This window comes from Arctopsyche grandis, chromosome 2 (assembly GCF_051622035.1).
Source record: "Arctopsyche grandis isolate Sample6627 chromosome 2, ASM5162203v2, whole genome shotgun sequence".
NCBI lineage: Eukaryota > Metazoa > Arthropoda > Insecta > Trichoptera > Hydropsychidae > Arctopsyche > Arctopsyche grandis.
Genome location: NC_135356.1, coordinates 26,897,315 through 27,041,493, shown reverse-complemented (window position 1 = coordinate 27,041,493; position 144,179 = coordinate 26,897,315). Strand labels below are relative to the sequence as shown.

The window sequence follows — 144,179 nt, the reverse complement described above, 5'->3', positions numbered from 1 at the left end:
TGTTTAAATATAATATTTTGCGTTTGAAAAAATATTTAAAAACACTCGTGGCTTGTAATAATTTTATTCTGCTTTTCCAAGATTCTGGATATATCGAATTTTAATTTGTGATAGCAATTTGTGAATTAAGTCAAACAGAAATAGTGTTTTTGCAACTGAATATTGGACTTCAGCCACTTTCAAATATAACGGCTCAGTTCTAGAAATATGTAAAATAAAATAATTTATCCCATATTTATTTTAGTATTTTTAAATATAAATTCAATTAGTTGAAATACATATTTTCAATTTATTTTTGAAAATTATTATTTTACATTTGTTCGCCAATATTCAAAGCAACATTGTATATATACATATATATTTAGGTAACAGTGCCGTTAGTGGACTAGAGGGACTAGGCTAGTCGCCTAAAGTCTTTTACCTAAAATTTAAAAACATCAAAAATTCAATTACAATAAATTTAAATCGTTATTCATATTGTTATTCATATTGTTTGCTCGGATAAGCTAAGTTCAAAAACTAAAATCGGCTATAGCTGAAATTTTGGTAGTGGATTATTATGGAATGGTCCGCCGCGTCGTTTGCTTTCACGGCTCGCCGTTCCCTTCGTGGTACTGGCGAATTATTATTTAAAGGCGTTCCGTCGAAGACAAAACATTTTTAATTTACTCGTCTCTTCAAGCATTTATTGAATTTCCACTAAGAATATTCTGATTTGTGTCTATGTAACATCACTGTTAAATCAACACGGAATTTTTTTAGTACAAATATGGCAAGGGATTCGTGACTCGTGAAACGATTCCCTCAGTTACGAGGGCTTGGAAAGTTGCATTCTAGATCGATTGTTCGACAAATCATTTTGAAGATTAAGTTTTGAAGACAAACAAGATGTTATTAAGAAAGATGGGCCGGGCCTACTGTAGGATATTTGAAAAATTATACTTCACTTCAATAAAGATTATTATAAATTAAAAAAATAATAATATATTTTTCGACAATACCAAGCCCCCCGTTATAAAAGTGACGGCACGCCACTGGTATGTAAGTAAGGTAAAATAAACAAATTCAGGCATTCATCAGATAATATGCCAAATTCATTCAATGGACTTGCATTTATCATGAATCAGTTTTTTTGCCTATGTCACGGAATAGGAAATTCCGGAAAAATATCCGCCGATTTTATTCAATATATTAGCATACATATAAATTGACTTGTTTCATAAATGATTTCATAGTCATATTATTTTCTATTTACGTTGTCAAAAAAGTCATAAATAATAATATGACGACGTGCAATATGAACGATCAAATTAATTTTAATTTAAATAATAAGCCGTGCGGTATGATTTTTTGTATGTACATACATATGTATGTACATAGTGGCAGATGATGGTCGATTTTTAATCTTAAGTTAAATTTGAGATTCATTGTCGAAATGTCAAAATGACAGTTAATGTTTTTTTTATAAGATAAAGATATATGTACAATACATTAACTAATTCTTGAACAAATAGCATCAGGCTTTCATTATTCGTCAACTGAAATTTCATAAAATGAACAATTTTGTGGATTGCGTGTAATTTGGACGGATCTAGTAAATATGTTTTGGGGGACGAAATAGGGAGGGGGGTTCATTCTATGAACCCAAATTATTGATAGAATTGAAACATTTTATGAAATTCGGCTCGGTGTAAATGGGACAAAAATTTATTTTAAGAATCCGTATCTACAATTAACATTTTCAAGATAAATAGTAACAATACAAAAATTAAAAACTATACCTACTTCCAATTATTATAATTTTCTGCTTACTATACTTATTTATATGAATGTACAACATTTCAGTTTAATTCATCTTTCTGAAAAATTGCAAAGGAGAAACTGCAATTAGAAAGTAAAAATACCGACCCAAAACAAATCAAACGGGAAATAATATTTAGCTTACTCATGAAACCAATAAATAAAAAAAATTAATCAAAGTTTATCGTTCCTTCCCACTTGAAAATTCCGTCAAAAGAAAACTACTATAGGCGATCCGATGTAACTCGAGACTTACGAGAACCGAAAATAGATTCGTGGAATGTGTTGTAACATTGTAAGGACGTAAAATAATTTCTTTATTTTTTTAATTATTGCTGGATGAAGGCTTCTCCAACACGCTTCCACTCGTCTCTGTTTTGCGCAACTCTCATCCATCTAACCCCACACATTTTCCTACTTTCGTCCCCCCAACTTTCCTGCGGTCTTCATTTTACCCTTTTGCACTCTCTCGGGTACCATTCTAGCACTTCTTTTGTCCACCTTTCGTCCATTATTCTAACCACGTGGCCCGCCCATTGCCATTTCAATATCTTCACTCTATCCACTATACCCACAACTCTTGTCATACTTCTCACCCACGTATTCCGTTTCCTGTCTTTCCTCGATATCTCAAGCATACATGGTTCCATACTTATTTGAGTTCATTGTAGTTTGTTTAGCAACTTAGCGTTCAATGTCCAAGTTTCACATCCATACGTCATCACTGGGAAAACACATTAATCGAAGATCTTTTTCTTCAGTTAGCTATTTCAAAGTGGCATTTTTGATTTAAAAACCAATGCACTCCATCCTATTTTCATACGTCTCTTTATTTCGTCTTCTTTACTACCGGAAATATCTATTATTTGGCCTAAATATAAATAATTATTTACTACTTCTACTATTTTCTCATGTGCTATCAGGCATGCAATACATTCAATATATTTTTTCCCGATCTTTAAAATCGAATTGGAATTCAACTCATTTCATAAAGATTATTTTTAATTTATTAACAATATATGAAGTTTCGTGATCATGCGAAAATTCGAACTCTTGACTGATTCGAACTCAGAATCGATTACTGATCACGATTTCATGATCTTGCAAAAAATGTGTGTGTCTGTTTGACTGTCTTATCGAACTGAAACTTAGTATCGGTTACTGAAATTCTTATCGATACGACGTAATTTTTTTTCAAATTCTTAGGTTGACCGGAAATGGTACCTCCCCTTATAGTTATCCTCTTTTTTTAAGTTTTTGAATTCAATTATCTCCCAAGCCGCTAACTTAATCGGACTGAAATTTTTTTACATGTAATTGAAATAATAATATTTATAACCTCATATTTTTGAAATATTAAATTTCGTTTGATTTATAATTTTGAACTGCATTTTTATTGAATAAATTATAAAAATAGCCCATGCAATGATCTTCATCGGGCTTATCACTAGTTAATTTAATTTAGCAAGATAACTATCAATTATGTATAACAAAAATCTCCCAATTTTCGTCTACTTGGTAATTGAAAAATCATTTAATATTCATAGAGGACTATTCCCAAAAGCCGCGCATAATGTATGCTTATACCCTTTTAGAGGCAGTAGTGTCAATTAAAATTAATCCACGTGAGAAAACAATGAGCCTTCTTCGAGTATTATACAGCCGTTCCGATTTTAATAATGTACATACATACATATTATATATACTTTTTTGTGCGTTTTCAAATCCATGTCAAATGTTGATCAAATAAACATAATTACTTCTACATATGTATGTACATATTTTATTATATTTACGGCTACACCTGTGCATATTAAATTTATAGCTAATTTATTATAAAAATAAATTTATTATTTCCTTTCAACTTTTCAGTGTATATAATGAAGCATTCTAACATTGGGGTTATGATATATTAAAAGTTCATAAACAACATTCAACAAATTTGGTTTACTCATTACCTGATACCATTTACATACATTTTTAGGTATTTAAATTAAAAATTGTGCCTATCCGAAAAAATATTTTAAGAAACCAAATTATATTTTAAAAACATTATGACCGTTGTTATTTGGAAAATATTATTTATTTAAAATACTTGGGTAGGAGGCATAGCCGATAAGTCCAAGGGGTTTGTCTACTTACACGGACTCCTAACCAATGGGTCGTAACCCCTACCCCCCAAAGGGTCGTCAGAGGTTTTTCGGGGGTCGCCAACTGTCAAATAGTATAAACAAAAAAATATTGTCTGTAATTTTTATAATTCCATTTGTACTTTTTAAGCATATATTATAGGTTGTGGCTATTTGCAGGTACTGTATCTGCGAATTATTGGCTATTTGCAGGTACTATATCTGCGAATTATGGGCTATTTGCAGGTACTATATCGTTGAAATCAGTTACAATGCATAAGAAATAATCAAATGACTTGTCTATTTAACAACATCAAAATGTGTTTTAAATAGTTAACGCAAAATAGTTCTGAATTATCGTAATAGTTCTAAATTTTTTTTTTATTCGAAGATACAGTATTTGTTTATATGAATTATTATTCGGACAATAGCTCGAGCCCCACGGTTCACAAAAAATACTGAGATACACGAGTATCTCAATACCCCAACCATCAAGGAAGTAGCCGCGAAACTTAACATCGGTTATAGGAAGCGTCTTGCGTGCTACCCAAATCCATTGGCATATGGTGTGCTAAAAGAGAAATCTATGAAAAGATTAAAAAGAAACAGCCTTTGATAAATAATAATTAATTCCTTATACAGGAATTAATTATTATTTATCATTTATTAATTATTCCTTATACAGGACGATATCTCCAATGGGAGATATCGTCCACAAAATGAAGCAACTATCAATCAAACAAACTAATAAAAGTCGACGACTGATCGTAGTTATATTATAAAAAAAAAATATTGAAATCTTGATTATTTATATCAGCAATATCCGATTATAATTTCTTACATTTAATGTATGCTAGACTTTTTTAATCAATAGTTCAGTATACACGAGGCAAGTAAATTTCGCACGTTATTATAATAGATTTATATCATTTAGCTAGTTCGCAACTTGTACTTAACCTAAACTGTATGTAGGTATTATACGTTGTATATGATAATAATTTTCTAAGAGTTAATAATATACTAATTTGGATTACATTTTTTACTCTACGTCACTTAACGAGCTCGAACAAAATTTTAAGAGGTAAAAACAAAATTAGCATGCGCAGAAGGGTTTGCGCCTGTCGCAGATATAGTACCTGCAAATAGCCAATAATTCGCAGATACAGTACCTGCAAATAGCCACAACCTATATTATATGTAAGAGTTGTATTGGAACAAAAATCCACTATCTACAATTAACTAAAAGAAAAAACAAATATTCCAGATAAATAAATATACATATGTATGTGTTGATTAATTCTTGAATTTGCGAAAATTTCTAGCTGTCAAAATAAAATCTAGAAACTGACTGGATATTGAGAATGACATAACTTGCAAATTTTGAAAATATATAAATACAATTATTCAATAAAATATTAAAGAATACAAAATTATTTTCTGTAAAATCTTTTCTTCACTCTATTAATAATGCCATTTTATGCACATTATTTTTAGCTATATGGTGTAAATATAAAAGTTAATATAAGAGGTTAATAACTTTAAAAAGGTTGACAATATATGTACATATGTTATACTACAAACAACGAAAAAAAAATATCTAAAAAAAAAACATTTAAACGAAATAAAACAGTTCCACCATAAAATAAAATTAAAATTAAAATACACTAAGAATCCATTGATTTTACCGAATGAATTTCATTGGTTTTATTTAAAATTTAAAAATATAACATTATCAAATAAAACATTCCACGAAACACTGGTTAAAAACAACTGATAGATAGAAAATTTAAGTTTAACTATACAACCAATTATTACTTAAGGACATAATTCTATACTATGAATATGGAATATTTTCGGAAAAATTTTCAAATTTGTTCCAGAATCTCATCCTTAATAATGTTAAAGTAATAACACGTTTTCATTTAACACGTAAATTTTTTCATCAAAATAAATAAGCACATACACGAACAATGTACATATTGTATGTACGTATAATACGTTCACGTACACTTTCATTTCAGCCTAGAAACTTTTATTAACACATCAACGTACACGGTTGATACTATATTATTATTTCTATCATCCAGCTTTTTCTCTTTTTTTCGGTTTTTGGTTGTCTTAATATTTTTAAAATCTTATAAAGATAAAATCTATACCAGAATATTCCAGTCGATGATTTATCAATACATTTATGAGGACCCAAGTTCAAGGTTTACGACCACTTTTAAACTATCCGATTTCTGTACGTTTAATGAATACTAAGCGTACTTTATGAATTTGATACTATCCACAGCGGATTATTAAACACGATTAAATCTTATCGTATTTAATGAAACTTATCGTCGACTTTTTTATTTGTTAGGATTCTTTTTAAATTGCCAAAATAAAACTATAGTTCATGCCATTTTATCGACTGACGTGAAGAAAATTTACTGTGACGTCTTTTTTAATTGCTTATAAATAAATACAAATATCTGCAATAGTTTGATCTAAAAAACTTACTTAATTTGTGTTGGGGAAAATTAAATTAAAATTTAAAAAATAAAATAATTCTAGTAAATGTCTAGTAGTAAGCGGGGGGGGGGGGGGGGGGGTTCTATTTTATCGTATATCTTATTTAAATTTTATTTGGCAGGCCATCGGGTGTAGAAAGACAATTAGGTAAAATGTATATGCTGTCACTTACATGACCTCTCGACCAATAGCATTTCATGCAGACGTGCGAAATGCTATTGGTCGAGAAGGCGCATAGGTAACAGCATGTGCGTGTCTTTCTACAGCGGGTGGGCTAAAGAACTGCCAAATATAAAATAAAAAATAAAGACATTTACTAGAATTATTTTCTTTTTTAAAATTCAATTGAATTTTCCCCAACACAAATTAAGTTTAAAAGTAAGTTTTTAAAACTATTGCAGATATTTGTATTTATTTATAAGCAATTAAAAAAGACGCCACAGTAAATTTTCTTCACGTCAGTCGATAAAATAGCATGAACTATAGTTTTATTTTGGCAATTTAAAAATAATCCTAACAAATAAAAAAGTCGACGATAAGTTTTATTAAATACGATAAGATTAATCGTGATTAAAATATTCCGCTGTGGATAGTATCAAATTAATAAAGCACGTTTAGTATTCATTAAAAAATACGCCATAGATAATTTTTTCAAGGTCGATCGATTTTTCAAAACTTTTTTTACATATTATAAAAAAATTTTTATACTGATTTTTTTTTTAAATTTGTTAAAATTTCCAACAACATGCGAAATGATGTGTATGTTTAGATAATAATCGTTTTTTTTACATACCTCTTTTTACCTTCACTTACGATTACAATTCAGGAAAAATTTGCCTCTTATCCGATCGTTTTCATACTTTGCCATATTGCTAATTTTGGTCATCAATATACGTAAATGTATCCTTCGCCATTACGATGGAGAAAAAATATCGTTTTAGACGCGTTTGAAATTTTAATTTCTGAAAAGTGCCTGACGTTTATCCAGTTTTTAGTTTTAAACATAGATGGCGGTAGTAAAATAAAATTATTGGTATTTTTATTCAAAATAATAATTTTATATACACATTATAGAAGAGGTATGTTTTTAAAAAACTTTTTTTTATTTAACCCTTTGACTGCTACAACAACGATAAATCGTTGTTTTGAAATCGGCGAAGATTGCTACGACGATCGTTGTTGACGTCATTAATTGTCGTATTTCAATACTTTCTTTGAGCCACCAGCGCATCAGTGGCACGAAACATTTTTTTTATATACGTATTTATATTTATTTTTCAATCAAGCTTTATAAATATTTATCAATTTTTTAAATAAAAGCTCTTCAATTTCGAGTTCATCATCAAAGTAAATTTCGGGTTCGTTGTCAATGTCATATAAGGAGTTATTACTTGGGAATTGATTATTATCGATAAATTCATTTTCAGAATCAGTAGAGCTGCTGATTTGTCGAGTTCCTCGGCGAGGAGCTATTATTTCGCTTTCATCACTTTCACTGTCCGATATCATTTTGCAGAGTTAAAATAAATGGCAAAAAACAATAGAAATCCGCTTTCAATTATATAGGTCACGAGACGTCACGAATTCATGCAATCAATCAAATGCAACTGAAATGTATACAAAATGTTTATGATACATGTTGAAAAATTATTTGATTATTAGAAACTTCGCATCCTTGTGTGTCTCGCTCACACGTACACAATTAAAACCAAGAAAGAAAGAGAGAGAGACCGCTACCTGTTTCGAATATATCGCATGTTGTAAGGATACATCGATATCTAAAAATAGATTATTGAAAAGAATAAAGCCTCGGAAAACAATCGTCAAAACTTATTTAGTGTATATATGTAGGTATCTCTTTCGCACGCACGCATGTAAAAGCAAGACAGAAAGAGAGAGCACGAGTCCACGACTGCTTCTTAAAAATGTATATAAAGTATTATAAAAATTACGAGTGTTCGGCGAAGTAAGTATGTAAAAAAAAATATTATATTTATTTTTTTTCAAAATAATTACAAATGTTAGCATTTTTCGCTTGGACATTGAAAAACCTCGTAGCAGCCAAAGGGTTAAGTGTGATTAGATTCAATTTTTTTCACATTCATATCGAATATGCATTGAATACGAGCTAGTGACGTACAACGTTTCACTTTTGGTGATGCCCGTGAACTTACATCCCACGTTTTTCATTGATTGATCTTTGGTGATTCCAAATCTATCAAAATTATAGCATAACCAATCAAAGCCACCCTTACGACCGTTTATCGGAACGACTTCCGAGAATCGTCGGAACGTGTACAAGCGGCCTTAGTTGGATCGTGGGAGCGAGCCTAAACGTCAACGGAACGAGTGCGAGCGAGACGGAACGCACACACACGAAACGTGTGAGCAAAAATCGATATCGGTGGTGGACGGACGACACAGATGTAGGGGGTAAGCGGGGGGGGGGGGAGGAGAGTCTCAGATTCTAAAAGGCCGAGGGGGTCCAGCAAGGTGAGCGCTCGCCCCTCGACGGCCGTGCCAGCGTCTCCTGCGACGATTCCATTTTCCATTATGCGAAAAATTTAATTTCCATTCCTCGGCCACCCTTTGAGCAAACTAGGGGGGGGTGATGTAGGTTTCGAGGGTGCCCTCTCTCTCCCCAGATGTGTGCGCGCCCACCTAGGGCGGCCGCCCTATATGTGTTTACGTATTCATATTCGTTAGCCGGAAACGTACAGGGCGGCCCTTGCTTCCATCCCCCGCAGCCTCCCCCGCCACCCCCCGCATCCGCCTTTCACCCCCATCCCCCCACATTGTATGGAGATCGGGTGTCCGAGGGCGCGCGCACCTGCGTGTGCGTGCGTGATGGCGCACTCGTGTGCGTGAAGGGGCCCTTGCCACCCCCACTACCGCCCACCCGCCCACGCGAGCCACCCCTGCGTGTGTTTAAAGCGGGGCTCACAACCCCCGACCCCCATCCCAACCCCATCCTCCTCTCTCTCCCTTCCGCTTCCGTACATGTTGTAAAGGAGTTGTCCATTATGACCGGATTGAAGCCGGCCAGATGAAGACGCAATCATTACCGACGGAATATCGATCCAACCAACGAGATGACCAAAGCTACCTCTCTCTATTCTCTACCCACATTTAAATACTACATATACGCACACACCTATAGCACACTATGCATATTAGGGCTACCCTCTTTCGGAGTTTCAAACGACTATAAATTATTGCAATAAGTGATCTAGCTCATGTGAAAGCGATAAACTGGTGGCAGCCAGAAGAAAGTGATGAACTGGTGGCAACCAGAATAAAGTGATTAACTGGTGGCAGTCGGGATAAATTTATCCCGGTTGAATATCTCTTTTATTAGTTTTCATTCTATATTTAATCTAATGCTATCACATTTTCCTAATAATGGCTGTACTACATTCATATTAGGATACATTTTCAATATGTTTGAAGAAAAGCAAAAAAGTATAAAAAACTAGTAAAAGGGGTTCGAAAGACTATAAACTATTACAAGTTACTTCAACACTCATAATAACGTGATAAACTGGTGGCAGCCAGTTGAAAATAGTTCCGGTTGAATAACTCTCCTGTTAGCTTTCGTTGGATATTTAATCCAACGATTTCTCGTTGGCTCTGTTTCCCTCATGTGTCAGTTGGAATGACTGAAGTACGTTTTTGGATGTCTTAAGAAAATCACAAAGACTGGTAAAAGGAAGGGTTGGAAAGGTAAATGTGCTCGATCTGCAAACAGATACTTCCACAGGTTCTGGTAGTAACATAAAATGGGCTCTATAAAAATATTGAGATATTGAATCAATTTAATATATTAAAGCAATTAAAGAAGATGGTTTCTAATTGACATTTTAATCAGTTTTACGATAAAGTTATCTGAAAATTAAACACCAAAGGCTGTTAACAAACAAACTTTCTTTGTTCAAATTTAGAAAATTATTACAATTACTTCTAAAAGCAAAGCCTGACTCATTTGAAAGGTTTGCAATCTAAAAATTATATATATATATATATATATATATATATATATATATATATATATATATATATATATATATATATATATATATATATATATGTATATATATATATAATTTATAGATTGCAAATATAATATATATATATATATATATATATATATATATATATATATATATATATATATATATACATAATAGATATGTAGATGCTAGCAGAGATGGACTCACTTGCCCCTAAATACAATATTACATTTCGTAGGTTTCTATCCGTTCCTGGCTAGCTTTCGGATTAAATTGAATTATCATCTTTGAAATTATACGAAACGTTGGTCGGTCGAAATTCAACAGTATTAATATTCGTTATATGTAAATATATATATATATATATATATATATATATATATATATATATATATATATATATATATATATATATATATATATATATATGTATGTATGTATATACACCATCCATACATAGTTTTAGGATTTAAGCAGCACGCGTATTCAAATCATCACTCAACATTCAGATTTTGAAATTTGAAATATCAAGGTAACAATATTTTTACTAAAATTAAATACGAATATTCACGTTGTTTCTGAATATTGCAAGAATATGAATTTATGTACATATTAAATACAAGATAGTGTTATGTAGACAAGAAGAGATAATTCTTTGTCAAACCGTATTTATGACCAGCTAATCCGATAAAATGAATAATAATCTTCACATTGGTAAAATTCTTCAGTCAATTATGTAAATTTCTATATTTAAATAATCAAATCGTTGACAATATCATATTAGTGGCATGCTTATCTTTCATGGATGATATTCATCCGACCTTTAATTTTTCTTAAACAAAATGTATAGATACATACATACATATATATATATATATATAGAATTGATTAAATTATTGTTAGAAAGCATTGAACAACTGTTGAAATACACCATTCACTTTACTAAAATAGCATTCTTTACTCAAAATGAAGAAACAATTTAAAAACATTAAAATTGAATGCGGGTGGTTAAGAGTACACTTTTGTATAATAAGAATATTGGGATGAACCAAATATTTATTGATATTAAAATATGTATGTGTTAGTATTATTTGAAGTATCAAGTTTTCATTTTTCAATCACATAGACTGAACATAAATTAAAAAAAAATTACTTAATTTATAATTTATTTTCTTTAAAAATATTTAAAAAAATTGATTGATTAAATATTGTAATAAACAGTTTCATAATATTTAAAAAAAATGATCGTGCATTAAATCTTGTAATAAACAGTTTCATATATTTGAAAAAAAAAAATGATATGCACACATTTCTATCGTCAAATAATTTTAAAACTTATATTTAATAGTCCATACACATGTCTATGCAATATTTTAATAATTATTATTTTTCATTTCTTTTTGCATATCGATTGAAATTTTGCATGATAGCCGTCCGTCTTTAAACTTCCGGTTCCGTTCGATCGACAAAACAACTATCTCACTACGAAATGAACTTCGAATCGGTCTTTTTTCAACGAAGGACAATTCTGATAGCATAAGGACTTGACGTTCGATTTTTTTTCAGATATTGTGTATGAAGTCATCACGAGAGATTAACGACTGGGACGCGTTGAAACCCAAACACTTACGTCATATTTATCGATAGCGTTATTTTTTTTGCGCGCAGATAGAGCTTTTCGATTCACATTTTCCGGCGCAATAGTCCTTAATCATATATTTATTGTAATAGGTTTTTGAGCTCTTTTTCCTATTATGCTGTACATTAACATAAGAATAATATAATACTATGATTACTAACCAAATAAAATAAAATTGTAAAATAGAAAATGATCAGTAGATCAGTAGCTATTAAAATAGATATAAGATGTATTGTGAACATAATTTCGTAATAATAAAAAGCATTTAAAAATCAAAATATATTTATTGTAGTTTTGATGCTGGCAAATATTACCCTTTTGTGACTTCAGTTATCTATGTATGTGCATTTATGTGCATATTAGTATGTTTATACGAAGAGCACAGAGTCGTACAAATTAAATTGAGTTCAAATAATGTTTTTCAAAAAGGTGTACGAATCGTTATGAATTATTCAAAACGATTTATAAATGTATGCTATATTCAATACATTTATTTATTCTGTGATTTATAAATGTATGCTGTATTTATTATTTATGATGTATGCTATAATCCAGGGTTTCCCAAACTTTTTCTGCAATGGAACACTAAGCTTATTTTTTAGGTTGAGTAATTCCTACTAGTAAAAATTAAAAAATGATAAGTTTATTACGCTTGGTAAAAATATCTGCCAGATATGCAAGTTTTATCAACCATTAACTATAGATATGTATGTTAAAACTTCAATAAAATTTTGTCCCGATTTTTTTTGTGCCTTCAGAAGACCAATAACTCGCTTCGAAGTTCAAAGTTCATAAACACTATCAGGCCCGGGATTATCACTTAAAGTAAAAGGAAAAAAAGACGAGATGGGGTGTAAGGGGCAGTATGTGCGTTTAACTAATAAACTATAGCTACATATATTTATTTTATTTTTATAATTAATAAAAAAAAATGAATAAAGAATAACAATAACAATAACAAATTAATGACCAATGTGACCTGACAGGTTGCCCCAATGCGTCATACCGGTCTTACAATAAAAAAAGGACATTAAGAAATTAGCAATATTATAACTTACTTACTATCATCATCATCATACATATATATAATATCGCTATTCTGTCTGTTTGAGATAACTCTCCCCATACTATAATAGTCGTTTCGATTCGACATATTTACGTCACAGCTAAAACACTGCCAAAACGTATACGAATATAATAAAAAAAGAAAAAACTTCTATATATACTGTTTGTTACCAATGTTTCCTTAAAGGGTATTTGAAAAAAATTTGACCGCGTACTGACCGACACATATATTTTAATTTAACAACTTAATATGTCAACAGTGCCGGCCTTACACCCTTAGAAAGAACTTTCGCCTTTGGCGCTCTAATCTAAAATTTTGAATGGCTTTTGGCGCTAATTTTAAATTTTAAAGCGCCTTTGGCACATTGTTCGTCGCCCTAACTTATTTGGCGCCCTTGGGCGCCGCCCGACCCAGCCCCCCCCCCCCCTAAAACCGGCACTGTATGCCAACACACATGCGATGATATTTCATCGGGTACAACGCTAGTATGAATAATAATACTAACAACAAAAATAAACAATGATGACTAGTAGCTATTAGATACATAAATAACATAAGCTATTAATTAAAATGTGTTGTGTATGTAGTATGTAATAGAAAATAAAAAGTTTTTAATAATCAAATCAAATATGTATTTACGTACATATCTACTCACATATGTAACAGACATATTATCAAATTAGAAAATTTCTAAATTAAAAAAATAAATATCTAAATAAATCTAAATTAAAAAAATGTGCATTATCCACTCTGCTTTACAATTAACCAAATTTTCTATGCACGTATGTGCGTGCATATTCACAAAGTGACGTCGCAGACAAACCAAAACATACATACATACGTCGAGAAACACGTCTATAATATACATACTTTCCGCCGAAAGTCGCCATAAATCGACGGCGAATATTCGCGCCAAATAAATTAAATCGTCACGCGCTCGGGTGGACGTGCGCCTGGACGGCCTGGATGAATAGGCACGTCCCTGTACGCCAGCCTCGTGTGCGTGTAGTACAAAGATCCATTAAAACTAGATCATACGGCAGTGGGAGGGGAAACTGAATGGGGAGCGGGGGGGTCGGTCGAACTACACCCCTAAACACCTACACCCCTTTTCAGCCACCCGCCCACCCACCGAGCCTCCACCAGCCTCCCTTTGGAGCGCGCGAGAGGACGCGCGCGCACGCACACGCGCCCCGCAAAATGTAATATGCATGAACATATCCGGATAGCGAGACCGCCTTAAAGTCGCAAATTGATTAAAGCCGGCCAGCGCTAGGGCTCCCCTTCGGCCCTCCCTAGAGCCCCCAACCCCCATCCTCCCGCACCGCCTCCTTGATGGGGGGGGGGGGGATGGGAAGAGGTGGGCCGCATGCAGGCCGTCCTCCTCCCGATGAACTATTGCGAAATTTAATTAAGAGCAGCGGCCCGCTCACACGCGACCAGCCCCGCTTACTATGTGATCTTGAGATACCCTATCCCTCCCCTTTCACCTCCCCTTGGCCCTTCCCCCGCTTCCCACTAACGAGAAAGATCCGCTTCCTGAGGTCTGATCGACGAAGATCGTATGTGGGTTCTCCGGAAGTTGGCAGTCGTGACACTTCCGTTTGAGGAAAATTATATTCTTTCCCATCGATCGATTCAGAGTGGTATCCCTAGATAATGTGGCTAATCATAAACAGATTTGTTTGAAGACGAATCTCTCTTAAGGGATCTGGCTACCACATTTATTGTAGGTTTATACTAGGGCTGTAGATTCAGATCAAAATTTACCGACTCCGACTTTATTTTATGATTCGACTCCGACTCCAGCTTGAACATTCGAGTCAAATCACTGGATCCAATTAAATAATAATTGACAAATAACCAAATTTATTGAATTATTGGTAATAATATAGGTAATAAATATAGGTAATAATATAGATAATAATATAGGTAATAATATATGTAATAATACAGGTAATAATATCGGTAATAATACGGCCTCATACTGTATTGCGCTACAGTGCTCAATCTACATATTTAGTGGATCGTGTATTGATAAACAGCAGAAAGTGCAGAATAGAGCAACGCGTGCAATTTGGAATGTGAGAAAACGTAAGTATGTTTGTTAAATGAATTGAAATAGTTGGATATAAGAAATAGTCTTAAATTAAGCACTTTAAAATTTGTATATAAGCTAGATAAAAATCTATTACCCAAATATTTTAATAATTACAGACGTAGTTAGGAATACAGATTTACATCATTATAAAACTAGAAATAGGAATAAATTAATCATAGGCAGAGTTAAGAAAGCAATAACTGTAGGAGGTGTTTTTCACAGAGGTATTCAAATCTATAATGCCCTTCCTGAGAGCATTAGAAGTGCTAATATGATAGGTGCTTTCTTGAAGGGTGTTAATGGACACCTCTGTGGTAGGTGATGTAATTATATAAGTTAATAAATGCAATGTTTGGCATTATAATATTATGTTATGGTTAATAATTATAGTTTTTTTGTAATAATATGGGTTAGCCTTATATCTAATGATTAGAGTATTTTGGTATTTTGGGTATCTATCTTTGTCAATTTTAGCATTTTCATTTTGAATTTTAGCGTTTTAGGGCGTTAAAAATGTTCAATTTTAGCATCTATTTAGAGTTTAATTTTAAATAATACAAAATTTCGATGAATTTTAATAAAATTTATATACATATATTCAATTTAAAGACAACACAACAACGAATATAAAAATACAAATACAAAAAATATGAACATAAAAATATAATACCAATTAAAACTTATTAAAACTCAACATGGAGCATATTGCTATAGATTCTTTTTTGAGATTCGTGCGACGATCGGTACTAAAATACCTTTCAGCATCCACACTATTGATGGGACACCAAATAGATTTTAGAGTAGCATAACCAAACTCTTCATATTTAATTTTTGTTGCCATCAATAATAGCAATATATTTATTTATTTATTTATTTTAAACAGACCATTGTGGCATAACAGAAATTCCTAAAGCGCCACAATGGTCAAAAAATATAACACAAAAAAGAAAAAAAACAAAATAACAATTAAACATAAACATAAATACATCCATACATACATAAAAAATAGCATTTATAATAACAGATAAAGTAAAAATATCAAATAAAATATAGCATAAGGAATGCCTTGCACCTACAGCCAGTTTCAATAAATATGTAAGAAACAACTACAAATACAAAACATCCCTGTAAGGCCCAAATGGAAGAGAGTTAATCAAAATTTCACTCATAAATCACAATCAATCATGAAAACAATGATGAGCGCAGACTACCAGATAAATGGGTTAGAGTAATTTCCGACAATTTACGCTCACTAAGGTGGAAAATATCACATTCAGTCTCGGCAGCAACGATTTCATTAAGAAGTCGGATAGCTCTTGGAATAGGAGCCATTCGAAAAAGGACTGTGCGGGCAGGAGGTACAGCCAGCAAATGATGATGTCTACCACGCACATAGTGAATAGGGACATAAAGCCCCAACTGCTCCAGCAACAACGGGCATGACGTATTACCACGTAAGAGCAGGAGAACGAAACGAATTAATGAGAAGTTTCTCCGAAGTTCAAGGGAATTATACCCAAGCATGCCCAAAAGGAAAGGAGTGGGGTAGAGATATGGGTAATACCCATATTCTTTCCTATATAGGAAACGAAGAAATGCTTTTTGCACTTTCTCAATCATCAGAGAGTAATTTGCTTCATGCGGATTCCACACAATCGCATTATACTCTAGCTTACTTCTCACAAGCGAATTGAAAAGCAAGCGAGAAGACAAAGGATTGGAGAATAATCTTGCATATCTCAAAACAAATCCAAGTCGACGAAAGGAAACGTCAGCGACTTTTTTGATATGGTTGTGAAAGGTGAGCTGAGGATCAAAAGTGATACCCAAATCGACAATAGATTCCACACGCTTCAACAAGACGGATCTAATGGAATATCCGTGACAATAGAGTGAATGTGCACGTCCATAGCTCATAATTGCACATTTGTTTAAATATGTGATATAGTCATATATCCGGCGTGGATTCACTTTTTATATTCTCTATTAATTGTCCAAAAAAGTGCTGATATGCTTCCAAACATTGAGCCCCTGTTAATGCATTAAATAATGGCAGGTTTCTAAAAAACAAAACTGTTTCTTTAACATTAATATTAGATTTTGTACCTGCCACAGATGGATTGAATGGTTTACCTTGCCTAAAATACGTGTCTCTACTAATGATGAACAGATGACTCGATTGAAACACTTGTCATATTGGGTGTGGGAAGTTCGATGATGTTAAAGGTCTGGGCAAGGTAACTCGTGCAATGTCCGAATTTCGCAGCAATACGTCATCACTGGCAAGATATACTGGTGGAAGATCTTTTTCTTCAAACACAGTGGCATGTTAGATTTGAAAACAGCATTCATTCGCCCAAATGAACTCCATCCTAATTTCATGCTTCTTTTTGTTTCCTCGTCTGTATTACCGGACATGTCAATGATTTATTTATATTCAATTGTATTACATTGCATTGGCAGCAAGCTGCTGGTCTCTAAAAAACCGCTGCGATTGACAAATTGACAGAGACTTGGCTGCCGATTTGTCTGCAGACAAATCCCAAATTGTTAGAATACGACGATATCTGTTCTCTTACAGATAAGCTGAGAATTCTAACACACAATCTTGCTTAGCAACGTTTTATGTCAAACAAAGATTATACTTGAAGAGCACACATATTAAAAGGTCGAAAGAAATATTGGAAGAAAAATCGAACAAGATTATACTGCCACTTCCGGTTGATGGGTGTTCACCAAATTTTATACACAACTTGGTATAGATATGAAATTTCAGTTCAATACATCAAAAGGTTTATGAGAAAAGCATAAAAAACTTCGATTCTCTAGATAAAAAGTACTACTTTCGGTTAAGGTAAAAATATTTTAAAAACATTAGGGTATACAATTTATAATTTCTATTACATATAAAAAAAATTCAGTCCGATTCGTTGAGCGGTTTGGGATTTTGAATGCAAAAACTTAAAAAAAGAGGACATCTGTATAAGGGGAGGTACCATTTCCGGTCAACTTAAAAATTAAAAAAAAAATTACGTCGTATCGATAAGCATATCGATACTAAGTTTAAATTCGATAGGACTAATGATGTTCAAAACATCCCCAAAATACACTGACACACACACATACGCATTTTTTCTAGATCATGAAAAAGTGATCAGAGATCAATTCTGAGTTCGAATCAGTCAAAATCTCGAGTTCAAATTTTCGCATGATCACAAAACTTCATATATCCGAAAAAGTCATATATCGAAAAAGCTAAAATCAGATCTACCAAAGAATGCAAAATTTTAACGCAACATATTCGAGCTAGTAGCAGAATAAACAAAACATACTAATATTCTAAAAACTATAAAAACGCAACGCAAGATCAATTATACCAAAAAATATGCACAGATCACATGTTCTAAACAGCAACAATATGACTATCAATAGTAATCAACACACGTATACATATCATGACTTTGTATTGAATTCAGAGTGCAAAAGGTCACTGTTGAATGTTGATGTGATATAGTCATTTATTCATTTAAGCAATACAAATAAATGTGCATACATACATATCAGAAGTGCGTTTAAAATTCAATAATTGTCTCGAGTCTCGCTTGGCAACAAGATGCCGTGTACCAGGGTCACATAGTGCAGAGAGATATAACTGCAATCTGGACTTGCTTACGTGCATAGAGCTTTGTTTGAAAGTGTGCAAAAGTGGATACGAGATATGCAGTCATATCTGGTCACACATTCTGCACTCTCGATACGTTCCAGACAGGCTTAGAGGCCCACGCAGCCCATTCAGGCCCAACAGCGAATGTCAACATCTTATGAACATTATATCAAATATTAACTTTCACTATAGCGGACACATGAACTCATGCATTTTAGGAAAATTAGATATGATTAGTAAGGCGATGCGGGGTATATCCTCAATATACATAATATTTAATCGCCATAGTTCTTTATCAACTCAAAATAAAATAAAATTATATCGCGCGCTCATATTACCATTATTAACCTATGCTTCACCTGCATGGAATAACGCCTCGAATATAATACTAACCATTCCAAGCTCCAAGTAATACAAAATGAATGCCTAAAAATAATTTATAATACACCCATACCCACACCCACTTACTTGAAAAAACTGCATGCCATTTATAATATTCCGTTTGTTACAGACATTACTAAGAAACTAACCAGTAGATTCTATGACAGAATCACTAATAATAATAACCATACTAACACACTTGTGGAGAGTCTCGGTGATTACTAGAGACCGGAATCTGAAGGGGCTATTTATTGTTCAAAGATTGTAAATGCATTGTTAAAGGTTTGCCGAACCTTTTTTACAAAGGATTTACAACAATGGAACAATAGGCGGCGCGTTTCCGGCCCCTTCAGATTCCGACCTCTAGTGATTACTAGAGGTAGGACCGGAAGCGTGCCGTTTATTGTTCAATTGTTGTAAATCCTTTGTAAAAAAGGTTCGGCAAACCTTTAACAATGCATTTACAACATTTGAACAATATACAGCCCCCTCAGGGTCCGGGCTTTAGTGATTACAACAAAATGTCTATACCCTTCAGGTATACATATACACAGATTACCTAAACACAATCTGCTTTAGGTCATCGACTTTAGAGAGTCTTTAATTAATATTATGAATTAGATGTATTATGAGCATGTATAAGAATTATAAATAGGTTTTTGAGCAATTTTTCCTATTATGCTGTACTTAGAATAATATAATACTATTAACATTAGAATAATATAATACTATGATTACTAACCAAATTAAATTAAAATTGTAAAATAGAAAATGATCAGTAGCTATTAAAATAGATATAAGATGTATTGTGAACATAATTTCGTAATAATAAAAATCATTTAAAAATCATAATCAAAGATATGATTAGTTATGATTATTGAAAATTATAAAAAAATTGAATTTATATATCATTGCTCAAATTTCATGCTAAAAACCTAAAATGTATGTCCACAGTCTGCGACTTGATGACAGACGTGACACTATGAATCCCAAAGAAAAGTTTTTTATCTGAATGTATGTATGTACATAGTTTTTCAAATGGGCTTATAGACTTCTTGTTAACAAATACATACATACATATGTACATAGTAGAAACTTGTTTACAGGTTTAGACACTAAATTATTTATGGCGATCTTCTCAAAACTCACCCACTTACTGGAGTGTTTTCGGTGATATTTTACCCTTGTATTGATATTGCTTGGACAGTGATCGATAACGGTGATTTCCATATTTGAGGAAATGTAAGAGAAACTTGTTGAAATAATAAGATCGTACGAATTGGCAATGACCTAAAGAAACGCCCTTCCCAGTTAAAAACCACAAGCACGCGCATGGCATGCGATTCAGTGCTATTACCAGATTCGTCTAATACCAGAACTGAGTCTTCCACGCTTTGCATAAATCATGTTCACTATATGAGTCATTATATTTGAAAGTAGCGGAAGTTCAAGTTTCACTTCCAAAAACACTATTTGTGTTTGACTTAATTCACAGATTGTCACTTATTTTAATTCGATATGTGCAGAATCTCGGAGAAGCAGAGTGAACGTATTACAGGCCACCAGTATTTTTGCTTATTATCAAACGCAAAACGAAATATTTCTCGAAATGAAGAAAAGTGGACTTATGCAAATATCAAATATAGCGGCTCACATACGTATGTACCTAAATATGTACAAGAAAATGGCATTTCAGGTCGATATTATGATATATACAAAGATTTTTCTGAAAAGACTAGAAAATTTACAATGATGGTTTTACTACACGAAATCATTCAAAACCGATTAATTTGTTTCTGAGAACGATTTTTCAGAAGAGCGAATGTAATTTCAATACCACAAAAAAAACTAGTTACAATTGACAATTTCAAATGGTTACAATGACTGCAATAAAGCCAAAGTGTCTTGTACATTGCATTATTAAACGATTTCTATCTACCGATTTGTTTAACACGACGGTAAATCGTTACAATAAATTGCCCAGCTCAGCGCAGCCTCTTAAACTGTTGTCACTAATCTCGTTCACTGGAATGCAAGCTCAATCACATTGCAAACGCATTTGAACGCGTCATCTCTTGCTGCAACGTGCTCTCCTAATACTTACGGACCCTCTGGACGAAGCTCCACTGCGCAGTCGCATAACTTGACCATCTGACAAAATTCAGTGCTTGTCAAACACTCACTCGTAAACAGTCGTTAACCAATAAAATTTAAAGAAATATTTCGTTAACATATGTATATAATATAAAAATATAATATGATTTATAGATAGCACAATATAATATGTACATAGATCAAGAACTTCCCGGAAAGGAACTACACTGTTCGACACGAAAAATGGTTCAGAGACGAGATATGATTTTTCTTATAGATCTACGCCCAGTAAATACGAATCTGGTAATAAAAAATGTTGATTGGCTCGAGATTCGGTGATACATACATATACATATGTATGTGTTTTTTAAATCGCGCGATTTTTCTATATATTGGTGTTGTTCGGTCGATGTCTCAAAATCTGTCAATTTCCTATTCAAAATGAATATTGGAATCTATAGTCGGGTATTTTATCTTTCATTTGTAGTACTTTTCAGAGTTAAAATCTCTCTAAGTAGTCATCCAGTTCAAATCAAATACTATTTTATATTAAGTTTTTTCTATTGAAACATGTTTATTGAGATAGTGTTCTGATCACACTATTTTTTGTTTTCGTTTAAAATGGTTAATTGGAAGTGTGCTGAACTTTATATCGGTAAAATTGCGAGCAAAAAGCTCGTACTAGTATTTACACGAATCTGAATTGAATTAATACGGATAATATATCAAATTATCTTTATATGAGAATTAAATAAAATTCCACTTATTATTTGCTGATGATATGAAGATTTTCAAGAGAATAGACAACCGAAATGATGCTTTGGCCCTACAAGATGATTTGTTCAGGCTAGAGGCTTATTGCAGCATAAATAAGTTGGAAATTAATGTAGCAAAATGCTCCTGCATAACCTTCACCAGAAAACTATGTCCAGTTGACTTTCCTCATTCAATCAACGGACATAGACTCACAAGGGTATCGGAAATTAGGGATTTGGGAGTCTTTTTAAACTCTGATCTATCCTTTAGTAAACATATTGACAATGTTGTAGCTCGAGCGTCGAAGGCCCTCGGGTTCGTCATCCGGTCCTCCAAATGCTTTACTTCTATAAAATCATACAAAATACTATATTGTGCATACGTAAGAAGTATTGTTGAGTTTGCATCCCAAGTTTGGAACCCAGAGTACTCTGGTGCAAGAGACAGATTGGAGCGCATTCAGAAGAGATTCTTGAGGTACGTCAGTAGCCGTTTTGGATTAACCTATACTTCCTATGAAGATGCTTGTAGGTGTCAGCATCTACTTCCTCTTGTCAAAAGAAGGGAGATAGCTGACATCTCAACAATTTTGAACATCCTTAACGGCTCGATCGACTGTCCTCAATTATTGAGCAGACTATCATTGCGTGTACCAAATAGAATGACTAGATGTAATGAGCTCCTTTACATACCTAATACTTTTTCTAATTATGGAAGAAGCTCATTCATCTGGCGTGCAAGCTCCACCGTCAACACACTAATCTTAACAATTTCTATGTTTGACTTATTTAATATTAATGCTATACAAGCTAGAGTAATTATTGCAAATTTGTTTTTCGATGATTAATTTTAATGAAAATTTACGATTGTGATTATGAATTTTTATTTTGATGTATTTATTTTGTCTTTTTGTTTTTTGTTATATATTATATTTTTTTTATTATTTCATAATTTTTATCATATTATTATTCTTATTATTTTGATATTTTTATTATACTGTTATTTCTATTTTTTTTCTTTTTTTGTTTTCTTTAACTATCTTACTCTATTATCATTTTTGTTTCTTATTTTAAATGTTTGAGCTTTTCTTTTTTTTACCTATATGTGAAAATTATTAATGGTTTACTTAACATAATTATATTTTTTTTACTATCAATCTATGTAACTTAATAAACTGTAAATTTTCCAAATAAATAAATAAAAATCATATTTCGACAATTTTTGTGGATAAATAACAAAAATTCGTTTATTTTATCGAGGTAAGCCAGTAATCAATATAATTTAATAGTGTTTCTTCTTCTTGTTAATGCCTTGTCCGCATCCGGACGTTGGCGACCACCTCGTCGATTTATATAATAGTGTTTACTGGGCATATATTTATAAGGAAAGTCACATCTCGTCTTTGAACCAAAAAAAATCGTCATTTGTCGAACAGTGTTATTATTCACAAGCAGAATGTACCAGTTATTCAGAAAGAACACCCTGTGTCTCAGTGCGCGCCTTGTATCCAAATTTGAACACAGCTTTAAAGATAAAAGCTCAATCTAAGCAGTCTTTTTATTTGCGAAAGATGCCGAAATCTTTGCAAGAAGTGAAACTTTTTATAGCGCAATAGATACTATGTACAATCAAATAACACTAATTTCTACCGGAAAGACTTCTGAAACACACTGAGTCGTACGGGACGTCACGTCCTTTGGCTTTCCACTATAACCACAGTGGGGGTTCCCCAAAATGAATTCGGATGTCGCTGCAAGTGCAGAGTGCATCTGTTTGTTAACTCGCACGTTTTTCTCCCCATTCACATGTATTGTGAGGAACAGTAAGATTCGTATATTTTATTTATTTATTTTGGAAAATGTGCAGTTTTAATAACAAACTTCAATAATATATTATATAATTATTTAAAAGATAAATCATTTATAAAAATTTATTATATTATATATGTATATAAAAATGATTAAAAAAATTGCAATTCAATTATTTAATAATGTATAAACACTGATATATGTTAAAAAATAAATCTATATATTAAATAATAAATAAATAAAAATAAGATGAAGTGCATTTCCAAATTTCAAATGTCACTATTCCCTGAATTGATCAATAAGTTTTTCCAATGATGAAATTGACGTAATTATGCTAAACTTGTACATTGACCGCCATAATGTTACACAAACACCATTTCCAAGAGATGGAAAACGGTATACTTCGGTGAGAAGTATGATATGAATAGTACATATAATGGAGCGAGTGATGAGTAGAGGTCGGAATCTGAAGGGGCCGGAAACGTGCCGCCTATTGTTCCATTGTTGTAAATCCTTTGTAAAAAAGGTTCGGCAAACCTTTAACAATGCATTTACAATCTTTGAACAATAAACAGCCCCTTCAGATTCCGGTCTCTAGTGATGAGATTGAAATGGCAATAAACCGGTCACACAGCTAGAAGAATATACAATAGAAGTTCTTGAAAAATACCCAAGAGTATCTAAAAGGGTGCAAGAAAAGGATGTAAACAGAATACTACGGTGAGAAGTATGATATGAATCGTAGATATTATGGAGCGAGTGATGAGATTGAAATGGCAATGAACCAGTCACGTAGCTCAAAGAATGTATAATATAAGTACATGGACGATACACAAGGGAATGTAAAAGGATGCAAGAAGAGGATGGAAATGGAATACTTTGGTATTTACGCATATTTTAAGTACATATGATATGAATAGTAAACATAGTGAAGATATTTTAAAGCAATGATCGAATCACGTTGCTAGAAGAATGAACAATATAAGAGCTCGACTGGTACCTGAGAGAATCTGACAGGGTACAAAGAAGGCTAGTGTACAAAGTAGACAGTAGAAACTACAACAGACCGGCAGTTGAAAGCCGCTGATTCAAAGAATGTGTAGAAGTAGAAGATGTATGCATAAAAGCAGTCCAATGCATTTGAAATCGACTGGTTTTGCTGTGAGTCACAACCACGGCATGAGTACATGCATACATGCATACATATATTCGCCGAGAGCAATGCACTCAGAGATGCACCATAATGTGGGTCAGCGGCTCTCAAACGATGACGCGCGCCAATCTGCGCCCGAGATAATTAATTACGTTTTTGCTCTTACGGGGAGAAGAGACGCCTCGCGAACGAAGTGTAATGCGATTAGACTGTCTGAAAGTGTCTCATTAAAATGTAATACATTTTATATAGGGAGCCGGTGTAGTGTAGTGTAGGGCGGGTTTCCTCGGCACGTTAATTTTTATTTTCTCGTAGGGCCGCATTATTAATTTTCTGTTTTAATAAATGTGCCCGTTATGTATTCGAGGTGAGAGTCTCTTCATTTTGCAAGTTCTATTACCCATGAAAGACGAAAGATTTATTCGTAAGGATAGATTAAAGAGATTGAAATGGCAATGGACGGGCCACGTGGCTAGAAGAATATACGAAAGGTGGACAAAAGAAGTGCTGCAGTGATACCCGAGAGAATGCAAAAGGGTAAAAGGAAGACCGCAGGGAAGATGGGTCGACGAAATTAGGAAAATGTGTGAGGTGAGATGAATGAGATTTGCGCAAATCAGATACGAGAGGAAGCGTGTTGGAGAGGCCTTCATCCAGCAGTGGATCGCGAGCGGCTGTAGATGATGATGATGATGATGATGAATAGCTAATATTTAACAGACATCGTCGATATATGCATATCGTTATGTGGTATGTCCCAAAACCCACATACATACATATGTATGTATGTGGGTTTTGGGACTCTTGTCTAATCTTAACTATTTGAACGCACGTTTCATTTTTTTTTCAACACTCTTGGTGATTTCTCTTAAAGTTATCTCTTATTATTTATGCGACTTTCAATATCTTTATTGTTTCCAGACTCTACATACACATATTCTATTAAACTCTATCTACTCTAATTTATGTGAGTTTTTAATACGGTTGTTATTTAAGACGATACAGATGTTAAAACCCAAAGTATTATTTTTAAAAATCTTTATCGCTGCATTTGTGCATTTGTCTCATGACCCGTGTAACCCTCAAATATAATTATCTCTTTATCCGTATAGTAAATTATGTGTATCTGCTCAATGATGTCTCGATAACATTCAAGGGCTATACATAAATCAGGTACTAAAACTGTATTATACACGGATGCTGCTTTGTATCCTAATTACTTTGTTGTTTAACCAAAACTATGTGATTGGTTAAACTTATTATTCTTATTGTATATCACTCATGTTAGTTCTATTTAACCTAACTAGTAATTTTTGTTATAATTCGAGACTTGTATCATGCATCTCGAAACATTTCTGCATAGAACTCATTCACACAAACTATATATGTATATATTTTTTTGGGTATATATAATATAAATATTTGAAAATTGTTTTTATAATTTTTATCATCTCCTGCTCGTCCCCGTAACAAAATGTGTGTAAGAAGCATATATATATGTATATGTATGTATGTACACATGTAACGCGAAACGTTATATTTTATGTGAATTTTTGTGAAATTTTGAATAACTTATGTGTACATATTTCATAAAATAAAGATTTTTTAGCCGTTTTTGAATATATTTAAAATAAACCAACAGCATTACTCAGTAGTAAGCATGTAATGCTTGTAAATTTAATGTAAATTTCTATATTTGAGCCGTTATATTTAAAAATGGTGGAAGTCCAATTTTCAGTTCCAAAAACACTTTTTTATTTGAATTAATTCCCAAATTATCACCTATTTTAATTCTACATATATGTCCAGAATCTCGGAAAAGTAGAATAAACGTATAATAGGTCACCAGTATTTTTAAATATTGTTAAACGCAAAACATTATATTTAATGTTTTGCGAAATATATCTCGAAATGAAGAAAATTGGACTTATGCCACATTCAATTATAACGGCTCATATGTACAGACCATATGTAGTGTATAGTGTAATTCAGTACCAAAATCTCAGTGGAATGCGTGTAATGCTTTCGACTGAATGGTCATAGGTTCATTCCCTGGCATGATGCTGCTGGCTACCAGAGTTTGCCAATTTATCTGATTTCATTAAAACGCTTCCAACAAATTGGCAACCTGCTTTATCTCTCACGAAATTTGATTTAATAGCATCTCGAATTTGCTGATACATATAAAATACTGGGAAAATTTTTCTCAAAATTGTCAAGTGATGCTTTGTAAACTGCTTTGTGAATTATTTATCGATGTTTGTGATTGGCCAGGAAAGTGCATTGGGCTTCATCCACTAAGCTTTCCTCGTATATACTATACATATATATGTATATATATATATACGAGATAAATAATGATGGAAACATGAAAAAAATGAAAATTTAAACTCTTGTTTATCAGTCAAAACTAATCATCTCAAACTTCTTAAATAAACTGCTATAGGAAGGGTCGATCCCGTATTACAATTTGTCCCGTTTTCTCCCTAAACTCTGCGTGAGAGAATCGGCGCGGCAAGGATCTAAATCTAAATATTCCCATGGATAAGCTTATCGCTTTTTGTGGAGATAATACGAACACTAACTTCGGAGGCCTAAACCGAGCTGGAAGAAATAATGTGTTTTTTAAACTGAATTCTGAATTGGAAAGAGACATTGAAGGCATAGGATGTCCAGCACACGTTTTTCATAACACTATCAATAGCCGCTGATGTTTTGACTGTCGATGTTGAATCAATAGTCGTCAGGATATTCAAGTAATTTAACATTTACACCGTGAGGACTGAAAAACTCTAAGACTTTTGTGAATATGTTGGTGTTGCCTACCAAAACTTATTATCCTACGTTGGGACCAGGTGGTTATCACTTTTACCTGCAATTGAAAGACTATTGAATCTGTGGCAGCCATTAAAAGAGTTTTTCGCTAACGAAAACAGACCACCAAAAGCCCTTAAAGATTTTTTTAATGATCACAGTATTAAATATTCTTGCATTAAATATTCTTGCATTCACAGCTCAATACATTTGAATCTCAAATTTAAAAAATAGAAAAATCAAACATCACAGTCCTGGAAGTAAAGTCTTTATTAGAATAGACAAAACGACATATGATCGAGAGAAAAAAATCCAATTTTATTGGAATGACGACAAAAATAAAGTAAAAATCTTGAATCTCTTTAAGCTTGATTCGAAAAACAGACTTTCGAAAAACAGACTGTCAACACTGCTGTAGAATACATTGATAAGTGGTCCCAATCATTCAAAAAATTTAATGCTTTCGATTTGGATGACTCTCAAGCAAGTTCCTGAATGGAGGGAAATAGAACGAACCGTTGAATATTTGCAAAGTAAAGAACATCGATGTTGGAAACAATGAGTTTCTTTTCAACCAGTTCGTATATTTAAAAGATTATTTAAATAAAAATAATACCTACGAAAACTGGGAGACAACGCTGAAATTGAGTATGGAAGAGAAATGGCTGAAGTTTTTTAGAGAGACCAAGCATATTGAACAGAAGTCATGTTTAATAAAACTATGTGAATATTTGCCATTCCAGCCCACAATGCCAATGTGGAGAGAATATTTTCCCTGATGTCAACACAATGGTCGGATGAAAGAAATAAGCTGGCAGTTGAGACAGTTGAGGTAATTTTGGTTTGCCAGTATAATTTTAAAATGACTAGAGCCCAATTTTTTAAGCATTTAAAAGAGGAAAACGATTTAATTAAAAAAGTTAAATCATCGTTAAAATACGATTGGGCTAAAATAGACAAATTTTTTAAAATAAACTATTACCTACCTACTTTTCCATGTTTTATTTTTGTAGCACTTAAATGTCCCGTAGCAATGCTTGACAATTATGGCAACCCTAGCTATAGGTGACTATGCATCTTATTTTTTTTTTTATATTTTCATATAGTAAAAAATCGAAACTATTCCGAAAACGATGCATTTAAAAAAATAAATTCTTATCGAGATTAATTGATTGGTTGGAAGCGAAGGACATTTCAAATTGACGATTTTTTTTTGTCTCTCACTAACATACATTCAATATCTATGTTCATATTTTTTTAAAACATAAACAAACAGCTTTACAACGTATATTGTACATAGTATAAAATGAAATTGAAAAAAATTAAAAATTTTAGTATAATAATAGTTTTTCTGCAACCCATCATTCAATTTCTGATAGTTGTGAATAGGGATTGCAAAAATACCGAAATTTCCGATACCGGTATCTTCGAAAGAAAAAAAAGAACAATACCGATATTACCGGTATACGATAAACAACGTTCACTGGAGATGCAAAACAAAAAAAGTCAACCATCAGCTGGGGAATGGGGAATAAATTATGAGCACTCCACTGCACTCGTTTGTACATACATATATATCACTTTTTACAAGGCACTTCTATATTTCATTTATTTCTTTTTAAACACGGCGAAAGCTTCTGAAAGACAAATCATTATTAATCTTTCGTTCGAATGTAAAGTTTAATTGTTTTTGAGAATTACCAAAAAGCTAAACGAGCCATGGAACGAAAACGGTGAAACCTATGTCGGATGTACATCGGATATACGAATACAATCAAGATGAAAAAAATGCAACGATTATATTTATCATATAAAAAATATGATTAACATTTAGAAAATTTTATAATATGTGTAATTTGATAATTTTGAATAATATTTTTAATTTTTTGTCGCTACAAGTACAAAATCAGCCATGTGAAATATATCTTATTACTACGTTTAATGCTAAAGATCTCATATTTGGATAACGAAAAACACTTTAAATGTGAAAAAATGAAAAAGGTGCATACGGACTATTTTTCAAAATTTAAAATAAAAAAATGCCAGTTAAAATATGGATAGTATCTCTATTTTAATATATCAAACCTAATCTTTACAAATCTTCACGTGGCGGATGTTATACTCGCAGCGTATAACTTTTATGTACAATATATGTATATAAAAGTTAAATCGCTTAGAATTTTTCTAGGAATAGAGCACAATATATGTATACACAGTTGCGAAAAAAATGGTAAAACTAACATAATTTATAACAGCAACTTCTTCAGAAATGCCGAAAAATAAATACGTAAATACTGCATAAAATTATGTTAAATTGAAATCCCACGCCGATAATACATTTAATCCCCTACAATGAGCATTTTTAAAAGCTTTTATTTAGTTTGTTCTATTCTCCGCTTTTATACCTGCTTTCAAACAATACACACATTGGTCGTTTTCGTAGTTTTTAGCCATGGAGATATCGTTTTCGACAAATTAAATGTACGAATTGGAAAAAAATCGATACCATCGGTATTTCTTATTTTAATACCGGTAGTATTTTAAAAAAGAAAGGATTATTTTCGGTCAAATATGTATACTCCTTGTCGGTACTTTCTGTATTGCAATGTACGTATGTTACAAACATATGTATGTAAATACACAAGTGGGCAAAATTGTCTCTGAAAATCCTTCATTAGTATTAATTCAATACAGTCCCATTGCATCTCATCAATTTGCTAAATTCCTGATACTTTGTTTTCTCTTTTGTTTACGTGAAACATATTATGTTTTTCGTAGGCAACCGCACATCCATAATCAAGTGTTATTTAAATTGAAACGATGCAGGTCACATTTGTGATAAACCGATAGCATATACGTGTACGTATGCATTATACATTGTATGTAGATACAAATGTATATTCCTAATGCATCACTGACAAATTTAAATCGAACAGAGATATTCTATCACCAGCTACAGTCCTGATACAGTTGGTGATAAAATGAATTTCATAAATAAATGAATGTAAACAAATATGTAGTAGCATAAAAGTATCATTCTATGAAAAAAAATCGAATGATACCTTTAGTGATTTTATGAAGTCCTGATATGTAGAAATTGTTTCTAAATAATTTCTAACTGATTAGATTTATCATACATATGTATGTACAATGTATGTATGTATGTTTAGGTAATTAGAACATCTCATAATATTTCTGAATTCCTAATACTTCTAAGTCTTATTTAATATATGTACATATATGTACATATGTATGTCAATTATTTTTGTTTACAATTAAATGAAATTTGTCATTCGATACAAGAAAAAAAATGTATGACGCAACAACATTCATTGTTGTAGAAACATTAAAATACTTGTATCGAAAACAGATGCTTCAACGACTATTGCTGACAATATAATAAAGAAACAAATCAGCTGCCACAAGAAAATTTATTTAAATCATTGTTACTATATATATATGAGTCAGAGTGAAAGTTGGACTCCGTTAGATGTGTCAACTTTGAAAAAATCATGGAATGAAATTTTTGAAAGATCGTTAGTAAGTTCCAGATATTTAACAGAAAGTGATTTAGAAAACATCACAAAAGCTGTAACGCAAATTTAAATATTTATTTAATGATAATTTATTTAAGTATAAGTTTGGACCATTATGGCATTACAGGAGTCCCCAATGCACCACAATGGTCGAAACAATTACAGAGATGAGAAAAATAAAAATATATATGTATGTATGTATATACATACATATAATATATGTATGTATGTATATTTAGAAAAATCGAACAAGTATAAACTGCCACTTCCGGTTGACGAATGATATGAAATTTCAGCTCAATAAAATAAATGATTTGAGAAAAATATAAAAAAATCTATATTCTCTAAAGTAAAAATACTACTTCCGGTTCAGGTAACATTATTCAAAAAATATTAGGTTATAAATTTATTTACATGTACATAAAAAAAAAATCAGCCCGATTCGGGAGATAATTGAATTCAAAAACGTAATAAAAAGGGGATACCTATGTATTAAGAATGAAAAAAGGGGAGGTACCATTTACGGTCAACTTAAAAATTTGAAATAAATTTACGGCGTATCGATAAGAATTTCAGAGACCGATACTAAGTTTCAGTTTGATAGGACTAATGGTGTTCAAAAATCCCCAAAATACACAGACAGACAGACACACACACACAGACACACTCAAACTTTCATCACTCATATACCTCAAATTGAATAAAAAAATGAACTTGAACTGATTTTTATAGTAAAACGCTTGCCAAATTGTGTATTTACCATAGATTAAATAAAATAAATATCCATCAATTTTCATTGGCACGGTATCCATCAATTTTAAACATGAATTATCCATCAATTTTTATTGCATTGATATGCTCTTTATTAAATATTTTTAATACATCCATAAATAGTATGCATTTATAAGATAAAAGTTTGAAAAAATAAATACGATGTTTACACTCGTAAGTAAAATTATTGTTTATTTTTGTAACCATTCATTCACATATATGATTTCTCTCGCGGTTTTAATTTTAAATTTTAAAAGTGTTTCTATTACATATGTACATATGTTGCAATTGGAATTAATACGAGATAGGCGATCATTTATTTTTCAATCGTTTTTATTTCATAGCAGTGGTTCTACCCGGCTTCTCTGGGTATTTGTAAAATAAACCCCTTAAACATTGATTAATCTACTAGTCAACATTCATTTATTATTTTAATAAATTTATTTGAATATTTAACGACAGCTTATCAGAAATGAATTACAAACACACAAGGAACGGTCTTTGAACCCGGCATGCGTTGCAATGCCACATAACGCATGCAATTCCCGTTCCCGTTCCCGTTCTCGTTCCCGTTCCCGTTCCCGTACCCGTTCCTGTTCCCGTTCCCGTTCCCGTTCCCGTTCCCGTTCCCGTTCCCGTTCTCGTTCTCGTTCCCGTTTCCATTTGTCGGAAAAACGCAGGCAGCGAACACATTTAAAATTATTCAATCATTTGTTTATATTACCCTAAAACATTTGAAATTATTTAAAAACATTTGAAATTATTGCGTTGCAATGCCACTCATTCCCGTTTTTCCCGTTTCCGTTCCTGTTTTTGGCCGATTATTTTCACAGTAAGCTTCCGGACATGCATACAATAAATCCTGAAAGTTTCATCGTAATCGGCTTTTTAGTTTAGGAGCCTATTCGAGACAGACAGACAGACAGACATTGATTTTTATATATATAGAAGAGCAAGATCTACATACATATGAATATAATAAGAGGTTAGTAAAAAGGAATTACAGGAATAGTTGTTAGAACGGGGATTAATTAATGTGAAATAATGAAGAATTTTGGAGGGATCTGATATTGCAATCGGATCTTATTTAATTAATAAGGACTATCAATTATATATAATTCAAAAGCTTAAGCAAAATACATAAATTATTAATTTTCCTAAAAGATTGTAAAGCAACAAAACAATCATCGTGAAGAAATCTCAAATTGCAGTAGGAAAGGAATTTTTTTATTTATGCGTTCTAAATTATTAAATGTACAACATTTGAATTTACCCCTCAAGAAATGTACAGTTATAATTATTCAAATTATCTTTTTAAAAAATATTTAATTGGAGGTACATACATTAAAGGTCAATCAAAATATTAGCTTAAATGACAGTAAAATTTGATTAAAAACAAAATGTATACATTTATTTAAACTGCCAACGACTTTAATAAATTATCATACATATGTACATATAATATTGAACTTTTGACCTATGGCCCCCAGAGAGATGACATCAACTTCAATTGTAAAACACTGATCAAATTTAAGATGAAATATAAAATTTTTAAATACGTTCGAATCGAATATAGCAGTCCAACCACCTAGTTTATTAATGACAATGCTAATCAGTCACTGATAAAGAGACAGGAGGAAGCATCAAAGCGAAGACGCGCCGTGAAAATCGCCACAAACGGGGAAAATTCCGGAAAAGTGTCCGGCTTTGAGCTGTAAATCTTGTTTTCGGGCGTCGAGATAAGTCGGCAATCGGATCGCCTGGTCCGCCCGCCTGGTCAGGTTTGCTTCGGAAAATTAGCATACCCCTCCCCCCCAGGTTTTCCCGAACCCTACCCCTCACCCCCTCGCCTCATCTCGCCTCTCGTGCGCGTTTCTCGTTGTCACCCCCTGCCCGTTGTCGTCCCAACCCACCCCGATCTCCCACCCGCCCTGCAGCCACCTTCTCGACACCTCCCTCTCCCACCCGCCTACCGTTTGGACGTGTAGGGGATTGAAAGTGGGTGGTCGTAGGGGGTTGGGGGTGGCGGATATGAGGAGGCCCGTCTATACGCGCACATCGGCCGCGCGTACATCTGTGAAAGTTTGGGCCGAATTTCACTACTGAGGCCGAATTCGGTGTGTAAATTTGCGTTTCACGCCCAACCAATCCAAACAGGGGCGGCGCGTCACGACCTCACTTCTAAATTACAATATGAGCCGTCTATTTTAGAAATATAATAAGTCGAAGCGGTCGAATATGCGAGCGCCGGCTTTTATCCCGAGTTGCGCCGGTCTTAATTGGCGAAATCGAAATTGAGCGTAGAAATTGTTTGAACGTTTGAGAACGAACGAGTATTTTAAGTTTTGTGATTAAAATCTCCATACACACAGAGATTCCCGAGATTCTTACTGTTAGTAAAGTTCGATCATATTATCGTAAATATAGTAGCACAATAGATTCATTTGAATATCACTACATATAACACACGATTCGTTAATTAAGGTGCGAATAGAAGTGGTAATAATTATCAAAGTATTATATGTATTGAATTCCTTCTTTTTTACAAATTTGAATAAAATATTTATTTAAATTATATATATAAACAATAATAAATGTTTATATATACATACATAGGTATTGTACAATAGTAGAAGATAAAGTGGCAAAGGGAGGGATGGAACAAATCAAATTTCTCTCTCTATTATATTCTACATATGTATTCTATGCTATTATTTATTAATTTTGAAATGGAAAACGTATAATGAAAAATTGAAAAATCTTACAAGAAAATCAAAAGTTTGTGTTTTATCAAGCCAAGAAATACAGAATTAATAAGAGGTAAGTAAAAAATAGGACATAAACGAATACAATCATCTACTACATAACTATTATATGTACCTATGTACATATGTATGTACATACGTGATCAAATTTTCAAAATGAATATGTTTTTTATTGTACATAAAATATATTTACAATACATTTTAATACACAGCTATTGATCCAGTGATCATTATCAATTTTAAACATTATTTTTTCTTGTTAGTATTTGTAATATTTTATTTTTTTATTTTAATATATGCAGAACAATAGGAAAAATATTCAAAAACCTATGATCAACTCTTATAAATATTCATAATATATTATATACATAAATATATGTATGTGTATGATTTTTAACTAAAGACTCTAAAAGTTGATGATCTAAAGCAAATAATTTTATTGTTATTTATATTTATATCTGAAAGGTTTTAGACATATTATTGTAATCACCGCCACTCTTCATATGTGTATTAATAGGTGACACGACAACTCGTTCACAGATTTTCCGTAAACTGAGGATGCGCTCCAGGCATTACGTATATGGCCATCTCTTTCTCACCCCGTCTGTTCACCAAGATCTCGTTTACTATGCCATTACGTATGCAGCTATCTCTTTCACAAACCGTCTGTTCACCGATAACAGATGGTCTGTGAAAGAGATGGCTGCATACGTAATGGCATAGTAAACGAGATCTTGGTGAACAGACGGGGTGAGAAAGAGATGGCCGTAAACGTAATGCCTGGAGCGCATCCTCAGTTTACGGAAAATCTGTGAACGAGTTGTCAGGTAACCGTATTAATATGATTGACAATATTTTATGATCCTCGCATCGATGAAACTTTCAATTTTTTTCAACATTTCAACAAATATACATATATGTAGGTAATACGAGTGTCATGTTAAGACATAACGTGTGACTTTTATTACTCAACTACTTAAAATAATTTATCATTAAAATACAATCGATGTATGTATGTAGGTCAGTGTGACTTTTTCATCTTCGTCAAGACAATACACAATTATGTACATAAATAAATAATCAGGTGCCACGCCTTCGCATTTCGCAGGTTAAATATGATCAAATATTAATGCGACGAATAGATTTGCCATTTAGGGGTTCGCATGTAGGGGGCGGGTTGTTGGATAGATAGGAACACTTTGGCCGCCCCTGGCAACGGACACATCTCCGCGTGTACTATGCACTCTATACCCTCGCCAGGGCTACTACTATGTACTACATACATATATAGGTATGTGGAATCTAACTATGTCAGTATTTTCCTGAGAGTACCTAGAGGAAGAATAGGCAAATAGCTACTGGCTTCCAACTCCCCCGAGTACCCTCTGCCAAAAGGGTATGCGTCGAATTTCGCACACGCTCACCCCTGCCAATTACTGTATTTATACTAGCCTTGAGTAGCCGGCCCTGCCCGGGTTATACTCTTTCTAACCACATACATTATGTCTTCTTTATCAATTCATTTTTTTGGAAAATTTGATTGCCACTAAAGACCAAAAAATAAAAAAAACAGTATTTTATTACACACTGTATAAGCACAATTCCTATATAGCCAGCAGCATAGCTCGGTCGTTAAGCTTCTGCTTAGCGTCGAGAGGCGCCGGGTTCGATCCCATGAGCTGACCTCGATTGAAAAGAATTTTTCTGAATATATCTGTAGTGCTGCTGGTCAGACCTGGATATTTGTGACTCCAGGTCGATCGTTTCCTATCAGAGTTTGCCAATTTTCTCTGATTTCATTGTTGAAACGGTTCCCGGTAAAATTGGCTAAATATCCTTCCTACCTACTATGTCACCACGATTTGAGATTGATTAATGTACAATAAAATTTATGTACAATTCATAGATGTATCGCTAATTTGCGAGTTTTTTGTAATTTTGTATTTGTAATTGGCCAAGAAAGCGGATTGGGTTTACCTGTATATATTTGAATGAAAAATAAAATAAAATGTGTAAATACACACCGAATAGTTCACTGCATGTGAGAGCTTTCCAACGTGCAGGGGCGGGAGTGAGGTGGGATAGAATGATCCCACTTTAGTTTCATGCAATGTTTCAGCGTTACAACGCAGATAAAAAGGGGGAGGGGGGGTAGGTGGGGCTATACGGTGACTTCCCCACCGTTTTATATTATGTACTGTTTCATGCAATGTTTCAGCAATTTGTGACGCGTTCAGCTGCATAAAAGCAATTCGCTATACCGTACGTAAAGAAGTTTTCATTCAAAATTTTGTTTAATATATACATATATATGATATACATATATGTAACGTATATACACATGGACATAAAATATCGGTACCATCCTCCGTAGACTTTCGAAAATAAACTATGTACATATGTAGTTTTATTTGCACGTTCATGAAAAACTGACGATATGAGATCTTGGATACCGAAAAGCACGTTTCCGTATCATTTTGATGAACACAACAGATTTTTTTTTTGCAGTTAAATTTATCATTTGAGGTTTAAGAATTAGAAAAAGTCTTTAAAAAATTTTATATTGACTTTTAAAGTATGCAGTTGTTCGTTTTCTTCAAAAATAATGTGAATATGGAACTACATACTTATGTAAGACCTTCACAATTATAATCCTCTGCTTAATCTAAAAATCTGCCAACATTTAACCATCATAAATTCCATTTAACTTCAAAAGATTTTATAGTTACATATTCCCCTTCATAAAAACAATTGCAATTGTAAATGATTTTCGATTTTTTCTTCCCTGAAAATTTCTAACACATTGATAACTGTGATTGAAATTTATACCTTTCTTTATAGGCCAACGCTAGATTTACATATAATCCTCATTCGATATCCGCACTTGAAAATTTATCGACCTACATAGATTGACCAATATATCTTGATGCAAGTATTTCATCGAGTAAAATGGAAAACTGCAAATGACATGAAAAACTGCAAAAAAAAAACACACACACAACCGTGCAACAGTGTAATACAAACCATCTATCTTACCAATTAACAATGATCTTACAACAAAATATATAACTTAAATAATCCGTGATGCAGAGTCCATCCACCGTAGGAAGACACGTACAATGTTCTATTATCTGCACGAAATTCTATTGGTCGAGAGGCGATGTAAGGGACAGCATTCGTAATACAAGTTTCTTCCTACAGTAGAGCAACTGTCTATCGTTGTCTTTCAATGATCAAAAATATTATTACAAAATAGATCGGATATTATAATCAAAATAATTACTTATGTATATACAATGTAAGTATCATATATGACGGATTTTTTACTTCATCTACATATGTACTTATATATGAAGCATAGTGATTATGAGAAGATTCGACCTCGAGATTTTGACTGACTGAAAGCAGAATCGATCACTGATCATGTTTTCATGGTTTTTAAAAAATGTAGGTATTTGGAAATAGTTCGAACACCATCAATTTTAATTAGGATCACTTTAGAATCACACTTATCCTAAAATCATTAACAAGAAAATAATCTTTTGTTCAACTAAAGATTCTCAAAAAGTAATTTTTGTATTTTTAGATCTATCGTAGTGTCTCTAGCTACAAAAAAAATCATAGACAAAGACTTTATAAGAAACTCATCCACAGAAAAACCGCTACGTAAATACCGACTGTAAATACGACGCAATATTTCTATTCATCAAAAAAATAATATTTATTACTAACATAACACATCTATATGTGAAGCGCTTTCACCTCACTTCTATGCGTATTTTTTATAATTCCAATTAGCAGATTTTAAATGCAAAGGAAATAAACTTGCGTTCATTGAAAATGTATCAATGACCAACAATTATAAAAAAAGTTACAAATCGAACACTACAGTAACCAGGTGTACGCATTTGTGCACTTAAAAAAAGTAAGTACCGTTTAAAAAAGCTGCGCATTGTCGCTGTGACGTACATATGTACGAACAATCAGTGTGATGTCAGACTGCGCATGCGTATTGTCGGCGTAACGTCAGTACGAATAATCGGCGTGACGAAATAACCATATTATATATGTAATAGGGTTGTATATCATATCATGGATGACATATCATCGCATGGGTGTTGGCATATTAAGTTATTACTAGAGGTAGAATAGTCACAGTGCTATCTATTGTTCGGCAAACCTTTAACAATGAATTTACAACCTTTGAACAATACACGGCCCCCTCAGGCTCCGGTGACTAGTTATTACATAAAAAAAATTTGGAATGTGTTATCGGTCATTAGTTCGATCCCCCACGCGGTCCAATTTTTTCAAATATATTTAATTTAATATTTATATTTCATTGTTTAATATGAAAAAAAAAACGGTAAAAACTATCTACCTACCTACATATAAACAATATAAATCAGCGACAGAATTTTTTTTTTTCAATAGATGGCGGTAAATTCTTAGCCTAGGGGAAACATTAGTAGCGATCGGTATATATAGAAGTTTTTTCTTTTGATATTGTATTCGTTAAATTATTATTATTACTAAATTATTTCGGTATTTTTCCTATTTCCTATTTTCGAAACATTTGCGAGCGTTATCTCAGACACACCGACGGAATAGGGAAATTATATACATATGATGTATATAGGCAAGAATAGAGACCTTCTTCAATTGAAGAGAATGATTGAAAAATGCTATAAAATTCAATCATTCCGAGGCGTGATGATCTGAAAGTTTCGTGACGTCACTTTCGTTTCCGCTTGCCAGGGGTGTATTTCGCTCGGTCCAAACTCAATTCCTTTACTTATATATTTACTTATTTACATAGGCATATACGCACGCACACACAAAACCCTTGGAAACACGGACGTACACGTACTGTGCGAGGTCCATCTCGAAGGGGAGAGTAGGAGAGAATGGGTGGGTGGATGGGGATGAAACGCACACACACGCACATATTTAAATATACACACACACACATTCGGCCGTAGGTGTGTGTGGACGTTGATATTTTTCGCCAAGTCGTCAGTTTTTAACGAGATTGTTACCTTTGAATTTAATATGTGGATAGGTGAATTGTCAATTCAATTAAGATACGTACACATTATGGTTAAATTGCATGTGAAAGTCACGTCTCACGTGACATTACGTACTTTTCATTTGCTAACTTTAAAGTTGACTAAAAATGGGGTATAAGTTTCGTGCGTATGAACTTTGAGATTAGGCTCGAATTTACTGGCATTCTTTCTTTCCGCAATTCGAAATCCCGAAGTAAATAATTCCGGTAAGTGTGTAAAAAGTTTTAAAATCCGTTCCAACAATCTTTCCTCACGAAAAGAGGCTCTGCTAGATTATGTTGTTCTTGAAACGGAACTGAATTGTGTGATTAGGTATTGATTGTATTTAAAGTGGTTGTTTGTGAAATCATCAACCGTAAAGATGTACAATAGTTTTTTTTATTTAATGACGTGTTTTTATGCATGTGATCGCTCTCCATTAGTAAAAAAATCATTAAAAAGATCAATATTAAAAATAATAGTTTTTTTTTTTATTAATTATTACTAAATTATGTTCACAATACATATTATATCTATTTTAATAGCTACTGATCTACGGATCATTTTCTATTTTACAATTTTAATTTAATTTTGTTAGTAATCATAGTATTATATTAATGTACAGCATAATAGGAAAAAGAGCTCAAAAACCTATTTACAATTAAATAACAGTATGTACGAGACTTTATAAGTAGCGATTTATTTAAAATTGTTTTTATAATGAAATTTGTATTGTAATCTTATGAAATTATTTTAAAGTTCTAGGCTTACATTTATTTATATAATACTTTGTCAATAATATTAAACAGATTCCGTCCAGGGAATGACCGTTGCGTCAAAAACACATATGTAGATTTTAATATAATTTAAAATATTTTAAATACGTCAAACTTATCAATAAGAGGAAATAAACAATGAACCAAAATAACATATTGGTAGATTTACATTTCTAGTTCTTCATTTCGATAAAATTTTCATAATTAAAAATGATTGCAAAGTTCCCAAATTACGACTCGCTGTTTGTCTTTGATCTTTAAATGAATTTTTAATGAAAACATATTCTTATGTGATTATCAAAAAATATACATACAATGAATGAACTGAATATTTGTATCAAGTGAGGTCGCAAAATTCAAATAATACCTGAAAATCATTTGATAATATGATAGATTAGTAGATTTTCGAATGCATCAGGATACTCTGAAATGTATATTAAATCCGAATATAATTTAAAGCACATTAAAATATATAATTTACTAATTGAACAATTTCAAAAATTATCAGAATTTACTAATTTTCTGATTTTATCCCGAATTGGTTATTTTTTTCTTGGCCACTCCTGTGCACACCAACATTTCAATTAATTGCTAATATTCTAATAAATGTCATCAATGTCACAAAGGTATTTGTGAATATATCGTTTAATTTTAAAATTCTACTAGGCAAGTTTTAAATGCATATAAAATAAATATGTGAGTGACTAATAATTACAAAAAAATCTTATATACATATATGTTATACATATGTCCCTAAAATATTTTACCTAAAATTTAAAAATATCAACAATTGAATTACAATAAATTCAGATCGTTGTTTATATTTATATTATTAACTCGGATAAGCAAAGCTCATCGGAAACTTTGATTTACTCAACCCTATGTGAGGTAGTGGTAGTGGCAGTTGATTGTTATGGTATGTTCCGCTAAGACTTACTAGAACCAAGCATGCTGTCACATTCGTACAATGTGTTGTTACATTGTAAGGACGTAAAATAATTGAATTATGTCTATTAAATTATTTATCATTTAACTATATAATATTATTACAATATAGTTCAATTCAAGGTCTTTAATAATATTACTGTTAGTTTTGCTGTCCATAACATGACGTTGGCAATTACTTTTATCGTCTAAAAAATATAAATTTCCATTAATATAAAATATATACAACGTATTCCATAAATAAATTAATAATATCAACAACTATTTTGCATCAAAATTTTATTAGTATTAATATTTCAAAATACGAAACACGAACTCAAAACTAACAAAAAATAAAAGTCAAATTCTACCAACCGTTATACTCACGAACAATGTTGTATTTCTTGACCAAAATGCAATGCGACACTGAAACGAAATGTAATTGGCCATCGCGGGTCGAGTGGGGAGAGAATGCGATATCATGTACACTTAACGTAAGTCTCATGCTAGATCGATTCGACTATAATCCCTCGTTTTAAACGTCACGGCAGACCACTGATGTACATACATATGTATATTGGGAAACAAGAATTGTAAATAGTTTCTCATCTAATTAAGAACTATCATTAGAATATGATAGTACTATAAACACTTACTAGAAAAATAATATTTTTTTTTATATTATTTTTATTTTATTTTTACATAGATATATACCAGGAAGGTTTGACAGGTAGACCCCAATGCGCCTTCCTGGACAATTAATTACAAACAATGCAGCATTTTAGTATTACATAAATCGCTGTATCACCAGAAGCTGAATAACACGAAATAACAATTAATTAATTAATTAATTAATTGCAGAATTAATCCATTGAGACATCTATGGATTTATATTTTGTACATAATTTTTACAAATTATACACACAATAAATACAGAAGATTTGCGACAGCAGGAAAGATGATTTTTCGCCAATTTTGAGGAACCTGATCTGATAAGAAAGATCGATTTGGAGTCACAAATACCCCCAAATCTAACCAGCAGTATGGCGGATCGAACCCACTGATCAAACATACACGCTACCATTAAGCCATACTGATAATATGTAAAATAGATAATTACCACTGGATTAGTAGCTATTAAAGTCGACTTAAGATGTATTGCGAACATAACATAATATACATATAATACATACGGGTCTACGTGACGAGCCAGAATATTAAATTACAGAAAACACAAATATCGGAAGGCAAAGAAGGCAAATTAAGTGAGTATGTACCGTTTACCATGCACCCTTTTTTTTTGATCTTTCGACTTAAGATCTTTCGATTTTCGATCTTTGCCTTCCGATATTTGCATTTTCTGTAATTTAACATTCTGGCTCGTCACGGAGACCGAATACATACATACATATTTCATATGAACATACATATTTTATATGAACATTTAAATCGTTGATGTAATACGATATACTATATGCACATACATATGTACATATGTGAACGAGAACAATTTTAATTATAGACGGAGGAAAATCGAATAAATTTCCAACTTAATAAATTTTGTAGTTGCGGACCTTTTCCTACAAACTTAACCATCACTATGGCTACTTTATACACGGAAATATATATGTAAATTTGAGATTCGTACGTATGTAAGTATACATACATACATACATACCTACATACATAGATACATACATACGTATAGTCCACTGACGCTTTCAGCATTGTGAAGATGGTCGTCGTACGTACCCGCTATCTACATACGAGACCGGACGCCCCTGTACGCAACGGAGAAGTGGAACGAAGGGGGCAACCGGGAGGAAGGGGGGTGGATGGGGTGGGTCGGTGGGAGGGGTTGCGTGTGGGAGGCAAGGGGTTATTTCTAAGCGTCCAGCGGCGTTCGTTGTGTGGGCCGGCAGGGCAGTTATGTAGGGCGGGCCGGCAGTAACTCTCCCGTCACATAAGCACCTCGCTCCGGACCTGCACATTACGCAGACGGGGACGGGGGGAGGTGGGAGCGGAGGGGGGGGGGAGGGGGATGATGCTGAGAGGGGTTAGAACTCGGTAATCCGGCGGCTCCACGACCGCGGAACTAACTACCCCTGGCGATCTTAAATTTTCAAATATATCCACGGGATGTAATTAAGCTGCAAGATTACGTCCGATGTTTTCATTGCCCGAACGGGATATTGTTTTACGGGAAAACCAACCCCCTTCTCCATTCGTTCTTGCCCCCCCCCTACCCCGCTCCGGTTCGGTTCCCCATTCTATTTTCGCTTTGCCTTAATTATTATCAAAATTCACTTAGCGCCCCTTGCGGTCTTGGGGTATATGGACTCTCGATCTTGGCCACATCACGTGCTCGACCTCACCCCCCCCCCCCCCCCAGCATACAATTAAAGATAATACGTGACATGGAGCTTTCCCATTAAATTACTCGACAATACCCACCCCTTGCGTCGCCTGACTTTCGTTGAACGCGTTGTCGAACTTGATTTGCATATGTACATACATACATGTGCTGTTGACTATTGCTTTTAAAACTTCACTTTGTCAAACATCTGAATCATTTGCCATATTATAATAAAGTTGTCTTGGCATCGTCTACGGTTGATCGTTTACTTTCTAGAGAGGTAAAAATAGAAAGCGGTTAATGATTATGATTTTTTGGTTGACGGACCATTGGCCGACGAACATTAGGCCGACGGACGCTTGGCCGAACGGACATTTGTCCGAACAGACAATTTAACCGAATGAAATCTTAATTATTTAAATTTATCAAAAATATAAAGTTTTATAGTCGAACGGTTGTAGCATGAGACTCGCGTAAAAAGTACATACTATTGCATTCGCCCCCCACTCAACCCACGATGGTCAATTACATTTCGATTCAGTTCCCATTGGAATTTGATCAAGAAATACAGCATTGTTCATGCCCATAGCCGTCAGTAGAATTTGATTTATATTTTTTGTTAGTTTTCAGTTCGTGTTTCGTATTTTGAAATATTTACAAAAGGGGGGGGGGGAGGGGGATGATGCTGAGAGGGGTTAGAACTCGGTAATCCGGTAATATAAATGTCTCCAATTAAAAAACAAAAACCAGTTATTAAAGAATATTATTAAAGATTGAATATAATTTAATGTAATTTTTATCATAAAATTTGTAAGTCGTTGATGTTATTAATTTATTTGCGGAATACGTATGTATATATTTTATATTCAGAAAAAAAAATATTTTTTAGACTGTAAAAGTAATTGTCAGTGACATATTATGGACAGCAAAACTTAAGCAAATTTTACGTCCTTACAATGTTCCAACACATTGCACAAAGGCGAAAGCATGCTCGGGTTTCATAAGTCTCACGCTACAACGGATCGACTACGATTGTTTAAATTTATAAAAATATCAAATTTTAATGAGGTCGAGATGATTTCTGAAATATGTACCTATATGTGTTTTTGGTGAGTTTTCAGTAATTTCGTTATACAATCGGCCTAATGTCCCTTTGGGTAAAAGTCCATCGGCCTAGTGTTCATTCGGCCAAGCATCCGTCGGCCTAACGTCCGTCAGCCTAATGTCCGTTTGGCTGAAAGTCCGTCGGCCTTATGTCCGTTGGAGATAGATTTTCTATGGAGTCATCCCAATAATTATTGTATGTTAAATTAAACCCGAAATTTTTTATTACATTGAAGCGGAAGATTTAGATTTATACCCGTGATCATAAAAAATATCGAATTATCTTTTCGATTTGACATTTGAACCGACGACATTTGACATTTGAATTATGCTGTGGTTAGATAAAAAAAAAAAATACATAATGTATACATATATATATATGTACATATACATACATATGTATTTATATAAGAGCAGAAGAGTTAGCTTATTTGTATTTATACTTATAGTATTTGAATAATATGCACAACCTATATCATACGCAAATTTGTATTTTTATATGTACATACATACATATGTACTATGTATAATATACATATTTATGTACATATGTGAGTATTTAATTATTTCAGCCTGATAAGGAAAGTTGATATTAAAAATAATTATTTTACGATTTATTGTAATAAAAAAACCTGAAGAGAAAAATTATTTCAAAACTTTCACCTGAAGCTAATTATAAATTAAAAATTAATTAATTTTTGTCTGTTAATACGTTAATTTTCAAATTGATTTTAGATTTAAGGATTATAATATTTTTACTTGATTTCTTGGACATCATTTTGAAATTAATAAATGTCTTCAATACTGTTAATCGAATTTTTGCTATAACCAGGGGCGTAAAAATGGTATTGTAGATGAAATGATATTATAATAATAACATTAAAGTTTTCAACATTTATTTAATGCTCATTTTATATTTTTTAGTTTAAAAAATAACGTTCAATGTATTTTCAGGATTATTTTGTACTTTATAAATATGCGTTTATACCCAAATCTCATATTTTATATACTACACCCGCTTCCTCCCCAGAAAGTCATTCCTTACTAGTCATAAATTTTGCTCCCCCCCCCCCCCCCCCCCATAGCAAAAGCTGAAATGACGCCCCTGGCTACAACATTTTTAAACAAAACAAAATATTTTTAAAATAAATATTACATCATACATAATATATTAAATAACTACCAACCATAATTTGATGTCGATCTGGATTGATATTAAAATAGTGGAGCCAAAGTCAATTTGCGCGCTTATATGTAAAACATATAAATATATCTGTAGGTATAGTTGCAAAAATAAATCACCAGAATTCATTCACATCATCTTTATCACACAATCATCATTCATACATATGTAGATGTAATTGTTGAACATCGTTAACAATTACGCATATGAATACATCGAATTAACAATAGTTTAATTTTCTTCGATATTTACAGGACTAAACACATTTGTCGCATAACTTTGAAGCAACACAGCTAACGAACTATAAATCACCAGGCCAACTAATCCATACAAAGTAACACTCTTACCTTTTTCAAAGTCATACATTTGTACATACATATGTACATTTTGCATATATTTTCAGATTCATTACCATTTCAAAAGCGACATGTTTACACGCACCCTCACGAAAAGACGTAGTTAACTTTTTTCAATCAAAATACATACATACATTGACATGTGAATATCTATCTAACAATAAAAACACGTCAACTTTTAGCATGCAATTTTTTTCCGGCCGTATCCTTTCAACACTGACATCCTTTATTTCGGACATTTGCCGTTAGCTGCTTTGTACAATGCGAGCTTAGCGTCAAAAAATTAAACGAACGAAAAAAAAAAAACTTGTTGCAAATTTAATGACACTTGAAAAGAGGGGTCGGCGCGCGAAAGGGTTAAAAACTTCCAACGGAATTTCGATCAATCGACGCCGGACTTCCCGATATGTAATTCGACGCGTCGTCGAAATCCGGATCCGGGCGGAAAATCCGGATTTTCTCCGTACACCAAGTAGGGGGGGAGGGAGGAGGAAAGTGGGCGAGGCGCGAGTGCGGGACGCAACACGTTACCGGGCCGGGACTACCTGTGCATGATTAATGGTCCCACGGGACGAGAAAAAATTAGTCCCGCGAATCGTCCGGGAACAATGGACGGAAGTGGCGGGAATCCGAAGGAAGCCGGAGAACACAAAAGCACTACTACTAACTGGAGCGGACATAAAGGGGCAACCGTTAACCGAAAGTGATGTCGCAACGACAGATATTGCGTACTTGTTTTTTTTTTTCGACCTTTTTTCACAGACGATTATCCTCGTCGGGAATGTTGTGAAGCGTTTCTCGGTATGGCAGCTTTTCAGAGTGATAGTAGTAATAATAATATTTGTTTTGATAATAGTATTTATTATACGGGCGCTGCTCGAATAAGCAACCCTCCACCCCAAATTATACGCAATAAAATTGTTCTTACAACTTTCAAAAGCGGTTAATATTATATTATTGGGATTTTTAATTAAAAACTAAATTTGATATTTATTTATTATTAAATAGAAGGGGCATAAGCAGTGGCGGCTCGTGGATAAGATATCTGGGGGTGCTGCGGTTGATTAAAAATAAAAATAAAATGTTTATTTGAATTACATTTTACCATTAACATCAAAATTAAACATTATATGTATTTTATTTCATTACAAAATTGATTCTTCTGTCTTTTTTCACTGAAAAAAGGTCTATCACCTTTTCGTTATATTTTTCACTGTTCATAATCATTTTTTTTTTTCAATTGACAGCATAGACAAAGCCGTCAATCTTTCCTGAACCATTGTGTTTCTTATATACATATTAACATATGTATGTCTTTATTCTATTTACATATTGATGAAAAACACCGTTCTGGCTCAGAGGTAGTTGAAGTTGTAAGCAGAATTTGAATAAGTTTTGTTATTTCTTTCACGAAATTTGCATAAATTGATTGCAAAAATAAGTTTTAAAAATAATAATAAATCATTAATACTATGCATTTCTTTCCTTGAGTAAAACACTTCTAATTCAGTTTGAAGTTTTTCTTTATCTAGCATTGGATATTATTCAACGGCTAGAAGTAGATATTCCATTAGCATTTTCTTTCAGTACTTTTCAAAATTTTCTTTATTAAATAATTTCACAGCTTTTAATTGATTAGAAAAAGTATACATTTCTATTATATCCTTAATAATAACATCGCACATATTTTGGCTTCTATAATATGTGCGATAATATATGCATCACATATTTTTGGCTTCTATTCGCTATAAGAATCTCGTATTTGTATAATGACATAGTAAAACTTTTTAAGTTTTCTTTAATTGAAAATGCATCGATATTACTAGATTGCATTTGGTTATAAATAATTTCTACATACGGCATTAACTTGTGAAAAAGTTCTGACTAAAATAAAAAACTGTATTCAGTTAATTGGTAGAATCTGTTATTGTTTTATCAGTTGTTTTAAAATTACAATGAAATAAAAATACAAAGACAAAAAATATGAATATAAAAATATAATACCAGTTAAAATTTATTAAAACTCAACATGGAGCATATTTCCACAGATTATTTTTTGAGATTCGTGCGACGATCGGTAACAATTATATTGTATTTACTAAAATACCTTTCAGCATCCACACTATTGACGGGACACCAAATAGATTTTAGAGCTGCACTCCCAAACTCTTCATATTTAATTTTTGTTGCCATCAATAATAGCAATATATCCGGCGTGGATTCACTTTTTATATTCTCTATTAATTGTCTAAAAAAGTGCTGATATCCTTCCAAACATTGATCCTCTGTCAACATATAACATATGTTGATGCTGACTGTTGATGCAAGACATTCCCAATTTTTCACCTTACATTTAACCATTGTTATATGTTTTGTGACTACATACTTCTATTATTGTTTGAACTTTTGCTGCCATTTTTTTAAGTATTATGTAAAAATATATACACTTTTTTTCTATATAAACATACACATATTTGTATCTAATATATAATTTCGAAAGAGACTTTGTAAGTTTAGGGCCGTAGAATCCGTGACGTCATCAAACAAATCAAAGTTTCTGTGTCGATGATATTGATATCGTTGAATTTTATTTTTTTTCGATTGAAATAAATTTAATAAAAAAACATTTACTATTATAGATTAGCCATTTGTTTAAGCGGTTTATATTACAAACATTGAGCGAAGCCGGGTAAAGCCACTAGTATGTTATATTTTAAACCATTGTGGCGCATTAAATATTCCTGTAACGGTCCAAACTTAAATAAATAAATATTTAGTTAGTAGCTATTATTATAAAAATATAAAAATGTTAAAATTATTTTAAGAAATTATAATTTTTAGTTATTTATTAATTATTTACCTTCAAAATATTCCATTCATTTTCAAAAATGCCACCCCTCAAATAGGTACCACACGTGATGGTTCGCCCTCACCCTTGCTCCACCAGGGCTCAAACGATATCAAAGGAGATTTATAAGCAAGGAAGCTAGGACAGATCAAAGAATGACTTCCATACATATGTATAGGTACTGTATGTATGAACGATACTCCACTTTTTCCGACAAAACGAAAATCATTCATAAATCCGCACCGGAATTGAAACACCCCATCCGACGAAAAAGCGCTTAAGAAATCAACACCCTCCTTATTTTATGACAATTCATTTTCATCCCTTTACACTACCCCTTGACCATTGTGCAGTCGGTGGTAATCCGGCGACAATTAAGACGATAATTGGACGTGCGACGGACCACTCTCCCGACACCGGAGACCTTCTTTTGTCGAGTGTGCCAAGGGTCAAAATACGATAAATATGCATGCGCGCATAGGTACATACATATACACATGTATGTGTATACGAATATATGCATGTATGCGGGTCGGTCAGCGCTGGACGGACACGTGGTCAGGGGGTCAGGTGTGACCGTGCGCATGGTCAGACCCGACCCCCCGCGGGGTCATTCAATGACCTCGCTACCCCTAGATCGCTGATCGCAATGGTCAATCTTGACCTTCACTCGTGCGACCCCTCGAAATGAGAATACAATGCGGAAATTCAATGGAGTTCTCCACGTGCGAGTTCCTTGACCGATCCATTCATGCGAATGAACGACAAATGCATTATGTATTTACATTAGAGTGGACGTGGTTTTGGTGAAAAAGTTCGATTTTGCATTCCTTTTGTTTTGAACGTGCTGGAAAATATGTACATGTATAAACATACGGGTTTTACACTCCAAATTCAACATTTTACAAATCAAATTGAACATTTTACAAATTAAATTAAACGTTTTACAAATCAAATTGAAGATTTTAAACTTCAAATTGAACACTTTACAAATCAAATTAAACACTTTACAAATCAAATGAAACAGTTAAATAATTTATTCATAGGCTATTTATTTACGCACATAATAATTTAATCCATAAATATATGTACTATGTACATACATTCCTTATGTTATATTTTATATTTGATATTTTTACGTTATCTGTTATTATTAAATGCTATTGTTTTCGTTATATATTAATTTATTTTTAATTGTTATTTTGTTTTTTTTTGTGTTATATTTTTTGACCATTGTGGCGCATAAGAAATTCCTGCAATGTTCTGCACTTTAAATTAAAAAAATAAATAATTAAGGATTATTCTCAATTAAAAAGGAATAAGTTAAATATATAACATAAATTTGTCACACTAAAATAATTGAAAATAATATTCTTTTCATACCTACTGCAAATAAATCTGGATGAATTACAATATGTATGTAGTATGTATGCATACATAATTAAGGTGATTTTTAAAATTTTATTATTTTTTAAAATTTTATTATGTAATAAAAACTTCCCTGTACTTGTGTACATATGTATGTACAGTTAAACAAAAAAGATAGATATATACATATGTCCGTAATTTAATTTATAAAAGTTCTTTTGCGACAGCTGCTGGTAGTTTCATGTACATATTCATAAAATATTTATAACAATCAGTAGAAGTGACAATAGATTTACTATGTCTTCCAAATTTAGACAATTTATTGGATTGGAAAATTTTACAAATCAAAATAACAAAGCTGTTGGTCTTGACAACAGAGGATACGGGCAAATTTTCACACTGACGGTATCTTATGTACGTATTTTTAATTTTTTTTTTCTTTTACAAAATACATTAAAATGTTTAATTTGATTTGTAAAATGTTCAATTTGAAGTGTAAAGCCTGTATACATGTACACATTTAAAGATTATAATGGCCTGTATTTAATTGGTCTGTAATTATTTTCAGTAAATAAAACATACGGCCAGCACATTCGGGCCAATAGGAAATCGGTCAGTTATTATAATAAATATTAGTTAAAAGTTAAGTGGTTACTCAGTATTTTGGTTCGTAATCTGAACATTTTGCATCTGAAAATTTAGATATTTTTTATTTTCATATCTTTTTCTGTTAAGAGAATAAAATTAAATATAATATAATATTGTATGTTATAATTAATAACAAATTGATTTGGAAAAACAAGGAAAAATATGATTCATTTTTATTGTAATATTTTATATATTTAGCTATATAGTTTTACAGATATAAAATTTTAAAAACGTATTTCAACCTTAAAAGGTCGAAATTGGTTATTGAAACTGCCATATATAATAATTGCTTCCATTTAAGATGGAGGCATAATTTCAATTTTTTTCATCCTCTTTCTAAATGAAAAAAATAGACAATAAAACTTGCACGGATTTGAAAAAAATTAAAATGTCGATACAGCATCTCATTTTTACTAGTTATCACTTTCATTGCACTTGAAAGTCTCATTACGTCACGTTCATTGTATGTAAATGCCTAATAAGATTTACGCTGTCGTTAAATTCATGTGCGTACATAAAATACAAAAATCTACCTACTTATATTGTGAAATAGTATTCATAAATAAAAGTAATCATAAAGGTTCAATATGCAATGAATTTAGTACATAATATGTATGTAATAGGGATTTTAATGTGCATTACATTGTACAACTTGATATTTTATCCAGTACGTACATACATATTTCGCTTAGAGATACATACATAAATACATATTTTCTTACAAAGTAATGACTGTTGTAAAATTTTAATACTACATATGTACATATAGTAATATATTATATTAACGTTTACTTATCGACACTCCTTTCTAATAAGATGAGCTTTAATTTATTATACGTACCTACAATATATGTATGTAATAAATTACACAATAAATTCATTTATGTGTAAATAAATAAATCGAATGCCTCAATATAAAATCTTGGCCATTGAATTTGTTGCATTGCCTCGCCCCAAACATAAGCTATAAATATATAAAATGAAATCTATTATCTTTCGTCTTACAGCGTGGATAAAAAAAAATAAAGCAAAAACTTGAATCAGCGATCGTGAACCATTCGATACGATCAAAAATATATTCCAATATTACATTTCGTTTTTTGGGCCTGTTATGTTTATTTAACACTTCTCTCAAGGAAATGATAATTTCGCCACTTTTCAACATCTTTTGATAAAATTTGGAGAGAAAAAAATTATATATAATAAATACAATTCATTGAAAAATGACATAAAACAGCATACAAGTATCAATTTCATAAAATATTAAAATATAAGTGTCAGTGGACTATAACAGTCCACTAGTATACATATGTACAAGTTTGATATCATAGGTGCCACTCAAAGGCAACTCGTAATGCCATCATAGGAAAATATTTAAATTTTTTGATACAATACAATTTATAATATAATATATGACAAAACATCCCTGTGAGGCCCAAATGGAAGAGAGAAGATCAAAATTCCACTCATACATCACATTCAATTGTAAAAATAATGATGAGCGCAGGCTAGCAGACAAATAGGTTAAAATAATATACCTACGCTCACTGATGTGGAAAATAACATATTCAGTGAGATCGATTTCATTGAGAAGTCGAATAACTCTTGGAACAGGATATTATACATTAATCTACATATATTACAATTCAATACTCCTTACAACAGACAAACTCCGAACTTCGATTTCTCTAACGAACCTCAAAATACGCGACTATGATTAGTCAGAACGTCCTAGCCAACCAATATGAATCGCTTATTTTTCTCCCTACCGCAAACAGCCACGAAATGAAATATACATAGCATACACACATTTGAAGAGACAAAACCAATCTCGAGATCGCGGGCTCGAACTAATACGCTTCAAAGTTTTTAATCGGTCATTCAAGAATTGTAAATAGGTTTTTAAGCTCTTTTTCCTATTATGCTGTACATTAACTATGGAATAATATGATTACTAACAAAATTAAATTTAAATTGTAAAATAAATGAGCAGTAGATCAGTAGCTATTAAAATAGGTAAAAGTCAGAATTCTCGACAGGGCAAACCCTCTAGGCTCGGAAGCGAGGCTCGGTCGACCCACTCCTTCCTGTCATTGGTTGCTCTTTGCGACTACTCTAAGTATTGCCGTGCCCTGAATTAACTCGACTTTTACCTGATGAAATACTCCGACGGGTCTACCTCACGGGCCCGAATGTGAAACGCCCAAAAACGCAAATATCGGAAGACAAAGATCGAAAATCAAAAGATCTTAAGTCGAAAGATCAAAAAAAAGGATGCATGGTAAACGGTACATACTCACTTAATTTGCGCGAGCAGGATACAACAGGAACAAGAAGAACAGGCTTTTCCTCCCGTATTCTGCGCGCGCACATTTATACGGGAGGAAAAGCCTGTTCCTCTTGTTCCTGTTGTACTATGCACGCTTTTTTTTGATCTTTCGACTTAAGATCTTTCGATTTTCGATCTTTGCCTTCCGATATTTGCGTTTTCGGGCGTTTCACATTCGGGCCCGTGACGGAGACCGATTGTGAACATAATTTAGTAATAATAAAAAGCATTTGGAAATCAAACAGGCATTCGGGCGCATCTTCAGAGACGGGGGGGGGGGTGTTGCACCGGCTCACCGATCAAAGGTTGTCGATCGCGTTACCTGTATATTATATACCCGGTTGGAAAGCGGGTATTTTGTAGCGACCAGGTAGGAAACTGCCGCGCAAGGGATGTGTGAGAACCAAACTCTGTTAATTTATTTTCAAGCCTTTTTTTCGTATCCTTCGAGTGTGTGCGTATACATACATACGTATACATACATATGTGCATAGATATTGTGTAACACAAGACGTGCGTATGTATACGTTCGGGATAATTTAGCGACTTTTGTGCTTGGTCGCACCCCGCACTATTTCTCGTGCACCCTTCACCGTTTTATTATTATTGTGTGCCTTCGCCGTGGTCGCTAGTTATCTATTTATCTATCCAACACATGCATAGGAGTTTCCTATGTTCACTGTGTGTACCGTGTAGGGTTCGCGAGGGGATGCTGCACTGTGTCGACAACAATAGATAACGCATTAACTACATAAATACCTAAAACAAAACTCGCGCCTGGAACTGATGCAATAAACTTTTTTGTCATATTTTAACTTTAGTGTTCCGATTCATTTTATTAATAAATGTAATAAAACTGACCGAAATTGTAATATTAATTTGTGTTCCCTATTATTTACGTAGTTTAATAAGGGCTTCCGAATATTCGAATTATTCGAATATCGTATATCGAATAGTAAGCTTTGAATTACATATTTACATAGATAAAGTTTTAGGAAGGTCAAGATATTATTAAAATTTCAACATAATTCTAATCTGAATAGTATCAAATGTGCCGTAGATCGGAAATAAAAAAATAAGTTCATATAAAAAGTATTCGTATGCGCAGATTTGGAACCCCTAGTTTTATACCCTGATTTTTCTGTACGTGTGGAGATTTGCAGACTTCAAATTCTCAGTAATTAGTATTTAATGCTTTCAATTGAGGAGTCATAGATACTTTTCCTGACCCGGTGTTGCTGGCTTATGTGACTCCAAGTCGATCGTTTCCCATCAGAATTTGCCAATTTATCTGATTTCAATTTCTGAAACGGTTCCACCAAAATTGACAATCTATTTTGTCTCTAGCAAACTCAAGTTTATATCATCTGAATATGCAAAATTAAAACAATATATGTAAAAAGGAATTGACAGCATTTTATAATCAATTCCTGATATTCGTATAAATCATATTTGCAATCTTAAACGAAAATATGCTATTGATTGTGTCTTGTCAAAGATATGCACACATATGAATGTACATATACATATATTCACTTAAATAAATCATCCCTTATAATTTCTTAATTACTAATAATCTTGATAATTTTTCATGGGTGAATGCTCGTCTGAACTATTTTTACGATTCAAGTATTGATTGTATCTTGTCGAAGATTGTCATATGCATACATATGAATGTATTTATATACACTTAAACAGGTCATCCCATATGATTTCTTTATTCCTAATATTCTTGATAATTTCGCGTAGGCGAATGCTCGTCTGAACTATTTTTACGATTCAAGCATTGATTGTATCTTGTCGAAGATTGTCATATGCATACATATGAATGTATTTATATACACTTAAACAGGTCATCCCATATGATTTCTTTATTCCTAATATTCTTGATAGTTTTGCGTAGGCGAATGCTCGTCTGAACTATTTTTACGATGCAAGTATTGATTGTATCTTGTCGAAGATTGTCATATGCATACATATGAATGTACATATATACAGTTATTCAGATCATCCCATATGATTTCTTAATTCCTAATATTCTTGATAATTTTGCGTAGGCGAATGCTCGTCTGAACTATTTTTACGATTCAAGCATTGATTGTATGTATGTTGTCGAAGATTGTCATATGCATGCATATGAATGTATTTATATACACTTATTCAGGTCATCTCATATGATTTCTTAATTCCTAATATTCTTGATAATTTTGCGTAGGCGAATGCTCGTCTGAACTATTTTTACGATTCAAGCATTGATTGTATGTTGTCGAAGATTGTCATATGCATACATATGAATGTATTTATATACACTTAAATAGATCATCTCATATAATTTCTTAATTCCTAATATTTCGAAGAGTTCGAATTTCCGCATGATCACAAAACTTCATCTATTGTTACTACGTACATAGGTTGATATAGTAATAATTTGTGAAATAAAAAATGATCACTGGATCAGTAGCTATTAGGATAGACCTAAGATGAATTGTGGAGCATATGTAATTTATGAACAATAAAAAGCATCTAAAAATCAAAAAGATCTAAAATCGGTTTTGAAGACACATTCCATTGACAGATAAGAACGTTCTATCGAAGAAGTGAAAAGTGATGCATTTCCAGGACAGTATGTAATTCCAATCGCAAGAGTTGCTCGATCGAGAAAACACATGCCGTCAAATTCGTTTATATTTTTTTTCAATATTGCTTTCCGGAGATCCATTAAGTCATCCTGCACAAGTGGTACATACACGGTGAACTTGAGCGATATTCTTTCAACAACAGGCTGCTGCCAGGTGGTCGATGACGGCAGGTGGTTCATTTCCGGTCGCATAGATTTTTACCCTCTGCGAGCATTCAGAGTGAATAAAACACTCAGAATCGGCACTTCGGCGGTTTTCTTGCAGTAAGCGGTCTACCATTGTTCTTATATACATATGTGTGTCGTTATTTCATAATGTCTCGTTTCCGGAACTTCCGAAATTTCCCATACATAATACAAATTTTATAAAACCTCTACAAAAATCAGACGATCTTTTCAGAGTAGTATTGCATTTGGTTCGAGCGTTTTCGGATACATTCGCTCAGATTTGTATACAACGAACTTAGTATTTAGATATACCATACAAACTCTTGCATATGTCTTCTTCTAATGCCGATTCCGTATTCGGACGTAGGCGACTACCATGGACAGACAACGTTTATAGCCCGTGCGAATTCCTCCCCATCATGGGCAAGCCGAAACAATTTTTAGAAGTTAATTTGAGTTCGAGTCCCATCCATAAGCTGATGCTCCGGAACCAAGAGAACTTATTTCTCGCAAGCCACCGTTTGCCTTCTACATATTTTCCCTTCTATGATTGTTTGTAGAAGGCGATATTTGGAGCAGCGAATAACGTGGCCAAAATATTCCATCTTACGGCGCTTTACCGTGTCAAGAAGCTCTCTCTTTTTATGAAGAAGCTGGATGACCGTTTCGTTCCTCACATGCTCCTTCCATGACATCTTTAACATCCTCCAGTAACACCACATTGCTATTGCTAAAAGTAACAATAGAAGAATTGCTAAAAGTAACAATAGAAGAAGTTCCATATATCCATTTTTTTTTCAAAATTAATTTTTATTGTTGAAAATGATAGTTCAGACTACGTGCTACATGTTCACTTTTTCACATAAAATGAGCGTCAAAAAATAGCCACTTTTGGAAAAAAAGCAAAAGTACAAGCATATTTTGATGTTTATCCTACAAAATCGGCCTCAAACGTTGCATGTGTTTTATAACTTCTTCAATCCATCCGTTGTAGGAAGGGACAGGTAAAACACATATGTTTTCACCCCATCTCGACAAATAGCCGTTCGTACGTACAATGTTCCATTATCTATACGAAATGCTATTGAAATGCTATTAAATGCGAAACACTATTATTATTGTATATTGTATTTTTAAATATACGATGCATATTTCTGTATAATAACAGAAGATAAATGGTTTTGTACTCTCCTGCAAAATTTGCATTTTGTGACATATGCAGTTTTTCCCGGGAAGTCTCAAATTGGTAAGGTAAATTTTAGAAGTGCAGTAACTGTAAAACACTTGTCAGCAAAGTACCTCCGGTTTTTTTTCTCAAGTATTATTTGACAAAGGATCAGACAAAATTATAAAGCAATACAATCAATCAGTATGACAATTTAATCGGGATGAAAAATTCACAAAAAAATAAACTATTTTAAATTTTGATCGATTTTGAAGAAAAATCGCATGTCCATTTGGCCAATAGTCCGTCAGCCAAAAGAGCAACAATTTTTTTATATACATTGATAAATAATTGTGTATCAAATTTACCAAAAACTCACAGAGATATATTATCTACTAAATGCTAATTACTAAATCACATATGTTCACAATCCATCTTATATATATATATTTTAATAGCTACTGATCTACTGACCCTTTTCTATTTTACAATTTTAATTTAATCTTGCTAGTAATCATAGTATTATATTATTCTAATGTTAATGTACAGCATAATAGGAAAAAGAGCTCAAAAACCTATTTAGAATTCTTATAAATGCTCATAATACATCTAATACATACATAATATTAATTAAAAACTCTCTAAATCAGATTGGGTTTAGGTAATCTGTGTTTTAACATTTTGCTATAGTAGATGTCTATGTGGATGTTAATTTACTTTGTATAATACTTGTGTCAAATGTTTCCAACCAGGAAGGCGCATTGGGGTTATCTGTTGGGCCTACCTGGTACAGATTAAAAATAAATAAATAACTCACCCCATACAAACACCCTGTCTATAAAGCGGTAAGTGATTTAAATCTTTCAAAAGTGCATCGCGAGGAATCTGAGATGCCATTTTCTCAATTCGGACAAGCGCCTCTCAACGGGAGAGAAGGAGGAGGGGGGGGGGGGAGCGACTTTGGATATCTTGAAAGCAGGTGGGGAGGGATGGCCGATGGATGAGTGGGGGTTGGGGGGTGGTATGTCGGCGCACACGTCCGTGCATTAGGCGAGGATAAATAATTTCGGAAATAGGTAGGCGCCTCACGTTGTTTCGTATTTTATTCGGGCGAATGCAAGGGAGGGGTGGACGGCCCTCTCTCGCGCCCTCCACCGGCCCAAATAAAATTGCCTCGGCTGGTTTATGGCCGCGTTTTACAGCCGCGCGTTTTAGATTGGACGGGCAGGCACTCTCCCCCCCCTTCTCCTCCCCTCCACGACGTCCTCTCCATCCTTCCAAACTCCCTTCTGTATCCCTCCACCTTGCTCTCTCGTCCCCTTCGCTGAGGCACTATTTCGCCGGATAAAACCGACCCCCCCCCCCTTTCCAATACGTTCGATCTTCGATCCATTGCGAATTTTTCCATAGGTGTAATTAAGAATTGAGAAAGTGTACCGATTTCCGGAACAAAATTTAGCCTGCGGCACATTGACATCGATTGAAGTTTGTATAGCAAATGGATTCAGATTAATAGATATGTGTGTACAATAGGCCGACGTTTTGCATGAAACATGACATTTTGCGACAAAATTGGTCATTTTGGTCCCCTCATCTATGTACATATGTATATGTATATGTAAAATATATCTTCACTGATGTTTCAGTGAAATCATGACCAGTTACATTTTCAGAGTTGGTTTTATTCATTTAAGATTAGATTGTTAAGGTTGGTAGTATTTAAGGGTTAGGATAGGTTAGGTTAAGTAAAGGTTGGCCTATTCATTTAAGATTGGATTTTTAGAGTTAAACTTATAGAGTTAACTTATAGAGTTAAATTTATAGAGTTAAACGTTGTAAATTCATTGTTTGATACATTTTCACTGCTTGAATTGGTGAAAATATATTTTCACTTGAAATATGCTTTCACTGTAGCATATACATATGTATTTGAAAATGAGTGTCTGTTTGTCTTTTTGTCTGTATACATATAACAAGTATAACAGAGTATATTGAAATGCTATTATTTAAGCACTCAAACCAGCTTTTTTTTTTAAATGTCACTTGTACCAGTCTGGTTTTCAGCCCGTCATATGTGAGTGATCGATTTTTCATAATAAGTCAACCCAGAATTTAATTTGGATGAGCAGATAAAAATAGTCATATAGTTTATAGTAATAATTACCAAATCATCACATTCGCCATCCACTGCTGAATGAAGGCCTCTCCAACACGCTTCCGTTCGTCTCTGTTTAGAGTAAATCACACACATTTTTCAAATTCCATCTATCCATCTCGCTCGTGGCCTTTCTTACCATTCTGTTGGGTACCAATCCACATTAGCCACTATGTACATATATAATTCATCAGCATAATTTACAGCCATATCCATCTCTCTTTTGGCTTTCCCCCTTTACTTTACGTACTATTCAATCACTTCTATCATTCATATATCATCCGTTCTTCTAGCGGCGTGTCCCTCCCATTGCCATTTCAATCTTTTGAATTTCACCATTATATCAACTACCTTTTTCATACTTATCTCATCGTCATGCCGAACATACAGCACTCCATACATCCTTTAAGTGAATTGAACATTAGCATTCTGGCGTTCAATACCCAAGTTTTGCATCCATACGTCATAATTGGTCATACCTGATTTCAAGACACATTGATGGCATTTTAGATTCGAAAACGTCATTCATTCGCCCGAATCCGAATGTATTGCACATACTAACCATTCATTATTTATGCTAACAATTTCGATACTGACGGGTGTATATTTTAAACGCTTAAAGCAAATTTTATTTTTACATAGATATATGTATAAAAAAAAGGATTGACAGGAAGACCCCAATGCGCCTTCCTGGACAATTAATTATAAACAATGCAGCATTTTATTATTACATAAATCACTGCATTTCCAGAAGCTGGAGAACACGAAATAACAATTAATTAATTAATCACAGAATAAATCCATTGAGTAATCTATGGATTTAGATTTTTGTACATAATTTTTACAAATTATACACACAATAAATACAGAAGATTTGCGACAACAGGAAAGATGATTTTTGCCAATTTTGAGGAACCGTTTCAACAATGATAAGATAATATTGGCAAACTCTGATAAGAAACGATCGATTTGGAGTCACAAATACCCCCAAATCTAACCAGCAGTGCGGGGGATCGAACCCATTGATCACTTGGTGCTAAACATACATACACGCTCCCATCAAGCCATACTGCTGGCTACGGACCATTCGTTATTCTATACATAATCCTATTCTATACAAAGCTTGTTAGCCTTTGTACTGCACAACGAAGTGATCATCGATATTTTACTTTGAAATCGATCAAAAAAATCATCGCACCGCAGAGCAATCGATTGCAATATTTTGTCAGGAGTGTGTCCTTTGAGTTGGATGCGAAAGTCGCGTGTTGGTCGCCGCGGAAATATTTAATATGATTTTTTTCGTGGAGCAACCTGTTGCGCGGCGCGACGCGTACTGGTACGTCGCTTGGCCCGAATTTTCCGCCTTTTCCGCGTTTTCCCGGGAAATAGTTTGAGAAGCGCCGTGCCCCGTGTGCGATTTTACGAGCGTCGCTCACACAGGGGAGAAATATTGCAGGATCTATGGGTGCCAAGAAACCGTTTTAAACATGTATGCTTTACGTCTTGCATCGTATACCCCGTGTATTTACACCGGGGCTTTGATGGCCAATTTTTTTATTAGAAACGTATATACGCACACCCGAAATAAATTTGAGAACGTCTGGTATCCAATTTTCGATTCCATCACTTTCTCGTGAAATATTCATCTCGGGGATGCGTGTAGTCTGCAAAAAATTAAGGTACATATCTATGATATATTATATAAATGGCCGGGCAAACCACCTGTCGACCAGTATTCTATATATCCAAGGACATATTATTGTTCCTTCCCCTCGTTTTGGGTTCTTTATGTCCTATTCAGACTGTGACATCGTATTATGCGATGGCCTATCTGCAATGTGACGTTTTGAACTAAATCGAAATGATATATTTTATATACAAAATTTTTAAAGCACGTACAGTCGACTTGTTCTTGTAGCGACGAAATAGCAAATAATCAATGTGATTTATAATTGCTCAGTTATATAACGAGTTTGCTTGTTCCATAAATGAAATTGTTTTTGTTCCATAAATGAAATAAATTGTAAATAATAAAGCTGAAGCGAAATTGAAATTCGTTTTAAATTGTTTATGTACGTATACATATACATATATATGTACATAATTGGCCAGGAAGGAGTATTGAGTTTACTTGTTAAGCCTTCCCGGTATAATATATAAATAAAATAGAATAAAAATAAAATAAATTAAATATAAATAAAAAAAATGCTTACAGGTAAATTATATCCGCAAGTGAAATTAAATCTCCTACCTTCACTGCAACCTATAAAGTTCAATATAATATTCAAAATTTTCATACGTGTAATATTTAGTAATGTTTTATGGCAACATAAAATGTGGAAATTCACCAACTGTAAGAAGCCTCCATAGGAATAGCTAGCGCCTTTGCCAATCATCTTCTTCAATACACATTTAAAAAGATAAACACCGATATTTATTTTTGATACCGTTTAGAATTGTGTTAATTATTTTTAAAATTTAAATTCACTTTATACAAAAAAAAAAAAACAAACGAATTAATTTTTCATTCTCAAATGAAAATTTCAATATATTAAAATCATATTGAAAAAAGGCCTCTACTAAGGTTTATTTATCACGATACGTAGCAAATAGTCACTAGTATCCGATGCGAATGATGATTTATCTGAACTAAATACGCGGATTGATATATTTTTTGACGAATTGAAACGTTAAATATTTGCGTACAATTTTTGCCTAGTGTGAGGCTCGTTCGTTTTTCGTCAACTGAATTTGAATAAAAATAAAAAAGTGAATTACATTTATTAAATTTAAATGCACGTTTGTGTATTTTTTCTGATCCAAAATTGACATAAATGAGCATCCCCGTTGAAAGGCTGTAGCCGTCTGCGCGACCGGTGCTTGTTTCCCATCAAGCTTGTATTCCCATGGATGCTGAATTTCTCTACAAATCTTTTGCGCATGCGCATAAGTGAGCTATCACTCTTGCGTATGCGCATGAGTGAGACGACTCTACAGTCTTCTCGCTCACGCAACACTTGTTCTGGAAGCAAAATATCCTTTTGCGTATGTATGGACTTGATTCACTTTTTTATGTATGAACTTTCGCCTGATTCGTTGATTGATATTTCGTACGTTACATCCTAAATTATTTACTTTTATTATTTTATTGTAACTTATTACGTCCAAAATTATTATTTATTATGGCCCTAAATATAAATAGCTAAACTAACAATGCAAGTGGATTTATCGCCGTTGTTAATAATAATTGCAATTGTTTAATTAAAAATGTACTAAAAAGAACATTTACTTCTCTACCATATAATGAAAAAGAGATTATTGTTGAGAGCCCAAAACCCACACCAATATTGAATATTCATTCAAAAACGAAAGCATATCAAAGATATTTCAATAAATATAAATATGACATAATAGGCGTAACATTTCTGTTGGGTTTCACGGACTGCTCAAAAGTCACATTCTGTCTGTACATATGAAATGCAAAATGTTAAAAATTAGGTTTTTGCATTAGTTAATTAATTTTATTCATGTCTTCCCTCATCTTACCGCTCACTTGAATTTATCCATTTTTTTAAATTGCAACGGAATAGTATAAAAGCCTTCCAGATGCTCTAAAAATAATATTCTCGAAAATTCTCGGTTTGGAGAATATTCTCCAAAAGATTATTACCGAGAATTTTACAACACTACTGATACATATGAACATATACGAAGTATCAATATATAGAGATCGTGGAAAATCAACATTGAGAATCATTGATGTATAATACACTAGATGGGCCCAGACGTGCTATTTTGGTCGGAGATCTTGTCTTCACTAACTGAGGGGTGCGGGGGGTTTAACTAGCGGGGAAGTTTGCTGTGTCGTAGGGAAAAATGTTTTTTTTCCCTACGACGCAGCGGTACCTACCTACCTACTAAGAGAAACTGTGCATGCGCCATGTATTTTGCATGCGCCAAATGGGAGACAAGTATAACACGTGAGGGCGGATCTAGTATATTATACATCAATGTTGAGAATGTAATGTACATAAATAGTAATATTAAATCAGTATCAATTCCGGATCACATTTTATAATTTCTAGAAAATGTATGTATGTGTGTGTGTGTCTGTGTATTATTTTTTTTTAATAAAATAGTATTTTTTTCAAATAATCATACACGATGTAATATTAAAATATATTTTATTTTTTAAAAATAAATATTTCTATACAGACATAAATTAATACAGACATGTTAATAATACATAAAAAATAGTACAATAAAAACGACAAACATTCAAGCGTTCTAACTTTTGAATACACAAATGAATCGTTTACAAAAAGCAATTATCGTTCAACTTTCACAATTACATACATATATACGTAAGTCACAAACGCTTAGTAATCAATACTGCTTCAATTCTAATATTTATACAAATACATAATATCATTAATCATTAAATAACGTCTTTTTCTGCATAAACCTACCACTTACGACACGAATCACATTTTTATTTACTCTTCACATTCACAATTAACAACACACCGATCGAAATGTGAACGAACAGCGGTCGAGAAAGGAATGGGCTCGATACAAAAACACGGAACCATAAAGTCAATCGATGTATTCAATATATTGTATTAAATATAATATTCATCGATTCACTTTTAATCCCACAGCCCTACATTCGACAAGTACACAAACAATCCCATTTTAAAACAAACGACTCGAATCTACGCTGCATACCAACAATACTTTTTTTTTATTTTTAGCCCATTATTATATAATATATATTTTTTTTTAATTTGCAACAGTTCAATAAGCAGTGACGTACTATAAAGTGTTTTTTTTTTATTAAAAAGAAATAGATTGAAGAGTCAAACTGAAAATGAAACGTACATATGTATAAAAAGCCTTTTAAGTATATAAAATTGTCGAATTTTGGTTCAAATCGGATAAAATAATATTAAAAACTATTTTAGAATGTAACGCAGTACATACATTTATATAGGTATAGCAGTGTTCTTCCCAAAAAAATTGCCAAATCTGAAATCAATTTAATTTTTGCTGGACAGTCGGCAAAATAGACCGGACAGAACGCTACCTGTAGTAAAATTAATAAGAGAAGTTTATAATATAAATGTTGTCATGTAAATTAATTGAAAATTAATAATTTTTAACGTGCTAAAAAAACACTTAATAAATTAAGGCAAAATTTCAGATTGTGAATTTTTCTAGGAATGTTAATCATTCACTAACACGCAATATGCATTGAAAATATATATAATATTTATTTTAAATGTATAAAAAAACATTTGAATGATATACATTTCCTTGTTGGCTTTGGAAAATTGCCGTTTATTTTATTTATTATAATTTTTTTAATTGAAATTGAATGTTATTTTAATTTACTTATGTATATAATATAAATATATATAATATTTCCAATACATACTGACAATTACACGTATAAAATATAATATTTAAATGTTGATAAAAGGCACGATTGATATTTTAGACATCAACGATTATTTGAATGCGTTTTTGATTTTCTTTTTACTCAATTGTATATGCAAATCGTTTAAATTTTATTAATTGTTTAAAAAAATGCTTTTAAACGGTATTTTTTTACATAAATTTTTTAATCAAGTTTTTTATTGTCATTTTATGACCGAATTACACATTGAGTACAAGAAACGTCGATTCATATCCAATTCCATAATAAAAACAATCAACAGTGATCTGCAGGTGCACAAACTCAACAAAATTCAACTGAATACACATTTTTACATTCTGTAGTCGTTGTAATGTGGCATTTACACCGACACAACCACTATTCCCAATACATTAACAATATGTTAGCATATAATACTGCAATTGACGAGTACACAACATAATATTTCGATTATACATAATTTTAGTTCGACGTCGGAGAATAGTGTTTGTGGCCGTGTTCGGTGAACGTTGAGACGTCGACGCACACCAACTGAGTGCTAAGTATTGCTTTGGTGTTTAGTAAAACTGATTTTTGCAGTGTTTTGTACTTGTCTCACACTCAACGTATTTCTGCTTTGTCTCCTCGACGAACCGTGCCACAACTTTTTGACTTATTGCGGAGTCGGAGTGATGGAACGTCTGGCCGCTTCCACCTTCTCCTCGCACAGGTGTCTTATCTCAGCTATTGGTTTGATCAAATACACTGGAACGTCATCGTCTCGTCTCTATAATGAAAATATCAATAGAACACGATGGTAAAAGTACGTTTGATGTGTACAAATTCAATCAACAATATATATATATATATACAATATGCATATGAAAATAAATATATATATATATATATATATATATATATATATATATATATATATATATATATATATATATATATATATATCTTCAAATACCGAACATTGCAATTTTTATTCGCTGTAAATATGCACATAAAAATGTATGTTATTATAAAAAAAATAATATAAAACAACGCAGAGCAAATTTTTACATACATAATTTATAACGCCAACAAAATACATGTACAAAGTTCGCTTAGCAACATTTTCATAAACAATTTACAAATTTACCTGGAAAAGACATTCTCCCTCAAAGGCAATGAATTCATGTTTACGTGATCGTAATAGTAGGCCAACCAATTTATCGTTAATTCTGGTATAAATCTAAAATAAATTAAGAAATAATAATATACATATCATATTTGTATGTATTTCAAAAACTTTTTTATGACTTTCAAACTCACTTCGAACAAATATCCAAAAGATATAGCCTTAACGTCCACATCGACGAGTTCTCCAAATTCATTTATAACCTCACATAACTCTAACATCTCTTTGCAAACGTGCGAAAATGCTTTGACTCCTCGGGCCTCCGTCAAAGAACCAGGTGCTGGTCTGAAACATATTACAAATGAAACAATATTGGCTTTAGGCGTTCATAAGTGATAAATCAGAGCTTGTAATGTATATAGGACCTTCCATAGTCTTCTGAACCGAATTTTGGTTTTAAGAAGTTCTTTCCGTTTTGCCCGCAGGAGTCGGAGAATGGATTCAACTGTTGAGACTGCTTGTGCTGTGCTGCCACATTGTTGAATCTGGCGACTTTATCTTGAAGTGATGAATCCTGAAATGATATGATTGAAAATTATTTACAGATCGAAAGTATAAACAAAAATATACATAATAATAATATATGCATACAAGAAGGGTTAAAAACTTATAAATTTAAGATGAATTTGCTCTTCTCATTGTTCTGCAATGCACGTCATAAGTTTCTTATGAGCTATATATGTATATATCAAACCAAGCATTTCGATAAATATTATATTCAAATTTAAGATATATTTTAAGTCAAAGTTTATATTCATTCAGGATTCATTGTCTGTTAAGTGATTATTTTGAGACTGCTATGAGTCAAGGTTGTTGCACGCTGAAATGTCGGTATAAATAGTGAATTCACATCAGGAATTTGTGGAATGATCCTCAACTCAAACCTGACGACAATCTGCAGACAATTGCGTCACATTCACATTCGAAAATAAATTCAGAATACATCCCACACAGTTGTAAAACAATGGAGAACAAAATGCAAACAATATCTTATATTTTTACTAGAGACATCTATCGAAATAGCCTAAAAACTTTTAGTCAAATATATATTAATTTAATTTTTCTGTTTAGACGTCTATCGAACTATTTTAAAAGCTTTTGAATTTACGATAATTAAAAATGCCTAATATTTTTACGCACAGATGTCACGTATATGAGGTTATTGATTTTATTTAGCAGCGCCAAATTTAAGACGCGCCATTGTCAAATGTTAAATCGCAAACGTTGCAAAGACAAAAAAATCAATTCGAGCACGCAGAAAGCGTCCATAAATACACGCGTGACTCACAGTCGAATGTTTTTCTCTTGAAAATGAGTCTCGAACTGAGATTTTAGCGAGTTCAATAGCGCAATATCAAATGTCCATCAACACTTTGCTTTGGCCGTTTCACAGTCACGGTCATCAAACAGATATCTATGTATTTGGGCCATGTGTTCGATACGAATGTGCGAAATAAAATGTTCGAATAAACACACACACACACACACACATACATACATTTCGACACAAACGATTCTCAGAAGTATCTGAAGACCAACAAGCTTTTATTATACATTATTTTTAAACTATTTTTTATATAAATATATATATGATACATAACAAAATATGTTTGAGTCTCTCCACACTTATAAATTCGTTTTAAAATAAGACTTTACAATAAACAATGATTAGTATAATCTCTCAACAACGAGAAGAAAGTGGAAAAGGAAAGAAGTAGAAACGAAAACAATATTTTCATTTTGTGAATCAACATATTGTATTGTGAAGCCGGAAAAATAATAAGTGAACAGAAAATAGAGCACAGTTCGGTTTGTCGCGTAATTTTTAATTTTCTCATAATTTGCAGACTCTAAATCACGCTACCTGACTAAATGATGGAAAGGCCATTTGGCAACAAAACTAATTTTTGGCAGGGAATCGCTGATCACAGGAGCTTTTCGATTTAACGAGTCAGTCGTGTGATAAACAAAACATCACATGATGATGAAAATTTTTCATCGATTCTAAGCCTCCATTCCAAAGACAATACTGCATCGCTCTGCCAAATAAAGAGACAAGTCAAATTGGGAACGGCGGACACACAAAGCCAAACAATCTATTATACATATATATATATATATATATATATATATATATATATATATATATATATATATATATATATATATATATATATATATATATATATATATATATGTATATATAATAGACAGAATCGGCAAGCTTTGACATGAAATCAGATGATTTCTTCAATCGCGGCCAGGGTTAGAAGTCTGAACCCAAGACCAAGCCTACTGAGGCCCACTTTAGATCAAGATTTTGGGTAAGTCGGTGTAAACGAGCCCTTACGTAGCTCAAAAAACCAGCTTATTCGCCGCGCGTGACCTCGTTTATAGGAGTATTTTCGTTCTCGTTTCGTTTACGAGGCGATTCCCAACTGTGTGTTTATTTGTCTATCTCTTCAGGACTCTATAGTCGTCCAACATAAAACACTTTAGGAATGCAACTGAAGCGTATGTGTTTATATATGCACATATGACGAATTTAGCTGACGAAAATACGAATTCAACCTTTGTCGAAGAAAATGTTTCGATGGAAATCTTCTAGTAAAAGTTGCATGGTCTAATATGCATATTCCGTATAGAGATGTAGAATAAGAATACTTTTTTTAAATTGTATTATATCTCAATTCTAAATGCCCGTTTACTGTTAAAAAACGTTTACCCCTATGTATGAAAATCAGTCATGAACTTACGCAAATATCCATCATTTGTTTTCTTCAAATTATACGCAAAGAAAACGCCTTTTTTATGGTTGAAAGTTTATGACTGCTGTAATTAAACATTCGAATGTAATATAAGATCGATCGATCATAAAGTGACTATTTATGACATTTACATGATTATTTTAATTATGTCGGACGAAAATCGTTTGTCAAATCCAATCGTTGAAAAAATATACAACTGACAGAAGTATTGTCGACGAAAAATCTCGACGGTAAAAAGCGAAGATGTGTGATTAATTATTTATTATTTTTTTGAATCCTGTAACAGTTGGCTACCTACTACCTTCTCGGTTGTCGCTACGAGTCTACGGGCGATAAATTGTCAAGTAAATCAAAGAAACAAGTCGAAGCAAACTTAGAATTACTAAAAAGAAACGTGGATATCAAGTAATTCGTCTACGAAAATTGGACAGCCATGTGAAAAAATTCTGAAAAATCCGGAAAAATGCACTCGAGATAGTTGCACTCTCGACACATCCAAACTTTCAAAGATGCTCAAGGAGACGGAGACCTAACGCAATAGAATTCCACAAAAAAGCGTCAAGGGGTATTTGTAATACGAGGGTGCTAGCCTTTTTTGTGGAATTCTATTGCGTAAGATCTTTTTGAGCGCCTTTGAAAATTCGGACTTCTCGAAACTGCGCCACGATTCAGTGCAATTTAGTGCATTTTTCCGGGTACCCATTGCACCGGTACCATTCACCATCACAATCATTGTCAGTTTTCTTTTCCAATAAAGAGCTGAAAGCATTATTGACGCATCGTCATTCTTTCAACTTCAAATGTCAATTCAACACTCCCACTACCCACAACTTAATGCGTTGTAGTGAGTATAATATAAATAATTACTCAAAAATATACGTAGCTCAAGAGATAAGAGCCGTTATATTTTAAAATAGCATAAGTCCACCATTTTTCATTTCGAGAAATATTTCGCAAAACATATTTATATATATACAAAACATAAAAAAATATTATGTTTTGCGCTTAGCAATATTTCAAAATACTGATAGCCGGCTTCTCCGAGATTCTGGACATATCGAATTAAAATAAATGAATTAATTCAAACAGAAATTGTGTTTTTAGAACTGAAAATTTTACTTCAGCCACTTTCAAATGCCGGTTTTTCATTTCGAATTGACCCTTTTTCATTTCAAATCAAACTTTAATTTTAAATGAAAAAGGGTCAATTTTAAATGAAAAACCTATATAACGACTCATATTTCAATTTAAAGTTGAAAACGAACAGTTTTATTCTCATATGAATAGTAAATAAATGGACCCAACTTGCATCTAAGCTATTCCTGGAATATAAATAAAACAAAAGCCGGCCGGATTCCTTCAAATTAAGCCAGTTTGTTTAAAAACATTCATACTTCTGGAAATAAACAAAATTCTTAAGTCACACAAATAAACGAGCCTTTACTCGAAAACAAATCGGATCGAAACGATATTTTATGAAAATAATGCATGTGAAACTTTGCTCATATGAATATATCTCGAGCTTAAGGTATATACATGCATAGGTACAGTTATTCGACGAGTTTGAGCTTTGAATCACGGATTTCACGAGTCGAATGGTCTAAGCTAGGGTTGCCAGGCGTCCCAATTAATCGGGATTGTCACCGGTTTTAAGCCTATTGTCCCAGTGTCCCGAACAAACCTTTCGGAACGCCCAAAAGTCCCAGTTTAAAAAAAAATCTATTATGCATACTTTTTCAGCAATTTCAAAGGAACAAATTGATGGATTTCATAAAGAAGTAGCAAAGTTTTATGAAACATTGACAGATTATTTGAAACAATGGACATTAAATGCTATTAAAAAAATATTCTGTATTTTCCCGGATGAGCTTGGAAAAAATACTAGATATTGAAAAAAACAGTTGAATATTTAAATACGAATAATATTATAACAAATGACACGTTTCAATCAATTTCAATAAATTTGTTGCATTAACCACTTAATCGCCACGCGTTTGTAGAAACCGATTCGATTATTTTATTATACTTGACACTACCTCTTGAATATATCATAAAAACAGTTCATTTATATGATTTTTTTACAAATTTAAAAGTATGTAAACTTGCCCTACAAATAAAATGACTTGCATTTTGATCATATCTTTACTTTACCTATGTATCAGTCGGTAAATGGACTATCACGCAGATTGCGATCGCACAAACGACAATCTTAGCCACAAAAATCGCGAATACGAATTATCTGGCACTAGAGTTCTCGTTAGTATAATGTTATGAATGAAATTATCAAGCGGGATTGAACCCAACGATCACTCGGTGCTAAATACACACGCTACCACTGATATTGACCTTTTCAATTTCATTAGTATCACAGGATATTTTTAGATGTCACTGTGAAGAAACCAAAATTAATTTCGAGTCGTAGCCTCGTAAATACGAGAAAAGCGCACACCGGTGCGTTTATGACGATAAAGTGGTTAAATAAAAATATCATATATAATTTGGAAAGGGACTTTGTATGTATGTATGTATCCTTCGTTCGTTGGGTCGAAAATCCGTGACGTCATCGAACAAATATTTCGATTTTTTTCGATTCAAAGGATCCCCGAGGGCAAAGGCGCTGAGGGCGAAGTCGCCTTCACGCCGGGGGCGAAGCCCTAAAGAGTGCAGCCGTGGGGGCACAGGCACCGTATTATGATATACATATAATTTCGTATACAAATAATTTTTTATAAGAGACTTTATATGTTTGTTTGTTCGTGACAGTCAATTTAATAAAAAAAAAAAAACAAATGAGTATTCAAATAAATTTATACAAAATAAAACTATTCAAATAAATTTAATAAAATGTTTACTATTAGATTGGCCATGTTTAAGCGGTTTATATTACAAATACAGAGCGAAGCCGGGTAAAAACACTAGTATTTGATAATTATGGAGTGGATTCGGGCGAATGAATGACGTTTTCGAATCTAAAATACCATTTTGCCTGAAGAAAAAGATTTCTGATCAATGTGTCTTGAAAGCAGTTATGACCAATTATGACGTATGGATGCAAAACTAGAATACCGAGCGAAGCCGGGTAATACAGCTAGTACATAAAAAAGAGAATTGCGATCTCAAATTGAAATGGAAAAATGGGTAGTTGTATTTTCACAAAGTAATATAGATTAAAAATTTAAAAATAAGCCAAAGCGAGCCCAAATCTGGAGGAGAGGAAAAAACTAAGTCGTCTAATACTGTTGATTTTTTCGGGGGGGGGGGGGGGGTTCCGGTTTAACTTGAAAGAAATCTGGCAGCCCTATCTAAGACCTTATCGTAGAGAAATACTTCGGGAGACTCTGGGGGCTTCTAGCATCTCACCATCATGTGGGTGGGGCAGGGCGAGCACGACCTGGCCCTCCTGTCGGGGTCTGGAGCCAGCCTGCCCTTGACCCTGGAGCAGCCGAGAGCATCCTCGCTCTGGGTCCCCGACGGCGGGGTCACGATGCACTCGACACTGACTCCGTTCTGCATTGTGGACGCGATCACAGACCAACACCGACTGGTGTCCAGAGACAGAGACAATGTCTCCTATAATAAGACACTGGTGCTAATTGCACCTCCGGCACGTGGGCGCACCGCCACCTCTCTGGTTCGATTCCGCGTCCACAAATACGTGCCGATTTCGATTCCCGTTCCCGTACGATTGCGTCACGCGGCCCCAAATGCATCGGGAAACCACCGGGGTGCATCGTCGGACTGACGCACACTGCACCGTACCAAAGGCCAAGGTCTAAAACAATCGAGTGCAAGCTGGGTATGCCAGCTTCCTTCTATGTACATATTATTATTCCTTCAATACAAATATTAGCCAGCAGTAGAGATCAGTGGTAGCCAGTGGCGTAGCGTGAATTCCAGGCGCCCCCCCCCCCCCCCATATATTTGGGTGACCGTGAAAAAGTCGAAAATATTCGTTTATCATGCATACATATGAAAAACGGTTAGTATATATATCAGTGGCGTGCGGTAAAACTCTCTCTCCCCCCCCCCTCGTACATCCTCGCTTAATTTGCGCGAGCAGGATACAACAGGAACAAGAGGAGCAGGCTTTTCCTCCCGTATCCTACGCGCGCACATTAAACAAGGCTGTATGACAAAAGAGATATAATTTCACCGCATGCCACTGATATATATTATATATATATTATATATATATATATATATATATATATATATATATATATATATATATATATATATATATATATATGTATGTACGTAGTACCGTTTACCATGCACCCTTTTTTTTATCTTTCGACTTAAGATCTTTTGATTTTCGAACTTTGCCTTCCGATATTTGCTTTTTCGACCTTTTCACTTTCGGTCCCGTAAAATAAATTTCCAAATTAATAATTCAAACCTTTTTACGTACATATACCTACATATATATCGAAGTGCACAATCTGTTTAAAGCAGGGGAATTTTTGCATGATCACAAAACTTCATCTATTGTTACTACGTAAATATACAAGAATAAGAGAGAATTCTCAGAAAATAGTTTGAAAAATGGCACTGACGTTCAAAAAATGGAAAAAGACGGCAGTCTTCTAGCCCTATTGGCATAGATCAATTACACAATGAGGATGAATTCAAAATATAATAATGTATGTACATATAGTACATACAATAAAACGAGATGCAAATAGGTAGAAAAATAAGAGGTTTTTAAAAAAATATTACAAAGAAATTACAGAACAAATTAAATAATCCGTAAAAAAGGCGCGCCGCTTTGTGGCGCCCCCCGAGACTCGGCGCCCCCCCGCATTGCGGGGGCGCGGTAGGTACGCCACTGGTGGTAGCGTGTGTGTGTTTAGCACCAGGTGATTATTGGATTAGACTTGGTTATATTTGTAACTCCAAATCGATCGTTTCTTATCAGAGTTTCCCAATTTTATCTGATCATTGTTGAAACGGTTCCTCAAATTGGCACAAAAAAAAAATACTTTCCTGTTGTCACAAATCTTCTGTATTTATTGAGTGTATAATTTGTAAAAATTATGTACAAAATCTAAAATCCATAGATGTCTCAATGGATTTATTCTGTATTACTTAATTAAAATTAATTGTTATTTCGTGTTCTTCAGCTTGTGGAAATACAGTGATTTATGTATTAATAATGATGACCAAATCGAGAAAAATGGCAAAGTTTGAAAACGATCGGATTAAAACCCAAAATTTGTCTCACGACCAAATCGTTTCAAATGTAAAAATTGCTGCATTGTTTGTAATTAATTGTCCAGGAAGGCGCATTGGGGTCTTCCTGTCAAGCTATGTAAAAATAAAATAATATACTGGACCTGGAGATTCCAAAGCGGTAGTACTGAAACCGGTCTTTGTTCAAAATCCGACCATCCGTACTACCGGTAGTATAAAATAGACTACTACTAATAGTACCGAAGTGTAATAATTTCAATGTTATTGATTGTTTTGAATTAAAAAAAGAAAAGATTGTAACGGCTAGTTTGTATGAATTACACAGTCGAACACTTGTAATTCATACAAACTAGCTGCTATTCAAAGGAGCCAAGTGTATCATAAATTTAAATTCAAAGACCTATTTTCAAAGACCTAGGTAGATCAAAGCTTTCCAAAATATTACTGATACTTTTGTGTAATTTTGCACCGCTTCATCCCGCAGCCGAGAGACATTCGCTAATTCGTTAAAATTTTCACCACCTTATAAGGAATTATACAAAAATAAACTTTCATAACAATACCGTCCGGCTCGAAATAGCTCGTGGCGCGCAAATCAAATCGTGTAAACCGTGAACAGAAATGCGCAATATTTCGCGAGGAATTCGACTCATAAATTTGTCTTTGCCCGACGAGCGTAAATTTTCGCAAAAATGTAGATCCGGTGACGGTGCGTGAAATGTTTTTTTTTTTGCTATTTTTTTTTAATTTTCCACCGGACAGCTGAGCGCTGTAAATTTTGCAAGTTTCACTTTTCGCGTAAACACGCGCACATGCATGGGTAAGTCAGAAATCGATCTCTCGAGCTTGGGTCGCTCGAGTGTTTACGGTTACAACGGAGATTAAGCTTGCCAAACAGCTTTTCAACACTTCTGGACATGTAGATAGAGCTTGCCAAAAAAAAAGCAACACTCGCGTATCCAAGACCGACTTGGAGGTTCGCTTTTTTATTGGAACACTTACACTTTCCTATACCCTACTCATATGATAAAAAAAATTAATACTTGGGTAAGGCAACATGGCCGGTGGACCCAATTTTACTTTTTCCCATGATGCCGTTTCGGGTTGGTTCCTAGCGACACCTATAGCAGCACAGGACATTGCTTAGAACCCATGATTTTTTTTATTCAACATTGCCTTGATACGACGCAAGTTTTCCACTATGTAGATCCATCGAGGAAAATCCAAAATTGAAATTTTTCACTTCGGCCCAATTACTGATTCCAAAAACACCGACATTTTTCACTACCGGTACTACAAAAAAAAAGCACGACCGGTAGTACCGGTATTGATTTATGTAAACAATTAATTAGTAAATTGTCGGTTAATTACATTGAGTAACAAAAAAAAAATTACCGGGGCGGAAAATAATCAATCTATACTAAGTTTGACCCACTAGATTCGAATATGACATTGATTTTTGTTGGCTTCTTCTCATTTATAAATAGATCATTTATTTATTATTTATTAAATACCAAATTGCTAATGAATTATTTCACAATTTCACTACTAAAATTTTCAAACTTAAACTAACAACTATACTCTAATATACTTAACAAAATTAACAATACTATAATTAGTAGATCTAAAATAATATAATACAATTCAACATAGCATTTTATCAAACTTACATATATACATAATAACGTCATCTTCCACAGAGGTATGCATTAACACCCTTCAAGAAAGCACCAATGTTACAAGCACCTCTAATGCTCTCAGGAAGGGCATTGTATATTTGAGCACCTCTGTGGAAAACACCTCCTGCAGTTCTTGTTTTCTTAACTTTTCCTATAATTAATTTATTCCTATTTCTAGATATAAAAAATATGATAAATCAAACTACTTGTTTGGGCAGCTTATTTTATATTTCGATTGTATTGGAAAAAACATTTATAGCTTATTGGATACATATGTAAGTGTCTCGTTTGATTTAATTGTCCTCATTTTAATACATATATTTTGTTTAATACATAACCAGCAGAATAGACTAGTGGTTAGCATATAATGCTTTGAACAAAGTGGTCATGGGTTCAAATCCCACTGGTTTCTGCGGGCCAGACCTTGGATTTGTGACTCCAGGTCGATCGTTTCCTATCAATTTATCTGATTTTCATCGAAACGGTTTCAAAAAAATTCGAAACCTTAACCATTTTCTTGCAAATCTGGAGTTTTCAGCAATCTTGAATTTCGCTTAATTGTATAAAATGATGCAAATTTACAAATTTGACCATAAATGTACATTGTTTCTGGCCAGAAAGGCGCATTGGGGCTACTTGTGAGGCCTCCCTGGTATAAATTTAAAAAATATATATAAATAGTAGTCCTGAGATACATAATTTATGTACATATTTCTTGTTTTATATGGAAGTAAGGCTTAGTAAGAAGCCTTTGATTTTCTGCAAATCATGTATGTACTTATATATTCTTCAATACAATTGCAAAGAAAATTTCCAATGAGAATTTGAATTGAGATTAAATCAAGTTGTTAAAAAAGTTTTTTTTTTTACAAATTAAGCCCTATCGTGTGAAAAATGTATCCGTCGATTGACCCGTCAAATATGACGGATCGTACAAAGTACCCGACGTAGCATACGCTCCACGGTGTATCAGAGTCATTAGCGACTCACCCGTAGTGAGGAGGACTGCCAAATGTTCACCTCGAGTCATCACTTGTTTTTATTTGGCAACAGGGTGTTGGAGACGGACAGGCAATCGTCAAAGGCGTTACATGATTAAATTCGCATTTTGCTAAAGCTATTCTGACAATAGGAACAAATTATGTATGCGTCTTGTAACATTGTCTCATATTTAAGGTAAACACTAGTCAAAGTGAACAGTACCCTTGTGGTGGAAACCACATACGCATATGAAGATCTACCATGTATACATATATGTATAAACATAGGCTGAGAAGATCTCTTAACATTTTTGAATCTGCTCCATATTTTACTAGATCTGGTTTAACTCAGGGGTCCACTTTAGGCCCATTATTATTTACTAATTATATTAAAAACTTCCCTAGAGTCCTATATCTAATGTATCGTGTCTCTTGTTTGATGACGACGTCAAATTATTCTTTTCGATCAAGGATGAGAGGCAACCCTCTCTTCTTCAAGCCGATATTGCCGCTATGATTATCGCTGTCATCAAATTAATAAATTTACAATTATGAGTTATTAACGTGTTCATCCACCACCATCCACATCAAGACAGTCGCTGACGTTTCCTCTCGTCAACTCGGACTTGTTTGAGATATGCTAGATTGTTCTCCAATCCTTTGTCTTCTCGTTTTTGAGATGCAAGCTAAAGTATAATACTATTGTGTGGAATCGGAATGAAGCAAATTACTCTCTAGTGATTGAGAAAGTGCAAAACTCATTTCTTCGTTTTCTATATGGGAAAGAGTATGGATAGTACCCATATCTTTACCAATTTAATTTGTTTTGTTCTCCAGCTTCTACGTGGTAATTCATCATGCCCGTCGTTGCTGGAACAGTTTATGTCCCATATATATTTGTTCGTGGTAGATATCATAATTTGATGGCTTATATTCCAAGAGCTATCCGACTTCTTAACGAAATTGTTGCTGCTGTGCCTGAATGTGGTATTTTCCACCTCAGTGAGCGTAGATAAATTTTAACCTATTTGTCTGGTAGCCTGAGCTCATAATTATTTTAATAATTGGACATGATATATGAGTGGAATTTTGATTTTCTCTCTCCCATTTAGACCTCGCAGGGATATGTTGTATTTGCGGCTGGTTTTATATATTGGTGCTGGCTGTATTTTTTGATATTTTAACTTTCTCTGCTATTATAATAATGCTATTGTTTTTTATGACTACATATAAATGTTTTTTTGTCCGTCTATATATATATTTTTTTCATATATGCATATTTTCGACCATTGTGGCGCATTAGGGACTCCTGTAAACAAGTATACAAAAGAAGTGACGCACTCTTTAAATAAGCCTCTCTTGACCAAAGAAGTTCAATATTGTAGACATTGCAAGTACGTCGGTCGTGTAAATTACTAAACCGCGAGATCTAATAAATTGAATCGATAGCATGCTTCAATTAGAATGACCAGATCATATTACGAATCAATTAGATTCTCATTATGCGGTGCAAATAATCGGTCGAGTAAGTGAACAAGTCGACTAATTGAGTGATAATCGCCCGAAAAAATAAAGCTGGTTAAATGTCAAATATTGTACAATGCCACTATTTGGAGCAATTGACAGAATATTAAGTCGAATGCACTTGAACATGTATGTAAATGAGTAGACTAAAGCAGTAGCGCATTGTTGGTAATTAAAGCATATTCTGATTCAACTCTGACACTAATTATGCTTTGTAGTGTAGTGCATTGTGTAGTGCCAGTAATCGTTCCTGGGGGCTACTACACATGCATATACATAGGTCGAATCCACTTTCCAACGTGTAAACGAGTAGTCTATCTATAGGTACATAAATTTAGTTTAGTTTAACATAAATTCAGTTTATATCGTCACACTTAAAATTGCAGTTTTTAAACGGTGCACGTCAACAGCTCGACAGAACACTGCACGGAAAATACTACTACTGTTCATACTGTTTTCCGCTCGTTCATACTTCCTTTTGACGAATGCAAGGCAAAACCGGCTTACATATACATTACAAAGATATGGCGAAATATTGTCAATATTGGTCACAGTATGACATTACTGAAAATATTAATATGCACTTGGCAACACTTTCGGTAGCACGGGTGCACTCGCCACTATGACGTCATGCATCATGTCGGTTACTGCTGTTTCGAAAACGTCACGTAAACGTTACGGAAGATATGAACGTGTCCATTTAGATTAAAGTTGCCGGTTCGAGCTATACTGGTATAAACGAACCTTCAGGGCGAAAGCACGCGGAGAGGCACGCGGCACGGGTTTTTATTAGCTTCACTCGGTTAGTTCAGTGACATTCCTGCCGGTGCTCCTGTCTATCTGATTTTGAACCGCTACCACTCTTCAAGTCGCTTTGATATATTATCGACATACGGGTTAGCTAGCATTGAATGAAGTTAATGTCTCCAACATAAAGCTAGAGGAGTTTAATCACTAACCAACTCATTATAAATTACATCGGAATCTTATGTCAGATTAAAGCGATGACAGCTAGCAATCCCAACGCATGTTTTAACCACCCGTAGTCCTAGAAAAATTTATTTATATCTCGAAATACAAAAACCTTGGGGTATGATTTAAAGAAATATAACATGTACACCCTAAGTTTTTATATTTGGTCATATAAAGAAATTCTTCCAAGACTACTTTAATAAATTACATTTTTTTTTGTAGATAAATAAATTAATAATATCAACAATTTACGTATATTTTATTAAAATATTATTAATGTAAATATTTCAAAATAACATGACACGAACCCAAAACTAACAAAAAAAATAAAAGTCAAATTCTACCGACGCACAAAAAATGTTGTATTTCTTGACCAAAATGCAATGCGAAATTGATGTGTATATGGTAAGGGCGAAAACATACAGCGATGAACGGCACACCGCGCGCATGGCTCCTCGCCGTGGGTGGTCTACATTTCTTCAAATACACCGTTATCGATCACCGTCAAGCAAGGATAAATACAAGCATACAATTTAACCAAAAAAGGTCCACAGGATCATTGTGGGGCGGGGCATGCCGGGCGTCCCATAAATGGCCAGCACGTCACTGAATGGCACGAGTTAAGAACTGAGGAAAACCCTCTACCATTATATTAAGATATCATATATTAATTCGTCACTAGTATGACACCATCATGTATGACTCCTTCATTGTCACATGATGTATAATCAATGTTAGCAATTAAAACGACTAACCAGTAGGGATAAGACACATTGATATGTGGCACACCTAATTTAATAAGTAGCACCATTGATTTGTGGCACACCTAATTTAATAAATAGCACCATTGATTTGTGGCACACCTAAGCACTGACTAACCAAAATTGTACGACACATGTCTTCAACACTTAATTGTTTTAAATAAGAGTATATAAATTCGATGTTGTTAGAATTTAAGTTAGTCCCTAATTAGCTCTTGTACTGAATATATTAATAAATTATTATTTGTTATTCAAACCGTTCGTCTGCAATTCTTTATTCACGCATAATTTTTTTCGCATGTTTAAAAGTATTTACAAAAACCCACGTGCCACATTCCCCGCTGTGTGACTTCGCCCTAATTGAATTATTGCGCACATTTCGATCGCCCAAAACACAATTTTTGACAATAAAATCGCGAATACGGAATATTTGGCACTAGAGTTCTCGTTAGTATGATAACTATCGCAAGTATGATGAACTTTTCGGCTGCCAGATGTTCCGTTCTACTGATTTTAGTGACTTTTGGGCGAGTGCTTTGTGGGCAATAATCACTGAGCCCAAAATATATATACCTTAAGGCGAAAACTAGTCGGCACTCTCGCAGTGCTACCATATAGGTAAGTTCCACATACATAATATGCAAATTTATTTGTATAGTCCCCGTCCAACCTTGAGTCTGGGTCTGGCACTCGCCCCGACATACCAAGCGCGCGACACGCAAGCCGCTGCCAAAATATTCAGAGGCGTCGCCGAGCTTGTACACATTTAATTTTTAAATATAGAGCCGAAACACTTTTTCAATGTCGGCCACACTGTTTTGTCTGGGCAGAAGTGCGCATGCGTACTTTTGCTCGCGCGCGAAATTGCAGCACATTGACATCTAGCGGCCTAAGTCAAAACTAAACTAAAAGCGACGAGCTGCCATTATTAGCCGACAGGTTGTGCTTGTATTTTCTGTGATAATTCTATAAATCTATCTATAATTTGAAATACTGTATGCTCGGCATACGTGGGTGAGAAGTAGGGGTTCCAAATCCAAATATTCGAATACTTTTTATACGAAATTATTTTTTTATTTTGAATCGACAGCCCATTTAATTCTATACGATGTTCCAGATTATGATTCTCTAAAAAAATTAATTATATCTTGACCTTCTTAAAACTACAAATAAATAATTTAAAAGTACTATTCGATATTCGATATTCGAATATTTGGAACCCCTAGTGAAAAGTAAGACAAGTGTAGTTGATATAATGAAGAGAGTAAAGAGATTGAAAAAGCAATGGGTATGTCACGTAGCTACAAGAACGGACGAAATATATAGCCAATGAAGTGTAAGGGCGAAAACACACTGAATCGAACGGCACGGGCACGTTCTTGGACTCCCGTTATGAAAACGCCGCATGGGTTTTTTTTCGACAAGTTTCTTCTACATATATTCAAATATGGGAATCAACGTTGTCGATCACTATCAAACCTATCTCAATACAAGGCTGTAATGTTTGAGTGCCATAGCATATGTACAAAGATTATGCACGCTAGCATTTTTTAACATGTGCAATATTATCTAAAAATAAACACTTGCCGCATGCTTTTGTGTGTGTTTGCGCCCTAAATGGGGTACAAGAAAAGCCGTAAGGAAGATCAGTGAATAAAATAAGAAAAATGTGTGGGATGAGATGGATGAGACGAATGGAAGCGTGTTGGAGAGCCCAACAGTGGATGTTGAATGGCTGTAAACGATGACGATGATTGATATAAATAATGGCCAATATGGATGAAATAAGTGCTCGAATGGTACACGAGAGAATATAAAAGAATGCAAAGAAGTCCACGTTGAAGATGGGTAGATGAAATTGAAAGAATATGTAGGATAAGATTAAGGAATGTAATACCGGTATACTGGTTAAGCCGGGAAATCGGTGAAATTTCGCCATCGGCAAATACCGGTAAATTTTAAAATTTACCGCAAACTCTTTTATTGCGAATTAAGTACACATACGGGAATATTATTGCACAATATTTTATTAAAAGTCGATGCAAATGGCGTATTATGGATAAGGTTGTCAGGAATGTGTTTATTTTCAATATTGAATGTGGAAATTTAAAATTGATAAATTCACTAGCAACACAGACCAACCAAATTGTTATAAATGCGATCAGACGGTTGTTTCAATTATGATCGAAACTTTCAAATCGTCTTAACATTAAATACATAAACATGATTGGTTAATAATAAAATTCATTTGTTATTACGAATTTACTTTAGTGCATTTACACATATGACAGTATTCACCTATGATTTATATTTTATAATTTACAATTCAATCTAGGCTAAAGTTTTTAGGAAAAATAACCACATACACAGACACCAAAAAATATATATTATTTAATTTCCCGGTGAATACCGGTAAACCGGTAATAGGAAAAATAATTTACCATTAAAGGTCTGCTCATACCTATTCAGCACGACCCGTATCATGCAGGTGTCATGCAAGTGCGGATAGTATTCTTTGGTACAGTATATGGACGTATTCATACTCCATTCGCGCATGCGCACTTACGCATTCATGCGCGTCCATATAGAATGTATCAAAGAATACTATCCGCACTTGCATGACACCTGCAGGATACGGGTCGTGCTGGATAGGTATGAACAGACCTTTACCGGTTTATGAAATTTGACGTAGATTGAAATCCCTATGTAAGATGGATGAGAGTTGCTCTTAACAGAGACGAGTGGTAGTGTTTTGGAATGAATGCTAAATGATGATGAAGATGATGATTTATAAATTGGCTCAAATACTAGTCGTTCCATTTAGGAAGTCCCACCCCTACTCCAAAGAAAATATTCGAGTATTGATAATTGTAAATTGCTATTTGTATTTTGCTTTAAATCAATGTCCCAATTTTCAAAAATAAAACCAACAGCGTGGTCTAGTGGTGAGTGTTGTATTCTTTCATGCAAAGTGTCACGGGTTCGATTCCCACTAGAGTCTCGTTGTTGAACAGGCTTTTCCTCCCGTATTCTGCGCGCGCACATTAATACGGGAGGAAAAGCCTGTTCATCTTGTTCCTGTTGTATCCTGCTCGCGCAAATTAAGTGAGTATGTACCGTTTACCATGCACCCTTTTTTTTGATCTTTCGACTTAAGATGTTTCGATTTTCGATCTTTGCCTTCCGATATTTGTGTTTTCTGTAATTTAGCATTCTGGCTCGTCACGGAGACCGGTATATATATACATATGTATATATATATATATATATATATATATATATATATATATATATATATATATATATATATATATATATATATATATATATATATATAATTTATGAGTCTTAATCTGTTTAGCACACTTCGCCACTTTGGAGCAATCTGTTAGGCGAGTGTGTATGATTAATTGAAAAAAAAAAAAAAAAAAAAGTCAATGCCCTCCAATATCGCTCCAGGTTTCAAAATAGCGCTATTTTAACTACAGGCTCGTTGTGTCCGGCATACACAATATTTCATTTAGTACCGATCGACGGTGTTCCGGGATTTTTTTTTTGCGTGTGGAGTGCGCTCGGATTCCGTCGAACGCGCGTTAGCTGAAACTTGAATGAGACCGGCATGGGGGTTGTAACGTTGTTGATGTCAGTGAGATGAGAGCGTGGGTTTGGCGGAAGTGCTTGTAAACAAGTGTAACGTCAAGTGTGGCTGGTGGGGCGCCAGCCAACGTCACTGCGGCCGAATGATTCAGTGCGAGGGACACGCGCCAGTGGCGTGCGGTCCATTGATGTCCCTAAAAAAAGACACTCGGATCCAAATCAAGAACGATCCCACTGTCAGTCCGCCCGTAGGCATTTCCTCAATTGCTGACGGGGATGTGTCACGAGCTTAACAAACGCGGAACACTTTCTCAATATAGACCGCATCATTCACGTGTCCGAAATGGGGATGAGACGAATACTGTCTGATTTATGGAATTCGAGTGCCGACTGTGCACAATAACCGCCAAAGATGTATTTTTTTCGGGTCTACCTCAAGGCACCCAAAGTCAAAAAAAGCAAATACGGCTAGAAAAGCCTGTTCCTCTTGTTCCTGTTGTATCCTGCACGCGCAAATTAAGTGAGGATGTATGACGGAGGGAGAAAGAGTTTTACCGAAAGGCCACTGATATAAATATACATATACTAACCGTTTTTCATATTGTATATGCATGGTAAACGAATATTTTCGACTTTTTCACGGTCACCCATAATATATATCAGTGGCATGCGGTGAAATTATCTCTCTTTTTGTCATACAGCCTTGTTTAATGTGCGCGCGCAGATACGGGAGGAAAAGCCTATTCCTCTTGTTCCTGTTGTATCCTGCTCGCGCAAATTAAGTGAGGATGTACGACGGGGGGAGAAAGAGTTTTACCGAAAGGCCACTGATATATATATACTAACCATTTTTCATATGTAAACTGTCTTCAAGTGATGAGCATATTTTTCATTTTTGTGTTAACAGAAATATCTTAAGTAGCCTACCTATCTTAATAGCACCTTGTTTTTCTTCAAAACTTAATCGATCGATAATAAGACATTCCAAGACCTCATTATTTGTTGTCGCCCGCTACGCACTGATTTGTTTTGACGGAAGCATTGCGCAAGCCAAGTCCCTTGCCATATTTGTACTCAAAAAGTTCGGTATAAATGTGTCATTTTAACAAAAAAAAAATTGTTCAAAAAGATGTTTGATAGACATAAATCAGAATATTCTTAGTGAATATTCCATAAATGCTTGAAAATACGAGTAAAAAAAAAAAATTCTCTTCGATGAAACGCCTATACATAACAATTCACCGGTACCGCGAACGGAACAGAATTGAAACAGCGAGTCCGTTCAAGCGAACGACACGGCGGGCCATACCACAACAATCCAATACTTCAGGTAGGGTCGATACCGGTTTCTGAAACTCGTTAATATTAAGATATTGAAGCTCGTTAAGATATTGAATCGTTGATATTTAATGTAAAAGATTTTAAGGGACTAGCCTAGTCCCTCTAGTCCAATGACGGCACGCCACTAATACTTACGATACATATTCGGACAATAGCAATACACGTAATAAATAAGAAGCAAAAAAGTTTATAATAGGAAAAGAACTTTGCCCTGATGAATATCCGTAGCATGCCATTTTTAATTTGATTGACTAAATCATTATATTTTCAAATCAATGAATAAAATATGGGAGCCTTGAATCGGATCAAAGTGCATATAATAATCCATGACATCCAAAGTTTTTCTATACAATTACATACGTAATACATATTCGTCAGTTTAAGGTTCTTGAATCAAAATGAACGTTATCGGCGAGAGGTAGGTCAAAGGGTTAGTCAATGCTTTGGACTGTGTACTATTTTGCTCGGTTCGATTCGTCAACGTCAAATTTGGCGGAAAAACTTTTTCGCAAGCTCGTTCTTTAACCGGTTATTTCCGGGAACGCAACAAAGCGCGACCGCAACGATTGAATTCACGACTAATTCGAGCGAGTTGTCATTTGTAAACAGGATGAGTAATATGTAACCGTATGCGTTATCTTATTGGAAGCGTGCCATTAGACGTTACTATCGATAGTAAAAATTTGTAAGAGAAGCTCCTCTTTTTAGACCCAAAGTTATATTATATAAGATGGCCGTCACTGCTGTAAACAACCATGAAATTTAGTATAAAGTATTTTCACGTACTCTGGTAACTTTTCATTGTTGCATTTCTACGCCCCAACTCTAATCCAATCTCAAATCAGTCGAATTTTTACAAGCCTTATTAACTCGTAACTTTTCTGTTACCAAAGAAGTTTCATACAGACATAGAAGTTTCATATATGTAGACACATGGATGAACGACGGGTAACAATTTGATTTACAGCCTGTTTAAAACTCTTTAAGATACGTTAGATTTTGGCACCAGAATCGTAATATACATATATGTACAATAGATAGCTTTAAGATCTTTGAGATCTAGCATGCTTATCGCATTCACCCTCACTCGACCCTCGATGGCCAATTACATTTCGTTTTGGTCAAGAAATACAGCATTGTTCGTGAGTTAGCGGTCGGTAGAATTTGAATTTTATTTTTTGTTAGTTTCGAGTTCGTGTTTCGTATTTTAAAATATTTACATTAGTAAAATTTTAATATAAAATACGTAAGTAGTTGATATTATTAATTTATTTATGGAATACGTATATATTTTATATTAATTGAAATTTATATTTTTAGACGGTAAAAGTAATTGTCAACGTCATGTTATGGACAGCAAAGCTTACAGTATTATTATTAAAGATTTTGCATTGAATTACATATATTGTAATAATATTATATGGTTAAATAAGAAATAATAAAAAATAAAAATATATATATATTTTACGTCCTAAAAACACATTGCACGAATGCGACAGCATGCTCGGTTCTCGTAAGTATCACGCTACATCGGATCGACTATGCGATTCGAGTTTACAGCAATCTTAAATTTCGCTGAATTGTATAGATGTCTCTGTGGATATTTTGTATAATACTAATAATATTTATATCAAATTTACAATGTTTCTGGCCAGGAAGGCGCATTGGGGTTACCTGTTAGGCCTTGCTGGTATAAATTAAAGATGAAAAATATATTATATATCAGAAAATAGTAATAGTAATCCTTGATTCTTTGATATGCAATTTGATATGCAAAAAGTTTGTTTCCGGTTTCCAGCTGTGATGGGTGTATCTTAATGTCATTATAAATACGTGTGATCTTATTATTTCGACAAGTTTCTCCTATATTTCTTAAAATATGTGAATCACTATTATTGATCACTGTCAAACCTATGTCAATACAAGGATAAAATATCAACAAAAAACACTCGAGAGAGAGAATTTTGCTCTGGATCGGGACAACACAGATTGGGCGTGCTAACATTTTTATTACATGTGCAAAAATATCAGTTTATCAAATTATCACCATTATTGTGCGCTTCAATGATATTACATATAATATTTTGATTTGAATCAATGCTCAAACAACCCGAGAGCTGTCTAATTTTAACGCATTATTTCGATAATGAACTTGAAGTGAAAGAAAAGCCAAACGAACGTAACGTCTTCTTGAACTTGGCAGCTGACTTTCGATGCCAATAAGCGCGAAATAACATGTCGCCTCGTTACGTCACGGTTTTTTAACGTTTCGCTTCGTTTCCCACATACACGCCCTAAATATCGACAAATTCGATGTTTGACGACTCGTTGACAAATTTCAGAGAAATAATTACACACAAGCGTATGTTTAGAGTTTAAGTTTCTCAATAAATATACATATAGGTAGATCGATGATGGCAGTGGCATGCCAACGCGGCGAATTTTCCGACAGATGACGTTGGCACCTTAAATTGATAGCAAAATAAATTTGGAAAAAAGCACAACCTCTTGGCAACGACTCGGTGAATAATGTGTCCTAGCCTAACCAGTATATAACTAACGAAAGCCACACGAATGCACTTTATTCGAGAGGCCGATGACGGCTAATCGTTTAGATATGTATGTACGTTCGTACTTGGCGCGATGTTCCAATTTTAGCTCATACACTTAAACTTGTAAAATTCCATCATCAGTTTTATTTATGCATCGAAATTCAATTACTCAACAAGTGCAGATACTATGTAGATATGACAACTTTGTATATACAGTGATATTTTCAAGCGTTTCTGTTAACTATTTGTTCAAAGTTTTCGTTTAATGAACAGCAATGTGTTTTTGAATTAATAATAATGAATTAGTACGACAAAACAGATCATTTTGGCCACCTTAAATTTTTTTAAATCCTTGACTTTTTTCGGAATTTTTTGTATTCAAATTAAAGGTACTATATACTCAAAGAAGATCTCAACGGCTTTTATTTTTAAAATACGCACCGGAACATAAAAAATGACGATTTTCTGAAAATAGCACTTGCCCCATATAAACATTGATTGCGAGAGCCGCGCTTTATATGGGGACTTTCAAGCGAAACGGCGACTTTGAATTCTCATTAATCAGTCAAAAATTACCATAATCGACCAAATTAAACTGCAATAGATGAATATTGAGTGTTTACTTTTTTTTAATAATAAAAAATAGATACATATACGAAAAAACCAAATTTTTCGAAATAAATCGATTGGTGGAAGGCACAGGACATTCGCGTATTTTGCTCCGGCCATACATATTTATATGTATGTACATACATACATTCATATATTGTACATAAGTACAGTCAAATTAAATCTATTGAACTTCTGAATTTTGATAGTCAATTCATCAGCTTTATTTTATTTAAAATTTATTATAATTATAAAACTCCCTCCTTCTCTATTCGCAGATTTCATTCCATTGGAAGTGAAAGAGTTGCAAAAAATCGGCGATGTCGGCAAAAATCAAAATCAAAAGAATAAAATAAAGGGAGATAATTCATTAAATATCAAAAATTACACCCCATAAAAGCCAGGCTAGTATGCGTAATTTATTTATATAATTTAATTGTTTTTTCCGAACGATTATGGACGTGTAAATTTTTCCCCCTCCGAAATTATATTTATAGACTTTCCAACATCAACTTTGATTAAATTAAAACAAAAGAAAAGGGGATGTTGTCTAAAAATACTTGGAGAAAATTGTACCGTGGAAACCTATAAAAGTTTCGTCTTTCATATGTTCGTGGTTTTAATATAGCATTTGTATGTAGGTATATTTAGAATGCCAAGTAAAAAAACAACCGAAATTTTGAAATTATATAAAGAGTACATACAATTATAGAATAAAATAACGATCCGAAACTTGTTTTTGTCCCCTTTAAAAATTCACCGGTTTACAGGTGGAAAATAATATCGTAAGAGCCACCATTATATATGAATTCTCAAATCTGTGACGCACTTTGCGAATGGAAATATCAACATACATAAAATATAATGTATTATAAATATGCAAGGTAATACGAATATATCATTTTCTTAACGAAAGCGTACTACAAAGAAAAACGTTCCGAGAAATGGGCTAGTTATTGTTGGCCAGCGTACATAGGAAATTAAAAGTAAAAATATTAAAATCCTGAAACATTACGGAAATAAATTCATGCTCTCCATTGTACTTTTGTTCACTGCATTACAATCCCTTGTTTTAATTATAATATTAAAAAAAATAACCTAAGCACCGTCATTTATATTAAATTTACTCCTATAATCATCTTCGACTTATCATTGAAATGTCCGTTCGGCCAAACGTCCATCGGCCTAGTATCCGTCAGCCAAGTGTCCATTAGCCCGTTAATCGTAAAAGCGTCATTTGTGTCATCGTAATCAGAAACCCCCGATTATTCTGTCTGAGATATATTAATTCATCATTGAATTTTAAACCATTCGATAAAACAATCTTTAGTTTGTATAATACTATCATTCGACTTCCAAAAATTATAACTTCCCTAATCAGATTCCGTGAATACGTAATTTCCATAGTGAATATATAAACAAGGCCAGCTCAAAAGGGCAACAGACTAGACACGTGCCTAGAGGCGCCATAGCTAAGGGGCGGCGCAATTTTTTCGAGTATAAAATAAAGAATATAAAAACAAAGGTTTTCTTTGAACATATGAAACATTTTATATTCAACTTAATTTTTCTACTTGATGTAACAATACTGACAATAAAATATTATAATTTACGAAGAACGCAGGAAGTCAACTGTCAAATATCAAAGACTCACGAATAAAACTTGTCAAACAATAAACTGTCATCGATACAAATGGTTTCTTAGAATTGTATTTAAATAAAAACGTGGCGTAAAACAAAATATGTATATCAGGGGTGGATTTGCTTCACGAGATTGAGAGAACACGAGAGAGAGAGTATCCGCTGTCTAATTGCATTGGGGGATGAACAATGGAGACCCCCGAATTGGCCTAACGGTACCCGCTAGAATTAAATAATTTCAAACAAACAAATAAATAATTTAAAAACAAACAAATAAATAATTTCAAATGTATTCACTACTTGTGTTTTTCCGACAAATTATCATTACTGTAATTTTAATTTGAACACTTATCGAAAAACATAGAGAAACAGGAACAGGAATTGCTTGTGATATTGTGGCATTGCAACGCATGCTGGGTTCAGCTAGTTTCGAATAAAAATTTGTAAATTTAATTTCGTGTTTTTTTTCATAATATATTTATCTTTTTTATAAAATTTATTATTTAAAAAAATTAAGGAGGGAGGCGCAGAAAACTAATCTACCGAAGGGCGCCATACACCCTTGAACCGCGCCTAGATATACATAGATATACCCAGTAAATGCCTAATCGGATATGAATCAACTGAAACGTCAGTGTAATTATAATTTTACTGTAACATATGTACATATGTATGAATGTAAATACATTGAACTTGTATCACCGTGCCTTATGAACAGAAAAAGTGTTTTAAAAATCAAATTCAATATTCATCATCATACCTCGCCTCATTAGCACGCCATGTCCAACGTGTTATTTGGATTATTAGTCACATTGCGGACGCCCAAAAGACAATTTTTGCCATAAAATCGCGAATACGGAATATTTGGCACTCGAGTTCTCTTTATTATGATAGTTATCGTTAGTATGATGGACTTTTCGGCTGCCAGATGTTCCATTGCAGAGATTTTAGTGACTTTTGGACGGGCGCTTTGTGACCAATAAACACCGAACGGTCCTACGTAGAACCGATTCATAAAATTAAATTGCACTCTGTTGATCTATTGCCACAAAGTGAGTACAGAGTAGGTACCAGTCATCCACTCTGAATGAATCTCCTTGGTATTGGATAGCGGATATATTGAGAGGCCATTTGGCAAGGCATTCGAATCGCAGAATTCCGATAATCTCCAACAATTACGTTTCATCTGCATTTCATATCTACTTTATTATCGTTTGATGCGCACACGCGCTTTGGACGACATCCAAATCGTTGGACAGAGCCGATGACGTCAAAACGTAGAGAAAACATCCTAGCGAGGCGAATTTTCGCATTATTTTTTTCTTGCCCGATTAAAGTCGACGTCAGAAGTGACGGTTCATCGTTTATTGGTTCGATTGGATCCGAAACGGTTGTGGGTAAACAGGAAGCCGAGCATATTCCAGGGTCGCCGTGGACCACGTCCAAGAGGGACATCTTCTCGACCACATCTTCGGATCCAGCGCTCCCATAAAATACACATTTGACTGTCTCATAAAGCATACATGGTACTTGTCTCGGGATTATTAAGTGGCTATTTAGCCACGGTGAGCTTCCTCTTGGCGCAATGAATCGACGATAATTCTACCATCATATCAGTAGTGTAAATATGTTTTCAATTTGTTGTGATCGAATCTCATTTCCTATTTGAAAATATTAGTACGGTCCTAAATTGTAAAATCTTATTGATGTTTAACAGCTGTTAGTTCTTTATTTGGCTTGGTTCGGTTGTTATGGTCATGCCGCTGCAATATTGTTTGCGGCAAACCGCTTTTGCGACTTTGAAATCGTTTACATCTTGAATTAGTGTATGTATTTGAAAACAAAATAGCAAACTAATTATTAAAGCCCGGACCTTGAGGGGGCTGTATATTGTTCAAATGTTGTAAATGCATTGTTAAAGGTTTGCCGAACCTTTTTGACAACAATTGAACAATAAACGGCACGCTTCCGGTCCTACCTCTACTAATTATACAATCCGTTTCAACGTTTCAAGATGAAAGTTAATTCAAAAAGATAAGTTATCATCGCGGACAAAAATCTAAAGCACAATGACATATTTTTCGACCTTAATCTGACCAGGACTTCAAATATTCGAATATCAGTAGCTTTAAATTATTTATTTATAGTCTTAATAAAGTCAAGATATTATTCAAATTTTAAGAGAATCATAGTTTAGAACATTAAATATAACTAAAATTGCTATAGATTGAAAATAAAAAAAAAGTTCGTATAAAAAGTATTCGAATATTCGGATTTGGACGAATAGTTGTATATATTTTGAATGTACATATATAATGGATAAAAATTTAAATAGTTTTAATTAATCTCAATTTAAGATTAAAAATTGGACAGTGTAAAAACTGATTGTAATATATTTTTTTTTCAATATTCCCATATTTAATTACCGTATTACTTCTTAGTAATACGGTATTTTTATACAACATTAACTAACTAATATGTACTAACATTTTTATTTTTATTTGTGGTATGAACAATAAGTTTATTCCATTTTTCATTTTAAGCTCGAATTAGTTCGTTTAGATAAAAAAAAATATATTATTTATATATCGAGATAAAAAAAGCAATCATTATAATTGTAGTGAATTTAAAAACTAGCCAAACAAACCTATAATAGTATGGAAAAATATTTTTGACTTTGATAGATAGATTTGATAGATTGAAAAATTTGATAGATAATTAATTATAAGTTTTTTAAACCAATATAAAATCACAATTAATAAAAACAACATCTGACTATTGATTCTAATATTTACTTTGAACACATTAATACTAGATTTTGAGCTAAAGACCGCAAAGGCCAAAAAAACTGCACATTTTTTATGCGCTCATATCTCATAAACAGAAGCGATCTAACCAAAATCATTATCAAAACTTATTAAAGATTGATTAGCTCCACTCTACATATAAACTCAAAAACGTGTTGCTGCTCAGAGTTATATATGATATTAATATATTTTTATTAGATCAAATTATTAAAATATTTATGTTATACAATTCTATTTTTAAAGACGTGTATGAAAATAAATATTTAGAAAAATTTGTGTGTCGATTAAAATACCAGGATTAGTATATATGTATGTATACTTATAGTTGACAATTGCACCACACCATAAAATGGATAAACACACACTTTAAATATGTTCATATTTACTAAATAAAAACCAATCAAAAAGTTTCAATATTAAATTTAGCATCATCACTAAAATTATTGACACAGTATAAATAGGCCTACTTTAAAATATGTACTTCTATATTTTTGAGTTTACAATTATATTGTATTTATATGTTATACAAAAATTAGTCTCCAATCATAATCCGATGTACGTGAAACATGACACGGATTTCAAAATTTGCTTCCACGTTGCAGAAATTCAAATATATTATACGCACTATAAGAAATGTACTAGTGTACATTTTCAACCGAATATAATACCGAATTGAAACACAATTGAAAATTTTAATTCATTCACTGTGAATTAGGTTGGTTTATCATTTAAAAATGCATTTCCAATTTATCACCGGTATGTATATAGGTACATATATGTATGAGTGCCCTAAAAATATCACAGAAGAAAAGTCGACACGACATTCTTGAAATTCTTGAATAAGGGCCACGAACGCAACTAATTCTTAATAAATGCGTATCATACAAAAGCGTAGGATTATATTGATCACAATTAAATTAGATTTTTTCTGATATATATGTATGTACATATTGTGGAATTCGTATTACCTAGTATGTACAGTGTACGTGTTTTTATAAGCGGTCTAGACGAGATGAGGGTATTTTTATAATCCTTCACATATTTTTGTCTCACACTGTTTAAAAAGAGCACTTCCTATATCAATAACAGTAAATCAGAGAGTCACGTCTGAATTTTTATGACGTGTCGTTTTAAATTTATTATTATAATACATTGCGCGATTCTGATGCAACTGTAAGTAATATATATTTTTAAACTAATCGAATGTATTTTTCGTTGAAAATTTTAACGGTGAAATGATTCGACTTTGCCTCTGTATATGTGTGAATTTAAAACTATTACAGTAATTTTCCGGGGGAAAAGTTTGTTTTTCATGGCGTCTGCATATGTACGCATATGCAATGTATATATTCCTAGTCCAATTTGGTCCAATATCCTGATTTTTAACTGGATTTCGTCCAAGGCAATATGGCGTCATTCGCCTAACGAACCCTCTGATCCATACAAAAACATCAATTAGTTATAATGACGCGCCCGATGGAAGAAATCTGATATTTTCACTAAAAGAACACTTATTTTTATCAAAATATATTTGAAAATACAACTACATAAATGCATATTGTATACTAAGTATGCTGATAATCTAGTGCATTTGAAAAAAAGTGCACATTGCATTCGTAATCTGGAAAACGTGTCTAGTGGATGAAGTCCGAAACCTTACATGTACGAAACAAAACAATTTATCTTGTGTATTGAATGTATTTATTTTAGAAAATGACATTCCTCACATACGGCGAACAATTCGAAATATATCACGTAAATATAATTTATCTATGAAAAGTGTATAAATTAATATTGAAAGTGAATCATCGGTTTGTTAGCACGCGCAGGTACGAGTATAATTCATTTCTATAAGCTCTTTCGAATTGCCTAAATTATTTTTGTCATATTACGTGCACGAGAAAGTCGAGTGAAGGTCACGCTCGATTTATTCCTTCAGATAAAACGAAAACGAAAAAATACTACACATCAAAACAAAAATTAACGGAACGATGTAATTTGCTTTTTAATTAAATTACATTAAAAAAAAAAAAGATGACTGTTTAAAATTATAATACAAAGTATCGCACACTCGGACACGTCATTGTTAATATAAATACAATCAAATATTTGATAAGAAAACGTCCAGTGAAAGTCGTGGGAGAGCAGTAAAATTTTCACAATGCTTACACTATATTCATATAGCTGGAGAAAATAACAATAAATGCTAAAAATTAACAAAATCGTAGATATGAAAGTATTCCTAATTCGCTGTGAAAATCTGACATTCAAAGGCACCAAATATATTTACGAGTATGTATTTTACTATGTATATATATTTCAAAAATATTTACATCTATATTCAGTCAGCTTTTTATACACACATATATACTATAATATTAGTCATTTCTTCTAATTATTAAGAGGTGATTTTTACAACCCAACTATATTTTAAGAAATTAAATTATGGGTTCCATCTCGCCTCATTGATTTATCGGTTGCGTCCATTGTTCCAAACAATTAAAGCAAGAACTAATGTTCTTGCTTTTTCACCAATTGCTCGAGTCTTACGTTACTTGAATTTGGTCAGTAATCACATCGATATTTTCAATATTTCACCGGATAATCTATCCGTATTTTATTGCTTTTTACTTTTAATTCAATTAAAACTTAGTAGTTTTTATTATTTTAAATTTTTTAACACATTCAGCCCGGCGCATGATTTCATACATTTGCCCATGTGGCGGCACTGTCACGCGGATCGGCACCCAATTACGCGTGACGGCATTAAATCACTCTATATAATGAGTTGTCCCTAAATCTTTACAATTTTATAGGAATTTTAGTGTAGGGGTGCTCAATGAAGTGGAACCGTAAAATTATAGTCTGGTATAGCACTATCCGCGTGGCCACTGGTGGTACACGCCAGGTTGAACGTGTTAATTTTTAATTCTCAATTTTTCAATTTTTAATTATTATTTTTCTATTTTTATATACAATTTTTTAATGTTTTATTTTTATTATTAATATTTTTTTTCTTATGTTTATATTTTATTCAAATATCTTTCATTATTTCCTGGCCACAGTTTCATATTGGGCTGACCTGTGAAGACACTGGTATACTTGTGTATTAAAAATAAATAAATAAAATATAGTAGGTACTACGTTTCCTTGAAGAACTTAACTCAATATATTATATTTATATAATTAATCAAAACACAGACTCATAATCACACGCCGAACGTTTATTTATCAAAAGGAAACAAAATCGATCTGACCATGACTGTGATCGGAACAGACGACCTTCCCGTCTATATAATCACATTACAGTTGAGTAAATACTGAACGAATTCATCCATATGGTGCCAAAACACCATGTAAGTAACAGGACAAGGTTCATAACCGGAACGCAAGGCTATATATACACACATATATGTATATGTACATATATATATATATATATATATATATATATATATATATATATATATATATATATATATATATATATATATATATATATATATATATATATATATATATATTGTACGTATTTTCAACACGGTATTATAAAAACAACAACACACATTATCACCTCGTATCGAGCAATATTCCAAGTTCGCATGGGAAATGTCAAAATCGGCGTTCGCGGAAATCGCGTCGCACTCGAAAGACCGTTATGCTAATTTTCCCCGTGCTTTTTTCTAATTATAATCAAGTTCAATGGTGCCCGAAACCGTAAAAATGAGAGTTAAATTCCCACGTTTCGGTTCGATCCGGATTATCCGACGGATTATGGCGCGCTCGCCAAACCGAAACACTTTCGTTTTTCTTCGATTTCGTTATTGTATTGTTCTCAATGAGCAGCTGACTCTCGTTGAAATTATTCAAAAAAATATTCACCTGTGTATAATTAAAAGTTTCACTGATGTACGTGAAAATAATAGCGATAACGCTCGGTGTACAGTTTCTGCTGCATACATTTTTGATATATGTATGTATGTAACATCTTATAATCATGAATTAGTTATAATTGCGTGTATGTTTTCTATTTTTTTTCTGTGCAACGACTGGATGAATTGAAATTTTTTTCGATATTCTGTATTAACAAGTAAATTTTCTGTATTAACAATTAAATTACTCAACATAATTCTGATGATAAACCAACAAATTTGATATATTATCTCTTACTTTCATGTTTTACCTTGTTTCAACTTTAATCCGACTGAGCAAAGCCAGGCAATTCAGTTATAAATATGCAGAAAAATTGCTAGTTACTCGTATATAATGCAAATAAACATACATTGTATATTTTTTGACGAATAATTGAATTCGCAAGCATTAAATATAAACTTACTAAAAACAGTACGATTTTTTATGTTAATACATATGTACGTATGTACTTTTAATACAATACTACGAAAATATACGTGATTTTACTGTGACATATGTACATATTTTTAACGTAGGCATATATTAAATTTGATATTTTAATATTCCACAGAATGTCTAAAAAAGTTTGGAAGCTTATTTTAATTTGTCAATATGAGTCATCCTAAGCATACAGATTACGACTTTAAAATTTGCAATCTTTATATAAAATACTTAATAAAATTATAAGTATATTCATTTTAGTATAAGGAAAATATTCTGACCACAATAATAAACGAAAACCTCAATGACTAAAATCATAATCAAAATTTTGAGGAAAACCTTAACTAATTATACCACAAAGACATTCCGAAAATTAAAACTTTGTATAATATAATATTTAAATGCAATGTGAGTTCATTTCATTATTTACGAGTACAGCTGTTGGCCAGTTTACAATTATTTTCCCACTTGAATTTTAAAATTTAAATATATAATCCCTGCAGAGACGGGCGCAGGGTTGGGGGGGGAGGAGGGGATTATCATAAAAAAATATTTTAATTTAAAGTCAGTTCTCGAATCATAGTATATATGGCAAGTAAGTCAGATATTTGGGATTTAAAAAGAAACTGTTAGAAAAATAAAAATTTATGAGAATATTTGGCTCCCTCAATGGTGTTCCAGTTCACTACTGTTCGACATATCGAAATATCTCATAATAAACAAAGAAACGAGACTTGATTTAAATAAACTCATATTTGGATGTATGTACATATGTATGTACGTGTGTACAATTCAAGAAAACATTATCAATCATATATTTTTACAATTTATTGGAGAAAATCGATCAAGAAGGATAGGCTCTTTAGAAAATTTCTATTGATATGAGAAAAAAATTAAATAGTTTTTTTAATAAACAATCCGTATCAAAAACGTAAAACTATTTAAAATTTCTATAAGAAATTTTTTAAATAGCAATCCGTATTAAAAGCGTTAACCAATACTATTGGCATTAGAAATGAATAGTTCGTATTAACCCTTCTTTAATCGAGATAATCGAGAGTTCAATGCATTTAAGAATATGAGTTCGCTTTAATTGATTATAATCTAATCTTAAATCTTTCAAAGTAGCGTTTAAACTTTTGATAAACATAATTGAGCGCTTTATAACATCCAACACATTCAATGCTGGTCAAAGGTCAGAGCGCACGCGAGCTTCTACCCCTTTTGAACCGAAGCCGCATTCGACGCACTTTACGATCCGAATGCGTCAACCGACACATTTTAAATTTACACACACATTACAGCTAAACGCGGCCAGAAAATGGTCGTCATGTAACGTCAACCGTACACTAAAGTTACGACGAAAGACGCACGACCTTCGCATTCCCAAATTCTGCTTTAACAACGCTGAAAAACACACACACGTCTGATATAATTTCAGCACTTTGCGACGCTATTTTAAAAACGTTTGCAAATTTATTTATAGAAATCAAACGTTCACGCGCCGAATCGTCCCGCTAGCATTATGAATGACTTTCACTATGCGACTACAATACTATGACCGAAAAAAATTACATACTCATTGGAATAATATGACTACGCTAAAAATTGACACTATCTCCGAAGAATCGATAAACGTAACGTATGCTTATATTATATAAAGAAATATAATAATAATAAATATGACAATTATTAGAAACGCGCGCATTTTACTCAACGGGAGAAACGTGCATAATAGAAATCGACCAACGAAAGCGATACCGCAATAATTGTTAATTAATACAAAATACAAAAAAATCGAAATTCTCATTGTGTGCCGATTAATAAAAAAAAATGCTGCGTTCTGTTAGCATCTGTCGTACAATTAAATCGTTAATTCTAATAAGACAGCCGGTTAATTTATCACTCTTTGTTGATGTTACTTTAATAGTTTCGGCTCTCGGTCTGCGGATCTTTATCTCTTGGTTTCGTCTATTATATTATATTTAATTCAGTATCTCTAACTCAGACTGGGAACCTTCGAAGATGTGCAGATACATAATTCCGACGAAACTTTTCCGCATTCTGAAGGTGCTTGAAGATTATAAAATTAAGCAAAGAATGTAATATGTCTGGCGACAGTCGGATGGATTGTATAATTATATACATATGTAATTACACAATCGTCATATCATTATAAATTTTTGATTAAGTATGAATATGCTTATAGTTTGATTTATGTGTAGGTACCTATACAATCGCTTAACTGCATACATATAAATATAAAGTACTCATTATACATACATATGTACATATATAATGAGAATTTCTTGCACTTTTTAATTACATTTCATGTGAAAAAGTGCAAGAAATTCTTATTATGCCCGATTTTAATGAACTTTTTTTACCAGTAAACGGGCATGAACTTATGCAAACATCTAATAAAATCGAACTTGAAAGTATTAACTCTACGAATTTAAGGAATGTTTAGCCATTGTCACGTGTTTAAGAAGATTACATTTCTCCGATTTTTAGAAATGTGTCTTCTACCAAAAGCCAGCCCATTGACAAAAATCTATGTATACTTTGTCCATCTTGATGATTAAACTTCTAAAATTTTCCTTATGGCGTATTAAAAGTAAAATCAATTTAAAAACTAACATTCTCATTAGAAATGAAATATTATTAGACAATTAAAAGTATTTCGATTTGCAAAAGAAGTATAAATGCATTCATGAGTTAAGACATTTTGCAAAATTTCGTTTTTTTTTAATTAAAATATTGTCATAAAATTTAAACCGTTTGAATGCAGCTTTTATATCATTTCTGATAAAACAAATAATATCACAAATATTATTTGTGATATTATTTGCAACACAATTATTTCAAATGTGTTCGCAGCCTGCGTTTTTCCGACAAATGGGTACGGGAACGAGAATGGGAACGGGAACGAGAACGGGAACGGGAACGGGAATTGCATGAATTATTGTGGCATTGCAACGTATGCCGGGGTCAGCTAGTATTATATAAATTCGTATATATATTCATATATCGAAAAATGGCTCCAGAGATTTTCACAAAATTAAAAAACTTTAAACCAGTCAACTAGACTTTGCGATAAAAAAATACGAATCTATCAAGCGTGAAATTTCTCATCATCTAATCGAAAATATCTGCAACTCAGCAGATGATTTATTTATGTATACATGCATGTGTATGTTTCATTAATCAGTATGTGCTAAATTGAAACGGCGTACCAGAATCGCCTCGAGGGAAAACGGGGATGTACTAGGAGGTACGGTCACGTCAGCTAATTTGTTGTGCACACTCGGGAAAAATCTTATCGGGAAAATTTGATTAATTAAATCGCAGCGCTTCACATACGGGAAGGGCGGGGGGTGGGTGAGTATTTTAAAAATTTTAACCGAAAATAAATATCGACGTAATAAAACGTATTGAAGCGCGAAAAACTGCTGCTCCGATCACTTCAGGCAATTATTTTATACTCTGCCTATTTAAATAGCAACATTTCATATCGATTAATTTTTGCAAATCATTAAAGAATTATTTACTCAAAAAATCAGTATAAAATACTAAACAGTCAGTACGAATGTTATTATACTGTATAATTGTATTGTAATGTGATTTAACAAAGTTGATTCATATAAATTTTTCAAAATAAATACTAACCATTTCGTTTAAATACTGACCATTAATTATACTGTGACGGCTTTGATAATAACCGCTTACCAAAAATAATACGCAATAGAAATAACAAGAAAACCGGTATTTAATTTTATTTTACATAGATATATACCAGGAAGGCTTGACAGGAAGTCCCCAATGCGCCTTCCTGGACAATTAATATAAACAATGCAGCATTTTATTATTACATAAATCACTGTATTTTGAGAGGCTGAAGAACACGAAATAACAATTAATTAAATAATCAATCCATTGAGACATCTATGGATTTAGATTATTTGTACATAATTTTAAGGAACCGTTTCAACAATGATCAGATAAAATTGGAAAACTCTGATAAGAAACGATCGATTTGGAGTGACAAATACCCTCAAATCTACCCTCTTGGTGCTAAACATACCTTTGAACCATACTGCTAGCTAATGAATTTATTGAAATGTTTTAACCATAAGGTTTTTTATACCGAACGTCTGCGTATGATATTTATGCAGTCTAATAACTGACCGAAATTTGAATGAAATTCTGAAAATTTCCAAAGCATCGAAAACACATTTTAAACTCCGTATGAAAATGCAAATTTATGAAATGATAAATTTTAAGTAGTACCAAAATAAAAATACTGAACTGGCTATTTGTAGTAATGAATTTATTATTACTTGTTTGAGATTCGAATATAACCCTATTTGCCTGTCACATTTTTACAAAAAAACTTCGCCTCATAGTTGGATTAATTCAGAATTGACACGACATCAATAAAATATCAAATCGATTCAATCATCATTCAAATTTGTTAAAAATATTTTTGAAAATTGTTTATAAGCTTTCATCCATGAATGAAGACTGTACAACAAAATTGTACAGTTTTCATTCCATTTCGATTAGCTCATTTTTTGTTAATGTAAGAAAAAAAAGCGACATATAAGAACGCTTAATAAGCTGACTTTCTTTATCAATACTGACATTGTATTAAAAAGAAGATATAAATTGAACTTTTCAACCAAGAAATTCAAAACAAACACAACTCTAGCCCCATATATATACATATTATTATAGACGATTAAAAATGATGAACTTTCATTGAATCTCACATACATTCGGTTCCGTTTCTTGGCATTAGAAGTTGAACTGAACTAACAATCAACAAATGAATGAACTGAGAGCATAACAACACTACCACACTAATCATTAAGTCCAATATCTACATATATACATAACTATTCACGATAAAACTTTTCGGATCAAAACACATAGTAGTAGAAAGTAGCGTCAAACTCTTCGGATGACCTTTTTTCGCACAACTACGGGCAAAAAGTTTAACACAACTTGCAAAACATGAAAATGGCACGCATACTCACAACGACAAACTTGATGACGCTTATCTCATGGCCGAGGTCAGACATGGTGTCCGTCAACTTTGCGGCCTGCGGAAGAGTAGATGAGAGATGAAGACCCTGCTGTTGCGGCAGTCCACTGAGGTATGTGCCCAGAACTGTCAAGCCGGAAGACTTATGAGTGGCACGCAGCGTTATTAATAAATACCACCTTCTTTCTGCCGATGCGTGTGTGTGGGTGTCCGATCGCGGATTCCCCCGCGGATTCACCGCAAAAGTGCAAATAGTGGTGGAAGATTTGCAATGAGGGGGGGTAAATTGCCTCCTCACTCTCTCCCCCCCCCCACCCCCCTATCTCATTCGTTTCTCCCTCCTTCGAGGCGAGGAAAGAGGGCCCGGGAAGCGCGTGGGATGTGGCGTGCTTCCGTACCACTGAATCACAAGCTGCTCGCATTCTTTCGATGATTTTGTGATGATTTGGCCATATTCTGCTCTGTTGGAGTCTGGTGGTGAGATTTCGCGTGTCGCTTGGATAGGGTTACCAACTGTTGACTTTCGGTCAGATTGCATTTTAGTCGGAGTCGTGAATAACCTATGATGATCCTTTCAATACTAATTCCCAAAAATATTTTTATCTGCAGCGCGTTTATCGTATGTTTAACGGAGAGCTGAATGAGGTTGATCTATTTGGTATTTCCCTACATCAATTCAGGTCTAACATCAAGAGAATCTTGACCAATTGATTCATTTCTTCTCCTATTCTATTTTTCCAATATTTCCAATATTTTTATACTTAAGTTTAGTTATGTAATGTGCTATTTAATCATATTATAGCTTTCATTCTTTTCCTTTTCATTTGTTTATTTTGTATTTACCTTTTTCATTTGTTTTATATTTGTAAATTTCAATATCTTCTTATATTCTATTTTATAACCTTTTCCAAATATTTTAATACTATAGTTTAATTATGCAATGTTCTACATATTTTGTCATGCCTTTATTCTTTACTTTTTAATTTGTTTTCCTCATATTTATCTTTTTCATTTTTGTAAAAATCTATTATTGGACTCGGATGTTACATATATTATTTATTTACTATTTGTTTTTTTATACATATCTATGTACATCCTGTCTGTTGATTTTTCAATTAATAAAATAAAATAAAATGAGTGACGTAAATATATGTATAATATATATGAGAGATAATGAGAACCTATTATCAGTGGTGTCACCCCAATTTGGAACAACGGGTTTCCATTTTTTTTCATTAAAATTATTTTGAAAATATATACAATTTTTTTTCGTCCAAGCCACTATTAGATGAAATTTCATTCAATTTTTCAAGATTTGTATAAATTTTGATAAAAATTATATGACTTTTTAGATTAAATAACGGGTTTCCGGAAACTTTTGATTTTTAACAACGGGTTTCCGGAAACCCATGGAATCCATTAGGGTGACACCACTGCCTAGAATGCAAATTTTATAAGATAATCGCTGAACCCGGCATGCGTTGTAATGCCACAATAACACATACGATTCCCGTTCCAGTTCCCGTTGCGTTCCCATTCCCCGTTCCCGTTCTCGTTCCCGTTCCCGTTCAGTTTGTCGGAAAAATTCAGGCAGCGAATACATTTGATATTAATCAATTGTTTGTTTATTTTACCCTATAAACGCAGGTCGCAACGCGAAAACATTTGAAATGGTTGCGTTGCAATGACACTCATTCCCGTTTTTCCCGTTTCCGTTCCCGTTCCCGTTTCATTTTTACCGTTTTCGCTCTTTCCATGAACTTCGAAATCCTCCGGTAATACCTAATTTCAAAGAACTCTTGATCTAGTTCAAGTAGATTCATTCAGGGCCGGCTGGTTGTGAACATTAAAATATTAACATACAAATTTATCAAGTATTTTATAAAACCTGTACAAAAATCAGACGTGATGTACAAAAATCAGACATGAGATCTTGCGACCAATCGATCACACGGCACCCGTTTTTTTCACAGTAAGCTTCCTGAACATGCATACAACAAATCCTGAAAGTTCCATCGTAATCGGTTTAGTGATTTAGGAACCTATACGAGACAGACAGACAAACAAACATTCATTCAATTTTATATACATACATATATATGTAGATAGTATCGATATTTCGATAGTAATTTGGACAAAGTTAAATTATATTGAGTGTATCTATATGTATATAAATTTGGACCCCCTGTCTAGCTGTGCCCTCATGCTTTGCTATAAGATATGTTGCTACGCCACTTGGAGGAGAGATTAATAAACGTTAAGACTTAATTAAAGTGATGGAAAATGTGTTCGAATGAATCTGACAGGTTGAAGTCATGAAAGTTGAAAGATGGCGGTAATTTGCGTGTTAAATAATGATATTAAATATTAAAAAATAAAGAAATTAATTATTCACACGAGCACAATATATTTATGTATATTTTTATATTACAGTCTGTGTTCTCTCTGGTCTGGTACTATATAGTTTTCATACACGAACTATTGGTTTTAGTTAAGTGATAGCAGCCAAAAACTATCTTCAAATAGACCCACCAGATATCGCATGAAACTTATAGCTGTCAAAACGCCAAGTATTCAAAGGGAAAATCCTATGGAAACCACAATACAACATTTTTATAATTCCCGTTATAATTTTCAAAATATTCCAAACTAGAGAAAGCATACATGTGTATGTACATATGTACGTATCTACATGAGAGATGGGACAAACGACTGAAAATACTTAATTATGAACCAATAAAATTCACATTCAATAGAAAAAACACCTGACCGTTGATTCCAATACTCACTTTTGGCAAAGCAGTGCTAGATTTTGAATTAAAGACTGCAAAAGTCAAAAATCTGCACAAATTGCCCATTTTTTTAAACGCTCGTATCTCTTAAATGATACATAGTTAGCCACCAAAAAATATTGTGATATTTGAATTCAGTGGGTCAAACTTAGTAAATATTGATTAGTTTCCGCTCCGGCAAGTATCAAATGTATTTTATGTATATAAGGTGACATACAAAATTTTCTTTTATGTACATAAGGGCAACATATTTTAATTATTTTATTTTAAGTTGCATTCACTGAATTAATGACGAATGGTTTGATATATAGACATTGCAAGACTTTCAATGAAAAACAATTAATCTTTTATTATTAAAAAAAATGAAACAAAAAACATGTTCTCCTTTGTTCAAGAGCATGTTCTCTTTGATACCATATGGTAAGCCTATTATTGAATTACTCACATCTATAAATATAATATAACGATTAACTTTCAGTAATAATTTTTCTATTTTTCTTTTAATATCTTCCTCCTTTTCTTTTAATAATTTATCTCATTTTCATTATCACTGACTTGTGCTGACAATTAAATCAATTAAAAGTAAATCGATCAAAGTCTAATAGTTTTAAGGAAAATTGTATTTGTACATTTTCCATATTTTATAAATAAATAATACACAATAAAATTTGTAAGTCTGTTTTCCCCATTATAAATATGCTATCGTGTTTTAACAAAGTAAATAAAAAAACTTGTTAAAATTAATTACACTTTATATAAGCGCAAATGTACTTTATATAAGCAAGCAAAGTATAACATCAAGTATATTTCGTTGAAACATTTTATCCACAATTCCTTTTGTGACAGTGAAATTGGTATACTTTTCTTAAAACTTTTCCATTTATGTTAAATTCAAAGCGTGGGCAAAAATAGCCGAATGCCACGTGATTTGTATCACGTGTTTTATTTTATTAAAAAACGTGAATATATATGGTAAGAAAATGACTAATTTTCTGTCTAAAAATGGCCAAGATAAAACTGAAATTCAATGAAACCGAATTTTTTACTGCACATCCCTGAGCTGTATTTATATATATTGATAAAAAAAAACCAATGATCTAAATACATCCTGGAATCTAATCAACATTCTCGATAATGTACAGGATTAAATGTTAAATCTGTGAAACAATGTCACGAAAAATTGAAAAATTGCCGACTATCAAAACAAATTTAAGATGCAAATTGAATTTTGAGAACGATATGGGTTTTGCAAACATAAACTGGCTACACAAATACAAGTACATATGTATGTATATACAATCATCTTATTAAATATTTAAATACACAAAATCATATTCTGGAAAATTTATTTATTGATATTTCCTTCGCTCTATAGAAAATACATTTTTATGTAACTGAAGTCACACGTGCTAGTTCTTATTATACAGGGGAGAACTTGAACTTTGGAATCCGTGTCTTGAAGGAATGCAATTCAATTTCATGGCGTGTCATCGTGTTATGTTTGTGAATGAATTTTTGTGATTCAGCATTTGAAAATTACCATTGCGGAATTTTGCATATGAGCCAAATATTTCTGCCGTCTCTACTCCGATATTATAATATCATAGCGCTTAAGGGCCACCTCTAATATAATGTATTCAACCTTTGGTTATTTTGAACGAGTCCATCGAACCCCGATAAAATTAAAAATCAATTTACTCGTGATTTTTTTTCATCTCGGAATGTTACGCATTGAACTTCAAATCTCGTCGGTTTCATATATCTTTTTGAATTCAAGGTAATTACTAATTTTAAACTCGCCGCCTTGCTCTGCTCGCGACCCTTTGTGGTCTGAATTAATAAAAATTTGAAATTCGCAATAATTAAAAAGATTTTTCACACGATGATTGATAACTCTGATAATATACATAATATAATACTTCACCAATTTCAGTTTTACTTTTACCTTAAAACTATCCTGATATTTTAATTTCCATGTTTTTAAAATAGCATATGTGTTTATATTTACAACTTCATACACTGCTTGTGGTTTTGCCTGGCTTCGCTCGGTATTTGTAATATAAACCGCTTAAACCGCTTATTTAATAGTAAAAATTAATTTGTTTTTTTATTAAATACTAGTTGTTTTACCCGGCTTCGCTCAGTATTTGTAATATAAATAGCGTAAACATGGCAAATCTAATAGTAAATATTCATTTGTTTTTTTATTAAATTTATTTGAATCGAAAAAAGAAATCGACTCGTTGTCATAGAAATTTTAATTTGTTTGCGAAATTCCCAAACAAAGATACAAACTTACATACAAAGTCTCTTTCGAAGTTACATATTAGATATTTGAATCGAACAAAAAAAAATTAACGACAGCCAATCAGAAACGAATGGCTATTTTTATATTGAGTTCGCTTATAGTCTTCGGAACTATCAATTAACACGAACTGACTCAACTGTTGATCTTGGTATACTGTTTAGGAGTGATTTCAAATTTTCGACTCATATTTCAGATATGTGCTGTAGGGCTACCAAAATGCTTGGATTTGTTCTGCGCAATTCTCACTACTTCCAAGATCCGAATATAATGGTGTTACTTTATTGTTCACTTGTCCGGAGCATATTGGAGTTTGGTTCTGTAATTTGGAGTCCTACTGAAATTAAATTATCTCTATTGATAGAAAGAGTCCAGAAGAAATTTCTACGATACCTATACTTGAAAAAGTATATCCGTATTTATTTCCCACGGCGTTTCTGCAAGGTACCTTGGGCTTTAATTCTTTGGCTTCTAGAAGGATTGTTGCCATTTCCAAATACTTCTTTGGAGTTTTAAATGGAGTTGTTGACAATCCTTCGATTTTATCAGAGCTTAAGTGCTCCTGAGACCGGTAGAGCGCTGCGTAATCGACGACTCTTTCAACCTATCTTTGCAAGAACGTCTACTTTCAAGAACTCGTCACTGGTGGAAGCTGTCCGGTTCCTTAATGTGATTGATGAGAATTTTGACCTGTTCAACTGTCATGTTGATGAGCTGGTTAGTTTCTTGAGATTCAATACGAGACTATTTGAATGATTGGAATTTTTATTGCTTTTTCTTTGTTATTTTCTTTCTATTTTTCTTTTTTTTTTTTTTGTAAGACCGGTGTGACGCTTTGGGGCAACCTGTCAGGTCACACTGGTCATTTTATTGTCGTTATTATTTTAAAATAATAATAAATTAAATAAATAATAAAAAAATAATATATAAGTGAATCGGAACTGAAATTGGAACCGGGAATCGGAACTACATAAAATTGGAATTGGAACTGAAACAGGAATCCGGATCCTGAAATGAAACAGGAATCGGAAATCGGAACTGAAAACGTAATCCGGAGCTGGATGGGAATCCGGATCCGGAACTGAAAAAGGAATCAAAATTGAAAACGGAATCGAAATCGACATCGTTATCGTCATCATAGAAAATTTGATTTTTTCGATAACGTCACAGATTTTACCAACCAAAACTTACATACGAAGTCTCTTTCAATATTATACATCAAATTAATACTAATTTCAAAGGATTTATGAAAAAACTTATTAATTTCATTTAATCTAAATGTTCTTTTTATTTTTTCAAAATTAAAACTCTTATTAGTACATAAATATCTATTTCAATGCAAAACAACACCAATAAAAAAAGGAATATCGAATGTGAATTTCATTCGAAGAAAGTGTATAAAAATAATAAAATGGGAAACGATTCAAAGATTTGGATCCGCAATTAGTGATCTATTATACGATGGGAAATTTGGCTTTCGGCCAATTATTTCAGCTGATTGTACATATGTATGTATACTGATTCTTGCACTGATCTTGAGAGGAATCCTTTTAAAAAAAATCAAGAAATTGAACAGTTGATAAATTATTTAAATCAGTTTAGCTGTCACTCCTAATAATAATGCTTTGGTTCAAGTTCATTTTTCGAGTGTGCGGCATCAGAGTTTGTGCTGTAAGGCGGACCACTGTTGTTAGCATTGAAGTATATTCTACCCATTCTACTTCAATGGTTGTTAGCCTACACGAGTTATCCTCAAAATACAAGGGCACAAACATTTTCCTGAAGAGCATAATGAAGGAAGGACATCAGTGAGAATTTCTCACGAAAACAATTCATACATATCGATATATACCTATAGAATAAATGAAAATAGCACACCGCATTTATCAGATCCGACACCACACTTTCTGGCTCTTTTCTACACTTAAGATGACAATCAAAGAAACCATTTCTAAGATAATTCCAAAGACTCAAACGGCCACGACAGATTGGCTACAGACCGAGATATTTATTTAGAGCACAGAACAAGTGTGGTTAGCCAAGGATAATACTTTGAAGATGACTAACTGAAATTTGTGCTACAACGGAACATACATATTTCTTTTAATCATACATTCCATACATATTGCATACATTATACGATCGTGTCCTTCTGGTCGATTTTCAAACGGTATTATTTCATGAGTGGCCATCTGCTTTGTCAACACTTGGAAGTTATGGCGGTTTCAGACTCATCCCACAACAATTCAGGCGTCATTCGAATTATGAACCAAAATAGATTTCAAAGTCGTGCTGAAAATGTTCATTTTCAAAATACAATCAATAAAAATTAATCGGCACATTTTCTTTGACTAAATCCAAAATCAATACCACGAATACACCGTGAACTCTCAATATTTACTGTTACATCATCATTATCGAGTTACCGCAAATATAATATGTAGTATCAAAACAACCAGTCTGCCTAGGGCGACGCCGGCTATATCCATCAATATATGTAATATGTATACAACACAATATAAAAGATCGGCCCAATCGTTCAAATACATGCATACATATATTAAAGTTACAAATGACAGTGCATTTAATTAATTTTCAGTAATCAATCCTCGTTCATATTGGCCTCGTTTGAGTGCCTTGCGAAATTGGCAATGCATATTATCTTAAGTGCACACTTTTGGTACAAAGTTACACAACGGCCAATGTCAAATTGTAATCGAAGTGCATTATATTTCGACCCGGCGTCACCCGAGTATACATACATACATATGTACATTCATACATACATATATAGGTATAATAAATAACGCGTCGCGTCTTCGAGTAATGACGTCAGCTTGGGAGAAGCCTAGTATGTATGTATATGTAAGTTTTTCCCTGGATATTCTTATATACTTAGTAGCGCTATTCCGCGTGCATGTGTGTGTCTGTGTGTGTCTGCGATAACGCTCGCCGTACTATAATAGTCGTTTCGATTCGACATACACATATACGTCACAGTTAAAACACTGCCAACAAATAAGAAAAACTTCTATATATACTGTTTGCTACCAATGTTTCCTCTAGGCAAATAGACGGCGCTAAGTCTCTGAGAGTTTACCGCCATCTATTGAAAAATTATTTAATTAATAAATAAATTCATTAATTTTTCTATTGTTGTTTTATTTTGTTTACATGTACATAGGTACGTAGGTAGTTGGTACAATTTTTTTTAAATTAAATATAAATATTAAATTAAATATATTTAAAAGGTATTTGAAAAAAAAACGACCGCGTGCGGATCGAACACAGGACCGACATATTTCTCTTAATTTAATAACTTAATATGCCAACATCCATGCGATGATATTTCATCAGGTACAACACTAGTAATACTAAAAGCGAACACAATGGTGTATGTATGTATGTGGGTATGTGGCGGACGCTTCGACAAGTATGGGGATTTCAAAAAAACAAATTTTAGAATACCAGGAGTATACGTTATGCATAGAGATGTGGCGAAGCGGGAAAGCGGGCTAGCAGGGAAGTGGGGGGGGGGGGTGGAAAGTCGGAGATGTGCTCTTGATATTGAGCGCCAAGCAACGTTAGACCGAGCAACGGGTAACTTCATCGTCAGATACGCTGCGCGGGAGCGTATACACATACACACATCCATGAAGACACACACACACAAATTCATTCATCATTTCGAACGAGTGAACAGCGCATTAATGCGCGCGCGCCTATAAATTACGTTACACTATATTTATATACTAGTTTTTTTATCCGGCTTCGCTCAGTATTTGTAATATAAACAGCTTAAACATGGCGTATCTAATTGTAAATATTCATTTGTTTTTTTATTCAATTTATTTGGATCGAAAAAGATATAATATTCAACCAATTGAATTGTCGTCATAGAAACTTTGTTTTTTTACGAAGTTCTCAACCAAAGATACTTACATATATACATACTTACATACAAAGTCTCTTTCGAAATGATATATTAGATAGCATATAACTTTATTTTAATTCGTGTATCAATTCCTTTCTGAAGCCACCCGTTGAAATCAACGGGCACAGCACTAGTTTTACAATAAAAGTATACATGAGATTCGTCGATCTGTGCGCAAATTTCACGACCTGATTCATCCTATTGTCAGTTTATAATTTGCAAATTTCGCACACTTTTACGCGCAGATTTGCACTCTCACCGTGTCCGGTTCATTCCGTTTAAAGGCGAATGTTCGTACATGTTTACGTACATAGTATGTACATAAGCCCGCCATTGACGAAGTGCGATAAAATCACTGGAGCGTGGAGTGCATACGTGAAATATTTGCTCGATGTTTGTCCCGTTCGCGGAATTCACACGAATATAATAACCGGAATGATTCAGCCGCATTTTGAGAGCCGCTGAAAAAGTCCGCGGAATGCAAAGAGTAGACCGGAATTTGTCCGAGAACTCCACTTCAACACGATCCAAGTGAAAATACGCCCACGATTTTTCCTAGTCGAGAAAATTCCCAACGTAACGTTTGATTAATTCGCATTTATTATTATGATCACGCTGAAAATTTTTCCGAATTTTCAGAGTTGTCGTAGTTGATTTTTTATTTTATTTTTAAATGCTTCTTATTACTACTAAATTATGTTCACAATACATCTTATATCTATTTTAATAGCTACTGATACACTGATAATTTTCTATTTTACAATTTTAATTTAATTTTCTTAGTAATCATAGTAGTATACATATATTATTCTAATGTTAATGTACAGCATAATAGGAAAAAGAGCTCAAAAACCTATTCTCAATTATTTAATGTCGTAGTGTGAATGTCTACGTACATATGTACATATGTGCACTTGTATATAATTTCTATTAATACATATTATAATTGGTTGAAGAGTTTTTACTGAGAACTTTCAACTTAATGAACTAACAATATGTCTTCCACTTTTTTAATCAGTATATATGTACATACTAGGGTTTCTGTATTCCCGGAATTCCACGTTCGGGGAATGCGCTGTACTTACTGCTAAACAACTAACCTTTAAGATTATTTTGCGATTCTTTGTGTATTTGATTTCTTATTTCCCTTCGTGTAGTCGTGAAAATGTTGTATATTTTCAAGATTTTTTAAACCCAATTCCCGGGATTTGAGATAAGAATTCCCGGGACACGGGACAACAAAAACCCTAGTATGTACATATGTATATCGAGAAACCATTGACAATGTATTCCTTTCTAAATGATTTTTCTTTTGAATAATAGCTAGACGATTCGTTTAAAAATTCCCAATCAAACTTGGCAAGTTAAAATTTGCCAGTTTGATTTTGTAGATGTAGCTTCCGATGAGAACTGGGTTTTTGTGAACCCATTGTCAAATAATAGTACATATTCATGAACAATGCCAGTGCATCTGCTGGATATTATGTTATACAATTACTTTTTTGCATATTTATGTCTGAAAGTTTGGTAACCAAGCAACTCCACACAAGACAAGTGCATTGTGAAAATCATTTTTGCAGTTACTATTTATTTAAAAACTTTTTTCCTCTTAGAAAAGTCAAAAATGTTGTGATTCTTTCCATACCCCTGAACGTATCAATCTGAAAATTTATATTTGTATTATTTTTGTACTAACTTAGAGCAGTGGTGTCACCCCAATTTTGGAACAACGTGTTTCCGAATTTTTTTTCAATAAAATTATTATAAAAATATAAATATATTATACTTTTTTTTTCGTCCAAGGCACTATTACATGAGAATTCATTAAATTTTCAAGATTTGTATAGTTCTTGATAAAAAATTTATGAATTTTTGGAATAAATAACAGGTTTCCGGAAACTTTTGATTTTTAACAACGGGTTTCAGGAAACCATTAGGGTGAGGCCACTGAGTTGATAAGGTTTTGGTCAGAATTTGTAAACCGGAAGTAGTATTTTTTTTTAAACAATATGTCATTATTTTTTTTTACCTTTTAAATTAAATTACTTTTATTTCCTTGATATTTAATGTGTATAATATTTAGTGATTTTATGTAATAGATTTGTTTTTTAAAAATCCGACAACCGCAAGTAAAACGTCGTTTTCGTCTTGTGTAAGTTTGCCTACATTTGTGCTTCAATTTGTATCGAAAATGCTCTCATAGCCGGTATGTGTGAACGTGTATTTATGTTTGATTATCGAATTTTGTTTTGTGACCCTCTTACATATGTACATATATTCCTCAAATACGTAGATAAAGTCATGAGTTGGTCAGAATTTTTTTACACGTCGCATTGGTCTCAGCTGTTTGTGTATTTGTCATGGAATTGAAGATTTGTACAATATACATATGTATGTATATGCAAATATAGAGCTCGCTATATACATATGTAGATAGCTGAATGATTGTGTGGGAAATTCTTAAAACAAATTCAATCCAAAATTTTCTTCGGAATAGATGTATTCATTGATTTGAATAAATTATGTAAAGATTTTTACATAAATAAAGTTTGGTGTCATGGAAATAAAATATCTATGATTATTTTATGTAGTGATTGTGCATCCTTTTTATAATTTTTTTTTTTCTTTTAATTAAATGACAATTTTGTCGCCCAATAAAGTATTGTTACGTACACCGCCGATTAAGTTCAATCGGATTAGGCCGAGTAGCATCCCAGAGACTGTGTGACCGTTATAATTGGTTTCAAGGATTATCTCTAGACTATACATAAGTGCATGTAAGCTAAACAATGGCCACCGAATTGGCTCCTATTGGTCCCTTCGCAGAAGTGACCGATATCGTGGGACTGGGTGTCGTGGGAAGACACTTCCGTGGCACATCTAGTAAGTGACCATAACAATAGGTAAACAAATCGGACGTCGAAGATGCCCTGAGAGACCTGCCCCTTATAAGGCGGTATCAAGACATTCTGGACGGAGCACTGCCAGTGCGTGTATCTCCTTAATCACCAATAAATGCTGTGACACGACTTTGGCCTTTTACTTGGATCCTCCACCCACCCCTACGCAACAGTATGATACATTTTTCAACACGACTTGAATTAAAAAAAAAGATCATTTATGTACATAATTTTACAATAGATTTTTGATGTATGTATGTACATGTGTATGTTTTCATGTTATAATATTACGAAATTGTATGTATTTAATGTGTGTGCTTAAGAGGGCTGGACAGCAGCGCCTTGTCCATACAAACGTACTATACTTCTCCCTTCCTCAATTATGGCACTAGAGAAATTATTTTTTAATATGCTATGGATATCCACCATTGAGGTGCATCTATCGTTTTATTTTTATGATCAATTATTTTTTATATGAGCTAGGAGCCGCCAAACATCTATAAAATCGCCTCTTTTTTACACCCACGAAACGAGTCCAGCGTGCTTATTTAACGCTCGATTTAAAAAAAAATACGCCGATAGATGCACAAAAAGTATTTTTCTTATACCGATGATGAAATTTTTTTTAAAATTGGTCCAGTTTTGGAGGAGAAAATAGTAAAATACGAAACCTCGATTTTGTCAATTTAAAATACGTTTTATCTGGTCGAAGCGCAACTGTCGCATTCACTCAATATATATATATATATTGTCGCATTCACTCAATATATATATATATCGAAGAAAGAAACGGTAACAAAATTAAGGTTTCAGGTGTACAGCCCTCTTAATGATTTAATAAAATGTAAGCAAATAAGCATTTTAATATGAACTTTGAGAATATGGGAGATAAGGATTGTACAGGTATTTATTTATTCATTTAAAGTTTGGACCATTGTAGCATTACAGGAATTCTTAATGCGCCACAATGTTAAAAAATGTAACAGAAAAGAAAAGAAACAAAATAATAACAAAATGAAATTAGACAACGGTATAACGGAGGGGTAAAATGTTTGCAAATGTTTTATTCATAAAATAAATTGTAGACATGACAAATATTCAAATAAAAATAATTTCAATTTAAAAATAAAATTAACAAGTGTAATAGAACAAAAAAAAAACAGTTGATTTGTAAACAAGCTATTTTAACTCGGGAATTAAAACAAACGTGTAATACAATAACTCTGAACGAATAAAAATATAATTAAGTGCGTTTCACGGCACCAAAACCTTCACAAATATATTTTGATTTAATTTTTTATTAATACATTACACCTATAATATTACTACTAGAAACTTACATTTAAACACTTAGTTAATTGCATGTCCTTTAACACATGCATACTTTGGGATACAAGGTAACATTTAGTATTTTTAAGATGTAAATATAACATTTAGATAATTGTGTTTAACACTATCAATAATTAATAATAAAAAGCATGTAAAAAAAGTAAATTACATAATAAATAAAAAATAAATCAAAGCATACATACATACATACATGTATGTATGAATGTACATATATTGATGTGAACAATAACATCTCAAATCATATTTGAGCGTAGTAATTAAATCCTAACCTAAAAAGATGAAAAACCTAACTTCAAAAAACATGTATTTAAACAACAGGAATCATAAAATTCTGCGAATCATATTAATAATACAACATTTACCATAGAATCTTGACTATAAGTTGGACACAAATTAGATATTGTGTTAACGACACTGATAGACTGACTACATAAATGCACATCTACGGCAAATGAAACGACTCGCCTTAACATTCGCCATTAACATTTGCCGATATAAAGCGAAAACACATATTACTTCAATACACTTACATGCATAAACACCAAGAATATATTTTTAATGAGAAAATAAAAATCAAAGATCTTTGATAAAAAATTGTGCACAGAAAATACATATAATACATACTACTTTTGTGGAATGTATAATAAATCTGCATTACAACATACATAATATAATATAATATAATAGAACAACACCAATAAGTATGCCTTTGGAATAACAGGCGTAAAAGTAAATAAAATGGAACTTAAAAATTAATCAATATTAAAAATTAATCAAAAAATATCAATCAATCAAAATTGACGAAAATAAAACAGCCATAAACAGGAACGGTAATGTTAACATAAAGAGATTAAACACTTCCCTAATATATGTAACATATGTATATAGCATATTTTGTGCAAATGAAATAGCATATGATTTCAAATGAATCAGTAAAAATAACATAACAAAACGTCTTATCATCATCATCGTCACCATCATCGTTCCGTTGTAACTCAAGTCAAGTCTTACAGTTATGTCAACCATATATCTCTGATTAATGGAGACCCTACATACATAATACGCTGCACCGAATTGTCGAATCTATCGTTTAGCAATTCACCATAGAACCAGTGTTTTTAGACATTTTTCCCACATACATATATACCAGTAATATTATATAATATTAAAAAAAATAGTTGAGACTTCTATATTTCCAAATACGAGCGAAACGAAAACCCACTGTAGCATTCAATTATGTAGAAATCGGTGTAGATTATATGTATCTAAAAAGCTGACTACCAGAATCGTCGAAAATTTCGTACCAAGTTTAACGTTAACAAAATCATGAGTAACCGTAGTAGTGCTTTCTGCCTAACTAATATACTTAAATTACCGAAAACGCAAATATCGGAAGGCAAAGATCGAAAATCGAAAGATCTTAAGTCGAAAGATCCAAAAAATGGGTGCATGGTAAACAGTACATACTCAATTAATTTGCGCGAGCAGGATACAACAGGAACAAGAGGAACAGGCTTGTCCTCCCGTATTAATGTGCGCGCGCAGAATACGGGAGGAAAAGCCTGTTCCTCTTGTTTCTGTTGTACCCTGCTAGCGCAAATTAAGTGAGTATGTACCGTTTACCATGCACCCTTTTTTTTGATCTTTCGATTTTCGATCTTTGCCTTCCGATATTTGTGTTTTCTATAATTTAACATCCTGGCTCTTCACGTAGACCCGTATATACTATATTGGGAGGCTGCAGCCCGTAGCCCATGTGGACGACAAAAATTGCATGCATCATATGGACGAGCCGCCACTGATGTCCAGGAAGATTACTGTGAAAAAAAAGGAAAAATGGGAACGGGAATTGCATGCATTATTTGTGGCGTTGCAACGCATGCCGGGTTCAGCTAGTTATTAATAAACGCGTGATGTATTTTAACTTCTGATTCATTTACTTTGGGTGACTTGAAAGCTACGCCGTATATGTACATTAGGCAGAAAGCACTATTGTACAATCTTCATATTGTTTAGGTAAATCAAATTAAGTATAGATGTATTCATTAAATACTATAAAAACTTCCGGGATTTCTTTTATATATATTTTCTTGTTAATTATTTTTAATATAGATTTTGGTCAGCAATATTTTTAATTTATTTTTAATTCAGATTTTGGTCAGCGATAATTTTATAGAGAGGTTTCGCCAAAATTACGATAGAATTAATTTATCACATCATACCAATAGAGTCGGATCTGCAAAATCACAACTGCCTTGACCGTATCGCCAGCATACAAAGACTGGCATATTTTGCAAAATTTAATTCATTAAGTGCAATTTTTCATGATCAATAATAATTGGTATTAATCGGTTTGTATAGTTAATGAATCTGTTAATGTATACTGACCTTTTCCGTGAAAATGAATGACTGTATGTTATCACTTCTAAGCCGCAATGTTACAAATCCGACACTATTCGTATGACGCATCGAATTTAAATCGAAATACATTGGTGGGATTCGTCTTAAGATCTTCACCGTTAGTGTGATTCAGTCTCTTGGATTATGGCATAAATGGCCGTTTAAATGTTTACAAAATATTCTATATAGATATATATACATATTCATATAATCAATTTCAAGTTGATGCAAACAGTCATGTCCTATAAAGTTACAATATAATATATATATATATATATATATAAATAATATCTGAATATTTGAGATTTCATAATTTTTTTTGGGTTTACCAGGGTCTCCACATCGGATCATCCAATTGAGCTTTAATATCAATTGCCTCTTCCACGACGTCCATATTGCCATAGTCACGTGCAGAGACATCATCAAAGTCTTCGAATTTTACCATCTCCGGCTTGACATCTTCTTCGGGCTGAGCAGATTCCGGGGGCGAGTCGGGTTCGTTTAGCAGAACTTTACGTAGTTCTTTGAATCTCCACTCTGTATCATCCATGGCATTCTCGTTAACATCGGAGACGAACCGTTGGCACCTGGACGAACCCATCGGGGAATCAAATCTGGGCAAGCCTGAGACTTCAGTAGCGGACGTTGTGGGAAATATCAATTGCATGTCGGACCTGGTAGCGGGCTTGATGACGAAGAATTCGGACATCTGCATGTTGTTGTTCAATTGAGGAGTCATATTGCTTTCGTCAGCATGGGTCGTAGAAGGTTTAGCGATCGGTTCATTGACGGTTTCCATGCTCTTAGCAGCCTTCGATACCGAATAGTCCAGCGGCTCATTGAGACGGACTAGCGGCGGCTCCTGAGCCACCCGAACCTTCGGAGCCGGCTTAGCTTTGTTGACGGACGAGCGAGATTTCGGACGACTATTGGCGCAAAACTTTCCTTTGATCGAAACCGGTACATCAGCCGGGACTGGAACCCTCTTCAGCTCGATTTCCAGAAGGCATGCTTCCAAGTGGCGAAGCAACCTCAGATGACGCTCCCTTTCGCCGGAGTCCATAAACGTCGAGTTTATATCGGGAATGCTTAAATATCTTTCCGCCTCCCTGATGCATGCTGAAAAACCAGCTCTATACTTGTCTATCTCTGAAAAGTGGAGAAATTCAACGTTTAATACAAACATACAATACAAAACGAACATATGTTCGCTTTGCCCTCTACTATGCATATAAAATATATTACGTATACATTTAAAAATAATCAAATAGTCACAACGCTGATGGACCCAAAGAGTTTTTCACTCGTTACAAAAAAATGCAATAAAATAACAACAGAAAAGTATATGAAAATAGCTAAACTTAAATAATAGCAATAACAAGAAGACACAACATAGTAAAACATAAAACATAGTAATAAATAAAAATAAATGAAATAGTAAAAAATAAATAATATAATATAAATAAAACATGAAAAAATAAAAATAAAATATCAAAAAATAAAACAGTAATAAACTTGCAAAAAAAAAACTACCAATACACTACTAGCTAATTAACTTTATGAATTCGTTAAGATTATTTTCGGATAGGTTTAGGTTATTGGATGCAACTATTTGATTTTTACCGAGTTGACACATTGCGAATATCTTGGATGGCCAAATGACTTGTAAACATGGTTGACACATAATAGCTAGAATTTCATCAAATTCTCGCCAGTTCAGCGAACTCTGCCGCCATTTTGGAACGCTACTTGTATACGGTTAAAATCGGCAAAGTTGAGTCCAACAAGCTACTCCCATCACATCACATCAACCCGGTATTATGCCGCAAAAGTATCCTATATCCAAATAGCAACGGTTACCTCCAAATGAAACTTTGTAATTGTACTCAAATTAGCAACATGTTGTATTTAACATGTCGACTATATATATACATATGTATCCATTACAATTAGAATTATTATATAAATTGTATTATATTTGGATGGGATGTATTAAAAAAAAAAAAAAATATATATATATAATATATAAATATTTGTTAGTTATTAAACTGTATATATTTTTTTAAATTTCGACCCCATTAAATAGCATTCATATTATCAAATAGCATTCATATTATCAGACAAAATTTATTTACCGCTGAACAAGGACATCGTGCACTTCTTAACCCAATCAAGTAGATTCCTATGTATAAAGAAAAAACATCATCTTAATTTTAACTATATTTAACTACTTCATAACTAACTTTGTCTTTTTTTTTGTGGAATATTAAAGCAAACTCAAAACTTTCATAACCACGATCGGGGTCGATCCTATTAGAAACTCATAACAATGAGTTTCGTGATTTTTTTGGTGCTAACGTACATACATGTGATTGAAATATATTCAGTGACCTTATACAATTTTAAAGAGCGCAATTAGCAGTTTGGAAGCTGAAAGAGGTTTCAATTTTATAAATTACAAAAGTTAATAGTCTTAATCTTGTAGTAGTGGATTTAAAGGCTTCACAGCAAGGGGGTGCAAAGAGGGATCTTTAAATAAAACATACGCGTTATAAATTTAAAAGGTAGATTGGCATGGCAAAAGCTCAATGTCGAAACTGATCAAAATTTAGAATGATCAGGACATCACCGTGTCGACGAGAATGCGTCTGTTCCGAGCTTTAATCTTTCCTGTATTTTAATATGGGGTGGAGAAATGGACGGTGCGAGTAGGAAAAAGGCAGAGACGCTTTTAAGGTGTTGGAGATTGATACTTAGAATCCTCTGGACAGCAAACTAATGACTGCAAGAGCTGAGGGTTGGCGATATGCTATCATCCAACTGTTTAAGGCGCATCCTCCAAGTCTTGGGGCACATCGCGAGGGAAAACCAGGACAGTTTGGAAAGATTGGTCGTTCTGGGAATCATTGAGGGTAAAAGCTCGTCAACAATATAGAGTGAGCAGGTCAGGGCAAACCGTAGTTGAGTCATTGCAAGCTGCGGATGTCGAAAGGGCTGCAAGACCATGACGGGACGCATTATGTAAGTCAGAAAGCAGGAAAGATGCAACACGCAGGCATGAGAAGAACGAGTGGAAAGAAGATTATAAATTTATCAAAAATGTTTGATATTTGTATGCAAATAAAATCAAATGAAAGAAATGTTTAAAATCAGGGCTTTGGAGTCGGAATCGTTAGAAATTGAGCTGATTAATAAAGTATGTGAATATTGAATTACTAACAAACGTATAGTTTTGGTCAAGTTTGCTAAGATTCACCAATACACATTATATGCAGATATGTTGTTACTGCTATTGTCATTTTATCATTACTGATATAAGATAAGAGACTAACAAAATTTAAGACTTAAAATCATTTTGTTAATTTTATACTCGACTTTTGAATTGTGGTGAAAATAATAATTGAATAATAGAAATAGGTTTGCACATGAACGGACCAAGCAACCAGTACCGGCACTGAATACGGTCAGAAATGAGGCAAAGACAAGAAGAAGAGATTGATCTGATGAAACTTAAAAATCTTGGCAATAGTAGGAGTAACATACTGTCGGCTGCTATTATTGAAATTTCCGAGTTTACTTTTATATTGTACAAGTAAGAATCATAAAATTGCAGTAATCAGAGTAAAAATCGCAAGCATTAGATAACTAAAAACTAAGACCAATTTCAATTGGAAGATGTAAAATGCTTATTGATAAACAAATCAAAAGTCGTGAAAACTACGATATTAACCTTAACAAACGTGCGCGCTCACAAGTCGACTAACCTCGAACGTCAAGCAGACCGTAACCAAACATAAACAGCATTCAGCCGTAAGCGCATTGATAGCGACCAGTGCTATATTATTAACATTGCACATAAACGACTAAAAATAGCTCAGTTATTGATTGAAATAACCGAAAAATTGGTGGGTCATAGACAAAGAGTGCTGAAATATAATATCAAGTCTAATTCCCTATTAATATAACGGATTCTAAAAAAATTGAATAAGACCTAAACAAACACAAAAACATCAAATAAAATATTTTTCCAGTTTTTTAAGCGTCATCAAAAGGAGTCTGTAAATAGCCTATTATATGTGGGTTGACATTGGCTGAATACAGCCGGTTGCTAAAATAATTTTATTTCGTAGAGCTGGTTCCAAAATTCTGGAACAGAATAATTTCGGTAGCCCTTACGGCATAAACTCTGAGTTAACGGAGACTCAAAAAATAGATTTGAAAAAAATGAACTCGTACCAAAGCATTAAGATTAAGAGTGGGAGTAGACGGTTTCGTCGGCTCCTTTCATGAAACTCACGCATACACGCGTACTTGTCCCGTAAACCAACTACACCCACTTGATTTCAGAGATTATATTGATAATGGTAAACGTATTATTGCGCAAATTGCGATCTGGCATTCAAGTTCTTGTCAGTACAATATTTTGCGTTCATAAATTTTGATTGATTTTGAAATTTTGACGTGCGCTAGATCAATTTTTGCGGAATAATCACCGAACCATTGATAATATCTTAAGAAATAATCGCAATGAACATCTTGAAACAGTTACAAAAGCCAAACATAGTATTAATAGAATTGCAATTAACTCTGCAGAGGGGGGTATGAGGATTTTTGCTCATGAATTTAATTTGTTCAGAAAAAAGGGAGATTTTAAGAACTATTGACCATCCGGTGTAGGATGACACTTATGTAGGTAAAACACACATGCTATCCTTTTCTCCACATTTCGACCAATAGCATTTTCCGTGTACAATGTTCTGCATGAACTGCTATTGGTCGAGAGGCAGTGAAAGAGATAGCATGAGCGTTTGAACGACATTAAGTCTCTCCCTACAGCGGACTAAGTATAGGCACATATCGGACCCAATGATCATTAATTTGATCAGGTTTGCCGCTGACTTTGTGGGATCCTATGTATGATATACATAGATACACCATTCGTTAAATTTTGGCTCAAAAGTCAACATCTTACAGCAGATGATGAACGAGTGAGATCCCTCGCGGCGAAAGTATCAAATGAAAATCAAAATATTATTTGAAATGAATAAATGGCCCTGTAAATAAATAATGTTGTTATAAACCTATACATATGTATGTATGTATGTATGTATAATGAAAATATAAATTTAGATTTGAAAACAAAAACGTCGGGGGAGATGTTGGCCAAGGTGCGAGCCGGATAATAGAACTTTACTAACATTAAAATAGACGTGCAACTGAAACAATATATGTACATAAAGGCAAAGAGTATTTTAAACTGGCCTAGAACAACACGTGTAATTCTTAGAAAGTGTATGAAATACAATGTGATAGGGCGAAAACACACTGAAGCGAACAGCATCAGCACGTTCTTGGCATCCCGCTGTGAAATCTGCACGGATTATTTTTTTTCGACAAGTTTATCCTACATTTCTTCAAATATGGGAATCATCGTTATCGATCACTGTCAAACCTACGTCAACACAAGGATTTTAGCGTGGGTGCCATAACATAGACTATGCATGCTAGCGTTTTTAACGTGCAAAACTATCTAAAAATAACACGTGCTGCCTGTCCTTTTGTGGGTTTTCGACTTTAGAGTCGTTAGACGGAGCTTGTACTAAACTTGAAAGTACAAGTCAAAAAATTTCGTGGAAGTATGCGCTCGCCAATGACATTTATTGTTATTTATGTTTTACGATAAACAATAAATCGAAATTTGAACTTAAAAATTCAAACATGAGAAGTCTGGCTGTTATAGGTCATTTTAAAAGGTACATTTTAAACATGTTCGAGCTTGAAAATCGCTCGTGTTTTCAACATTATTTATTTTGCTTAAAACGTCAGCATTGCTGACGGGTCGGCTTATGGATCTTATCTAAATATTATGATGCTTGGTATTAATTAAGCTAAAACTTCTAGATATGAAATTTTAGTTCAATACACTGAAAACTTTCGCAGGAAAATTATAAAAAAATCTTGATTCTCTAGAGTAAAAGTACTTCTTCCGAGTTACTAGTACCAGTACCTCGTCGCAGTACATACTTCCTATTGTTACTACATACATAGATAAAGTAAAAAATATGTAACGGCGAATAGCCAGCAGCATAGCTCGGTAGTTAAGCTTCTGCCTAGCGCCGAGAGGCGCCGGGTTCGATCCCATGAGCTGTACTCGATTGAAAAAGTATTTTTCTGAGTACATCTGTAGTGCTGCCGATTTTGATATTTGTGACTCCATGTATCAAATGTTTGCGACTTTCACACGTTTGCATTAAGGTGGAAACGGAAGCGGAAAATAAAAAAAAGGAAGATGCTTCATTGTGCATTGTTATGATAAGGGAATTTCAGTTAATTTCGTTTAAAAGCGACTATACACGAATCATTTACTTGAGTCCAATTAAATCGCCGGAGTGTAATGAGAAACATTTTCTCGATATTTTTCCTGTTTACGCGTGAAGGGAAACTAACTACCACCCACTCCGACTCCCTACCCCCTACCCCCCCACCCCCTAGCCCCCACCCCCACAAAGTGTACCAGAAGTCAAAAGACATTTCAGGTATGAAGGCGATTCTTGTTAGTGTAAGTATACCTATTTAACATATCATACATATTTAAATCACCCCATAAACTCAGTGTGCCAGATATCGATTAGATATCCCCAATTGTACTAACTGTAAATGTAGCTATATCAATTTCAGTGTTTACTGCATATATTGCATACAGTAGACAGAAAAAAATGCGGGATATAATGGTCAGTTTATTAAAAGATGCGTTGTAAAAACATAGAAAAATTAGTTTGCCAAATGATTTCCAAAATATGTACAAACAAATAATGCACGCAAAGACTGTAACCAGTGGCGTAGCGACCGCGCCCGAAGACTTGGGGGGCGCCGCAAAGCGCCTTTTTCACTAATTTTTAAATTTTGTCTGTAATTTCTTTGTACCTAATTTTTTAAAAACCTCTCTTATATGCACAACAGGTGGGAAGTTTTTAAAGAAAATTCATCATCAGTTACTTTAAAGAGATTGTGCCCGACTTGTTGGTCGTCCAGATTAGATTCCATCAAAGCACTTTGAGATACATACATATACATATGTATGTATATATGTGCAGATGTTTTAAAATGTCTTACAGAAATAATTTTAAAAAGTAAAAGAAAAGATGTACAATCACATACTCCTGCTTTTTGATCAAATTCTTTGGCCTCCCAACGTTGTAAAGTACTTCAATCAAAAAACGCCGATGTTATCAGTGCTCAGTAAATGATTAGAAATACATTTGACGGGATCATTAATTTCTGAAGTAAATTTGAAGAATTGGTAAAAATTTCAACAAATATTGCAACTAAATGAGGGTTGAAGCCAAAATTGACATGGAATCATTAATCTCTTGTCTAAAAGCACTTTGATGAACTTAGTCATGATTCACAATACCAGGACCAATTTTTAAATAATTTTTAATATGGCACTATGTAAAAGTTACCTTTTACATACATAGTGCCATATTAAGTAAAAGTAACCTTTCACGTCATTTAATGATATTGTTTCAAAGTTCACTTTCCTGCAAAGCAAAAATGTCGTTGAATTATCAGATAACGATTAACATACATATACATATGTATATTGTGTATGTATGTATGTACATATATTGTGAAGCCAAATCTCTAACCGACCAATATGTCAATGATTTTGACAAATCATTGTCTAATCAAGTGCTTGATTTCCGTTCGTGCTTAAAAGAAAATAAACCTTGTAAAAATAAAGAAGATCGACAGTGTTCTTCATTTGGAAAAGGTCTTCATTTGTAATTATTCTATAAATTCGTCATTTCAATCATCTTGTTCCTCACACTTCCGGTAACCGTAGTCACTGCGGAGAGCTCGTTCCCGAAGTTGAAACTTATTACAAATTATTTCGTTTGAAATTGAAACTTATTAAAATTACATCAACTATGTCACAACATCGATTAAAAGGATAAGAGCTGATAAGAATTGAACATGAGAGGACAAATAATATGAATTTCAACAAAATATTTTGTTAGAAAGTGTTTGCCATAAAAAAGACATGAACTATTATTTTGGAAATTTATTCGGCGGTAAGAAAATAATATGAATATATTATATTAAATAATAATAAAAATATTTTAAGGGGCGCCTTAAAATATTTTGCAGGGGGGCGCTTGAAATTAACGCTACGCCACTGGCTCTAACTAATGAAAAATATAACCAAAAATGCAATGCAAAATTTAAAATGAATGTTGCAAAAAACATTGAAAATCTCAATGGGTGGTTTTGGAAAGGAATTGATACGCGATTTGAAATTAAATATAATGAAACTAGGGATTGCACTTTGCCGTCAAATTTCGTTTAACGGTAAACGGTAAATAATTTCTCAAATTACCGATGTATCGGTAAATGAAAAAAGTACGTGGATTAGATTAGATAACTTTATGTGCTAACTTTTTCTAAAAACGATGACCTACATACATAGATATTTAAAAACAAATCTCAGATGAATGTCATACATGTAAGTCCATTAGTAATAATTAATGATCATATTTGAAACAACCCTCTGATTGCATTAATTACGACTTGGTTGGTCTGTGTTGCCACTCTTAGGCATGCAGCAGTGTAGCCACTCTGACGAATGCATCAGCGGTGCGACAAGAGAACATTTAAACTACCGGAAGGCATTTTGATTACAACTTATTACTAAAGAATGGCCAATTATCGGTGCAATGTTCACAAAAAAGGAGGTACTATTTTACATGGAAAAACCATACTTTTTTGCTCTCTCGCTTTAAACACTAATAGAACGGTCTATTAGAACGGTTTACTATTTACAATTGCACCGAACCTTAGCCGAACTCGACATATTACATTGAGTTATTATTAATAAGTTACCATTGTACAAGACTTGAAGACCTGTAACAAAAGAGAAATATGATGAGTTTACTGTCTTGCATATTCATCTCGCTCAAAATTTTAGTCATTTTGGACACATAATAATAAAAATAAACAAATTACACACTGTCTAGTCCACAATACGCCATTTGCATCGATTTTTGATGCAATAAAATACCTGCATATGTACATAAATATGTACTTTATTCGCGATAAAATATTTTTTGATAATTTTCCAATTTACATTACAATTAATGCAATCCCTAGATAGAACATAACTTTTGAACATTGTATTGTTTAAAAGTGGGATGTCATTTTAATCAATGTGGTATGATAGAATATGAAAGCAGGAACAAAACTTGATTAATAACTCAAATTAAGTTTGTTTAATACATTAAACGTTGCAACGCGCATTCTATAATTTGAATGAATGTACATAATGTGTATGTATGTACATATGTATAATATTATACATTAGGCGAAGCGAAAAATGTGAGCTTTGGATTTCCCTCGATGGACCCAGAGGAAAACTTACGTCATATCAAAAGAATGCTAGTTGAAAACTTTCATCGATTTTAAACAATGTCTTATTACCCAATATCGACAAAAATTATATAAAAGTGGCCTTTTTTCATATATCTTTTTTTTTAGAATAGTTTTTATTACTATTTTTAAAGAAAATTAACGTTCAATAGTCACATATTGCAGTTTAATTGGATCGATGATGAGTTTTGACTGATTAACTAGAATTAAAAGTCGCAAATTTTCCAAAAATTCGTCAACGCCAACAACGGGCATTGCGAAAGCGATCTATTCAGAAAATCATCATATTTTTCCTGATCCAGCCGTTATTTTGATTTTAAAAGTTGTTGAAAACTTCCTCGACTATCTATCTAATATTTGTTTAACATTCTCTTGATTTAACGACGCAAGTTATCCACTACGTTCATCGTTGGCAGGAAAATCCCGTGAGCATAGGCAAATAAGGCGGCGCCTAAGGGCGGCACATTTTAAGAAGCGGCAAACGGAAGAAAGAAAACAAATTATTGTAATTGTTAACTTAAATGATAGAAAACGGAATACGTGGGTTAGAAGTATGAGAAAGGTGGTTGATGTGTTGATGAGAGTAAATAAATTGAAAAGTCAATGGGCGTGTACCGTAGTAAGAAGAACGGACGGTAGATGAACGAAAGAAGTGTTCGAATGGTACCTGATAGAATGTAAAAGGGTGCAAGAAAGACAACAGAGAAGATGGGTGTATGAAATTAGAAAAATTTGGACATTGAACGCTAAGCTGCTATATAAAGTACAATTCACTCAAAGAAGTATAGAACGCTACATGTTTGGCATAACGAGGAATACGTGGGTAAGAAGTATGACCAGGGCCGCTGAGAGAAATTCCGGGCCCTAACTTAAAAAAAGATCTAAAAACTATTAGAAAAATACCTATATGTTGGTTGCTATTTTTTTTAAATAATTGAATAAGACAGTATGGTTTTATATTGGGGTAACCTGTGAAGACACTGATATATGTGTATTAAAAATAAATAAATAAATAACAGGTATGATTTCCGAAACTGGGCCCTGGAATTTTACCCTGCCTCTCCCCCCCCTCTCGTCTGACAAGAGTAGTGGATATAGTGGATAGAGTGGATAGAGTGAAGAGATTGAACTAATAATGAACGAAAAATGGACAAAAGAAGTGCTAGAATGATACCTGAGAAAATTTAAAAGGGTAAAATGAAGACCGCAATGAAAATGGGTAGACCAAGTTAGGAAAATGTGTGAGATGATATGGATGAAAATTGATCAAAACAGAGACGAATAAACTGATGACTAGAGATCGTCGGTCGAGTTGCCACTATAAAATAACAGTAGACCTCTCCATTATCCGAGACAGCAGGAGACCAAAAAAAAAGGTTGACAATAGTAAACGCCGGTCCTTGTATGACTAAAGGGCGGCGGTCAAGCTTCCATTGCCCACAAAAATGGCTCACTATGGTCAACCTTTTTTTTGCTCTTGCTTTGTAGGACAATAGTAATTAACAATAGTGAACCATTTTTTGTGGGCAATGGATACTTGACCGCCGCCCTTTACTGATGACTAAGGGACGGCGGTTAGGTTGCCCGACGGCTGAAATAAATAGGTTCACTATTGTCAACCTTTTTTTTTACTCTTCTGCTTTTTCTGACAATGGAGATGTCTATTGTTATTTTATGGCGGCAACTCGACCGCCGCTCTTAACTGATGACTAAGGATAGGTGCTAGGGTGCCATTTTCCAGGAAAGCCTATTGTGAATTTCTATTGTGAACCTTTATTTGCTCTCTAGCTTTGAAGGTTGACAAGAGGCAAACCCTCTTTCCTGGAAAATAGCACCCTAGCGCTTAATCTTACTGATGACTAGAGACCAGAGCCACTTTGCGCCGTTCATTGTTATCATTGTTCGCCGTGCATTCTTAATTTTTATGGTGAACCTTTTTTTGCTCTCTAGTTTTGTACTACAGAACGGTCCGCTCTTTACTGATGACAAAATTGATTTATAAGTGAATGCGTCATAATAACTCGCATTAAAAGATATGATTTGCATTTTTCACTCCGGTATGTATGTATGTACATACACATTGACACATTGTTTATAAAAAAATGTTTATAAAACTACAAATCAGCATTCGCTTTAATCGGCAAGCAGATAAACACACAAGGGCGCCGCGCTTGATAAAATCCGCAAGCGAAATTATGTACATATGTATATCAAATAAACAGCGCAGTGTATTCAAATGACGAAATTCAAAACATAATTACCGCTACTCTCGAACACGCGCAGCATGTGGAAATGCCTGACGGTCATCTCCAGGATGTCGGCCTTCTCAAGCTTGGTTTGCTTATGGCAACGGCCGCCCAGCATCGAATCAGGACGTCTCTCAGCCAAAAGGATGCTCTTCAGATCGGTGAGGCTGCGATTGATCCTGGCTCTGCGTTTCTTCTCCGTAAGCGGCTTGTTAGTACGGCGAGGCATCGATGAAGATGAAGGTGAGCCTGGATCTAGAGACAATGCACCAGCTTGTACCGAAGAACACCAATTTTCGAAAGATTCCTTCAAGCTCATTTCCAGGACTATACAAATAAAAAAATGAATGAAATATAATGCGTTGAGTTCGTTGAGTTGCTATATCGGCACGCGCAGAAAATGTAATCAATTAAAAATGTAGCACCAATGAAGGTGCATATTAGCGATAGCGAGCGACACGGCAATATGGCGCTTTTAGAGTCGCCATCAATCCGAGGTTATCTCTCGCATAGCAATAACAATACGTGCGCATCGTTGAATAGGGCAAGTTGACGCTTGGAAACTGTGATAAGTTGGGGGGCAGCGATTTGCAGGCAGTCCGTGGTAAATGTCAATGTTGATTGCAATGATATTCTCGTAGACTGCATATGAGTTGTTATATTATATTTGAAAGTGAATAAGAAACGATCCACCTGAACTCACGTATCACGGGCCAGGGAGTGAACCTGTGACCACTCAGTTGAAAGCGTTACACGCTTACCACTGGGATGTTGCTAGTTTTATGTAGAATTAAAATACACTACATATGTATCCCACTTTCAACGGCTCATGTGAGAAATGGCAGTTCGTTATTAGCATTCCATTCAATATGTTAGTATTTGAAAAAATATCAATAGTAATTCCAAGTCTGGATTCTTAATGTAATGATTTCGCATCTCAAATGTTAACTTTAAATGTTAGTTAAATTAGATTACGATTAAGAAAAACATTAAAGGACATTGTCGCAAACCATATGAAATCCGAAAATCATATTATCTTTCGACTGCCACAACTTTAGTATATAATAATTGAAGACTAATTTCATTCATTATAATTCAAATATAATTTCCAATTTAAAAAAAAAGAAAAAATGTTTTAAAACAAATAACGTATTGATTATTTAAACCATATTGCTATATGCCATATATTTGTATATACATATGTATGTACATGTTAATGAATTTAGATGTGAGTTTTTGATGACTCTGATTCGATTTCCGGTCAATGTTATAAATGTAATAAGATGATTGAAAAATACTTACCGATTTTGAGCTTTCTTTTTAAATTATACATAATATGAAAATGTGCTTTATTTGTTTTACGCAATTGTCTATGTCGTCGTTCAAAAAGAGGAAAAAATGTGTATAAAATTTGGTGAATAGATAGGGTGACCAAATTTCTCAGAACTCAAAACGAGATGCTCTGAAAATTAGGGACAAAACGAGACCAATCAAACTGTTTTACGAAAACGACGGGACGATCGCAAAACACATAAAAAACGTGACGTATGGTAACCATAGTATTGTACGGATTGATTCTTATTTTACCGTAAAACTTAAATTTGTTTGCAATTTCCGATATACATATAATTTTCTTTTGATGCAGAATGACAATAAATAGTTTGGAAAATATATATGCACATATATTTAACCCATAAAAGTCCGTGATTTTATTTTATCTGTTGAAGAAAACTTGTTTCATCAAATCAAGTAATCATATATGCATGTACATATGTATGTATGTATATGTATGAAAACCAACTGATCATTTATTAAAATATATTTTGTTACGTTATTGATTTAATAAGCAAAGATCGACGTGGGAAGGATGCTCTTCATATAAAAATAGACCGCTCCATTAGCGTTCAAAGCAAGAGAGCAAAAAGGCATGGTTTTTCTAAGAAATTGACAATAGTGAAGCATTTTTTGTACGAAAAGCATCCATCTAAAACTGTTAATAAGTTATTATACAACGTATATTTATATGTATGTATGTACTATTCCAATATATATGTAGTATGCCTAATGTTATGTATTTAATGTAAGAATTCAAAACGACAAACGGAAATAAGTAAAATTTCAAATGAACTTACTGACTGTTCGATTGTAAGTATTATACGTATATATTTATGTATGTATAGGTAGAAACGATATTCGATAAGTAGCTTATTGAAAATGCAATTATAAGGTATAAACGTAGAATCGTAGAATGAGCAATTAACTACATAACGGCTGAGAGAATATTTACTCCATTTTATGAAATTAACCGCAGAAAGCAATTTAAAGAAAATCATTTTGATATTTTTGAGCTAAGGTAAAGCAAAGATATTCACATTTCTGTGCTTTGTTTTCAACTTGGTGTTTTTATGTTGAAAACAATATACCATTTGACGCTAGAAAGTTTGAAAAAGTAATTTACAATTCTATTTAAAATGATCATATTTTCACGTTAACCCTTATATAATATATTAAGGGCACGTTTTTCTATTATATAAAAGCGTGGCTATACATACCCGTAGATATATGTATATAATATATCCACGCTTAGTTAAATATGGATTGGAAGGTAATTCTTACAAGTGTTTTTTTTATACAATTCTAGAAAGTATTAATAATATTAATTTTACACATATAAATATGTATGTATGCGCAAGTAAAATAAATTTATAAATATTAGATGGCATTGAAAATTCCAATGAATAGTTAGCACTTTAGAATCGTCTCCCGTTCTCAGAAGATAACTTGGACAAAAGATTATGTAATATCTATGAACTTTTAGTTCGGTTACTTTAAAGCTATATGTATGTATGTGAATAAAATCTTTATTTTCGAAGCGGATTATACAATGTACGTATGTATATGTACATAATACCAGAGAAAATATTTTCTTAATATCATATTTATTTTACAAAGTGTGACATGATCAACATTGTCTAATGATTCATTACAAATTGAAAGTGAAAAGCAGGGGAGAAGTGAAGCCTACTCAAAATTTTGCCAATATTTATTATAATATATTATGATATAAGCATCAACCGTCGCCTCTTAAGTAACCTTCGGTTCGCAGACGACATATTATTAATCCAGCTGACTTAACAGACTAAGGCGACTAATACTGCTGGACAGGGGAAGTGCGTAAGACCAAAAATTGACGTAAACAAGACTAAATTAACGTATAATAAATATTGCATGCCCGATAGTATATTACATAAGAGAATAGGACAGAAGAAGTAGTTACATAAGACAATAGGACAGAATAAGTAGTTAAACATTATTTAAATCTACATAGGTCAAATCATTGACATGTCCGGTAATACAGAAGAGGAAATAAAGAGACGTATGAAATTACGAGGGAGTGCATTTAGGCGAATAAATGCCATTTTCAAATCTAAAACGCCAATGAGCCTGAAAAAAAGATCGTCGATCAGTGTCTTGCCAGTGAAGAAGTATACAATTTGAGCATTGAATGCTAGAATGTTGCATAAGGTCCTGTTTTCTCAAAGAAGTGTGAAACGCCGTATGCTCGGCATAACGAGAAGAGATAGGAAACTAAATACGTAGGTTAGAAGTTTGGCAAAGATGGTCGATGTAATGGTGAAGGTAAGGGCGAAGACACACTGGGACGTGTTTTTTTTTTAGATAGTTTTAAACATGCAAAAAAACGCAGCACCCCTAGCCCATATACATGATACATAGTCCCAAAAATAACCCGCTGGAGTGTTTTCGGTGATATTTTTTATTTGTATTTATCCTTTCTTGACAGTGATGGATAACGGTGAACCCCATATTTGAAGAATGACGAAAGATGGACAAAGAAAGTGCTAGAATGCTACCTGAGATAATTTAAAGGTGAAATTAATGCCCCAAGGAAGATGGGTAGACGAAACTAGAAGAATGTGAGACGGATGAGAGTTGCGCAAAACAGCGACAAACGGAAACGTATAGGAAAGGCCTTCATCTTGCAGTGGATGGTGAGTGCCTGATGATGATATTATGATATAATATTGTACGGTATATGTACATTAGGCCGGAGCAAAACCGAAAAATGTATTGTATTAAACGTACATTTTTTCGATATGCCCAAGAAAGATCTCGATGATTTTTATTCTTAAATTAACCATGGCAACATGAAAAATGTGACGATTTTCTGAAAATGACCACTTCCACTATACAAACCCCCATTAGGAGCACCGCGCGCTTTGTTTGTGGACTTTGAAGAGAAGAGCGACTTCGATTTCTCGTTAATCAATCAAAATTTTTCCTAACAAAAGAGATGCATATATGAAAAAACCTACAATTTTGAAATTTTGTCTAGATAAATCGATTGGTTGGAGGCACAAGACTTTGTTTAAAATTAATGATATTTTTTATTTAATGTTCCATTGATACGACGAAAGGTCCACTAATATATGTATGTACATACATAGTATTAATATATGTAGTAGTACGATTTTACGTACATACGTGCAGTAATATATGTATGTATATCAAAGTTTCGAAATGAGAACGATCAAAGCGCTTTAACTATTTGAATGAAAAATATTAATTAAAAAAGATTTTCTCTCTTTAACTTCGTAATGCGGTCACTGGTAGAAGGATCAATTCCGAGCATTTCAACTTTCGTGATCTGCTTTAAAATAGTCCTGATAAAAATGGTTTGAATTTATGTATGTATTTGTCGGTTAAAGCGAATTTCTGGGAATATATAGCATTTCATCATAATATATCACGAAATATGTACTTTTGATATTAGACACGTTTGTAACGAGATGCTTCGTTTCTAGCTGATTCTATTTTATATTAAAACCCTAAAAATAATTCCGAAAATGTAATAATCATATACGTGTGACAGTTGACAAGTATAAATATGCAAACTTTTGTCAACTACAGTATTATCTAAGGTACATTGTCAAATAATATATGCACATATACATATTATATATGAGCCGTTATATTTGAAAGCGGCGGAAGTTCAATTTTCAGATCCAAAAATAGTTTGACTTAATTCACAAATTGTTATCACTAATTAAAATTCGATATAACCAGAATCTTGGAAAAGCAGAATAACAGTAGCTTAAATTGCGTTTAACAATATTTTAAAACAGGCCACCAATGTTTTTAAATATTGTTAAACGCAAAATATTATATTTAATGGTTAGCGAGATATTTTTCGAAATGAAGAAAAGTGCGCTTATGCCACTTTCAACTATAACGGCTCATATACTAATGATAATCGGAGCTTTTTGTTTACTGAAAATTCAGGAATTGAGCTTTACAATTTTTTATTTTTTTGCATTTCATTTCATAATTAAATTTTGTGTATGATGCATATGTATGTACGTATGTACATATTACAGTTTTCGAAACATGTTTGTAAATGACAGGTAACGGATTTTTTTTTCATTGAAATTTTTCCATTTCCATTTTTATTTATTTAAATTCAATACTCTGAAAACAAAATGACAAACAAAGCAACCGGGTTGCACTATTGACGAATGGAGCTTTTATTTTTATTATTTACATGAAATGAACGATTTCGCGAATTGGATGTGACATAAACTGTCTGTTTGCAGTTAGGATATTTTGTACAAATTTTCACAAATAAATATGCGAACAATTATAATTAAAAAGCTCAATTTCGGAATTGAGATTTCGCATAAAATAGTTCGCTTATATTCATATGTATGCGTGTGCATTTAAATGTATAATATAACTGAAGGATTGTATGCAAATATACAATAGGGCGAAAATTCCCTCGTAATAGCCGAAATCTTGCTACAACCTTGTTTGTATTAAGCAAATTTTATATGCATATATATGTATGTATAAAGAGGTATAGATATTTTACAAAAATGAAGTACATATGTATATCTAAATCCTGATTTCCGATCGTTGATTACCAATTTGCCAATGCATCGCCATAGACGCGAGGGGGAAAGCTCTATTTAAAGTTACCTGTGTTTGTATTATACAATGTAAACGTATCAAAGCAATCAATTTTACAAATTGAATGGTGAATTTTTAAATTGCATACACATTTTACAAAAATACATAGTTACTGCGACCAATCATTAAACGAACAATTGCACTGATTGCTATAATGCCCTGTGACGTCAAGGTAAAATAATAACCAGGTATGCCAATGCACTACTCTATCATTTATCATGTTTTATATACAATGTATGCAGTACATACATACATACATATATTGCGTAAATAATACGAATCACAGATGAATTTTGCTGCATATTCCCGGAAACAAACAGAAATACGTGCATTTTACTTGTCGATATTAAATGTACAATGCTCATTCATTGTACATATGAACTTGTGTGCGTATAAGAGGATTGAAAATTTCCTGAGAGAATACATAACTCTTGTTTATGAAATGAATATTAAATTTCATATGATTTCTGTCTGTGATAATTCACTAAAAGTCAAATAAATTAAATTAACAATGGGAGTTAATTTTATATATTTCTGCTTTTTAATTCAATATAAATTATTTTGACTTCATTATTATAATAGCTACAGTGGTTACAGTACATTTGAACGACTTCAACTAACTATGCGTAATTATCTACTTATTATTACATACATACGTATTTGGTCTTAGCGACCAGCAAGTATAGTCGACATCCCGCAAGTTCAAATTAGTTAGTGTAGACATGTCTTATTATATCAAGTCTCATTTTTAAATGCGCAATTTCTTTTTTTTTGCGAAAATAAATATTTTCTTTGTGTTGAGAAATGATATATTTTTAACGTTTCTTTTTAAAGGGAAAATGTGTATGTAATAATAAATAATATAGCATCGGACGCTCTCTTGAAGATTACAAGTCATTAAAAGCTCGATTTATAAAATATCAACGGTTTCGTAATGATCATGAGAAGACTTGTGTATACATACATACATATATACTAAGTGTTACCCACATAAAAATTATATTATATCTATACATATGTATATAACAGAAGTGGCTACTTATTAAATTGGCCTTAGTAAGTTTTAGTGATTTTATAAAGGTTTTCTTTTTCTCTCGATGTATGTATTTGATGTGTATGTATATACATACCTATAAATAAATACTGATTTGATTGTTTTTTTATATATCCTTCTGAAAATCTGAAAATAAAGTTAAAATGATGGTGACCGGAAAAATGCACCCGAAGACATCAGAAGACCTAAGAGTCAGAAGAATCGAAAAGTCAAGAAGAACTAACGCGTTAGAATTCCACTAAAAAGCGTCAAAGGGTATTTGTATGTTATTCGAGCGTATTCTATTGCGTAAGTTATTTTTGAGCGCCTTTGAAAATTAGGACTTCTCGAAACTTCGCCACTATTCAATGCAATTTAGTGCATTTTCCCGGGAACCTCAAATTATATATAATATACCTATACATGTTTGTATTTAGATAAACATATTTTCTTGACTGAATTTTAAATTATTTTGCTGAATTTTCACATTTATACTCGTATGCAAAATTTTCCAAGCAAAAATAAACCAGATAGAACGAACCCCATTGCCATTATTTGCAATTATATAATTTGAAAACCACTCTGTACGAATTATCAGATCGCATAAAATCTTGTTTATTTTTGCTGCCTTTGACACTTTTTATACCTACATATTTGTATGACCAAGTATCGATACACAAAGAAAACATTGTATCGAATTTAATCTCGATTCGCCAAGCACATATTCAAAATGACGAATACATATTAGGCAAATAAGCGAAAATTCTTCAGATAAGGCTGAATAACACACAGATACATGATATATATATACACAAATGGATGATTCAATATACCATTAATTCCATGCAGATTATAAAGCTTTAAAATAAACAAATTTTCTCGCAATGTTTATGACGTGTATATATTTTTTGAATCAATACAGATTTTTAAATGTTCTTTATCCCATTAATGGAATTTAAACTATCATTATTGGACGTATTGATATCATAGGTAGAAATTTTATTGATAGTAATTTAAAATTGAAAACAAAATTGCAATTAAAATACTTTTCACTGACTTTTTCAACAATTTACATACAAATAATATGTTTATAACTCAGATATAAAATCAAATGAAATAAATTAAAATTGATACTGTGTTCTAATTAGTATCAATGTAAAGGTATTTCACTTGATTTTATCTCTGATTTACATATTATGTGTATGTAAATTGTTGAAAAATTCCATGAAAATTATTACGATTGCAGTTTTTTTTCAATTTTAAACCGCTATCGATAAAGTTTCTACCTATAATTTCTACACAAAGTCAAATAATGATAGTAAAATTTCAGTTAACGGGATAAAGAATATTAAAAATATCAGTATTCATTATACAAGTACATACACGTTATAAACATCGCGAGAAAATTGTTTATTTTAAAGCTTTATCATCTGAATGGAATAATTGGTATATAGAATAATCCATGTGTGTACATGTCTGTGTGTTATTAAGATTTATCTAAAGAATCTTCGCTGATATACCTAATATTATTTAATTTGAATATGTACCTACTGGCGAATCGAGATTAAATTCGATTAGATGTTTTCTTTGTGCGTCGTCACTTTATTATACAAAGGCAGCAAAAATAAACAAGATTTTATGCAATCGGATATTTCGTGCAAAATGGTTTTCAAATTATATAATTACAAATACCGACAATGGGGCTCATTCTATCTGATTTTTTTTTTTTTTTGGAAAAATAAGGAAAATTTTGATATGAAAATTCTGTGAAATAATTTGAATTTTAGTCAAAAAATATGTATATTTCAATGCAAACATATGTACGTATGTACATATATTAGTAAAACGCGCTCATTTAAATTATTCAGATACGTAAAATCACATTTAATATATGTTTTTATATTCGTATGTCGTAGAATATACCTATGTATTCAATATAAATCTTTATTAGAGGGAAAAACAAACGGGAAATGTACATATGGAACAATGTAAGTGACTTTTAAATGTATCATGTATCTTTTGCAAGTTGTGTGTTTATGAAAAATGTAATTGTAATATTTATAAGTTGATATTTTTATACTATGCATTTTTTTCCTCTTATTGACGTGTGCATCATTTTTATAACATTACATAATGAATGGTGAATGATTAAATAAAAAGTTTATAATAAATGGAACTAACATAATGAAAAATCCATATCGAATAGTCCTGATTTGCTGAAAAAAATTATTTGTTTGTTATTAATTCAGTATACATAATTATTAAAATAGCACCATTAACTAAGTTGCTTTTAAGTTGTGAAATTAGCGTAAAAAGCTTAAAAAAAATTTTAACCGGGTCAGAAAAATTGCATATTCTTTCCCGGGAATTTCGGGTGGGAATAAATTCCATAATAAAAATAAAGCAGTTACAATAATATAAATGTTTTGTTTTGACAACTTCGACTCACAAAATGGCAAAACAACACAATGAAAGTGATTTCAAATTGTGTCACTACATTCAATAGTAAAATGTTCAAATTATGTTTAAAAGAAAAATGATCAATATCTTATTGAAAAACAGATATCCAATTTCCCACGGTGTAAAATTCCCGAGATTTTACACCTCTAACTTCAACCTTATCAAGGCTCATTTTTTGACGAAGTTTCAAGTTTTACAAACAAAGCAAACAATCCCGCCCGTTTCAGATCAGAAGTGATTTTATTTCATTGCAAGGTTTGTAATTTGTAATTCAATTATTTAGACGAAGTGAGTGCGTATTTATAATTGCATTAAAATTATCAACCTTTTTTAGATAAAATTTTGAAAACGAAACAATACCATAAAATACAATATAAATAGAAAGAATTTAAAACAGAAAAAAACTATATGTGTTTGTATGTATGTATGTATGTTAAATTAAAAATCAAATAGTACTTACGATAATGCAACACGTGAAATTGAAGTACTACGTTATATTTTTAAACAAATGTAAAATTTACTCAAATAATTATTTATTTTAAATGAACTTTGTGAATATATGTGTATATAAAATGTATATAAAATTACAATCATCGCAATTAAAAAAAAACCACTCCTTACGTACTCCTCCTCCTCGTCATATATTGAGTAAAACGCAGAAAAAATAAATACAAAAAATAGAAAGCAACCATCAATAATAAGAAACTAAGCAACAACGACAACTTCACTTTGGCATATATCAACATTCTCGCTTTTATATGTATGTGGTAAACCCGATTGAAGCTAAACGCTTTATAAATAAATATATATATATATATATATTTATATATATATATATATATTAATATAACAAATAAATCAAACGCACACAAAAAAATATGCCTTCGTGAGATGTGAACCGTGCAGTAATGTACAATTCGCAAGTTTTTCAAAGTGAAGTTTTTGGCGCGGTTCCCACTTACCGTTGATGACTCGAGATGAGTTGCTCGAGGTGAGTTGAGTTGAGTTGGGTTGAGTCGAGATGAGTTGCTCGAGGGTTGCAAGTGGTGCTGGGAGAGCTGCGGACCTAGGAGGAGATTCACGAGCTACCGGTTCGAAGATCGACGACAGACTGCCGACGGTATTTAGCGTCGCGTTAAAGCCCGGCGCGTCAGAATACCCTCCCCCTTGCACCCTACCCCCCCCGCATATCCCTCTCCATGGTAGACCACCACCAAAGCCCCTTTCCAGGGGCCCTCCCGACCGCCCTCAGGGCCCCCTGGCCCCCTCCAGCCGCGCCCGTGCCGCCACCACCCACGACCACACATAAGCGTAATGAGGCTGTGCGCTTGGAAAAACTACCTTCAATTTCTGGGGACGCACTCGGCGCCATTTTCTCCATTAATATAATTATATAATACGTTCAAATTTTACAAATTTCGGATCGGGTGTGATTTGAGTCCCGATCGAAAGTTTTACGCTCAAATTCGAAATGTAGATACATACATATGTATATTGATTAGCAACCAATATTTGATTTTTTCATTTTATCATCTTATATATCATGTCAAAAATGGGGTCCGTCTATTAATATCAAAAAGAGAAAATCAATGATCATATATGTATGTAACGAAAAGACGGGTCCATTAAAGCCGAGTGTGCGCGGAAGACAAATGTATTTAATTTATTATTTATAATAATAACTAGCTGAACATGTGACATCTTAATGTAAATATAAAATTTAATACGACCGAGTGGCTTGAAACACAGACAATTCATTGCTTTCCTTCAAGTTATTGAATCTGAGTTTACAGATATTATTGATCATAATCATATTCGATGGAAAAGTACTTCGGCGAGTATGGGATACAAAAGAAGAAATCGTTCCATTTTTAGAAATTAAAAATATTATCGAATTAACTGATAGTGACTGGCTGTGTGATTTTGCATTTACTTTGGACATCGTAACACATTTAAATACTTTCATCACAGTGTTCCAAGGGGAAAATTTATACATATGTCCATGATATGGTGAAAAGTTTGAATGCACTTAAATTAAAACTACGACTGTTTCTTCACCATTTATTGATTAAACGGGTAGACCACTTTTCAACCATGAAATTGCTGAAGATACCAAACAATAAATTTGAAGAAATGCTGAAATTATCAACGATTTAAGTGGTGAGTTTCCATGAAGATTTGGCGACTTCCGAACAATTGAGATAGACTTGGCAATTATACGAGATCAATTGCAATATATATTGATAGCGTATCGACGGAGTTATAAATTAAGATTATATATTTACAGTGGGATGCTGATTTAAGAGAATTACACCGTCATGAAGAAATTTGCAAATTTTACAACGCCCTTAATACGGAATAATTCGACAAACTTAGAGATTTTGCTCAAAAAATGTTGGTGGTTTTTTGATCAACCTAAATATATAAACAAACATGTTCAATCATGAATATCAATAAAAATTCTTGACTATCAAGCATCACAGATGAAAATTTACAAGCATTTTTAAGAATTTCAACCACAAAATTTTCTCCTGAAATTAAAATACAGTTTCATTTGACAATTTAAATAGTTGTTTTGTATACAATTTAAAAAAAAATATGTTTTAATTTCTTTCACGATAATAAATAATGTATATCGAAAAATAGTATTTTATTTGCCCAGGCCTGGGTAATAGTCTCAATCGCTGATTGAAAGAAGATCGCTGTCCACCCATTGGTCAACTACCTACTGGTCAGTCTCCACGTTATATTGCCTTCATCTTTAATAAAAAGATTGTAATAAAAATTAATTGATCCATCAATTACGTGATTTACATCTAAGTACATAAAATTGTCACAAATCTATATCTATGTATATATATATATATATATATATATATATATATATATATATATATATATATATATATATATATATATATATATATATATATATATATATATATATATATATATATATAATTGAATGTTTGTCTGTCTGTCTGTCTGTTTCGAATAGGCTTCTAAACCAGTGCTTCCCAATTAATTGCATGTTACGGCCCCCTAAATCTGAAATAATTAATTCCCGGCCCCTAAAAGATTTTTTTCCAGTTAAGAGGTTTATTTGGCAGTTATTATTACAATTATAATACACATATTTATATTCAGCACAAAATTATAGGAACTTGCTTAAAAACATTTTTTTAAATAAAAACTATACACACATGAAACAATTTAATGTGATAGGTGAGGTTGCATGTTTTTACATAACAAATCGATATCGGGTTCAATGTCAGAAATGCTAACTCGCAAAGCATCTTCCAAAGTCTCCGTGGAAAGGCATGACCTTTGCTTATTTTGTAATATAAGTAATGACGAAAATGCTGTTTCACATAGGTACGTAATCGCGAAAGGAATAAGAGTTACCGGGGCTTCTTTTCCAATAGCAGGATATTCTTGCTGTCGCCTTAACCAAAATTCTGAAATACTTTTTTCATTAAATTCCAATGATAGATTGCACATCAGAAGACGAGTAACCTTTCGATGTGTACAGATGCAATTAGTAAAATTAAGTTGGATCTTTCTGGCGAGTTTAATAAGGCAAGATTCGGAACTTATCGAATCTTGCCTTATTAAACTCGCCTGAAAGATCCAACTCAATTTTATAATTACCATTTTAATAATTGCATCTGTGCACATCGAAAGGTTACCCGTCACCTGATGTGCAATCTATCATTCGAGAAGATGAGAATTGCATTTAAAGCAGCCGTCCGTTAATCTGTCTGTCGATTTTAGAGCGGATGCATCGCATCCACTGAATCCATCTCTTTGCAAAAAATGCTAAATAATCTTGTATTTAAAGCATTATTTTTCACAAAATTTACTATTGACAACTTCATTTAAAATTTCACTGAGTTCACAATATATGTATATGTCGAAAAATTAGATGTTCTCTATGTATTATGCAGTGAATATGTTTCGCATCAGGGTATACCTTTTTTACTTCAGCTTAAAATCCCGATATCCCAGTCATAGCTGCTTCACCGTGAGTACATACATAGTCAAACACATTTTAACCATTCAATTTCATTCTCAAAAAAGAACTCGTCTACCTTCACAAAGATATACATAAATTAATATTTGTACTTTCTACCGAATATTTTCGCGGCCCCCGCAAGAAATCCTACGGCCCCCCCAGGGGGTTGTGACTCCCAATTTGGAAAGCACTGTTCTAAACCACTGAACCGATTACGGTGGAACTTTCAGAATTTGTTGTATGCAAGTCCGGGAAGGGTTGGTTTATGACGGCACGGCGATGAAGAGACGTTGTTGAGTTCCAACCATCACTTGAAACGGGAACGGGAACGGGAATTGCATGCCTTACTCTGGCTTTGCAACGCATGCTGGGTTCAGCTAGTATAAAATAAAAAAAAATACTGTTTCTTCTGTCTTAAATGTCCACGTGATGTTGTCATGAACGTTCAAATGTATCGCGACAGCCTCGTCTTCCCCTGTCATATGTATGACCCAACATCCACAATGTACCACAACGTAATGCCCTTGAAGAGGTTACCCCGTCCTTCATATGTCACGTAATCTACACGTTGAATGCATCACTAACATCCAGCCGGTCTGCTAAATGTGCCGTAGCACTGTTAGCGAACGAAACCCATTTGTATGTATTTTTCAACGTCTATAGGATGACTCATTGCTCGTGGTCGTTCTCCATGGTTTTCCAACCAGTTGACGTCCTTCGTCAACCATAGAATTTCATCGAGCTCTAAAATTAGATGCAGCTATCGTGTGAACGGTGGGGGATTTGTAATTCTTTTTCATATTTCTGGACTGACTCAGACAGCCTGTTGGATCTAAGTAA

The 144,179-nt window shown here is 33.1% G+C and overlaps 2 protein-coding genes across 3 annotated transcripts; both read right to left on the bottom strand.

Annotated features, from left to right (window-relative positions):
- Positions 1–64,851: 64,851 nt before the first annotated feature.
- Positions 64,852–102,736, bottom strand: LOC143920774 (actin-binding Rho-activating protein-like). Of its 2 annotated transcripts, none has more exons than XM_077443737.1 (5): positions 102,486–102,736; positions 67,035–67,183; positions 66,804–66,954; positions 66,631–66,723; positions 64,852–66,270 (listed from the first exon to the last, which is right to left on the bottom strand). In XM_077443737.1, the coding sequence occupies exons 1-5, from the start codon at positions 102,528–102,530 to the stop codon at positions 66,157–66,159; spliced, it is 552 nt and encodes a 183-aa protein (XP_077299863.1). In that variant the 5' UTR covers positions 102,531–102,736; the 3' UTR covers positions 64,852–66,156. The 2 variants fall into 2 exon arrangements, with proteins under 2 accessions (XP_077299863.1, XP_077299854.1); XM_077443728.1 differs by lacking the exon at positions 102,486–102,736 and adding an exon at positions 72,798–73,086 and having other exon boundaries at positions 65,608–66,270.
- A 15,143-nt stretch (positions 102,737–117,879) lies between these two features.
- Positions 117,880–121,986, bottom strand: LOC143920764 (uncharacterized). Its single transcript, XM_077443717.1, has 3 exons — positions 121,905–121,986; positions 118,504–119,323; positions 117,880–118,416 (listed from the first exon to the last, which is right to left on the bottom strand). Exons 2-3 carry the CDS (start codon positions 119,235–119,237, stop codon positions 118,410–118,412), a joined length of 741 nt encoding a protein of 246 aa, XP_077299843.1. The 5' UTR covers positions 119,238–119,323; positions 121,905–121,986; the 3' UTR covers positions 117,880–118,409.
- Between the last annotated feature and the right edge of the window lie 22,193 nt (positions 121,987–144,179).

Bases quoted from the DNA above. Each gene is read 5' to 3' on its own strand.
- LOC143920774 (XM_077443728.1), bottom strand. From the start codon at position 72,950: ATGCAGAACGGAGTCAGTGTCGAGTGCATCGTGACCCCGCCGTCGGGG. The intron at 66,724-66,803 runs GTGAGTTTGAAA...AATTTATTTTAG, and splicing joins CTTTTGGATATTTGTTCGAA to ATTTATACCAGAATTAACGA. The intron at 66,271-66,630 runs GTAAATTTGTAA...TTTTCATTATAG, and splicing joins AGGGAGAATGTCTTTTCCAG to AGACGAGACGATGACGTTCC.
- LOC143920764 (XM_077443717.1), bottom strand. From the start codon at position 119,237: ATGGACTCCGGCGAAAGGGAGCGTCATCTGAGGTTGCTTCGCCACTTG.